Source organism: Larimichthys crocea, chromosome IX, assembly GCF_000972845.2.
Source record: "Larimichthys crocea isolate SSNF chromosome IX, L_crocea_2.0, whole genome shotgun sequence".
Lineage (NCBI taxonomy): Eukaryota > Metazoa > Chordata > Actinopteri > Sciaenidae > Larimichthys > Larimichthys crocea.
In genome coordinates this window covers 5963916-6108094 of record NC_040019.1, presented here as the reverse complement: position 1 = coordinate 6108094, position 144179 = coordinate 5963916, and the positions used below count along the sequence as shown (strand labels likewise).

At 40.7% G+C, this 144179-nt stretch overlaps 5 protein-coding genes across 15 annotated transcripts in view; 4 read left to right on the top strand and 1 right to left on the bottom strand.

Moving 5' to 3' along the window:
* sh2d3ca (SH2 domain containing 3Ca) overlaps nucleotides 1–46222 on the top strand; it is a 48634-nt gene extending 2412 nt beyond the window's left edge. The window contains exons 1-14 of one of the 8 annotated variants that reach the window (XM_027282194.1): nucleotides 165–235; nucleotides 2838–2877; nucleotides 34635–34763; nucleotides 36974–37123; nucleotides 37847–38124; nucleotides 38249–38326; nucleotides 39022–39149; nucleotides 39239–39608; nucleotides 41060–41189; nucleotides 41281–41396; nucleotides 41879–42050; nucleotides 42177–42288; nucleotides 42382–42588; nucleotides 43843–46222. In XM_027282194.1, coding sequence (XP_027137995.1) covers nucleotides 225–235; nucleotides 2838–2877; nucleotides 34635–34763; nucleotides 36974–37123; nucleotides 37847–38124; nucleotides 38249–38326; nucleotides 39022–39149; nucleotides 39239–39608; nucleotides 41060–41189; nucleotides 41281–41396; nucleotides 41879–42050; nucleotides 42177–42288; nucleotides 42382–42588; nucleotides 43843–44018 — 2097 coding nt within the window. In that variant the 5' untranslated portion in view covers nucleotides 165–224 and the 3' untranslated portion in view covers nucleotides 44019–46222. Of the gene's footprint in view, nucleotides 1–164; nucleotides 236–2837; nucleotides 2878–10389; nucleotides 11003–34628; nucleotides 34764–36973; nucleotides 37124–37215; nucleotides 37237–37315; nucleotides 37658–37846; nucleotides 38125–38248; nucleotides 38327–39021; nucleotides 39150–39238; nucleotides 39609–41059; nucleotides 41190–41280; nucleotides 41397–41878; nucleotides 42051–42176; nucleotides 42289–42381; nucleotides 42589–43842 lie in introns of those variants that run through there. The other 7 variants (XM_027282192.1, XM_027282193.1, XM_019272471.2 and 4 more) reach the window with 7 other exon arrangements.
* A 4930-nt stretch (nucleotides 46223–51152) lies between these two features.
* urm1 (ubiquitin related modifier 1) lies at nucleotides 51153–62047 on the top strand. 2 transcript variants are annotated; one of them, XM_010736861.3, is made up of 5 exons: nucleotides 51153–51222; nucleotides 53873–53943; nucleotides 58508–58589; nucleotides 60514–60562; nucleotides 61158–62047. In XM_010736861.3, exons 1-5 carry the CDS (start codon nucleotides 51188–51190, stop codon nucleotides 61224–61226), a joined length of 306 nt encoding a protein of 101 aa, XP_010735163.3. In that variant the 5' UTR covers nucleotides 51153–51187; the 3' UTR covers nucleotides 61227–62047. The 2 variants fall into 2 exon arrangements, with proteins under 2 accessions (XP_010735163.3, XP_027138060.1); XM_027282259.1 differs by having other exon boundaries at nucleotides 58499–58589.
* Nucleotides 62048–76678: 14631 nt separating this feature from the next.
* cercam (cerebral endothelial cell adhesion molecule) lies at nucleotides 76679–87074 on the top strand. Its single transcript, XM_010736870.3, has 12 exons — nucleotides 76679–77136; nucleotides 78332–78442; nucleotides 79030–79147; nucleotides 79337–79471; nucleotides 79644–79848; nucleotides 79942–80061; nucleotides 80159–80235; nucleotides 80707–80813; nucleotides 81349–81481; nucleotides 81851–81978; nucleotides 82339–82542; nucleotides 85224–87074. Exons 1-12 carry the CDS (start codon nucleotides 76934–76936, stop codon nucleotides 85456–85458), a joined length of 1776 nt encoding a protein of 591 aa, XP_010735172.1. The 5' UTR covers nucleotides 76679–76933; the 3' UTR covers nucleotides 85459–87074.
* A 3851-nt stretch (nucleotides 87075–90925) lies between these two features.
* On the top strand, nucleotides 90926–126313 carry sardh (sarcosine dehydrogenase). Of its 3 annotated transcripts, none has more exons than XM_027282204.1 (23): nucleotides 90926–91128; nucleotides 92708–92895; nucleotides 93514–93650; nucleotides 93824–93916; nucleotides 94091–94176; nucleotides 95260–95439; nucleotides 96308–96431; nucleotides 97186–97286; nucleotides 99632–99736; nucleotides 103664–103793; nucleotides 105044–105130; nucleotides 109969–110059; nucleotides 110235–110376; nucleotides 114577–114660; nucleotides 114938–115051; nucleotides 115448–115586; nucleotides 117573–117686; nucleotides 117998–118145; nucleotides 120622–120715; nucleotides 123118–123280; nucleotides 123598–123766; nucleotides 124717–124852; nucleotides 125915–126313. In XM_027282204.1, exons 2-23 carry the CDS (start codon nucleotides 92714–92716, stop codon nucleotides 126041–126043), a joined length of 2748 nt encoding a protein of 915 aa, XP_027138005.1. In that variant the 5' UTR covers nucleotides 90926–91128; nucleotides 92708–92713; the 3' UTR covers nucleotides 126044–126313. The 3 variants fall into 3 exon arrangements, with proteins under 3 accessions (XP_027138005.1, XP_027138003.1, XP_027138004.1); XM_027282202.1 differs by lacking the exon at nucleotides 90926–91128 and adding an exon at nucleotides 91142–91193; XM_027282203.1 differs by lacking the exons at nucleotides 90926–91128; nucleotides 94091–94176 and adding an exon at nucleotides 91142–91193 and having other exon boundaries at nucleotides 93824–94002.
* A 2452-nt stretch (nucleotides 126314–128765) lies between these two features.
* dbh (dopamine beta-hydroxylase (dopamine beta-monooxygenase)) lies at nucleotides 128766–140036 on the bottom strand. The gene is made up of 12 exons (XM_010737119.3): nucleotides 139544–140036; nucleotides 138008–138154; nucleotides 137143–137400; nucleotides 136549–136725; nucleotides 134991–135093; nucleotides 134188–134354; nucleotides 133935–134078; nucleotides 131953–131991; nucleotides 131468–131527; nucleotides 131122–131249; nucleotides 130593–130752; nucleotides 128766–129158 (listed from the first exon to the last, which is right to left on the bottom strand). The coding sequence occupies exons 1-12, from the start codon at nucleotides 139910–139912 to the stop codon at nucleotides 129045–129047; spliced, it is 1866 nt and encodes a 621-aa protein (XP_010735421.2). The 5' UTR covers nucleotides 139913–140036; the 3' UTR covers nucleotides 128766–129044.
* Nucleotides 140037–144179: the final 4143 nt, after the last annotated feature.

Below are 144179 nucleotides of genomic sequence, written 5' to 3'. Positions count from 1 at the left end.
TAATGTGAGTAGATTTTTGCTAATAAACCACAGTACAGATCTAATGTTTATATTCCAGCACGGATTTCAGTGAGAGTGGGTTTATTTATAGAGGTCCAGTAGCAGCTGTGCCTTGTGCGTAACGCCAGGGGGCGCAAATCTGTTTGAAATGCTCGTGGGAGTTGTTCACACTTCACAGTTTGTGTTTGTGCTGACTTTGCTGTGGACAGGACTTGTCTCGGGCGATGGGTGTAAGGTGAGATGACAACAGGATTCATTAGTTAACTTGTTAAAGGCAGCAGGTTGCATCGATTCCCTTTATTGATCAGAAGGAAACACTGTTTGCTGCTTTTTCTTATTTTGCGCATCGATTTGTTTGACGCACAGGTGAGCAACATAAGGTGAGGGCTTTCTGTGCGCGCGTTTCCTTAAATTATTATTATAAAGTCGGAACTTTATTGGAGAGTTTGAGGGGAAAGAAATGTAGTGTGAACGATGCCCCCCACCTCCTCCACCTCCTCCTCTGAGCCGAGCAGATTGCATTTTTCTCGCTGCTTTCCCATGACATGCCAAGGTCTCCCTGCCTCCAGTGTTCCTTGCATGACAGCAAGAGTGCGTGTATCGCGTTACAGTGGAATTTGCCCTGCGTGTGTATGTGCATGCGTGCGTGCAGGCGCGCGTGTGCGAGCGTGCAGCATCAGCCCCATTAGTTCAGCTCAGGGACCGTGGGAAATACAACTGTATGGTGTACTGCGAGTCCTGTATGGGCACATCAAAGAGCTCTCTCTGGTCAGCCTTAAATCACAGGTCCTTCCATCTCCCAGCCTGACTGTCCATTCCTCTCTACTAGACTCATTCTACCCAGTGCTGCTCTTCAACTCTTTGCTTCAACTTCTGGAAAACCAATTGTGGTTTCTTCCCAGGCTGTGTTGTTGGTGTCTTTGGTGGCCGGTAAGTTTTGGCTGTGAAATGAGATGATGTCATGGTGCCTCTGAGTGAGTCAGCTCAGCTGGGATGATTGTGGGTTTTGTTCTTCTTTTTCTCATTGTCCCTCATGGAGCCAAAGCACGTCAGCTCATTTGTTGGGCACTAATTTGAAAACATGTTAACACATGTTTAATTAGAGGTCAAACAATCAGTCAGCTAATGGACTCAGTGGAGTCGGTGGTTCAGTGGTTTCTGGCAAAAAAGGCAATCATATGGCTGGTTTCAGCATCTGAAGTATGAAGATTTGATGCTCTCATGTCATATATGACATTAAAGTGAATATTTGTTTGCTTATGGTCTTTTGTTTAGATAAAACAAAGTATTTTCAACTCATTACCTATTTGTTTTCTGAGAAACTAAAATGCAGATCACAAGTTTCTCTCAAAATGCTTCACAGTTTGTACAACATATGTCAAATTCTGTCCTTACATCTCTGAGTCCAATAAGGCAGAGTGAGAAAAAAAAAAAGGAATAAGCATGTCATTTAGGCGCAGACATGTATGTATGTATACATGTTCATCCTCTTCCAGGTTGGTGATATATGTTTTAGTTGCTGCTTGAACGGAGTAGACAGATGAGATGTAGCAGCAGTCACAGTAGAGTTGCAATAGACCAAGAGTTTCAATAGTAAATGAAGTCAAGTAGAATGTCAAGTTTGTACAGTATAATATTTAGGACATATTAAGCTCAAGAGTTTCTGGAATAAGTGTTTCATACAGCCACTGTGGTTTATTATGCGGTTTGTAGTCAGTTGCAACTTGTGCCTTGAGCCACTCGGCCTTTCTTGCCAAGTCTTATTTTGTGTTGGAAAGATTATTTGGCAATGAAATAAGGATCAACTTACTGCAGTAAACAAACAACTGCAAAGGGGTTTGCATGAGATTATGCAAAACGTTTGTTTACATCTGAAACGTATTAATATCAATTCAAATTTGACTTGACACTTGTTTTTTAAACCATTTAATTCAACATCAGAGCGTAAACACGAGGCATGTCAGCAAGAGCGTGATGAAATAGACTTCAGCATTACTGTGCTGCTTTGTGCCCTTCATATCTTAAACTGTATGTTTTCAAAGCCTCGTGTATGGCATGTTTTTATTCGCAGCTCAGTCACATTCTTTTCTGGATAAATACTGATGTTATCAGTGAAAATGATGGAGGCAAATATTTTACATCGTATAACCATTTCTCTTTTAAGCTCAGAGAACAGGAGCAACTTGGGAGGCGAATATAGAGCTCCTCTACTGTGGGACCTATTAACATTCCCAAGCCCATTGCCGTGATGGGACCCTTTGATCTGGCCTCTCTGTGGTCATGTGTAACAAGGCTTTGCTCTAGGCCCTATGAGACCCCTCATGCTATTGGGAGCAGCGTTGATTGATCTTAAAACTTGTCTGGGAGTGTAATTGCTCCTTTAGCTCCCGCTTGTTCCGTATCACAAAGCTGCACAGCAGTACAGCTCCCAAGACTGCTCCACAGCCGGGTTTTAGACACATGATCTGGATCCATCATGAGTGTAAAAAAAGTGTGAGTTATGGTACCCGGGAGATTTGAGAGGGCAGCTCCGCATGTTCGGCAACTGTGGATGCTCAGCGGGGTTTGTTAGCTGTCTGTTTTCCATGAAGGTTGACTGCAACAGCATTTTACTCGCTGGAGAGGCCGCCGGAGGGGTGAATCATGGGAATACGGGCGTGTTGCACCTGTTACAAGACCAGATCAAACACAAAAGAGAAAGTGCGTGTACATGTGTGGATACGCACAATTTCAACAGAGGTTTTACAGCCATTTCCTGTTATAACAGGAATGTTACGATCTAATATTTTCCCATCTTTCATCTCTTTTTTTTTCCCTTTTTTCTTCTGTTTCTACAGCCACATGGAGCCAGTAGTGAGCCAGGCGGAATATGTCCAGGTAAGTCTGCTCTGTCCAGGTGTGTGTGCCCTTGTCTTGTCATTTTCTGTCTGATGTCCTTGATTATGTGGCTCAATCCCACACCATTTGAATTAGATTTTTCAGTGTGAGCACTCCGATGTAATTTTGGCTGATTATTAGCCTCAAGTCTTCAACAGTTCTGCTCATTTCAGCAGCCTCACTCTGCATTTAGCTTAATTCAGTCTGCCATTTAGCTAATTGAATTTGGATTGAAGCGGTGCTAAAGTCAGCACTGTGCAGCGAGCAGACAGTCTGCCCTGCGGCCACTAGATGGGGCCGTACACTTGAGATGTGAGCGCTTGTGAAGCTGGTTCATGACCTTGGATATGAATGATAAGGGATTCAAACACACATCAATACAAATACTGGACTTTAAACACTGAGGGGCAGGAGTGGGAAAGAAGAGGAGAAGTGAGCGTAAAAAGGAAGGAAGTAAAAGAGATAGAGGCTGAAGTGAACTGCTGAGCTCGTGGGATTTGTTTTTTTTATTGATTTTACATTACAGGCGGGGTGGTAAGAGCATTCTCCTCTGACCCTGACCTGTATTCTTTTATGAAATAAATAAATCCATCTTCTTCTGACCACAACAAATTGACCGTAGTTAATCCCACAACACCGCACCTCGTTAGGCTTTTAATTACAGTAACAGATTTGATTTGTATTAAAAGTGGATCAATTTCTCATAATTGAGAATATGGGATCGTTGTACTGCTGGTGTAAACAAAACTTTCATATTATCAGAAAACATTTATAAATCCCACTGAGCTGTTAGTGTTAGTGCAGCCAAAGTAGTTAGCCACCCAGATCCTGACACGTCTATTTACTTACTAGATGAAAGCTGCTGTTTGACCCCAAAGGCTAATTTTCTCATTTTATAAAAGTTTTTATTGTAAAAATTTTTATTGTAAGTGATGTGGTATTTATTTCAGGCAAGCTGAACCACTTTCCACCATAAAAATCTGTGTGGAAACTCTGCTGTGCATTAAGGCCAATGTCAATCAATTTGGGAGTGATAAGTTCCAATCGAGCGCTGCAATTACTGTTCATGTAATTTAGCAGCGTGGTCACATAAAACAAGCCGTTTCTTATGTAATTATGGGCGGGACGGGGGGAGGGTGACTTGCACTATAGGAGGTGACGCTGACACCGAATGTCGCCTGACTTTTTTTTTTTAGTTCTGAGGCACAACAAGCCGATTACTCACATTTTAAAAAAAGAAGAGAAGGGCTCACTGTTTTCTGCTTTAAAGGATCATGTGTAGGGATTAGTCATCATCTTACATGATCGCAACCGCTTTGTCTCACCATCTCCTTTATAGTGTAAAGAAAAAACAAACGTTGGCTGCAAACCCGCAAAAAAATTGTATGGCTTAATCTAAAGCCAGTGTTTAGTTTGCCTGTGGAAACATGGAGGTTCAACGTGGTGGACTACATAGAAGAGAATCTGTGTCTGTAGATATAAAAGGCTCATTCTAAGGTAACAAATACTCAGTGATACACCACTGAAAACAGCGTTATGAATATTATACCCCTCTGACCCCCCTCTCATCAACTTTTTTCAAATCCTACATGTTTTGTCATCCAGATTTGTCTTTTTTCTTCCCCTCTCTCACTCTCGCATGCCACAACAGCCCCTCCCACCACCACCCACTCCCTGCTAAAGCTGCAAGCAAATCCCTCCATCTCCTTCCATTTCTCTGAAACATTTATGACAGCTGATGTTTAAATCAGGAGGTGGCCTCGGCGTTCCCTGTCATAATGGTAAAAAGACCAGGCCGGTGACTCTTTCCCAGTTTGTCACATGTACTTGTTTACCCACACACACATGCAAGCAGCGTCACACATGTACATAAAAATGAAAACTGGTGAGACAGACAGAAAGACAACAGAAATCTGATTATGCTCAAAGAAAATACGCGAATCGGTAAGAAAAGCCCTGAAGCATTCTGGGCAAGTTATTTATTTTTCAGGCTTTATCATAAAATATCCATCATCATTAATTTTTCATGTGGATGCATGGCTGGTCAAGCAGCATCTCCTTCTTTTGTTTTTAAGGCATTTATAGAAAAATGTAAAAAGCTGTTATATGTTTGGCAAAAAAAAAAAACACAGCTCTGACTGTCCTCTGTTATTAAGTAGCTCATCAAAATTGCTAAGCTTCAGTTCAAGTGTGTTTTGAAATAGTGTGTGTGTGTGTGTGTGTGTGTGTGTCAGGTATATGTGTATGACTACTTGCTATGTGATTGCGTGTGTTTGCTCTTGCCTGCAGCCCAGCGCTGCTTTGTCTCCTGTCCCATGTGGTGGTTTGGTGCTATTTTGATGGGAGGGGCAGGAGGGGGAGTTTGATATGAGCTTTATTAACATATGTCTGACACTGTATAGTGTGTGTGTGTGCGTGTGTGAAGGGGCTCAGCTGTGTATCTGTGCGTTACTGCATGTTTGAATATGCGAATGGTTTGAATTTCTAAAATCTGCATGTGTCTGTGTTGCCGCCTGATTAAATTAAGGCAGTGCCCTGTGGGGGTGTGGGTGCATGTGTGTGACTATTACAGTAGATTGAATTAATGTGGCGCCTCTGTAAATGAGAGGGGGTGTAAACTGTCAGCCCCTCTCTAACACACCCCTGCAAAGTCTATAGTTACCGTTCCTTCACCATGCCGACGGACTGACAAAGACCCAGAGCGCAGACGTACTGTTTACCGAAGGCCCATTTACATCTTGGATTATTGCATTAATCAGTTTATTTAGGACACCAACAATGGCCCAGATCTGCACTACATCTTTTTATAGCACGTTTGACTTATTTGACTCTAAAGATAAAATAACAGAAACACCCTAAAATGCAATGCAAACACCACAATGTTCAGTGTCATGCTTTTTTTTTTAACACACATACTTTGTCAGTGTTTGCAGCTGACGCACCAGCAGTCCAAGCTAATTATAACAGTGCTAGCAGGTAATGATTACCGTGTTTGCCGTCTTAGTTTAGCGTACTAATATTTCCTAATAAGCACGTCAACCTCATGACAGCCTTGAGAAAAAAATCAGGGGATCATAAAAAAAAGACGGTAGGATTCAGCCTCTGATCAGTGAAAGAATGTCTGCAACAAATTCAGTGTGAAAACTTTGATGTGGAAGAAAAGATTCAGCGGATCACCAACTTCTGTAGGATTTAATCCTCACTTAGTTATTCAGATATTTCAGTCTGAACCAAAGAAATGGACCAGCTGGCCGATATTGTCATCTCTGAAGTCATGCCACTAATACGGATAAAAATGCTGAATTAGCAAGCACACTTGCTACACACTAATTGGTTTTCAGCTTAAAATGACTCATTGTCTAACTGCCTTTTGTAATGATGTATGTGATGACAGTATAGCGATCACTCCAACTGCTAAAAGCACAAAACACTGAACAGATATCGGCATATGAATGCAGGATCTGCAGACAAAGAACCAAGACGCTGTTTTTCGTTTGTAGTCTGAATATTGACTAATCGTGTTTGAGTATGCTTTGGCTCCATGCAGTCGATATGGAGCGCAAAAGAGGCAGAATGCAATCTTAGAACCGACATTTTTGCTTTTTAATTACCTTTCATCTGTGCGATATGTGTTTCATTCTCATGCAACATGACATCAGTTGGACTGCAGAAGAAGTCTTGGCCCTGACTCAGTTTTCTGGTTTTCCATTGGCTACGCCAGAATCTCTTAAACATTGGTCGTTGACCCCAGAGGAACAGAAAGTTTTAAAAATAATAATACCACATGCAAACTAGAGGAAAATTGTAAAGATGAAAGATGACACTGAACCACACCTTATTGGATATTTGCTTCACAGGCGCGAGCTTCAGAAGCAACTACAGGCGTGTCACAGGGAGAAATAACAGGGCTATTATATTCCCAGGTGTTTCCGTTATTTTGTCCACCCCGATCAAGGTCAACATGCTCATGCCGCTAAGCAGTATGCATGTGGTAGAGAATAATGACTCAACGCTAAAGATGTGTCTAGTTGCTACAGCAACACGTTTGTGTAAGGTGAGGTTCGTTTTGTGATTGAAGCAGGACAGCTGATTTTTTTTAATTGCGCTATTTCACACTTAAATGAACGTTTCTCTACACGTCTGTGCGGACGCAGTCACGGCGTTTTCCAGCCAGGCCTTTTTCTCTCGCTGCATCATTATTATTGCAGGCTGATGTTTCAAACAGGCTTTGAAACACATATCTGGTGGTTCGATACGGATTAACCAGACGGTGAATGTGGTCCACCCTGTGAAGACATACTGATGGCAATCAGACACACACACACACACACACACACACACACACACACACACAGATCATTAGCTGAATCCTCCTAACCCCCCAACAGAGCCCGGCCTTTGTTTTAAAACACGCACGTGTGCACACATAGACACACATAAATGTGTGTGTTCATATAATCTTGATCTGCCCTCGGTGTGTCTCTCTTCATCTCTCACACACATGCGCGCACACACACATTTTACTCTCTTGCACTATCTCTGTGCGTCTGTCTCTCTCTCTCTCTCTCCGTCCGTCACACACTCCTTTCATTAGTGGGATGCTTGCAGGCACGTGCAGGGATTCTCCATTGTGCTCCCTATCGGCCTGCGGGATGGGGCTCACTAATTAATATTTAACTGAAGACCGCCTCCAAGCAAGGGGAGGAGATGTAGAGATAGAGGGGAAGGTGGAGGGATGGCCATGGAGGAGAAGGGAAGGACACGGGAGAAGATGGGGGGAGAGAAAGACTGGGAGGACGTTTTGGCTGGTGATGAGAGGTTGGGATAAGGGGGAGGAGGAGGGGGAGAGGGAGAGATGAGGGGAGGAGCACGGTGATAAGAAGGGTTGGAGAAAGGTTGGATTCGACAGAGCATGGGGAGAGAGATAGCAGAGGGATACGGGAATGCTGAGGATAGCTTGTAAGAGTAATAGAGAAAAAGAGAGATGTGAAGAAAAAGAGGAGCGAGTACCTGTACAGACACGACTCAGAGTAATGAAGTGATCAAGACTCACGAGAGTCTCTTTAGTCTTCCTAAAGGCACAAATATGCACAAAGTTCGAACCATTTGTCTTTCAATCTCTGTCTGTTCAGCCTTTTACTATCAGACGTCTAAAATAATGTGAAGTGTTGATGGTCCATGATATGTCTCACACTGTGTAAGACGATACATTTCCACGTGTATCTCCGTAATGAAATGTGTAACTAAGTTTTTAATACATTATATGTATTCGTTCTATATGTCTGTCCTAATGAACTACAGTATAAGCACATGAAGGTTTTGGCTGTTTGGTCGTTTTACCTCCTGTATCCTCAGGTAAATTACGTGGAATTCATGATATTTAGGTGTTTAGTTGTCAGCCCATTTTAAGACTTACTTCTTCTTAGCTGTTGGAGAGAAAGTATGTAAGAAGAGCAAGTTACTGATTCACCAGAATACCAAACCCTTGAGTGTTATATCACCGTGCACAGCACAATACATTTTCCTCTGTGTCAAGTATTTTCAGAGAACACAGTGTGACTCAGTTGGGGCGAATCTGTTTCTTTGCTTAAATGTCACAGCTCCCCGGAGCAGCCTTTTGATATGTTTGACTTAAGTTTGGCTTCAAAACAATGAGATGATAATGCTTCTCTTACACGTAGCGGGATTCTGTCACACGTGCAAATCAAAATACTTGTATAAAAAGGATTAGAAGCTGCATATGTTTAAAAAAAGTATCACTTTGATGACTGGCTTTTGGCTAATGCACAGTGCATACACTGTAACACAAGCTCTCAAGCTTTTTTAGCATGACCTGTCCGAGTGGGAATTGCAACCCCATAACGCTGCCAGATTTAATGCTAAGGTCATAGCGATCTATATTTTAAACTGCATCCATCATAGTGTCACATGTGTTTTCCCACAGCATGCATTGTGGGCGTGTGTGTGGCGCAGGAGACAGATGTAACATGCTGTATGTTGTGATTGTTTTGGCGTGGTATTACAGAAGGATTGAGGGAAGGAAAAGCACAGGGTCCCTCTTATGAGATTATTTCTGTCCCCACTGTGTAATCTGTCTAATCCAAGCGCTGGATGGTTTGAGATTACATTAAGAGTGGTTAATGAATCCATCCTGTGTCTTGTAGCTTCTTATCTATCAGCCTTTTCTCCCCGCCTGTGACCCACTCGCGTGCATTCAAGACGCAGATTAGCAAAGGCATCATCTGATGCTGTGGTACAGAGATGACCTCGGTGACAAACTAAGGAGAGGTGAGAGAAAGGAAGCGAGCATACAGCCTTTTTTTTTTTTTGTTGTGATCTGGTATGTTGCATCTTTCTCTCCCTCTCTGCTGCTATGTCTCTCTATTACGTTATGCCTCCCTGCAGTGGTGCAGACCAAACTAAATGCAGTGTCAGAATTTTGGATGCTGTCAAGGCTCTCGCAGTGTTGCTATGGTGAAGCGTCCTCAATGATGTCACTCACTCAGGCCTCTGGAGACAGAGCCCCACCCCTCCTGACATCTCCCTACCGGTATGTGTGCCTTTATGTATGTGTGTGTGTGTGTGTGTGCCTGTATGTGAAATGGGCCGGTGAAATTCATGCCGTGTTATCCTTGAAACACCTGCCTGTGTGTTTCAGCTTATAATGAGCTGTCTAGCTGCAGTCTGCGTGGCTTTTTTAGAGACACATCATTATATTGTGCTGCACACACACACACACACACACATACATACACACACTCTTTCTCTCTGTTTCTCACACACACACACACACACACACAGAAATATCAACATTATTTCACCACGGGAACTAAAAGCTCTATAGCTCCTGCTGTCTCTAGTAATATTTAGTGGTGTGTGTGTGTGTGTGGACTTGTAGGTTGAATAAAAGGTGGGAATCTGCATTGAAGTGTGTGTGTGTGTGTGTGTGTGTGTGTGTGTGTGTGTGTGGAGGAAGGGGGGTGGTGGTGGTGGTGGCACCCCTGTTGGGTTCCTTTTCATGGCAAAAGAAAGGTTAGATTCCTTTGGGAGGCTGCACTCACTCCTCCTCCTCCTTTCTCTCGCTTTCTACCCCGCATCTTCTTCATTCCATTATCTCATCTTTTAATCACTCTCTTTTCTCTCTCTCTCTCTCTCCTCCCATCATCTTTTCTCTTTACTTTCTCCATGTTTTACTCTCTCCGTTGCCCACCCCACCACCACCACCACCACCACCACCCCATGTCAGCATTGTCTCAGCACTTGAAGCGGGGGTCGTCGGGAGGGTTGGGGTGGGGTTCCTGCCTGCGATTCGACAGCACTTCTCTCTCTCTCTGTGCTTGTGCCTGCTAACATTCACTCCCCCCCCTACTCTTCTCTCTCTCTCTATCCCTGCCTCCCTCCATCCATCCATCCCTCCCACCCACCCGCCCTCTCTCTCTCCCTCTGGCCCGCCCTCCCCCCACCCACACTCCTTTCATCAGCAAGCAATGAGGTAATCCCTAGCAGCCGCGTGAAGTGCAGCAAGTGCAGCGAGAGAGAGGGAGAGAAGCAGAGAGAGAGAGAGAGCAGGAGCGACAAGAAGCCGGTGCAGGGCAGAAGCAGCGGAGATGTCAGGAGCTGTAATATCACTAGCTGTTATCAGTGGCAGCTGTTAACGGCTTGCTTGTAGTTAATAGCTGATGTGGTTACCAGCAGCTGTTTGCAAGCTGTAAGCTGTGGGGTTAGCTGTTTAGCTTGTAGCCAGGTTTTTGTGGTGGTGGTGGTGGTGGTGGCACTATGTTGAGGGGCTGTTAACCAGGCAGAGAGGCAGGCAGGCAGGCAGGCAGGCAGGCAGGCAGGCAGGCAGGGGTGGGACAGGCTTATTCCAGAGGTTGGAGGTTTTACATCGGACACCCTGGGTGTGGTAAAAGAAGAAGCAGAAGAGGACGGGAGACGGGGAAGAGAAGAAGAAGAGGGGGTGAGAGGTGAAGTAGAGGAAAAGGAGGAAGGAGCCAGGGGGGGGAAAGGTTTGAGGAAAGGTAGCAGAGGAAGGTGTGTGACCACCATGACGGAGAGGTGTAGTCTGTGGAGTGCCCTGTCGGCTGCAGCATGCTGCTTCTACCGGGGATCTTTCATGCAGGTGCAGGTGAGTGAGCATCTTTATGTGTGTGTGTGTGTGTGTGTGTGTGTGTGTGTGTGTGTTTCTGTTTGTTTTGATGCCAGAGCTTCCTGGTGTGTTTCCAAAATGTTAAACATCATTACCAAACACACATGTGTGTTCTGATTTCATACACCATCCAAGTTTCCTTGTTGCATTTGTCCATGCACGTGTGTGTTTGTGTGTGTTTGTGTGCTTGTGTGTGTATTGATGGGGAGGTGCGCTCACTGTTGGCTCCGTCTCCTGTCCCGTCAGCCGGTAATGTCAAGCCTGCTCGCTATATAGCAGCCAGACTGATGATATCATAGATGCTGTGCAGTACTTGGGTGTCAGATGGACTGTGTAAAATCACGGCGTGGAGACAGATAGAGGGAAATGGTGATGGAGTAAGAGAGGGTTTGGGGGGAAAAAGAGCAGAAGAGAAAGGGAGTATGAGTTTCTGATTTGTATATGAGAGGGAGAGAAAGTGTGTGTGTGTGTGTGTGGAGGGTACAGTATCAGCTTTACTTTGGTCTAATTCTGGCTTCATGCTTGACACCTAATATCTGACTTTATTCCTGGGACAAAATGACACCCACAGTATATTTAGTGTGTATATGCGGTATGTTTCTATGTCTGTTATGCTTGATGCTGAATGTTCTTTGACAAATAACATGACTTCTCAGGACGAGCAAAATCAAGTTTGTTTCAGGGGAATCACAAGACTTTTTGGGGGGATTTTTTTTTCTGGTCGAGTTTTTAAAGCTCAAAGGTTCTATGAAGTATTATCGTAAAAGAGATTCTACATAGCGGGAGTTGCAAAGATTTCACATGACAGGACTGATAAAAGAAGACAATACATAAGGAGAATTGGTTAATAGAGATAATGGGAAATAGCAGATTTTAAGGAACCAAAAGATGTTACTGCCCGGGGTTTTGCCTGGGCTTGATGATTCTGTACTGGACTGAAGTGGTTGTAGTCGAACATGTACAAGTTTCTCTTCTCTTCTCTTCTCTTCTCTTCTCTTCTCTTCTCTTCTCTTCTCTTCTCTTCTCTTCTCTTCTCTCCTCCTCTCTTCTCTTCTCTTCTCTTCTCTCCTCCTCTCTTCTCCTCCTCCCTGCCACGTTGTTTGCAGCTGGCTGTGTTGTTATAATTATGGATTTACTTTAAACGGCAAAGCCACGGAGTTGTGTTTGCACGTGCGGTTTAACTGTGTTCCAGAGCAGTAATCCTGATGTTCGGCGTTGGCGTGTCCCACCTCGTCCTCTTGGCAGGAGGACATTTCATCAGTGTAACAACTTGCTGAGACAGTTAGCGTCTTCACGCTGGATTACTTGGGTTGTTTTTCTTAAAAAAACAAATGTCTGTCCTAGAGAGAGAAAAAAGATTCTTGGCTCTCTTCTTTCAAGGATTTTGGAGGCATCTGCTTTTGTTTAGAGTGAAGTGTTTCAAAGCTCAGAGTAATGGAGTTATTTTAATTGAATCTGTCATGGGGTTCCTGTGTAGTGGTGGTTGTGGTAGGGGTATGTGTGTGTGAGCGGGGGGTAAATTAATTAGCAGTCGCAGAATGGTTAGAGTTAAGTGGGAGCATTTCTATTGTGAAATAATAATTACTTGATTCCCTGCAAGTTGGGGTTGTTTACAAACAGTGTGATTTCGTCTGTAGACTAATATTGATCCTCCAATCTATTCTAATTAAACGTAGCTTGTCAAGCACAATACTGTGTGTCACGTAACCCAATGTCTGCTACCCTGAGAAGTGATGCTTTAATCATTACTTGTGCGCTGCCTTCAGTGTCATGTTGATGCTTTTTTCTTTGCCTCCAAGTGAACAACCACTGGTTATAATATACACTCGCAGTGCTGTTCTCATAAAACCTGTAACTGGTGATTTAGTCTTTGTTTATCTGAATTACTTGCCGACTGGCTGGTGTGTGAAACTGTGAACACTCAGGGAAGCGGTGATCTTCTCTGATCAACAGAATCCCTCCACTTGGTGAAAATAAAAGCAACTAGTGTCATCCCATTTCAACTGTAATACATTTTTAGTTTGGATATAGTTTCTACTTACTATACTACATCCTCAGCACCAGTACCTGAGACGCCGTTTTATTTACCGCTCAGCATTAATCTGCAATTGTCAACTATCTCTGATAAGATAACATGATGAAAATGTATCGCCGCCACTTAATGATAAACTCAGAGGGCGACATCGGGCTGGTGTGTGACAATTTTCACTTTTTTCATTTAAACTGAAAGAGACATTGTGTTTGTTTGTTTTGTTTTTCAGGATGCTGTGAGAGTAATTACTCAGTGTATCTTTGCCGTCTGTACACCACTAATGACTGCAGATTGTCTACTTCATGCAGGTAGTTAGTGGTCAGTGAACGCAGCAGGAAAAACTGCCTCCACCACAGACGATTTTAACCATTCTATTTTTCGTTTTTTAAACGGATATCACTGCCGCGTTGATATTTTTTAACAGTTAGGTTCGCAGTAAAAACCTAATCATAGCCAAATTCTATCAAACAAATGATCTTTTTTAAATGAATTCACGAACGATTGTCGTTACACAAGTGACACGCAGAGATGATGTTGACATAGCGACAGTGATGTGTGACCTCAGCTCATCAGCCGTATCAGTGGAGAGAGATTACACTTGATCCCCTGGTCTAGACTGCAGTGTGTGTGAACTATGCGCACCGACACACACACACACACACACACACATGCACTAACACACATATATGCAGACATGCAGCTTAACTATTGTGTCTGCCTTACACCCAGTGCTTCCAACGCATCTCTGTAACTGTCCGCTGAACTCCTGTGGCCGTCAAAGCCCCCATGAGCCCCAAGAACAAATACACAGGACCCCTCCCCCACCGCCCCACTATGCTTAAATTGTTTTCAAAGTTAATCTTTTTTCTTCTGTGAGCTTCTTTCTCTCTCCTTCTCCCTCTGCCACTCCAACCCCGTAGCCTCATTCCCTGCTGACCTGACCAGCATGTGGCAGCCGTCATGCCAGCCAGCAGCCGGGGCCCCCTCTGTCCTTTAGCGTTCCTGCAACCCGACTGTATCTGGAACATTGCTGTCGACCTCTAACCTCACAACATGGCACCTCTTTGCCATCCGGTCCGATACACTGCAAAGCAAGTTTCTGCCTGGGCAAACAGATCCTCAACAATTCAGTACCTCCTGGTATTTTTGGAATCTTCAAGACTGGTTTGATTTGATCACATACTAATATCACATAATATGAGGCTATAATATGAGAATTCAGTAGAATAAAAGACCAATTCTTCTTGTTTTTCAAGGATTTACTGGAAAAAAAAAGTCATTTATCACCTTGAAACATTGTTTCCTGCTGCAGAGTAACATCCTGTTGACCTTTAGGTTTACTGTAAATGAAGGACAACAAAGCACAGAGCATCTTCTGGTTTTAGAACGTGAAGAGAAAAATGAGGAGCGAATGCAAATGAGCTGCTGCTCATGTCCATATGTTCAATCTATCAAAGTCTATTAAAGTACAGGCTGTTGGCGTCGAAGCAAACACAGCCAAAAATTAGATTTTTTCAAATTAGATTTTAACATATTGACAATAAACTAAAAAATAGTTTTAGTATAAAAGTATTGAGCCATAGTGATGAAGTATGATCATCATAGAACTACAGTTATTACATAGAGCAGAGAGGATTTGTTTCAAATAGATCCTACATATTAAACTGGCCAGCTTTATTGCATTGATGTCCCTCCTGTGCATCTTGTCTACGCGTTATCTCTATTCCCGAGAGCAGGTCACAGTTTAATAACAGAAATTGAACCAATACCGTCGGCGAAATGTCCCTTCCATAGTACCTCATCTATATTATATATCTATACACAGTTCACAGTCTGCACTGGGGTTGTTATTAGTTTTACGGTAATAAAAACTTGATACATCCTCGCTGCTCCAGGATTGTTGGATTTACTTTGAGTTATGTCGTGCTTTTTTTTTTTTTTTTACATGGAGCTTGATGGTTTTGGTCCAGTCATATCCCGGTCATATCCCCAGGATGGAGGGCAATAGTGGTTTTGTATTAGCTTTCTCCATCACCCCATTCTCTGTCTAGTCAGTGCTAAACTAGCTGTAGAAGATAATGGCCCTGCTAATGCCTTTATATGTCTATGTGTGTGTGTGTGTGTGTGTGTGTGTATATTTGTCTGTCCAAGCCAAAAAGGGAGCCCAAGCCAATTGGTATGTTTTAGCATTGAAATATTCACCATGTAATCCCCTCTTCTCCACTCCTCCTATCTCTCTCGCCCTCTCACCCTCCTCCCCAAAGCTTTTCACCATAAATCCCCTTTTGGCGTGCCTCCCTGTCACACCCTCAGGCTCATAGTGTGAAGGGCAGCTGTGCATGTGCATGCACGCGTGTGTGTGTGTATCTGTGTGTGTGTGTGTGGTTAAATTGCCTTGTTCCAGGGTCCATATCCTCATTAGAGCACTGTGATGTTTTTGGCAGTAATGAGGAAAAAGCCTGTGTGGAAAAAGCCTGTGTTTGTATGTGTCAGCTGTGGATGTGTGTGTTTTTCGTTTGTGTGTGAGTGTGTGTGTGTGTGTGTTGGTACAGAACATGCTGTGAATTAGTTCTTCATTCATGTTTTTAACTCTTCTTTGGACTGTAACGTCTGGATTATACCAAGCATCAAACCTTACATGTTAGTTTCTGGTTTATAGTGGACATGTTTGGGCATTTTATCAGAAGAGAAGGATTAGTTTAAACTGGTGTAACTGATCATCAATTCTTTAGATGAAGTACTCCGTGGTGCTGACACTTGCAACCTCTTTGCAGTGAGATTTAGGTAACACTTTAAGAAACACCTCATACCTAGATAACAAAGTCGTTTGTCATTGCCCACCCATTCGAGCATTTTCAGAACAATTCATAGCGTTTTCTAATCCGCCACCTCTGCTGTGAAGGTTTGGTTACTTACGTGGGAAAGATTGGGGTCATGGTTTTAAAGAAACCAACATTTCTGCTACTGTTTGTGGGAAAAATTCAGCTCCTTTTTAATGCCCCTAGACGTCCTCCTTAACAGCTTTTGCGGAACAGTAATAACTTCCCGATTCCTGCTATTCCTGACTTCGCTTCACTGTCATTATACAAACAATTTCAAGAGGTTGCTTGTCAAGAAAAAAACATAAACATATGTTCAGTTAAAGACATCAAATGCAACAAATCAACCATTTACAGTTAGATCTGAATCTCCTTTGAGGTCTTTCAAGTAAGTCACATAAGAAGGCAGTTCAGTTGGAGGAAGGAGCTAACTGTTTTGGCATTAACATATCAGCAGAGTAATAGTAAGTGTCTTTGTTATAATATCTGCTCAGTCCCCTTGAGTATGATTGGACCAGCTGATTGCCACACAGCTGTGAATGAGACAGTGACTGTGAGGCATGAATGAAACACCTGAACCTGTCTCATGTGTTTTTACTAAATGATTTCTAGTGTTGACAGTCTCCAGCAGAGACTTCCTCTGGGGCTGTGTTTTCTGCTGAGTATACCGTTTGTGTTGGAGGTTTGAGGCCAAGATTGCATCAAAGCCTAACCAGGTAACAAAAGCAGTACAATTGTAGATCTAACGTCTAACACCATTTTGATCATTTAACACCTACAGTAACCAACCACTACCTTCAGTGATTCCACCACTATCTTATTCTTCAGCAGTGCTTTGTCCTTGTTTTAATCTTCATCTCAGCCCAGAAGGTCAAAGAACACAATGAGAGTTAAGTGGTCCTTCAGCTTGCAGGTCCCTCCTCGGCAGCTTACTTTAAAAGATAGAAAAGGGTCTTTAATTCCCAAAGAGATCAAATATGTATTAACAAATGTTGGTTCATTGAGCTTCATGTTAAATAATGTTAACTCTTGCATGAGGTTAATTGTACACGTTCAAAGCACAGTTGCGAAATGAGGAAAGTTGTTATCGCAGGTGATGGGATTAACGTAACCGTTATAAATAAATGTGGCCGCGCTGTAGAAAAGTGTCTCCGGGCTTACCTGAACTCAAGTGTATAATGTGCTCACCGTTCAAACAAGTAAAAATGCAAAAAATAAAAATGGTCTCCTCTTATCATGACTTTTAGCTGCAGGCCAGGATCAGTGCAATGCTTCATGTAGTCATCAGCTGTCTCTCTTGTGATAAAGGAAAGCTTTTAAAATAGGATAACATAAGACATAGACCTGTATGCTCTCTTGAAGCGGAGGCTGGAGGAAGAGACGGATTATTGCAAAGAATATAAATAACCTGCCAGCGGGTTAAAGATGAAAATCCTCTTCAACTCTGTTATAATTATGGTCTTCTCTCTGAACATTTAAGGAGTAATTACTTTGGTGAATATTTACAGCATCTTTTTTTTACTGCTTTTGCCCACATAGAAACGCTTAAATGTTCTAGGATTATTATAAAATTTGGCAGATTTGTTGTGGATTATGTGAGCTGGGTGAAATGTGCCAACCATCGCCACAGAGGGATGCTAATGATAGAGAGTTGATTGTTCCTGACGTGAATGGAGGCGTGAATGCTGAAAAGCGCAGGCGATCCTTTTTTTTAAATGAAGAGAAATGATTTATAGATGATCACAAATTGCAAAAGAGCTCTTATGCTCTGTGAACACGAGGGTGTGATTTCACATTCAATGTAGCTTTATTGCCTCGCCTGTTAGCGCGGTTGTTTGTATCACATCCACTTCTCTCACCATTGATCAAAGTTAAGAACGACGTTCTCTCCTCTTTGTCTTTTCTTATCTCGCTTCCCCACTTACTGTTTTCTCTTACCGCTGCATTCCCTCAAAGATTCTAATGTTGACTTTTGAGATGAATGAAGTCAAGTGTCTGTTAGTTTTACAAGCAAACCTTCAGAACTGACACTGAGGGCTGAACAGTGTGTGTGTGTGTGTGAATCAAGTCCTCTAAAGTATCTCCGCTAGTCTCTCGCTAAAGAAATCGCACATGCCTGCAGATCCACACATACATACACACACACACCATGTTCACATATGCTGGGAATGACACAGCTGAGAGGGAGTGTGGCATAGTGAAGGGATTTTCGAGCAGGCGGTTGCCAATTGTTTGGGGCTACTCATCTTTGACCTCACCTGACCTCTGAGATCGTTGAGGATTTTTGGATCACAGGGGGGGCGGCTGCAGCTTTAAAGTCTCCCAAATGAAACAGATAGCCCGTTCCAGAGCAGGGAGGGAGGCCTTCTGGCGTGGAATGGATGATAATGGATGCAAACTGAAAGTACTGCACCATCTCAGATATTGAGATAGGTCTGCTGTTGGCGAGAGTGTTGGTGTAGTTAATGTTAGGTTGAATCATATTGTGATGAGATGATTTCTGAGCCCCCTTTTTGTTTTATTTATTTATGTGTGCAGGGTCTGTTTCGCTGCGGAAATTGTATTTTCTTTAGGTGTAAGGTTTTCTAGCTTTCCATGCCAGCGGTGCTCTCTGTTGTGATATCTAACAAATCCCACTGGGTAGAGAGTGTTTGAGTAACAGGAGGCCCTGGACCTCTGTGGAGTTTTTAATGCATCATTTTCCTTTAAGAAAAGACCCGCGGCTGTTAGAGCGTCTCTGGGTGATATGCAGAGAGCAGCTGAGACCGGTAATGAACACACATGCTGGCTCTCGCTTTCTCTCGCATACACACAGATATTTACTCATATGTGTACATGCACATACATGTGTGCACGCATGGGTCCGCATGTAATGTTTTTGTTTAGATCGTTGATTAATCTGACAATTTATTTCTTAAACTAATGAATTGTCAAGGCTTGTTTATCAGCTTAGATGATTTTCAAATTTTCTGTCCATTGAGTTGACTGATGGAGAAGATGGAGCGCAATCTTTCTGAAGGTACTGATAACATTTTTCGGTTGTTAATGAGGCAATGACACTCCACATTGCCTCATTAACAACTGAAAAGTGTGATCAGTAATGTGAACCAGATACAGATACTGATTAGAGATTAAACCGATTTAATTGACTGGAATTTTGATAGCTTTGTTGGATGTAATTCAATTCAAATTAGATTGCACTTGTGCTAATAAAGCAGAATCCATGCAGTGTGCACACTCGGATCGTGTGCTGGAACACGTAGAAGCACATAAACGCTGGGTTTAAGTAAAAGTGATTAGAGGGACGGGATGAGAAGACAGAGAGTCAATTGATCAGTAGATATCAGTTATGTTTCCGGTATATAGTCAGTATGCAATACAGTGTTCAGATATAAGGGAGTAATGGACAGCACACAGGCAAAGAACATCCTCCAGCAAGGCAATTATTTTCTGTATCAGGACATCTCCAGTTGCATAATGGTGGTTGGTGAAATGTGTTTCCGTGTGTGATATCTGGGTTTGTATCTTTCTGCAGTGTGCATGTTACGGCGCTTTTAAACGAGAGACTCAGAGCTGTTTTGCACCTCGTGTTCACACGTGAAGTCTTGGAAGAAATCCCAACAGCTCTGCAGGCAATTACAAACCTAGGAGTGACATCATACTCTTAAAAAAAAAAAAAAAATGGGCATTGAGGGTGAGGAGTGGGAGGTGTGGGTGGTGAAAGGGGGAGGGGAGTGTAAAACAACATGTAAGGAGGAAAGAGAGGAAGAGAAGACGGAGAGTGAAGGCGCAGCACTTTGTAACAGGCCATCACAGGCTAATTTCCCATGAGCATCTCTTAAAGGAACGTGTCTAGTGTCTCTCCTGGGAGTGTTTACGCTCACACCTTCGCACACACTCTCTCACACACTTCCAGACACCGAAAGAGAGTCTCTCTTTCTGTTGCCTGTTTTTTGTCTGTTACTTGAAAGCAGGTCCAAGGGCAATGCTGCGCTCGGAAGGTGCTCATGTGCACGCGTCAGTGAAAAGAGTATCTATCTGTGTGTGTGTGTGGGTGTGTGTGTGTGCGTGTGCATGTAGTGTATTACAAAGTCCCAGCTAGCAGTAAAAGCTCCATCTGTATCACCATGACAACAGCCCAGTAACAACAGGGAGACAACACCCATCTCAACCCTCCCAACCCCCATCAGCTGTGTGTGTGCACGCTTGATTACTTGCATATTTGATTGTGTGCATTTAAGAGAAATTCCAATATGTGTGTGTGTGTGAGACAGAGAGTACATCCATTAGGGAGCATCCTAGCAGGTATGTCTCTGAGTGATGGACATGGCCCTAATAGGTCTGCCCGTATGCCTCAGTGGGGGAGTGATTTTAAACACACACACACACACACACACACACGAATACACACACTCCATCGCTGCCTACGTATGAATGGAATTGATACCTCAGCAGCGCACTCCCACTGTCTGCCTCAGCCAGCCAATTGTTCAGCTCGCTGCTCAACCTCCAGGATGAGATGACATCATTGCTGGCCAATGGCATCACAGCTCTAGGGCGTGCTTGTTTTTGATGGTCTGCACGATCAGGAGTGATGAGGACGGCTGTGTGTGTGCGCGCGTAAGTGCGCTGGTAATGGGGAGATAAAACTGATTGATATGCATACATGGTGCACCTACGGGATCAAAGTCTTCCTCATTTCCATCTCATCATGTATGGTCACCACTCTCTTTTCCTACTTTCTCTCTCCCTTTTCTTTCTCACGTCTTTCTCGTGCTGTAACTTGTTGGCTCTGTCTCTTTGTTTACTTCTCACCTCATTCAGTTTTATCTTGTCAAATCATTGTCTCTTCATGTGATGTATTTGTGTGTCCTAGGCCAGTCAATAGGTCATTGTTTGTACTGTGACTAGGCAAAATTGTGTGTGTGTGTGTGTGTGAGTGTGTACTGACACAGCAGGGAGTAAGATGTCACCGTGACCAAGCTACAGATAAACTTGTTTATGATACACTTCCCTACTGTGACCTTCCATCTAAAATTAGTGTTTGCATCATTCATTTCCCAGTCGTAGCACTGTTTGGATCTCTCTTTCTGTTGTACTGTGTTATTGTTGCCATTCAGTCAAAACTTGTACTGAGATAAGACGGAATTTCTGTTAACCAAAAACACATTTGAAGTGGATGTAAAATTATCTCTTTCGTACAATTTATGGAAATTTATGCTTTTTCCATCCACTTCCAGTCTCTAGACAGATACAGGGATGCAGTATGTCACGTCCTTGTGCTCTAAGAAAGCAAGTAGTTTTCCCACCTACATGAAATACAAAGAATCCAGTTTTCAAGGCAGCACATCCCGATTATATCCCAGTTTGAGTTTTCAAGTTGGAGTTTAAGCCTAAACATGTGCAATTAAATTGAAGTTGCAAAATAAATAAATAATAAATGAAAAAACATCATTTTGTTTCTCTGAGGTTCTCTATGTTTGTGTTTATATTCCAGTTCTTGGCTGTGGTTCAGTCAGCAAAGCTGATTAATCCTCTGCTGTCAGTCATTGATTAATTAATTAGATGCTGTGTCACCATATGTGTCTGTATCCATGGTAACGAGGCTGCAGCTTAGGCCACAGCTTTTTTATTGAAGTTAAATAGAAATATCACTTAAAGTAGATTATGTGTAAGAAGTATGAAAGGAATGGATGTTAATGGAATGATAACAAACCACAATATGTACTGATATTTTGTTATTATAAAAACAATGACTCTCTGTTCTGTCCATCATGTGGCCAAATACAAAGTGAGGATATGTTACTATGTTTTCAAGAATGTTTAATCAACTGCAAATAGTTATGTTGTTACCTTAGAATGAACTTTTTATACGTACAGAGGCTGCAGGTTCTCCTCTACAGAGTCCAAGCTGAACCACAATGTGGACAAACCAAACGCTGGCTCTAGAGAGGGACTTTTTTTGTGTCCACCATTGCTTCTTCTTAATGCTAGAAAGGAGAGGATGAGGCTAGGTGCAACTACAACAATAGACAGACAGAGTGGTCCTTTTTTAAAATGTCAAGATACAGATTTCTATTTTTATTTTTAATCAGCTGAGGCCCTCTTCTCCACCCTTCACCAACCCCCACCCTCTCATCTGTCTCTCAGCTGCCTGTCCTTCCATGGCTGTTTCCTCCCTTTTTTGTCCCTTTCCTGTTTTGTTTTGTTTTTTTGCAACGAAGAAATGCATTGTGGGTTTGTGGTTTTGCCTTCACGTGTCACTGTCAAGATAGATGATACTAGTATGGCTGCTAATGGAGCCAGCTTGCACATACGGATATGGGTGCGTGTGCATCAGTGCATGCATTTGATTGTTTGCAATATGTGTTTAAATTCAGTCTGCACCTAGACATGTACGTGTGTGTGTGTGTGTGTGTGTGTTAGCACAGGAAGGTTAGTATTGATGAGTACTTAGACCTTCCATCCATCAGTGCGATGACCTTTTACCCCAAAAAGCCGGAAAATTAGCTATTACGTTCAGCCCAGAGGATGGAAGAGAGGATGACAGCGAGTGGCACAGCCCTTAGGGGGTAATTATGTGTCTGTGTGTGTGTGAGTGAGTGGTTGTGTTGTGACCAAGCTGGGCAGAGGTGTTTGTCATTGTGAGTGGACGCTGATTTTAACGTACCATAATTAACATATTCATCATGATGAGATCTGTTTTTAAAATAATCCTTTTTCCAGTTTGCTGACAGTCGTGATTCTCCCAACCCTCCAGCCCAACCAATCACAAGCTCTTCTCTGAGCTGCCAAAATGAAAGGTTAGACTTGTATTTCCAGCCGAGTGTATAAACTGCCCAGAGCATCTTTCAGCTGTCCCAGCTGGTCCTGGTTGTCATAGACACTAACAGCTCCTGTTTCAATTAAAGACAAAAAGAGGATGTTCTTTACTGTGACTGAAATAGTGCTCAGATCGGAGAAGACCAGTCGATTATCAGGCTTTAAGATGAAACAAAGGTGATTTTTTATATGTACCTGATCTTGCATAATAACAACAAATGATTAAATGATGAAATATTGAGATGGTGTCTTATGAATTGGCAAGAAACTAAGACAGTATGTACTGTCCTTCCTGCCAAAATATGCACAACTATATTTCCATTTGTTTAATCGCCTGAAAATAAACGTGAAATAAACTTTGAATAAACCTTTTAGACCTAATGATGCCACAAGTCCTCTTCCACGATGTCCGCTATGTTTCCACAGAACAGACACAAACACCGGCTCCACGCCGGTGTTTCAAAACCAACGCAGTTTCTCCTTAATGCTAGGAAGGAGAGGATGATGCGAGGGGGTTGCAATCAGCAGCTAAGCCACTAGATATCACAAAATCCTACACGCTGCTACTTTAAGTGGCTTTTTCACCTTCCCTTTGCCCATAATGCAATGCTTCTCTCTCTCTGTTTCACTGATGGAACAAGGTGATGCTTCTGCTGTTGTTCTACAACATACACACACACACACACACCCATGCTGACAGACCGGCTGAGTGGATCAGTAAGGGAAAGTGCGCAGAGAGGGGAATGATATGATGTGTGGTGGAGAGATGGCAGGTTAGAGCAGGGAGTGAGAGGTGGACTGGCAGGGGAGAGATGGAAAGAGCGACTGACACGATTGACTTAGAAGAGGAGGGATGAAGGAGAATTTTGAGTGACAGAATAAAGGAATGGAGGAGGACGAAAGAAAGAAAGGTAATGGAGTGAGTTGGCAGGATAATAAAGTACATATTAAGAGAGAGAGAGTAAGAGATGAGGCGGACACATCAGCCGTGATGCTGCTTAGAAAGGGGAGATGAGACGACTGACCTCCCTCCACTTATTATTCTCCATCTTTGCCAGCTCCAAACAGGTAAACAGGTACAGAATGAGGAGGTGTAGCAGAAAAACAAAAAAACGAAGACAAGCCCCAAAGGAAGATGAGAGGAAGTCTTGAAATAAAGAGCATGAAAAGATAAGAAGCGCAGAGAAAGTCTGAAGTGTTTGCATGTTAGGGGGAGACTAAAGCAGTGAAGCGAAGTGAAAGCCATACGATGAGTCAGACGCGTGTACATGTGAGCAGTCTATAAATTGCTCTGCAGTGAGGGAGAAGTGAAGTCTGAGAGACGCAGGAAAGCAGGTGGAACCAGCAATAGGTTAGGGTAAGATGATGGACAGGGTCGGTACTGCAGTGTCGGTCAGGGTCAGTAAACATATTGAAAGAGAACTTTTGAAACCGTTTCCATGTGATCTACATAGAAAGACGGTGTCAGGGATATACTCTATCATTGCTAAGTTGTGCACTATCATGCAAGATGCACACAGAGTGGATACTGCATTTTATTGGTAAGTCACATGGCGAGCAAACTGTCAGCTCTCTCCCACTGTTAGCAGTCTTTTCTTAATGTAACTACAGTGACAACCCCCCCCCTACCAGGTGCAGATGCAAAGACAAAAACACAGCGTGTGCTCAGCATTAGTTAATGTCTTCTGAGTACCCCATGCAAGTTTGCTCTTAGCGAGGGGAAGTGTGCGTGTCTCTACCAGTGTTTGAATTATCTTTTATGGTTCGGTTTTTGGTTGGTGTAGTTGTGTGGGCATTAAAAAATGTCCTGAAGAAAATATGCAAAGAAATTAAGAGATTTTCCGTACGGTACGATGTTGAGTGACCACTAGTATCTATGCAGAGCCATGTTTTAATAGGAGGTCCCTGTTTTGTTAGTTATCAGAGTATGGCTGCAATATAAGGCCCTGCAGATGATTCTTTGTATTCTACTGATGAGCAAGAAATTAATGCAGCAAAAAGGGCAAAGAAGAAGCCTGGATGGTTTGTTAACTATCAAGGCTTCAACACTTCAAACTCTATACTACGTGCATTAATGTTCATAATTGACAGTTTGAGCTTAAAGAGTGACTTTAAACATCTCCATTTGTTTTATAGTTGGTTGTGGTTAAGTGTGCTCTGTTGCACCTGTAACCACACCCAACAGTGATGTCACAGTGTACTGACACACCCTGGAGTACGCTTCTACATCACTGCAGCGAGAAGTGAGAAGTTAAGCCACTATTTACTCAGGTTGCATCTTTCTTCTACGAACAGTTTATCAAGACAGTGTGTTATTCTGTAAATTTATGCTTAAAATTCTTTATGTCAGACACTTACCTCACAGAGAGCACTCAGTACTCAGCACAACATAACAGGGATAGTGAATAAGCCACTAACAATTATGTCACAGATTACATCATAGATTGCACATTCATCAAAGTCAGACTATTGCGAAATTGCTTTATTCTTCATTGTGTACGTTCCTGTGATGAGTGATGCTGCGGTGAACAAAAGTGAGAGCTGGAAACATGACTGCTAAATGTTGTACTTGTCTCAAATCCCTTGTCTCAGCCATGTTGGCAGAAACCCAGGTCAACACACACTGTAATGTGTATAAATTTAAAGCATGAGTCATTGTGAGGAAAAAAAGCTAAAACAGACTGTGTGATGTGAGTGGCCCACTGAGGTATTTGTTTACTTTGGTGTGGCTCCATGACTTTGTTTTCAGCCATTGTTGTGGCTGTACTATCGGATTTTCATTTAATTTATTTCATTTAATGTGTATCCGATAGGGGTAGATACAGTATACTGTACATGGAGAATGGCATAACAATTATCTAATGGAATGTATCACAGCATGTATAGCTACTGCTAATTTACAATGCCCATCCATAGAAGGGCCTTTTATTTAAATTAATTTGGATTGAGCTCAGATTTCGGCAGAACATTCTTGGCAGTAGAGTTCATCTGAAGGGTTTAGTGGCATTTCGTCTTCATTCACTGTTTTTGTTGTCTTGCCTTCAAACGAAAGCTGAATTTATCTCATGGTCCTTCAGTCAGGGGTGAACTGTTCCGACAAACTGATAACCAAACCGATGAAAATAGCAAAGAACCATAGAAAAAGATCACACACACACTCACACATGCACTTATACATCATACACACAATGGGATACCATGATAACTGCTCCCAACCAGCCATGTTTTCCTCTTCAGTACACCCCACTGCACATGACAGAGCAAAGCACACATGGGGCACATTAACCTCTCTCTTTCACACACACACACACACACATACACACACATGCATTTTTTTTTTATTCCTCAGAGAAACACCAGCTGGGGTATGCAGACTATGGTGTTACCATGGCAACAGCATCCATAGGTGTGGCATTGCTGAGTTGACAGTATGAGAGGGTGGGGTGTGAATACATGGTGCTTGTGCGTGTGTGTCTTACTTTATGTGTGGCATCTTGTGTTTATTCTGGATTGTGATCTTGTTCTGTGAACATCTGTCCGTCCCTTCGTTACTGCGGCATGAGTCTTTCCATGTCAGAAAACAGACAGATAACAGACATCTGCAGTCAAGCACTCTATTCCCATACTTTGCTTGTGTCTCTCAGATATGTGTGAGATTTTTTATTTTTTTTAAAAGAGACACGGTTTGTTTTGTTTTTCAGTTTTCTAGGGTTTCCAAAAGCTGTTGGCACAGTTTTTGGATAGCCTGAAACACTTCTTTAAACGTGGCACTGTGGCACATCGTTGCTGCTCATTACCTGCCTGCATTTGTTTCCGGTGAAACTAAGTGATAAATGATAAAGTGATGCTTTTTTTGCTGAAAACAGATATGAATATGAAAAGTGGGCTTTTTAGGGATATGTAGTTTTCATAGGTTAGCGACAAAATACACCTGAAAATTTAACAAAAAATGAAACAAATATAAAAAACTTGTTGTCTTAGCCTTACTTGCTATTTCTCTAACAATAGTTTCACCTCAGTCGAGCAGAAACACTGCTGTCTTTAGGCTTTTGAATGAAATGATGGGTTTCTTACAGTCTCTTTTAAAGCCCCTGATAAGTGTGCATGACCAAATAAGTAATATTAAAGTAAAAACATCTCTAGGTACTATTTTTTTATGAACCAACAGCGATCAGTGGAATGCTGATTGATGCTCAGCAGTATGTGATATCACTTTTTTTTTTTTTGCAACTGAGCCTCAACCCACTTGAAACCAGAGAGAAGAGCACAGTCATGTGAAGTAATCAAACTTTGAAACAAACTCCATCAATTCCACCCAGAAGTTGCTTGAGAACTGATGTTTTCATGGTCAGCTCAGATAAGTCCTGACCCCTCAGTCTTTTGCACTCTCTCGTGGTTTTAGTCATCGGGTGAGTCACTGGCGTTGAATTTGCGTGTGTATCCAATAACAGCAATGCAGCAGTTTGTGGCTACGTGGCTGTGTGTCATTAGCGGACGTATTAATGTGATTTAAATTGAATTAGGTTCATGCAAGCTATCTAATTTCATCCAGAGAAACGGCTAATTGAATCTGTGTAATCTCTAATCAGTATCTGTACCGCGCTCTGGGTGACATCAACACTACAATCTGTTTCTTCAGTAACACATTAGTACTCTTACTGTTTCTACCTGTTTGTACATTTTTGTGTCTTTTGTGCGTTCCTGTGTAGTCTTTGTGCACATGCTATTTTTGTATTTTCTGTTTGTTGTGGGGGAAGATTGGGGGGTTTGTGTCTGTGCGAATGCTTTGGGGAAATTGATGTTTACTCCTCTCGCTCTTCTGAGTACGTGCATGTATGAGAATGGGAGTGAGAGAGACAGTGTGTAGCCTATAGGCCTGTTTAGCAGAGAAACCATGGGTCAGGAGGCGAGGGAGAGACGTGCAGTGAGGAGTCGTACTTAACAGTCAAACATCATTAAAATCTTCTCTGCTTCTGTGTGTGTGTGTGTGTGTGTGTGTGTGTGCATCAGCTTTTCACTATTTATATCTGTGTGCGTATGAGTTAGTGCTTATCCGTCTGTTCACGTTTGTGGGGATAAAAAGTTTTTGCGTTTCTTTGATGTCTAGGTTGCTTTCTTCTGTTTTCTCTCTCATCGCCGCCGTCGTCAGCGCTGTCATGTGCAAACCCTCCGTATAACAACATTTCTTTTTTTTTTTTAAAGACAGAGATAAATGAGCCAGAAAAGACACAATTCAATTCACAGAAGCGGCCGTATTGTGGATACGTTCGTAATAATAACGTCACAGTCTCTCACACATGCAAGTATAGGCGCATCCAGAGAGAGAATATTCTGCCCTTTAGGCAGCTTATTGTCAGCGTATATCTATTGGCACGGCGACATGCACGCTCACACACAGACACAGACACACGTGCACTCTCGTGTTTCACTCTCAGTAATGGTCTGTTCATCAAAGTGCTGATAGATGCTGCTCACCAGGTTGATTAGAAAGAGGAAGAGAGACATAGAGAGAGGAAATGCTGTAGTGGGTCTTTGAGCCAGAAACAAAAAGCACAAAAAGAAGTGATTCACAGAGGAAGAGACATTAAAATATGAATGGCAGAGTCAGGAAGGGACACAGAGAGAAAGATGAGTCTGCCCCGCAGAGACTTGCATTAATGTATTAAAGGAAAATGAGTTTTTTTTTTTTTACAACTTGTGTTTAATTTTCATAGTGCTTCATATCATTTAACTCAGCAACATTATTGATGACATAGCAGGAGGTCAGAGCAAACTGTGTTCAATAGATGAGGCACCAGAAATAGTCCGACTTGTTACACACGAGCAAGACAGTCCGACATTTACTTAAACTAGAGGTGGGAGCTTTAAAGGTTATTACCCAAGCAGGACTGCATTTTGGTTCAACCTCGTTTGACCTAATGTGCTGAGATGTACCAGAAGCTGTGGCTCACACAGTGCTACAGTACAAAGGATGATTCCAACAGACATTTTGGGTGCATCCACTTTTGTTTTTACTTTCACACAAGGGCAATATTTCCACTGGGGATGAAAGGGACACGACCCCACTCCAATCCACCCCCCTACACTTTTCAAAATCCTATTTACGCTCCTGCCACCATAATTCAGATTAGAGGAGAGAGGAGTTGATAAAAAAAAAAAAAAACGTTGATATGCTCATCAAGGTCACTTTCGATTGTCACAGCAATTAAGTTTTATGACCGGAAGAATGTAAAATCGAGGACGTTACTTTCCCCAGGGTAGCGTCTATCAGGCTACATACAGGCTACTGCCCTTTCCTCTGATTGGTAGAGGTTGTACCAGAGGAGGATTACAGGTACAAAATACCCCAAACTCCTCTGTGCAGTTTTCGATTTTTAATTGCATTATCTAAGAAGAAGAAATGCTATATTTGAACATCAGTTAATGAAATAATACAACAGTTATCTATCATAAGGTGCAGGGTCTCAAACGGGAAGAAACTGTGTTTATCTTTGACACTCTCTTCATGTCTATAGAGGCTCCCTGTCAGTAGACAGAACGGGGGTTGAGCGAATGGAAGACGTGGGAAAAGTGAGGAAGACGTGGCTGCTGGAGAAAACAAAACTGTACAGCAGAAGGAGAGTGTAGAAGCAAAGCAGAGCCACGCGGCGCACAGAGTGGCACTGTGCTTCTTGCAGTCTCTGTGGGAGTGTGGCTGTATGTCATATCCTGTCCACCAGCTGTCACTCAATCCAGGGGGTCTTTTCTCCAACACCATACTGACTGACAGCTCACACCAGTGCGCTATATACAGTATGTGTGTGTATTTCTGTAGAGGGTTATATATCGACATCCAGCTACCTTGAGGGGTAAATGCCCTGTGTGTGTATGTTTGTCAGAGACACTCACTCCTAACGACAGTAGAAGGTCACTGTTATCAGTCTCATATTCTCTTTCCGTCTCTTCGCCAGTTGTTACTCTCTGAAGAGCTGGTTTTCTGATACTGTCTGATCTTCAGACATCAGCACTGTTATTTTTATCTCTGTATTTTTTTTTATGCATGGTATATCCCAATTGTAACAAGTGATTGAGCATGAAACATAATGTAATCAATACTGCAAAACAGAGCTTTTTTAAAAAAAAATGTTTATCTCTGTGGTTGCACTGTTCTTTCATTCTCTTTTCTCCAAACTGTTTTGGGGCCAACCAGGTTTGAAAGACTCCTGGGTCTGATTTCTTGTCTATTCCCACATGTATAAATCAATTAAGGTTTCGTTTTATGTGAGTTCTTCTTGAATTTCTTTGGCCTGAGATCATGTGTAACAATGTGCCGTGTTCTGAATAAAGTCTGCTCCACAGACAAACAGCCGTAATCAATGAAATTACTGATGTTTTTCACCTTTATAAGAGCAGGATTGTTCAAGCAAGTGCAGGTGTTAGGTAACAACATTTAATAGATACCATGCGTGCCGTCTGATTACTCGGCTGCATCATTTTTTGGCTAAAACGCAAAGTGTTAAACTCACTATTGAGCTTCCTTTATTGCATTGTTGAGAAAGCTGTTTCATTAGCTGTGATTCAATGTCTTTCTAACCTTGCTAAGAAAACGTAAAGGGCGACTATAAAAAGTCTAATGTTACCAGCACTCCCTCTAATGCTCATATCATTTTACTTGTGTGTTAAGGACTGTTATACCCGTGTGAACCGGCATGAATATAACAGTGGAAATCAGGCTGGAGGGCACAGAGGGATTATAACGGTCTGGAGAGGGGTGATATTGGCCATGTACGTACACATAAACCCACATAATGTGTGTGTGTGCGTGTGTGTGTGTGTGTGTGTGTGTGTGTGTGTAATAGGAGATAGGAGGATACAAAAGTCTTTATGCTGTAATCCTGGTCTGTATCTTCCCAAAAGAGAGGCGACATTGAATTGAAGGGAGGGAGGAGAGAGGAGAAGAAAGAGAAAGAAGATCAAGGGATAGAAAGGTTCCTTCAAGACCTGAACCCCTGACCTTGATGTGTGTGTGTGTGTGTGTGCATACGTGTGTCCCCCTCGCCACCCCTCGCAAAGCCCAAACCCAGCCCCCATTTCCTCCCCCCCACTGCCGCCCACCACTTGGGGCGTTACCATGACAACGGGGTTAGAGGCTAGCCCATGAGCTGAAGGAGAAAAGAAGATGCATTCTGACATGAGTTTAGATCTAAGTGCTGCAGTCTGTCGAGAATGCATTCCTCTCTTTTGTCGCCATGTCTTTTTTTTTGGGGGGGGAGATGTGTTTTGCATCCGTGCTGGTAAATGCCAGAGACTTTATTTTCCTGCCTCCAGGTTTTTATATTTGTCAGCAATTAGCTCTTGGAGTTGTCTGTTTTTTTTTATTTTTTAGTTGCATCCCTTTTTAAATTGCTCAAGGTACTTGGCTTTGTGCTCCATGCGCAGGAATTAGCAAACAAACTAGTTCAACCACAAGCAACGACATGCTGACTGGTGCCAGAGTTAATGCTCTACCCCCGCTGCGTTGTGCATTGTAAATACCTGTGGCTCTATATTATTGACTTTGACATCAAACCTGCACCACTTCCACCTGCAGCGATGGAGGGGAAAGAGTTGAATTTTGCAGCAATTAAAATGTTCATTTATTTTAGGACTGCAAACCCTGCATGCTCGCACAGAAGTATGCAAACTGGCCGAAGTAATAAACACATACGAAGCACAGTAACACAAACACACACAACCTGCTAAAAAAAAAAGGGGGTGTTTGTCTTAATATATGTATAAATATGTGCATATATTTAGAATTTCTCCCCATTATCGTCCCTTTCATTTATTTTCCTTTTCGGTGGTCCATTTTTTTTCTCCTACTGATGTTGAGTGATAGCCGTGTCAGTTTTTACTTGGGGAGCGTGTGGTGATGTCATCAGACGAAACCATCTAATTGGCCCGCTGTTAGGAAAAGAGACTCGTGCATGTTGGTGTAAATGAGGTGATGGATCACACTGTGTTGTTATCTATAACTCATATTCACACATGCAAACACACCCCCTAACCCCTACAGTCTATTCCCTGACTCACCCCCATCCATTCAAGCTATGCAGCAACACCCACCGTTATAATGAATACATCCGAGCCTGTTTGGCTCTTAACATTACTCTTATATTTGGTAACCTGGTGTTACTTTTATCTCCAGCTCAGACCAAATATAGTGCCCCCACCACCATTAACAGTCCCACCCATGTAGAACACACACACATATGCGCACGCGCCTACATGGATGAATGCACATCCTGCACATGCACGCGCACACAAATCACTTTTCTTCTCTTCACCCCCCTGGGGAGGCAAAGTCCTGCATCAGCTGCTAAATTGCCTAAACTCTCTCATCTGCTAATGGGCTACCTGTCTCCCTGCGTGTCTGCCATTCTGTCCACATTAATGAGTTTCTGTCTGTCTGTCTGCCTCTGTGCCTTCCTGAATGTCTGATGCCTTGTCTTTATGTATGTTGGTTATGTATGCTGTCTCTGACTGTCTGCCGGCCTCTCGGTTCATAAGTTGGTCTCTGTGCTTTGTACGGCTGTTGTGTGGATGAATCCTCTCTCATGGTTGTATTCTTGATATACGTATCTTTCAAAAGGAAACATGATCACGTGCTGTTGCTACACAACATTTATAATTGTCTTCCAGTATTTTTATTACTACTTTTTTTAAGAGAGTGAGTTTGAGTGTCTCTGTAGTTGAGTTGAAGTCAAGAGGGGGAGACATTTCCCAGTGAAACAGGCCTGCAATATGTACAAATAGAGGAATTTCTCTGCAGTATTAACATGGCATGGATTTAGATTGATGGCGACAAGTGTGTGTTTGTGTGTTCAATGCAATCTTTCTACTTCCCTCATATGTTAGAATACAATAAAGACAATGTTTTCTTTGTCTTGGTCTGTCCTCAAATCATTTTTTCCACCGCTCCTTTTATTATCTGTCCATTTTTCCTCCCTCTTTCTATGTATCCAGTCTGATGTCAGCTTATTCCATGAACCGTATCATAAATAGAGCCCCGCTGACGTTTCAATTTGCCCCATAACCCTTCATATATTTACACACACACATATACACAAGAAGTTCATTGTTGAGCATCAGTTCAATGGCAGGCCTCTCCTGGGTTTCCACGGAGACAGGGAAAAGCAATAACTGCACACTTGACCCCTCTGCTCTTTTATTGGCCTCTTCTCCCCTTCACACACACACACACACACTAATACACACTCACACACCTCAAATCTAATCTGGGAGAGTGAGCCTCCATGGCGATATTCCTCCATCTTCCCCTGAGGATTGGAGAAGAGAGGCAGAGGAGAAGGGGAGAAGAGCCGGGAGAGGAGGAAGTTAATAATTTCATCTTGCATTGACCTGGAGATGATAAGATCGATTGTTTGGCTCTTGTAGCCTCCTCATATCACACACACACACACACACACACGCATGCAGGCAGAAACACACTCACACACACACACACACACACACGCATGCAGGCAGAAACACACTCTACACACAGATCATCGCGGTTTGTCATCCTCGCTCTTACATCCTCTCTCTCTCGCTGTCACACATGTTCGGCAAAAGTCGAACAACTTACTGAAACTTCATGATTGTGAGGGATGATGAGAGGAACTGTGGGCCAGAGGGAAAAGACTGAGAAAGCAGGAGACAGAGATCGGAGAAAGAGAGGGGCGGGAGAGATTGAAGGAAAATATTAGGAGGAACGACAGGCAAGCCTTAGCGACAAGGCTGTTTACTGTTTATTTTGGTCTCTGGTCTCATTTCTCTTCATATTGGCAGAGTGGAGATGGTTTCCTCTCGCTGTTTATCCCTGTGTGGATTTCTTCTGTTGTGTGGTTATCTGTGTACGAGTTTGTGTTTGTGTACAGTATGTCCTGTTTTGCCTCATCTAAGATCATCTATGTGAACTCAATCTTTCCACAATCATCGGCTGTTATGGCGTCTTCATGTCAAGGTCCCACTGTGGGATTTCCTGTTTTCTTTTCCACACCTACACAAATAGTTCCTTAGTGGATCAGACACTTGAGCTACCTTTAATGAGTCACGCTCGTTGCGTGGATAGATACAGAATACACATTCTTATTTACTGCGCATAGTTTGATTGTGGACTCAAACAAATCCATGTGTACATATCACCTACGAAGCTGATATCACACAGCTGAAGAGTGTAACCATGAAAACACTCCGAGGAATTCATTTTCATGTTTTATGACCCAGATTTGTGTGCCCTTCTTTGTACAAACAGAAATATGAAGCTTTGAAATCTAAAATACGATCTGTTTGTGTGTGTGTGAGTGTATATGTATCTGTGTGTGTGTGTGTGTGTGTGTGTGTGTGTGTGTGTGTGTTTGGCATCATTACAATCCATCCTGAGTGACCACACTCTAAAGCTAAAGCTAGGTCTCCACAGTGCATGAGAACAATAAGAGCTTACACATGATTTCTGCCTCTTAGTAATCAGGTCAGGGTCGATTGGATTGTTCCTTGTGTGTGTGTGTGTGTGTGTGTGTATGTGTGTGTGTGTGTGTGCATGCTTGTGTGAAGGCAGCCCACAGGGTTGCTTCCTGCAGGGTTGCCTTCTGTAACTCAGGTGTTTTTGTGCATGTCTGTGTGTATTTGTGTAAGCGATGCTCACATCGTATTACATTATTAGACCACTACATGATTTGTTTTTTTCATGCTCTAAACTGAAATATTTTTATCTTTTTGTATTGTGAATTCTAAATGATAGTAGTTATAAATATATTTATGTACTCTTGAAGGTGAGATCCTAATCTCTGTGGGATGCTCCTGAATAAATAAAAGTCATATATAGACCGCGTTTCCAATTTATGATCCACTTCCATGGGAATACACTGTAAGAGCTGTATGTGATGTCTTGTTTTCCTCTCATGTTTGTTCCATGCAGTTCTCCAAGGAGAAGTACCTGCTGGAGTCTCCTCCTGAGAAACTTCGCAAGGAGCTGGAGGAGGAGCTGAAACTGAGCGCTGCTGACATCAGGAGTCATGGCTGGTACCATGGACACATACCCAGAGAGGTAAACACACACTGTGAAGGACACTGTAGGATCTGTATGCATGCACAGTGGAGTACTGTACATCCAACTAGTCCTGAATGGATGTATGAGAACAGACTGGTGCACACATACTTTCCAAGGCAATAACACGCTGCCCGTACACACACATATTATGGTACACACAAACATTTTTCAAGCAAAAAACTCTGAAGATTTGCTGCTTTTCTTTAAATCAGATCATCTGAAAATGAATTTCCAAAACACAGTTTTCCAGTTGTGGGCTGTTGGTCAGATAAAGGAAGACATTTGAAGATTTTGCTATGAACCGATGGGAAACGTGGTAATTTGATCTCTATTTTCTGGCATTTTATAAACAAAACAATCAATCAATAATGATCAATTTGATTCTAAATGTATATTCTATAAAAAAGATGACTTTGACTTCAGAGATTTTGGCTTTGCAGCTGTAAAAATCTGTGTTCATGTCATTGCTTATTGTATATCTTTGGGGTTTTGGACAGAGCAAAGCAATTTGAAGACATTACTTTGGGTTCCGGCAGCTGTGACGGGCAACTTTCTCACTAGTTTCAGACATTTTTAAAGTTAAATAATTAATCACTTCATTCGTTATCGTTAGTTGCAGCATTGCAGCCCCAGTATAGCATAAATAAATTCTGAAAATGATGTATTGCTGCTGTGGTTTGCATTCCAGCCCCACGCATTTCATGACAGGTTTTTAAAAAGCCAGAATTAAATGAGATAAAAGCACAAACATAATAGTATTTCTGCGTGGGTTAATGCGGTTGTCAACCAATAGTATTAGTTGAGCGATTACTTGGCCAAAGTCTCTGGCTTTGAAAGCGCAGTTTAAATGCTTTACACACAGAATGACACTGATTACTGAATCCCATCATCTGTCACAGCTCAGTAGAAATTGCTTTAGCGTTCAAGAAGGAGGGGAAACTCTGCCAAACAGGCAGCTGCGCGTGTTGCTGATGTACACAATTGCGTTTCACAGCTGGTGACTAAGACACAGATACACAGAGACACACAACAACGCATCTGCACACACACGCACTCACACAGACGCACATTGCATGCACATGTGGAGGGTCTTCGTTCATAAACACATCCTCTGTCTCTTGATCGACCTCTGTTCTCTGTTTCACATGCATAAACACAGACACAGATTCAAATCAGCCATCTGTGAGTCTTTCCTCTTTTCATTTACATAAAATATTCATAGATTCATGGATTTGCCCCCGTTTAAACTTGGGGAAACCCTGAGCCCCCCTGGTAACCAAAACAATACTTAGTGGGTAGATTTCAGCAGGTACTGTACATTACCATCCTTATATCCTTCCTTCGTGCCTTCCTTTCTTTCTGCTTCTTCCTTACGTCAAACACCTAAGTTACAAAAGAAAACCAATGTGTCTTTCCTTTCCATTCATATTATTTTATATACAATCTGTTCAAAACTGTCAACATGAAACATGATATATTCTTAAATGTAGTAAAGGATCAGATAAAAGAAAAATAATAAAAACGCTTAAAAATTCTGAGAGGTAAGAGGATCTGTAGTGTTTGATCTGTGTGTATACTGCCTCCTGCTGGTCTGGAAGCATCACTTACCTTGTGCTGTGCTGCATTGCATATTCCCTGTGTTGAGGTGGATTTAAAGCATCGCATCTGCAGCCCTTTCTGAAGGTAGTTTTTAAAGTGGATGCAGCTCTGTTCCTCTTTTACGTCATGAGAACAAGCTTTTGAAACCAGAAACCAGAGATACATCTGCAGTGTTTGGTATCAGCAAGATGTACAGCCTGAAGCTGTTCCATTGACCATAGATGAGGCTTTTCCTGATTGCTTGTTTTGTCAAGAAATTCAAAATGACAAATTTTTTTTAATAATAGTGCTGAACTGAATAAAATATATACTCAGAAAGTCATTTGAGCCATCGATGCTGGCGTACATTTCATAAAACTGTGCATAGCAGAAACAGTTTGGCAGTGAGAGATCGTTGTGTTTGTTCAGAACTGTCCTAAGGCACTGTTATACATAAACATGATTCTCTAAATTCAATTATTCAACAGCGTCAAAAACAAAATATTCACATGCACACTGTAGCTCCCTGAGCTAAGTTGACCTCCAGCTCTTTGGGAATTGGAGCCCTTTGTCTCGTTTTATTAATTTAAAGCAATCTGCATCTTTCTTTCTTTTTTTTCTCTGTCTAGGTGTCAGAGACTCTGGTTGTACGTAATGGAGATTTCCTCGTGCGTGACTCTCTGACCAGTGTGGGTGACTACGTGCTGACCTGTCGATGGGATAATGAGGTGCTCCACTTCAAGATCAGCAAAGTCCTGGTCAAATCCAATGAGACCAAGGTATGTGTAAAGTCTGTGGGTGAGCAAACAGGTGTAACCAATAACATTAATGACGGTTCTGTTCCATTTTGGTTTCTCAGCCAGTGCTTCATTCAAGTGGAATCCAGCCGTTGGTAATGTTGTTAGTCACACCAGTATTTAACCTGTCAAAATGTTCACTGTGTGTAGGCTGTATTGAGTGCTGGCTACAGTCTTTTACCGGCCTTGCCCTCCTCTTCTCATCTCCCCTCAGATTGTGAATGGGATTCATTTTCAACATTGTTTACACCTGTGTTTGGCAACTCAAGATCCACCCTCACTTTAAAGAGGCCTATTTTTCTCTCGTCGCTAATGATGGAAATAGTTGCGTAGGCGGGCTAATGTGGTGCAGGTGTGCCCCCAGCTGTGTCTCTCTTGTCTCCCTGTCCGCCTCCAAACCTCACTTCCCACCCTGCTTGCTGATTTCTGTTTCATTTCATTATGCACAAAGCAGCTATTCGATAATTCTGCACTATGTAAACTAGTATTAAGACACCGCAGTAGAAATTATAGAGTGTAAGTGGAACAGCAGCATTTTGTATTTAGAACTATTACAAAACATGGAGGTTTCCCCAGAGTGATATTTGATATATTTCGGTGCAAGAGAGAACGCAGATGCAGAAGCTAAAATAATCCTGCAACTTCACTCCCTGCAAAAAAAAAAAAGACAACCCAAAGATGTTTTATTAAACTCTTCACCCTCAGGTGCAGTATATGTTGGAGTCTGACAGTTTCGACTCAGTCCAGGAGCTTGTGCGGTTCTACGTGGGCCAGCGCAAACCGGTCTCCCAATCCAGCGGTGTCCACATCTACTGTCCGGTCAGCAGGACTCTCCCTCTGCGCTACCTGGAGGCCACCTTCGCTCTGGCTAACAGCAAGCAAGGCTCCGCCTACTCGCCGTCCAGTCAGAGGGGAGCGTACATCAAGAGAAGGAGCGTCACCATGACTGATGGGCTGACGACTGAGAAGATGATACCTCACAGGTGAGCCAGGAGGAAGAGGAGTGGAGCGAGCCGCTGACAATAACACTAACAATTCTTTTTTTTTTGCAGTCTTCGTCATATCTGCCATTGTTTCATTCTTGCTTTATGTTACATACACGATCAGTGACTCAGACAGTTCCAGTCCAGTTAAGACGCCAGTGGCAACACCAGAACCAGAGCCGGAACCTGTGCCCAACTGCAGGTTGTGTGTGTGTATGTGTATGTGACACTAGTGTTGTGTTTGAGCACTAGATAAGTGCACTTCCTGCAGTTCCCTCACGTCACAAACACCAAGAGCACCTCCCCTAGTGATGAGCTACACTGGATCACACGTTTCAATAAGAACAAGGCTGTTCAAGCTGAAACTTGAATCTACAAAGGAGGAGCAGACAAATGTGTTGTGTACAGTGGAAATGAGTGTTAGCCTCATTGGGAGTATGGGCAGAGTTGAGCAAGCTTTTTAAAGCATGGGACAAAACCAATGGCAATCACACGCTGGGCTTTTTATTCACATCATTAATAGTGATAAACATTAGTCAAGTATTTCATTCATTTCTTCCTAGGATGCCACGTTGCACTACATCCTCTGCTTCTTCTTTGAAATCTAAAACTTTTTACTTTTTTTAAACTTTTTCATTTATAAATAACAGAATGTGTGTTTCATGTAGCAGAAGAATTTTCCTCAAGGTTGCACCGACCTAAATATTGTTCCCTTCTTCCCCTCACCTGCAAATAATCATCATTTACATCACTAATGACACCATTCATGTCCTCTGAAACTGATAAATGTGACGTGCTGAAGTGCACTGATTTGCGAGGTTCCCTTTGGTACCTTGACAGCTTTTAAATCCATACCCAAAGATTTTTTTTAACATCCTAAAAATGCTGTGTTTGCAGCCCGTCTACAATCCACCACCATAAAGACGCAATGCGGAACTGTGCGATGAGCATGGACCAGATTCAGGAGTATCGCTGCCCCTTGTCACCTGTCGGCGAAACTCCACTTTCTCCTGCATATAGTGCAAGTAAGTGCCAGAGACGGACATGAATAAAGAGTTCTCCCCCCTCACATTTACAAACACAGAGACTGTAAAATTCTTCTCTCTTTCTTCAGTCACCAGGCAGAGAGCCCACTCAGGCGGGCGAGTCCTGGCCGTCGTCCCACCCTCCCCTGCGATGCGTCGTTCCAGCGACCCTCAGCTCAGCCCCTCAGCCAGTAACAACCCTCCAGAGCATCCCGCGCATACCTCTCACTCGGCACACTCCTCACCCGCCCATCATCCCAACTACCAATCACATTCCTCAGAAACAGCAGGGAGCTACTGTGACCTCAGACCTTGCCCTGCCAGGCCCCCTAAACCCCCGGCGAAGAGCTACGTAGAACGATTGCGCGTGGAAGAAGGGAGGCAGGACGGAGCGAGGGAGGAAGGAGATGGGATATTCAGCGTCCAGGTGGAGACAACGTCCTCGTTCAGGCCATCCAGGTACAGGAAACATACAAACAAACACATTAATGAGTTAGTGAGTCCTACCATTGTTTACCTCTTTTTGAAAATGACTTCAGGTAATAGGAAAGAAATTCAGGGACTAATTAAATGTACACTACATGCATTGAGGACTAAAGGGGTGTTCAGACTGTCAACACATAGTTTGACTATTTTAAAACCATAATTTGTGGTGCAAAATAAAAGTAGTGCATGTTTCATTTAAGGAACTATTGTCGGGTTTATAGCAAGAAGAGGTGCAGAAATATGGCCAAGCATTTAGCCGTCCTGTCAGATTACATTATGGTTGAACTTTCAGCTGAGTCAGATCGTGGGCTCAGTAAAAACTGAAAAGACTGAATTGTTATCCAAGAAGACCGCTGCCTGAATGGAGCTAGAAAGAAAAGGTTTCACACAGTTAGAGCTCATCACTACAGCAAGATGAATATAAGGCAGGTATAATAAGGAATGGAAATATAGTCAGAAGCCAACTTGTGTGGCAAATGCATAAGTGGACTGTTGCTCAGCTTTTACTACACTAAAGCGTATTCTCTGAGGATGTACACTTGGTGTTTCCAGAGGTCAGTACACCTGCTGACACTTTGTCATAGAGGGCAAAAATATGGGAGTGAGGCACTGCAGCACAGCCATGATGAGCAGAGACTGGAAAATGGGCTTGAGTAAATAGCTGATAATCCTGTGGGAAATAGCCTGAGGGCAGACTTTGCGCTATGGTGAGAGACACAGCAGACACTGTATTTTACTGGGCTCACAGTACCATGGGAGGACATAGCAGATGAGGCTTGTAAAAGGAAAATGGTCAGGTACACTGAGTTGGCAGCAGCGATGGAGCGGGCAGAAGCTTTAGACATCTCAGCGTCCCTTGTAGAAATATGGGCACAGGGGGAATATTGTCAGCGTTAACAGTACAGTGAAGGTTGACAGTTAAGTATTTGCTCTGCTTTGCAGAAGTCCAGTTTGCTAATATATCCAGTGGTCTTAGGGTTAGATCTATGACAGGGCTGAAGGGCTACCATTTGTTACTGGTCTGTGATTTGTCATGTGCATTTGCTGGAAAAAACTTTCTGCTCAGTTCTTGTAGGTTAATATTAACATCTACATGGCTCCAGTGTCAGCAGATAACTAACAATAGCTTGCACAACAGAGATGTTACTGTGTATTTGTTTCATGTAATTTAAGAACAGCTTTGCCCCTGCCACCTGCACATTGAAATGTTTCCTTTAAAGAAGGCTGGAGAGGAAGAGGTTACATAGTTTGTCCACCATCAGCAGAGAGTTCTTTCAACAAAGAGTTGGCCCCTTGTCAAAAAGTGCATCTTCTTCCAACCAAATATTCTGTTGTGACTCATCTCTCCAGCCCTTCTGTCCTTGCTGTCTTTGCCAGTGCTCATGTCCTGTGTTTTCTAACACGGTGTAATCGCTCCTGAACAGGTACGAGTCTTGCCTTATGCCAGCTGAGAACAAGCCTCTGGAGATGTCGGTGTTGAAGAGAGTCAAAGAGCTGCTGGCCGAGGTGGATGCAAGGACCGCAGCTAAACACATCACCATGGTGGACTGCACGGTACGCACAAACACAAACACACACTCTAACAAATACCTGCACACACAGCACACATACATCTAATGCTTTTTTTAAAAAACTCTTTGGACAGGTGGCGAGAATATTAGGAGTAACCTCAGAGATGCAAAGAATGATGGGAGTGTCCTCAGGGTTGGAGTTACTGACACTACCACATGGACACCAGCTCAGACTTGACCTACTGGAGAGGTACACATTTTATATCCACTGTCTTTCTTTATACATCACTCACTAACTCTGACATCAGTTCAACTATAGATTAACTGTGCTCTTGTGTTCTTCTCTGACTTCTCTTCCATTTCCACTTCTGTTCTTATCATGTTCAAAATCACTCATCCTCTTTCTTCTCTTCTCTCTGTTCCACCTCTCCTTTCATTATACAATGTAATGAATATTTCTCAGTCGATGTAACGGCATGTTACTGAAAGAAAACGTTAAAAACTAAATCTGAGGCATCAAAGCTTTGCGGCTTCCTCTTTCTTAACTTTGCTGGAAATAATATATATCATATATGTGAAGGCTCCCTCAGATTACATCGCTCATAATCAATACAATCTGCCACAATGTGAATTTCAAAATAAGGCTTTAACTCAACTTCTGCTTCCCTATCAGCAGCAGTAATTAACTTTTATTGATACGTTTTGTTGAACAATACCTGCTTCTCTTCTCAGGTTCTACACCATGTCGATCATGATGGCAGTGGACCTGTTAGGCTGTACGGGAAGCACAGAGGAGAGGGCGGCCCTGCTCCACAAGACCATCCAATTAGCAGCAGAGTTGAAAAGCAACCTGGGCAACATGTTTGGCTTCGCTGCCGTGATGAGAGCTCTGGAGCTGCCACAGGTGAGACGGATACAGGTGGAAGTCACCATCAATTAGCAAAAACAACAAAAACTCTGAGCTTTTCTGAATGGTTTCAGGGGTCTTAAATGTTGTAAATAAAAATGTTGTATCACTCATTCATCACAGATTTCCCGCCTGGAGCAGACGTGGGTGACATTGCGGCAGAGACACACAGAGGGCGCTATTCTCTACGAGAAGAAGCTCAAACCTTTCATGAAGAATATGAACGATGGCAAAGGTGAGATCCTAATTTACATGGTTGGTATGTGTTTTAAACAAAAATGTGTATTTATTTACAGCTCTAAACTTTAAATCTCTCCTCTGCTTACAGAGTCGAGCGCCCTGTCCAACACCTCCCTCCCTCACATCATTCCCGTCCTGTCCTTACTGGAGCGGGGCATGGCTCTCGGGGAGGCACTGGAGCCCTGGGAGAGTGCAGAAGTGGGAGTAGACGTGGTCATGTACCATCTAGAGGCGGCTCGTACCATCGCACATCATGGCGGGATCTATAGAACAAACGCTGAGACCAAACTGCAGGGTAAGCATGACCTGTTACAGATCTGTGTTGTTTTAATGATGTTTCTATTTGTATGGAGAAACCATTTTCTGTCTCTTGGTCGGTCGGGCATTTGGTCAGTCCACCACTTTGGTGGTCAACGGGTCTTGGATGGATTGCCTTTTTGTACAGACATGTGAGCTCCCCAGAGGGTGAACCCTACTGTCTTAAGTGGTCCTCTGACTTTTCCTCTAGCACCACCAGCTGGTCAAAGTTTTCACTTATGCAGTGACATATCTCAACTTGGGTATACTAGATGGATTGGCAGAAAATGTTGAACAGACATTCATGGTTTCCAGATGATGAATCCTCTTTTGGTGTCTGGCTTTAGACTGAGATTTCTCAACAACTACTGGATGGATTCCTATGATGTTTGGTACAGACATTTCCGTCCCCCTTCCTGTGTTTACTGCTAATTAACAAATACACGGTTTCTCACCACCCTTCTACCTCGATACTGTTTATTTTAAGCTCATAAATACAACCAGCATTGTTTATTATTTTACCAATGCCGACCTTCAAAAATTATGAAAATAAGACATTTTCTCACCACAGCCTCTTATGTTCTTGTGGTACAGCTGGTATATCATCTTACATCTCATGCTGTTAATGTATAGCATCAAAATGATGTGTGTTCAAGACAAAGATTTCATATAATGATTGTGTGTGTGTGTGTGTTGGTGTGTGTGTGTGTGTGTGTGTGTGTGTGTGGTTGGGCCCACTATGTTAACTGTATTGGTCCCTAATACCTCCCCAATGGATCTCAGTTTGAGGCCATTACTGCTATATTGAACCGTGTGTCAATAGCTATCAGCTCACATCTCTGTTTTCTGTTATATCTCACCATCGATCAGCTTGACCCGTCTGCTCCTTTCATCAACAACGTTACAAGCTAAAGTCGAGATCCTCGCTTCATACGGTTGATGATATTGGGTCAGCTCAAGATGTTTATCTATAGGGTAGAGTTAGGGAGCCTGAATTATTCAATTACACACCAGGAAGGAATGTACTTCATGCACATCAAGGCACACAGGTTACATTCCCTGTATCCTTATTGCAGTGAGGAACAGAAGGATGATATTTAAGCACTATTTTAAATAGAACAGAGAGAAAAGATTTATCTTGTAACTTGTTTAAGATTTATATTTTTATTTCTTTATCCAATTATGGATTTGATTCACCTTTTTTTTTTATGTTATCTCCAAAGAGTCACCTCCTCTCTTCTCTCCTCTCCAGGACTCCAGGAGCGAGCAGAAATCCACGAGATCTTCCAGACAGAGTTTCAGATGCGTCTGCTGTGGGGCAGCCGCGGCTCTGAGGGCAGCCAATCTGAGCGCTACGAGAAGTTCGACAAGGTCCTCACCGCCCTGTCACACAAGCTAGAGCCTCCCGTGCGCCACAGCGAGCTATAGCACCCGCCCGCGACAACCAACATCACGCCAAAACACCTCCATCTGCACTCGCCACTCATCGTGGTATGGTGTTGTTTTGCATCGCAAAGGATGATGTGGAAGAGACCAGCGTTGAATCTCGGGAAAGGTTGAGACTAAATGAAGAGGCAGCTAACAGAGCATGTGCAGTGAGCAATAGGAATACAGAGAAGAGGGTTTCACTTAAAACATGTGTTGCACTCACTGTGGACTTCTCTTTCTGTTCCTCCCTGTGGACTTCCTCACTTATTGCTAAAATATTTAAATGGCATCAGAGAGGAGACAAGCTGAGTGGAAAAGAAGATAGGATAGATGGACGACCGGCTCCTCTGCTGGATACAAACAGTAACATGTGTACGGTGTGTCTCGAGGGCCACCAATCAGAGCTGCAGAGTTTGGCTTTGCTCCAATAAAACACAGACACTCTCTTGTTTCCAACAACTGCTGTCACACACTGTAGCAGAAATGATAATAATAACTTACATAGCTCATATATAGATGTTCTGTCTGTGAGAGTGAATGTGCGCGTGTCTGTATGTATGTATGTTTACATTCCTGCATTTTTGTACGTCATTAATATTTCATGTGTTTTTGTTTTTTTTGTCTTATTCATTTGTTATGATCAAAGGATATCTAAACATCATGGACATCACCAAACTCATGAGAATCTGTCAGTGTTCATTCTAAGGGAACCATGCTCATAAAACCTCATTAAATATGTATCAAGCAGTCCCATTGAATCCCATTAAAAATGTATCAGGCATGCATTAATAAATGTATCAGAAATGAAACATTTGCAGAAGTAATGCAGCAACTTCAATATGAGGGCTTTGCGAGTTTTGAAAAACAATAAGGGGACAAAGCGACCTCCCTCTGTTGCAGCTGGTCGACTACTTTTACTGCTTTGTGTCTCGTGCACAGAATTTCACTAAAAACAGCACCGAGGAAATAGAATATATACTCTTTAAATGTACTTAAAGCAATGTTTCACTTAGTGTAGAAACATTTCTGAACATGCTATGGTACGACTCTAACTTCAGTTTGTACATTTACAGAAATAATGGTTGATGCATGCAGCTGTAAATGTTATACCAAGTAAAATGTTGCTTTAAACTACTAATTTAAATGTGTATTTTAAATTATGTCAAACTGGAGAAATATACAGATGACACAGTGAAGAGCTTTCATGTCTGTGAGTAATCATGACAGAGGAATCTGTCATCTTTCATCAGGACATGCTGACCACAGAAGAATGTCTTTTGATTGTATGCTTTGAATTTGTGTTGCAGCAATAGAGCTAAAATGATCCTTTTTTTTTTTATTGCTGTGGGATTTCATTTTTTTTGCTTGACTGTTCAGTGTTAAATCATCGCTTTATTTACAGCATGTGAGCCTGAGAGGGCTGGAGCCAACTCTCAGAGCTATGCAATCATTTCAACAAAGTGCTGAGACCCCTGAAACCATTCAGAAAAGCTCACTTTTTTTGGTCCCTACACCACCTTCTTTTTACAATCTTCTTCCTAACTCTATTCACACTGATAATCTATATATGAATGAAAGTCATATCAGATATCAATCAAACTGAAATAATCCTGAAAGCATCCTATCAGAGAGTTGCATATCAGAAATCTTTAAACGGATGGTTGATTGCCCCAACTCTTTAGTCTTGAACCACATTTAGTGTCAGCTGTACAGATCAGTTCATGAGGTGAAGAGCCATGTGCCATTTCCCACTGTGCTCCAACAGGAGGCGATCTTTAGTCAGCAAAAAACCCTGGATCATTAATTGTAATATGACATAACAGGAAGACATACACACACACACAGGGGAAAAAAACACATTTATGGTGTGTATTTTGAGACCAATGTTTGCTGTCACTCCTATCAGATATCAAACCTACTGGTTTAGGTTTGATACCTGATGACACTGATGATGAAAAAGTGACGATGATGAATATGATGATGATGATGATGATGATGATGATGTAATATGTTTTTTATTTGTCCTTTGTTGAATGCTGTACAGGAATGCTTTGACAGTGTGTGGATTCTCCTGTTTTTTATAACAGGACTGTATGAGATGAACTTGAAAAGCAAAAAGACGACAAGTTTTAGGGCTGATCTCATGTTTTTTTACGTACTGTACATAGCAATTCACCTTTTTTCAAATAAAATGATTGCTCGTGTCAAAGAGTGTGATTTTTTTAATTTATATTTTTTCAGAAAAAACAAAGCATGTATGTACTTTTCTGGTATAGTAACACTTGTATCTTAATGTCTTTAAGGCAATCTCTTAAATGAATTTTAAAAATGTCTTTTCATTCTAAATTATTTTTATAGTCATCAAATCCCATGAAAAAGACCAAAGCCAACAAGTAAGCGTTTAGCCAAACTGATATATTTCATTCCTTTGTGACACAGACCAAAACTATTGAAAAACACATCGGTGAGCTGTGCTGTTGCCCTGGGCAACATGTTCCTTCATTACAATGAACATGGGCACTGTAGTTTATTGATTTAATCTCACACAGACTACATAAACATATTAATTTACATACGTTTATGGCTGAAGTTAGTCCCAGCAAATACACTATTAACTCTTTGAATGAATGAAGGTTAAACTATATATAAAGTCCGACCAGTGTTAGCTGGGATTGACTCCAGCCCTCTGCAACCCTGATAAGGATAAACAGTCATGGAAATCAAATGAATGAAAGGATAAACTAAATATCTAAATATGTGACCTGAGTGCCACAGACAGTCTGGGAAAGTTTGGAAGCATTGAGATTTGGGGATTTATGAGACTAAAATAATAATAAGAAAATATAGAATATTGCCTGATCCTTTAAGCTTAACAAATACACAAGGGACTTCTCTCCTTGCATTTCTCATTATAAAGGGAAAAGATGATGAATGATGAACATATTCAGCAACAACTACTTTAGAATTGTCAGCCATTTTCTTGCAATGCACATTTGTCGCCAACATGGGGCAGCATTTCACTGTCAAACCACAGCTGACCCTTCTTCTATACACAGTTCACAGTTATTCCTCATCCAGCAAACTGCAGTCATGAACATCCTGGTTCCTGGTCCAGTTTAGGTAGCTGGCATTGCAGTACTTCCTGAGTTTTAATGGTTTCTCACCAGGTAGACAAGAATGTTCGTGTTAGTTCACTAGTTTCTTGGATTGTGCACCCTCCTGGACACTTGAGCTCCTCTGTTTTGAGTTTTTAATGTTCATAAACATCAAAATCTGAAATGTATCATGGAAATTTACTGTATGAAGTGCACCGAGCATGCGTGTTCTGCAAGGCATCACACATTTTTTTGCAGACAGACCCATGGTGATGGCAGTGGGAGGGAAACAAAGACAGATGGACGGTGCGTGTGTGTGTATCCATGCATGTGTGTCCGCGTGTGTGCATGCATGTGTCTTTGTATCGACGTGTGCTTTTTTCAACATGTGTGTGTATGTGTCCCACAACACAGATGTTGCAGGAATACTGCTGTTGCTCTTGCTGCTTACCCCCTTCATGAAGGAGACAGTAGTGCGGCCTGGCAGCTGTTATACTGAGAGAAGACAGAGGAGGGGAGGTGTGAGTTTATTCCAGGTAGAAATCTTCCTGGGAAAAAGTAGAAGAACATTACAGCATTACATTTGTGACATTAAGAAAGTAATGATGCCGAAGAGAAAAGAACAAAACACAATAGAGTCAAACAGAATAGAAGAGAATAGGATGCCCCATAATCTGCTACAATAGAAAATTATCATTCGCTCTGCTCTTTGTCTCCCCTTTCCATACAGTTCCATAGGCGTAACATGTTATGGATGTAATCTCTAAGAGGATTCTCTCTGCTTGGTATCATGGTACATGTTAATTTCAGCTCTTTATGTTCCTTATTGAAACAGACCCAAGATCTCCCAGGCCTGCCAGCCAGCCAACCAGCCAGCCAACCGTCATCAATTCACCCCTAATCTCTCCCCCCAGTCCTTTTACAGCTAATCCATTGTGTTGGTCATTGTCATCTGATCATGTGTGACCCTGGCTGCTTTATAGCTGGTGCCTGGCAGCGTCGCGTTGACTTTTGACGTCCATCTACAGGCGGTGTGAGGCAGTGTTTAGGGTTATAATTTTGCCTGATTGTGAGATTTCTTCATTCCAAGAAATCTGAGGATGAGAAACCGAGGTGAGGATAGCTTATGTTTGGTGGTTTGGTAGGTTGGAACTATGGAGACAAAACATAGTGTTTGTCACCTCAGAGGTTGACACCACCTCACAGTCAATCACATTTTTTAGTGAGTCCAGTGTGGAGAAATTGTAATATGAATTTTGCAGAGAGGTGTACAGAGCAGAACACAGCATTAAGAACATCAGATTGAGAAAAGTTAACATTTCACATCATCTTCAACTGGATATACATGTATTTTAAAAAAAAGTTATTTGACTTCAAGTCAAATCTGAATTTCTCCACCTGTAAAACAAAATAATCTTAAATATAAGCATCGTAACTATTTGTGTGCACCTTACAAATACATGTAAAGGCTCATCTTTTGTTTGTTTATACAACAGACAGCGTGGCGTACCATCTTCAGTTTTATGTGAACTTCAAGGCAGCTTAGCAAATGTGACGTGACACCCAGTGATGGTATGATCATTCCTTGATAACTCGTGAACCTTACAGCCATAACAATCCCACCCACACGCCATCTTTTGCTTTCTGTTTACCTCCCTCTGAGCTCGCCCCATGACCGCATACTCCTAACCCCAAGCTCGGACGAGAAGACAACAACCACGAATGGTACGCATCATGTCTTCATTATCTTTCAAAACTTCCACCATCAGAGGACCCCCTCATTTTCCCGCCTGCCTCCTCATCCACGCCTCACTCTTCCCTCACCCCCCCCCCTCCGCCAGGCCCCTGGTCGATCTGTCTATCTGCCCCTGCACTGACTCCTCATTAACACATGAATGTGGACAGGGAAGGGCCTGCTAAGGCTTGGACGCCAACAGAAGGCAGCGGATTTGCAATTCAAACCTCTGACCGACCCTCTCCAAACCCCCCCCCTCGCATCCTCCCAGCCCTGTATACTGGGACTGGAACTGTCACCAGTATGATTGAGGATGTATATAAGGAGGGAGAGAGGGGATAGAGAGAGACAGATGTGCATTCACACACTCATGTCATGCCTCTGCACACTTTCATATCGACATACACGGCGCAAATACATGCAGGGCATGTGTGAGAGAGAGCGCTGTATATACTAATGACTTTCCAATATAATGATTTTCTAAAGTAAAGTTAAGTCCAAGGGAATACCAGTTCATAAACGGGTGCACCATAATAAGGCTTAGTACTTAAAGACCAAGAAAACTGAACACATTACACAGGTCTGTTCTCTGGCCTTCAATTTAAAGTACTGCTGCTTGTCTATAAATCTCTCAGTGGCTTAGGTCCATAATACACCTCTAACTATCTTTTGAGCCCTCTCTGCCTCTCAGGTCATCAGGTAAGGGACTGCTAACTGTTCCCACAGTGCCAACTTTAGTGATTGTGCACCACAGAACAAACTTCCAGAGGATATTAAATTTGGACCAAATGTGACTTTCTTTAAACTCAGGTTTTACTTTCTGCGCTGCCTTTGACTGAACCTTAAAAGCTCATCACGAACCACGTTGTTCTCACATCCTGTATGTTTTTAATGCATGTAAAACACTGTATAAAATATGCTATACAAATGCCTTGCTTTGCAATGAATGGGGACTCTGGAGTTAAGAGAAGCACTGAACTAAACGTTTGTAGCACAGAACGATGCCCAAAATGCTTACATGCTCAAGTTCAAGTGTAAAAACTGGATATAATTGCAAATAAAACTGTGCTCTTTAAGTAAGTTTGCTCAAAAGCATCTTACAACAAAATAAAAATGATTACATTGGAAAAGCACAGAGATAACAAAACATCATTTTAAAACACTCATTACACAATTATGGCTGTGCCCCAAATCACTCACCACCTTACAGGCAATACTATGTAGGGGACTATACAGTAAATAGCCAATAGATGTGGACTATATAATGTAGCAGTGCAAACAACTGCAAACAATCAACAATGAATTATTACACAAACCTTTGACAATGTGCTTTAGCAATACAGTGCTTGAATATAGTCAGCAAATTTTAATCTAAATACTAGAAGGGAGAACGAAAACAAAGCAAGAGGTTGACATTATCAATGAAAGAACAATGTCTTATTTAAACACATAAAATAAGCTTTGTGTTCATATTTACAAATATGTTTCACAGTGTGTTCAGTTAGACAATTATAGTTATATCTATTATATCTAGTAATGGAAGCCCGTCGTTAGACGTGGCTCCTCTTGTTTATTTTGTATTAAATGAAAAATAAGCAAAATAAATAAAGTAAAATCAAATAAAATAGTTACAACAGAGGGTGATATCATAATTGTTTCCTTTAGACAAACATCTCTCAGTAGATTTGAACTACTTACATAGACATACATGTCTTATTTGTTAGAAATTGAAGAGACTTCTTTTAGAATCGACTTAAATATGGGGCTAAATTGAAATGTTTAGCTTTGTCGATATGAAATGTCTCTAATAAAATAAAAAGTTTATGAAAGTTACATTAAAAGAAGTGATAATATTCCCCCCCTCAATAATAATCTCATGTTGTTTTACATAATAATACTAAGTATTTCCAAAAAATGTTGTACAACATGTGCAGACACAGCAGAGATGGACTTTCTTGTTTGTTTGTTTTGTTTTTTTAAAACTTTATTTAAACAAACAATATTACATGAACAATGACAAACTCAGACAAAAACATAATAATCATAATATTTTAGAGTAAAGTCACACTGTACCATACAAAAAAAATTATTGCTGTGGTGTATATCACACATCAAACATATAGCAGATATAAAGAGGAATGAGAGGAACATCAAATAAATAATGAATGAGTGAAATCATATAAACAAGTATTAAATACAAGGGTTTGATAAGTTCTTCTCTAAGTGTGTACACTTTATTTGCATGAAGATGGACTTTAAAAAGTTAAAAAAATAAAAGCATCATAATACGTCACTTCCGTCTCCTCCCCCCTCCACTACTTCCTGCATGTGCCGGCAGTATGGCAGCGCCCATAGCGGTCCATCTGGAGTTTGGGTAGGCGAGTTAAAAACATTTTTATCGCAGGTTTATTCTGCGTGTTTTCATGTTTTGTCAGCAGATATGTGGAGAGAAAATGTCGGAGCGCCTCTGTGTTGGTTTGTTTTTGTATCGCTGCGCTTCGTTTGTTTAAAATAAGAGTTGAAATCAGTGTGAAAGTGAGATGCCAGTTTGTTTATGAGGAGCCGTCATCCTGTGGTGACAGAGACTTAAACAACACGATCTGCACTGTGCAGCCTGTAAACATTTAAAGCTGTCACACTACCTGATGCACATGAGAGGTGCGTCTCTGTGCGCCTACCTGCACTGTAATAACCTGTCCTCCTGTTCCTCCTGTGCAGCCAAATGTGCAAAGTCTGTCTGCTGAAACATGCCAGGACTATGACTGAATGACTGAACATGATCAATGAACTGCATGCAAATAATAGACCTAGTTTTTAATGAATGAAATCTCAGAACAACAATAATAAGCAATAATAAGCAAGCAGTAATAGTATAGGTGTGATAAACACACACACACACACACACACACACACACACACACACAATATATATATATATATAAGGAATATATAATATAATAATAATAAGGAACTGATATGTTAGAATAGAAAAAATGTTCAATTTGTTTATTATATTTATTTATTATATATTTAAGTGATTTATTAACCAAACAAGAAGATTATGATCAATCAGATTAGTAGGTTTTCACATGCAAAGAATTTGTCTCTGTGCTATTGGTTCGTAACAGACATTAAATAAAAAAAATATGAAAGTATTAAAAAATATATAAGTCCAATGTGTTTTAAAATGAAAGTAGCTCTACGGTTTGTGTAGGAATGTACAAAGTATTCGCCATGTGGTGTGCAAAGGTTCACAGCGTGCAGAATATTTAAAATGTGCAGATATTTATTAGAAATAGTCCAAAAGATGTTCAATAAAGGGAGTGCATTGATGTAAGCAGACAGTCAGTCTGTTGCTGCATTGTGCTGAGGCTTTGCTGGCACAACAACAGACCCTCCCAGGACCCTGTGGAGAAAAAATATGAGAGGAAAAGAGGTCAGGAAGGTATTTATAGGAATGTTGGAAGCGGCACGGTTGAGTTGTGGTCCTGCTCCTGAAACTCTGCTAAAAAGCATCCAAACAAATGCAACTAGTCTCGGAATAAACTTTACAATAATAAATGCATGTTGTCTCGAGCTCTGTCACTCTTTTCCAGTTTTAAGACAAACTGTCCAAAAACTGTTTGCAAACTCAACACAGCTCACTATAATTACTGCATAAATTCTTTTGGACATTTGTGTTGGATCCAAAGGTGGGAAGTAACAAAGTACAAATACTTATGTGACTATGCTTAAGTCAATTAAGTCAATTCTTTTTTTCTATTATCTGTACTTTACTTGAGTATTTCTTTTCCTGACAACCTTTTACTCTCTAGATTGTTACACAAATATCTGAAGTTTCTACTCCATACATTTTCAAAACAGCCTTGTTACTTTAGTTTTAAATGTATTTAAGTGGAATTATAAATTATTTTGCATTGTGGCACGACTTCCCAGTATCAATATCGGTGCGTATCACATGACAGACGTAACGTGATGAAAGAGGCGCATAGAAACAGTGGACAGAAAAGTCCTTCAGGGAAACAGTACTTTTTGCATTTCAGAGCCTGTTTATTTTTACTGTAGCAAAGAAGTTCTATTTGTACACATGTATCTGTACTTTTGTTCAAGTAAACAATCTGTGTACTTTTGCGTCCTGTGGTTGGATCATAAACTGTAAAGTAACCAGACATGCACTCTCTTTATTAAAAATATTTTGCTTCTCAGACATTGATTGGGGTAAATTTACCTTCCCAGGTCTTTTCAAGAATCTTTCCAGTAAAAGCAAGAAGAAATCATAGACTGGAAAATCAATTGACAAATGAATGGATAAAATAAGGAATGTTTTTGGCTAATGCAGTAAATGAAATACTTGACAATATTAATTATTTAATCAGAGTGATTCATAAGTATAATATTGTCATAAAGCTGCTCAAGGACGTGCAACATTGTCTGCAATAACCAAACTAAGTGTAATAAATGACTTGACTTGGACTAAAAGATTTAAAACAGTTCTGCTGTTTGGTCATAATGTTTTGTCATCCACTGATTTCCAAAATATTTGCAGAGCAGCAGCTTGTTCACCTGTCAGCTGAAACATTCTCTCAGTGTGTCTTCATGATTTCTTTCAAGACCCCTAGTTTCCTCCCTGAGTCACACATAAAAACCCTTTTCTTCTCTTGTCCGGACAAACTGCCTCGGCCTCCGGGCGATGGAAACCAGCGGTAACATGGTTTAACGTATTTAATCGTGCAGGGCGTTTAGGCTGCTTAAGTGCATGTGTAGTTTAAATGTTACATGTAAAGATGCTTTTATCTTGATGAGGAATTGATGTTTCTACTTCCCACTTCCTTTTCTGTCTTTTTGCCCCTCGTGAGAATTTAACACCCCCGTATTAAACAGCAACAGTATTTCCATTTTTCAGCACTCACGTCTCAGCTCATGTTATGTTAACAGACCATTAGTTCTTTTTTTTATTGTTTTTATTTCAAATGCCAACAAAAACACACACTCTATTGATTTATCTGACTCTTTTCTGTGTCTAGTGGCGGAGCAGAGCTGCTTTTTAATGGCGTGAAGGAACATCATGTGACTCTTCCAGGCCAATCCGAACCTTGTGAGTATCACCTGTCTGTGCATTTCATAATTAGAGCCTCATTGTATAATAGTGATGTCTTGAGATCTATCACACATGTTTTGAGGCTAGTAATACACAAGTGGAAGATCTAACAACTAGAATGGTCAGCTGTATTATTAACCCTTCACCAGCATTTAAAACAACCATAAATAAGCCATACAGTAGAAGTAGCTTTTCCTTTGCACTTTGTTGCCATACAGCATTATTATTATTATCACCTTTTCTTTTCTCCTCTCCTACTTCCTCCTACCTTCCATCCTCATCTCTAACATCTGTGTAGCCTCTAAACGAATCACAAATCGATGTATGTGACTGGGTGTAGTAAAGGGGGTAAAAGTGAAGATAATGTTGTTTTTTTTTCTTTGGGTTGTAACAGTGCAGCGCAGAGGCAGAGTCTTATTACCTTTTTGTCTGAGGTCATTTCGGCTGACATGGTGGGCGTGTGCTCATTTCTCAATTCATAAAAACTTCCACTTCCACTACAGGATCCAAATTGATTAGCTTTTATTTTGCTGAGGGATTCAGGTTCCCTCCAATACGGGTCACTAACTCAGCATGAAGGAGTCAAGGGAAAACCTGCCCTGCTGCAGCCTGCTTTTACTCCACAAACCCACTGCAGCACCCATGGAGAGGAAAAGTGAAGGCTGTGAATGGCAGTTGCCTGGAAGCTGGAAATGTCGTGTGAATTTATATATATATTGTATTGTGTGTGTGTGTGTGTGTGTGTGTGTGTGTGTGTGTGTGTGTGGAGCGAGAACAAACGAAAGAAATATGTGTTTTTGGTATTTGACTAAACAAAGGCTGTTCATCCACGGCGCTGATGTTACCATGACAACAAAAAAACAAAAGTTGACCAGAACAGAGAATGTCAGCCACACATGACCTTGCTGCACCAGTCGACCTGTGTGTGTGTGTGTGTCTGTGAGTGTGTGTGCACAACACTAGAAAAGAGTTTTTTTTTTTTGCCATGCAGTTCACAAAGTTCAGGATTTTCACGTCACAGGTGCGCGGACATTTTGACATAACATTTCCTGGATGTATTTGCTCATTGTGTTCTTAAGTTCGCGTGTCTGGCAGGTCTGCTGATCCTGAAAATGTTGCTCCGAACTAATTTCACGATACGCGCCGGTGTGTGCGTGCGCGTTGTCATGAGTGTGTGTTGGTACAGAAGGGGTGCAGCGAAGGCAGATATAATTGGTTCTGAATCCTTCGTATTTCTCTTTGACCCCAGCCGGTGATTGATGACCCTCGACTGAAAGACCCCACCCCCATTCTCTCTCTCTTTCTCTCTATATCTCTCTCTCTATCTCTATCTATCTAACTCTCTCTCTCTCTCTCTCTCTCATGCACACACACAACAAAACCCCCGTGGTCTAAGGATCACACAGTTTTTGCCCCTCGCATCAGCAGAAAGATGGATAGCTCATCCCCCCCCTCACATGACCGTCATAATCGTACAAAGACAGAAAAGCAAAAGGAGAAGAAAGGCGGAGGGAAAAAACGCACGCACAAAAGAAAAGCAGGCACGTTTTTGAATCAGTGTCAAAATGGCGCCTTTTCCCTCCCCTCCCTCCGTGTCTCCTTTTCCACCCACGCAACGCAGCTATCCCAAGATGCTTTAGGAGCCTGTGACGCATTTTCCCTCTCTCTTGTCTGTTTGTTCCCTCATTTTATTTTTTTTCCTCTCTACCTGGACCTCGAGGCGCTCTCAAAAACCTTCACCTCTCTCCACGTCGTCGTTGTCCTCTCTCCTATCTCCTAATTATCTTTTACACTGTCTTCCGTCTTTTCATTTCTATACGTCTGTCTTTTTGGTTCAGACCGGATGATCCAAATCTGTGTAGCCTTTTTTTGATGACTGTTTCTGTTATAAAAATCTTAACCGATGAAACTTTGAATCGTTATTATTGACCTTTGTATTGAGCTAAGACAGCCTGTTTGTTTTCTGTGTGCAACTTTTAACATGTTTGAGTTTGTGTGTGTGTGTTTAGGGGGAGGGAAGTACCAAAAAAAAGAGGATGGCAAAAGGTGGAAAGAGATGAAGGAGAGAAAGAGGGGAGGAGGGCAGGTTTTTACGAGAGAATTAAAGAGAGCGTTGGAGTGTGTGTGAGACGCAGAGAGGGAGAGCAAATGGAAGAGTAAATGGGGGGCGAGAGGATGAAAGAGCGAATAAGGGGTAATGGTGGAGAAAAATTACCAATAGTCAAAGGCAGAGAGAGAGAGTGCAAAGAAAGGAGTCACCGCAAAGAAGGAGTTATGACTGCTGTAGTGATTAGTTCTGTTTTTAGCCCCGCAGAGGTGCAGGTCAATATTCACTGCCTAGTACTCTGTGTGTGTGTGTGTGTGTGTGTGTGTGTGTGTGTGTGTGTGTGTGTGTACAAGGGGAGGTATTTGTCTTTTTTTTTTTTCATACGGAGGCCTGCAACCGTAGAAAACCAGCACTATCATTATACTACTGAGCTGGCCGACAGCACTGCAATTGACTTGAACACCATTCACGCAGACTTGGGACTGCATGTGACACACACACACACACACACACACACCTTTATACATCACATATCATCCACACGTCTGTTGCCCTCATAGGCACAGTGTGACCGGGCAGGTGCCTCTTAGAAATTCATAAATCTTTTTATTGTCACCAGCTAAATGCCACAAGTAGACCTTCAACTATTTCTGCTAGAACTTTGTGGAATATGTTTTTATTTTCATTTTTATTTGATCTTGAATTTGTATTAACCAGGTATTTCCAATCAGCGTTGGCTGGTTAAGCGCTGTAATTTCCGTGATTTTATGGATGAATGAATTAAACCTTGAACTTCCCATAGAAAATTTTTAAAAAACAAACATTTATGTCAGGTGTGTGGAGCCAGTTTTCAAATTAAAAGCACACCAATCCCATTGTAACCCCTCTCTCTGTATAATTTCATCATCCAGGAACCCAGAAAAGCTGTTTTCGTGAATTTCTGACACAGAACTATCTCAGTAATTTTACATGTGCTCATTGTAAACACAGTGTAAGCCTGTATTCTACATCTAATGTCACAATACTTTTGAATATAAAAGCAAATCCACATTTCCATCTTTTCCTGGCATCTCTCTGAACGTTGGTATTTGCCCAGGTTTAATGTGATATTAGCTGAACCTGTGACTCCCTGTGCGGTTCGACAGCTACCTGCTACGGCTTCACCGCTCTCCTTACACCTGACTTGAGGATGACTCACTGTCGTGCCCTCGTATCTGCTCCATCTGCTGCTGCCCTCTTGTAATGTATTTGCTCGTTCTCTCTCTCTCTCTCTCTCTCTTCTGTTTATTTACTCTCTTCTTGTACATTTCTTGTTCTTTCGTTCCTGTGTAAACTAGTTAAGGAAGGCCGATACTGTTAATTCTTATGGCTTGTGTGTGTGTGTGTGTGTGTGTGTGTGTGTGTGTGTGTGTGTGTGTGTGTGTGTGTGTGTGTGTGTGTGTGTGATATGCTCTCATGTGTTATCACTGCTCCTGTACGTTAAGCAGACAGCTGTGATCATACACACATGTCACAGTCCAACACACAACCAGGAAAATGGTCATGAGAAAATATTAGATTTGTGTGTTTTCTTGCATTTGTCCATGTTATTCTGTTTTTTTTTTTAAACAAAACTTGCTAAGCACTAATCCTCAGATACTCAAAAGCTCTTAGACCACCTTGAATCTTAATGTTAACAACTGCCATATCTATAATATATTCATTATTAGTTGTTTAGTGGGGATTTATCCTAAAACCTCACATTGACGTCGCCTTTGTGGCTTTCTGTCAGCCGGTCTGAGTGAGGCTCAACCTATTGTTGAGACAAGGTCAATCTGATTGTTGGAGAGGTCAGACTCGTGGAAAATTCAAGCATCACTGATGTTCAAGCTCAGGCGCTTTAATGTTCGTCTCTAACAAAGAAAATTATTATTCTGAAATTGGATTTTCTGCTCATTTTAGCAGTCCGGCGTTGAACAGTTTCACTACAAGTGTGAGGCAGGAGAGGAATATAATATATATAATAATTGCGTTTCTATTTTTGAAGATGCTTTTGAAAAATGTCCGGCTTGATATTTTCATTTTTCTTCCTTCATTTTAATGTTTGAAAATGACACAGCAGGCTGTAGATGCTTTTTTTTTGTTGTTGTTTTCTAATCTGTTCAGTGGTGTCTAGATTTCTACACACAAATCATTTATTTTATTTCTTTCTAACCAATGTGAACAATGTCGCTCTTGGCCATTGACATCAGTCAACCCTCCCCCCATTTTCAAGTCTCCCCCTAACATACACATACACTCATAAATATACATGCACACAGACACACACACACACACATGCACAGCCTCGTCCCGCCTGGTGCTTCCGTCGCGTCACATCGACCAGGGGGCTGGAACCATGCACCTTGACCCTTAACCCCTGACCTGTGACCTCTGTTGTCTGCCTGTGTATGGGCTTTGTGTGTGTATGGGCTTTATATATATACATATATATATATAAATGTGTGTGTGTGTGTGTGTGTGCATGTTTTCCAGGGGACGTGAAGCAGCTGCTGGTCTGGATCCAACAGAACCTGCTGAAGGAACGGCCCGAGCTCTTTGTCCAGGGAGACTCTGTGTGAGTGTGTGTGCGTTTGCACTTGACACACACTTGATCTATGTACAACCAAACCACATTAAAGGGATATGTTACACACATCACACCCCCACTAACAGTCACAAATATGGCTGCAATATTTGGTCTTTATTTGAAGACAGTGTTGAATCTATTGAAAATTTAAAAATGAAACTCAGTCGAGGAGCTTTGTGAATCTTTTTTTTTTCTTGCAGGTTAAAACTGCTGAAATGCTGGAGAGGAGGGAAAAAAAAACAGTCTAGCCTTCAGGTTATGGGTTTCAGTAAGATGATTACCTGTGTGTGAGAGCTTGTGTGCACACACACACATGTGTATATGTGTGTGTGTGTATGTGTGGGTCCAGGGCTCACAACAGTCTTATAGGACTGGCTGACTTTTACAGCTGCCTTTGTGCAGGACTATTTATAGCTCCACCTAACCAATGAATGGAGAAAAAAAAGCCTGGCCTACCTATAAACCTTATAGATTAGATGTGTGTGTGTGTGTTATGTTGGCAGAACACACAGGTTTTAGGTGTTTTCTTCATTATCTTAAAAAGGAAAAAAAAAAAGATCTATAGGTGCTATGTGTGATTATTTTACAATCTTTACTCTTTTTTTTTTTATTCTTTTGTTCTTTCTCGTCGCAGCCCTGTTTTTTTTATCCCATCCTTTGCGTGTGTGCACATATATATGTTTATACTCACAGGTTCTTCTCACTTTGCCCTTTCTCATTGACGTCATAGAGCATCCACAAGGTGGTAGAGAGGTATGAACAGTATGAGAGGCATCAGTGTCTATTTCAGGCATTATCTCACCATCCACTTTAACTAAACTGTGGCGGCTCTGTGACTTCCAGGAGAAGAAAAAAAAAAAACCCACACACACACCACAACATGTGTTAAGAAGCCTGCGCCCATAGGTGCCTGTTGTTACCCTCCCCCATTATCCCCATTATCCTCTTTTGAAGGGTGGTGATTCTTTTTAGGCTTTATCTCTATGTTATTTTTGGGCCTCCATTAATTCCTGGTGACAGTTTGTTTCCCCCCTACAATCTCCATACTCTTTTACCTCAGCTGCTTATGTCTCTTTTCTAAAAACAAAAAAAAACCATCATCATTACTTTCATTATTAGACAGAAAACTGTTTGGAAATGAGCTGTAACACATGAGCTTCATGCATATTTGCAGGTAGAGCACAACATTAGCAGCAATGAGAATTGTACATTACATAACTAACAAACACATGCAGACACTTCTATTGATAGATTTATTTTCATACATTCATCATTGTTTGTTTTCTTACATAATACTGTTAGTGTGCTAATTCTATACTGTGAAGTGTTGGAAAATGAAAACACCAGACTTCAATTACTGTTTTCTCTGGGCTACATTTAGCTATAAATTGTAACAATAATAATAATAATATTAATTATTATCATTGTTAAATAAAAAAAATCACTGCAAGGATTTTATTTAAAAAACTTGGTTAGGTGTATTCATCAATTCTCTGTGTCTTTTAAATAAGCATACTCCATTACGCTGATTATAAATGTTAGAACACACACAGTGTGTCCCAGTCCACCACCCCAAAAAGTTAAAGACTAAACTGTAATTCAAGATAATTGCGAATTAAATTTGTAATTACATATATTTACATTTTTAAACATGGTTCACTTGGACAGGTTTACATTCAGAGAAGAAAGCAATACTTGTCTATTTCTGTTTTGACAAACATCATTAAATCTTGGAAGGTTTGTGTCTTGATTTTTATTTCTTGATTTTTACCCGTGTTTTTTTTCCCGTGCGTCCGTGGAGGCTTTCTTGCTCTACCTGTTTGTATCATTTACACGCATGTGTACGTTTTGTTTGCGTCTGCGTTACCTCTGGGGAAATGCGTCCCACTCAAAACGCTGTGTTTTCCCACAGGAGACCTGGGATTCTGGTGCTTATCAACGATGCAGACTGGGAGCTAATGGTGAGCACTGGGAGCCATGTTCACTGTCAGAAGGTGTAGCGTATGTGTGTGTGTGTGTGTGTGTGTGTCCAGCATGTTAAATGTGCATTATTATTTTCATCTTAAGCTGTTTTTACCTATATTCTTTGTTTTATAAAGCTTTATACAGCTTTATGTCCTCATGCAGGACAGGATATCACTGTAACTGTATAAAAACATTTATATAATGCTATATAAACACATGCTTGTGTTGACATTTATATCAGGAAGGTGAAGTCTGTGAGTGTGAAGGTTAGCCTATATATGTTCTCTCCGATTGTTCATTTTTTTCTAAGTCAGTTAATGTTTCATATCATGCAAAAGCAGCTGCGAGACAAGCTTGTCCTTGGGGTCTCATATCTGAACACATATTTACATGCACACACCGTCTGAACGCTTCAATTTGAAGCCATTGATTCAATTACAGGACGCAACACAGGATGTAAATGAAATGAAAAGTTTGTCATTGATCACCGGACCCCAATGGCAACGCAGGAGAAATAGACATATTTGTGTTAGTAAAGGCGGATATTTCTGTTTGAATATTGAATTTTTCTGTGTGTTTTCTAAACCTCAGGGGGAGCTGGACTATCAGCTACAAGACCAAGACAACGTTGTGTTCATTTCGACTCTTCATGGAGGATAGAAAATGAATCGAGGAATACAAACATATCCTTGACATCTCTGTAACAGCCCTTTTCTTCACATCCTCTGCACTCTAAACCCCCCCCCCTCTCCTCTACATCTCAACAACACATCACCCCATTGGACGCCGCTGATGTGTCCCCCCTGCGCCGTGACATCTGAGGTGATTGATGTCGGTCTGCAGGAATGAGTGGAAATTCAGTGATGGTTCCCAAGAAAAGAATGTGGAAACTGTGAGACAGGAATTCTGTGGACGTTGGGCGTAAATACCAACATATTTGTTTAGGTTTTTTTTTTTTAAAGGTCACTCATACGAAAGCTCTGGTGGTCAACTCACAGGTGCGAGTGTAAATAATCTGCAGTTGGTGTGTAAACCGTCATCCTCCTCTAACCTCTCCGTGAGTGTGAAAGACAAAATGACCTGGTCTTGGGGTCCACGATGACCTTCAGTTCACAAGAATATAAAAGAAAAGATAACTTTACTTTAAGCCCTCATTAGCATTCATAAACTCTATGGCAACATTTAATGAATTGTCTTCACACACTGTTATGTAATTGTAAGCAGACATAAGGACATTGTAAGTCTTTATTCATATATTTGTCCCAAATTATAACTTACATATTTTATATGACAACAGCTGTGTTCCACTAATGTCATTCATAATTTCTTTATATGCCATGATAAATAAAACAGCCTTTGGAATATGCACACTGGATGGATTGTGCATATTCCAATGTGTGTAAACACATCTATTGAATGTATAAGTCTTTAGAAATGCTAATTATGGGGTTAGAATAAAGTTATTGTTTTTTTGTTTTTTTTTGGTGATTCTTGTGCTTGATTTTTTTTTTTCTGAAAATATCTTTTATTCTTAGAAATGCTTCTGATAGTTTTCCTCAATATCTTTTATTCTTAGAAATGCTTCTGATAGTTTTCCTCAAAAAAATAAAAAACAAACGTTTTTTTTAAAATAAAAAATGGCCATAATTCTGTCTGTAATTACACTTTTAAAAATCTAAATAATATTTATATAATTATATATTTTTAAGAGATATTTTCTCGATTTAAGTCGTGAATGAACGAATTAAATACATATTAAATTAGAAATATTTCTTTTATTAACTCCTATACACTCTTGCCTTTAATTCACGAAATATAATAAATCATTTTGTATTAAATTTTACTGTTAACTGTCGCCTATGTTAGTATTTTTGTTTTCCAGTGTAAAGATGGTTCTTTTATTAATCCCAAATCCGCATTGTGCGTGTCTGCACTTTCCAATCTGACCATAAAGTCCAGTTTGAGCTGCAAAACCAAACCAGTGTGCGCCGCACACAGAGGCCCTGTAGCCAAACGCTTTTCTCAATTAGGATTTTTACATCACGTGTCGATAATTCCTGGTGATAGTTTATATCTGATCGATTTAAGCAGAGCTCTGTGATCACACTGCAGTTTTAGGCTGATTAGACGAGATTTTACCGTCCTATATATGGCCCCCACTCAGCTGGAATATTCATAAGAGGGGGGTGGAGGGCGTGTGTGTGTGTATGTGTGTGTGTATGTGTGGGTGGGTGGGGTGTGAACTACAGGACCACTGCGGGAGGTCGAGGTCTTGCCTCCGGGCTGCCCTCCCCTGAGCGCCCGGGGCGACCTAAAACCTTTTCTCGGTTGTGGAGTCCGATTTGCAACGGGAAACCGAACGATAATGGCCGGTAGAAAGGAAATGCTAATGAGGCTGCGAGGGGGTGAGAGAGAGGAGAGAATGTAGCTGTGTGTGTGTGTGTGTGTGTGTGTGTGTCAACTGTGTCAGCTAGTGCAGGCCTGGGACACTGAGTGTGTTAGTGAGAGACTTTTATAGAGTGAGGAGACGATCCAAAGCATTTTTATGCATGTGTTACAGACTTTATGCCTCTAACATTAAAAAAGAAAATGTTTTCTCTGATTATGTGGGCCAAATATTAAGATCATTAAAGTGTGTAATCATTTTAGATTTCATCTGTTAGTATGAAGACGTGCGTAAAAATTAGGTTTGTACCCTGACTCCATCAGTCCTGCACACTGACTGACTGACTGACAGCTGCGACAGGAGAGATGCTGCTGGTGGTGAGAGGGTCGACCTGGCCATCACCATCACCATCACCATCTCCATCACATCCCAACCATGCTTTATAAAGACCCTGAGCAGTCCTAGGTTACAACTATGGTTGCCTGTGCTCTCCAGTGTGTGGCTGCACAGCCATAAAGCAAACACTAGCCAATAAAAATAAACTACTAGAGTATGATTTTACATAATGGCATTGATTTTTTTTTCCTTTCTATCTATCAGGCTCTGGATGATTCTTTTGCAAAAATGTTTTTTTCTAACTCCCATCCCTGCATTAAAGATATTCCGCCCAAATATTTCGATAAAAAATATATAAATAAAACCTTCTTTCACATGAGTGACACCTGCCTGCTTTGTTTTTATGCTAAGAAGCAACTGTTGCCAGATTATTCCCCCCTCCATCGTGTTTTCATATTGCACCCATAGGCTCCATAGCTCCCCGCAGTGACTCCACTGACTCTGCATGGTTAGCTGCATGTGAACAAAACACTGTAGTTAGAAATGCACAAACTCATAAAAAAAATAAGCTCACACCCTCTGCACGTCCAAATAACTAACTCATAATTAGAGGTATTTTTTAGCATCTATCACCACAGTCAAACCCCACTCTGCTCTGTGTCAACACAACAACCTGCTGGTTATTAATAAATAAATAAAAAAGAAGAAGCTCTACGAGGGAAGCAGATTGTATTCATGCAGTTTGTTTAAAAAGAAGAAAAAAAAAACACGTGCACAAGCAATGCATTTGTGCACGAGAGGCTTCGAGATATTAGAATATTTAATGTGTCGTTTTAAAGGCTAACAGCAATGTTCTGTGGGATACATGAAATAGAAACAGTAGCAGAATCCATTTCACACAGAAGCATTTGTGCAAACAGGAGGAGGCACTGATCCCCTGGAATTAAGAAAGGTTAGCCTTTAATGTTCAACAACACACACGTTGGCTGTACACACACACACACACACACACACACACTTGTGTGTGTTGAATTGGTTTAAATGGTGAGTCTAAACTGAGGACATAAAATCAGGATATTTAAAAATAAGAAAATATCTTTTAGAGTCCATATATTTTTACAATATTTAAATCATCCCTGTTTTTTCTAGATTAATATTAGTGTAAATGTTAAATAATTCATTGTTTTAAAAAATAATATTATTCTGAGCTATTTTTTAAGAAGTAAATTAATTCATTTAAAAAGCAAAAAAACAAAACAAAAACGAACAAAGTAAAAAAAGATAAAAACATGTAATGGGCCAAAAAGTGTCCCACGTGATTTATCAGTGACGCTGTTTGGCTCCAGAGATTTGGCAGCTTCAGTCTCCAGGCCTCTTCTGTCCTCACTGTTTTCTGCTTTCACACCTTGACATTTAATACTCTGTCTCTGATTTTGCCCTAAATGCGTTTTTAAAAAAAAGGTGTTTGAAGTCATTTATCTGTGGCTTTAAGTGTCGTCCTGTGGAATGCACTTTATTCTGTCCCTCAATAAGCTCTAAATAAGCTCCTAATATACTAATACATTATTAAGAATTATTTAAGGGACTGTTTTTACAGCCAGATCCAGCTTTAAACGAAAGTTTGTGTTTTAGATTCACTCAGTCTGCCGCATTCATTTGTATTTATTCTCGTCCTTCATGGCTCCATGTGTCTGTTTTCTCTCTTTAGCTTTGCTCGCCTCATCCACCAAAACGCGCATCCTGTGCTGCATGCAGGCCTCACTGTGAGCACTCAACTTACTGCTTTTCTACTATTTGCCAAACACAGTCGATACATCAATGCTTCCAGTCGATATTTGCCATTTAAAACAAACAGTCTTGATTAGATCTTCGACAAAGTGTAAATACCAATCGGGCCAACCATAACGACCCCCCGAAAAACACATTACATGAGGCAGAATAAGATTTCCTCCACTTTATTGGCCCTTTCAAATCCACCTCGTCCTTTTTTTCCTCCCCCTCTCCATAACATGCAAAATGTGGCTTGTATCTTACCTGAAATGAGAGAGTTACAAAACAAAAACGAGACTACAGGCCTTTTCTATAGGCTTCTTTGTAGGCTTTTTTTTTTGGAGGCCTACATTCTTGGTGTGGCGTTTGGCCAAAGACAGCAGTGATGAATGTGAGTCTGCAGCAACAGATGTCCATACACAATTCTTGGGGTTGCATTTGAGTTTACTCAAGAATTGCGTTTGGACAATCAGTCGCTAAAGACTCTGTGTATCCTCTGCCAAGAAGAAATGAAGCATTTGGTTATTTTTAAGTCATAAGTGTGCACAGGGGGGTACACACACACACACACGGGGGGGCCCAATGGCTGCACCTGCTATACGGCTGCCTAAATGCCCTTTGACAGCATGAGCTGCGTCTGACACTGAAAACTGTTTCCTTTCGCTTTTCTTTTCTTTTTTTTTATCCCCACACAGTTGCAGTACTGTGCATTATTTCTGACATTCTCACTGCTCAGCATTGCCTCAGATTCGCCTTTTCCCTCGAAGAAAAAAAAATCAGCTTTCTCACTGAGGAACTTGCTGCAGAAAACTACATATTTGCAATGAAAAAACATGCAGATAATAGCCCTGATATTAATAATAAGAAGAATAACTTTCCTCTAAACTAGCACATGCCAAAATGCTTGAGCACACTCCCTTGTTTAATGTCAGGCTCTCAGAGATCCATCCTTTTCTTTTTTTTTGCATTTCTTTCATGCATTTCTTTTCCTGCAAGCTACAATCACTTTCTCAGTTTGAAAGCATCCTATCTTCTACTTCCTCTGACAGATACCGTCATCTCTCCGTGCCTTTACACTGGTTGCTAGTTGTAAAGTTAAGTCTGTCCAGATCTCTGGGCCCCCCCTTAAGATGGCTGAATGGCCGTTGCATCTTTAAATAAAAATGTCATCTCCTTTTTTTTTGGTTCACCAGAGAATCTTAGTTTCAAAGTGTCTCAGGAAAAAAAAGAAGAGGAGTGGAAAAGACAGAAATCGAAACAGCTTGACTGGACTTTCTTTCTTTCTTTCTTTCTTTCTTTCTTTCTTTTTTTTTTTTTTTTTTTAAAGAGTCCGAGGTGAGAGCGTCAGGAAAACGTTTCGCCATTTCTGCACCTGTGTACTGTCATCGATTTAAGGAAAGACTATTCAGTTCTGGTGCCTCAGGATGCACAATGGCTTTCCACGGAGGTTAAATCTAAAAAAAAATAAAAAAAATAAAAAAAATCCTCCTATTTGAAGAAAGGCACTTGAAGCGTTTCTTTCCTTTGGTGTTTTATAGCTGGTGATGAAACCGATTTTTTAATTATATATATATATTTTAAAAAAAGGAAACCCCTTAGTTCCCGTTGGTGCGTCCTTGGTTCAGTTCCCACGACGTGCGTTCTCCCGGATCTCTCTGCTCCGTCCAAATGCCCCCCAGCGAGCAGCGTTGGATGGTGACAAAAAAAAAAAAAAAAGAAGAAGAAGAGAGAGGCTGAGGATCAGGACTGAAGCGGGGCTTCGTGCACTCCGGACAGACGCTCCTTTTCCTCCCATCCTCCCTTTACGGGTCTCTCGGACTGACTGACTGACTGACTGGATGGATGTCTCTCTGCCCTCCTGGCTTTTTCTTCACGCTGCTCCAACAATAAACGCTGTGGCCGCGACGCAAGGCGGAGAGAGGAGTGGAGAAGGTCCTCGCTTGGTACTGAATTTGAATAACACCACGGGGTGATAAATGTCCATTGTACTGCTTAAGTAATGAATCTCCGCTGTCCTCTGTGTCACACACACACACGCACGCACATACATACACACACACACGCACACGCACACACACACATACACACACACAAGCCAGCAGCTGCGATGAGGGACCAGCAGCCCCTCTTAAAGACACAACAGCCCTATTTTCTACCCAAAAAGAGATTACAATCCCGACACTGTTTACTCTCTGACCGCACTGCATGACGTTTAGTGTTTGTCTTGTGCCCCCTCTCTCTTCTTGTGTGAGCAAACTAGTGCAACGCCGTAACAAGGCACTTGGACATAAAGCGGTGCCTTCAGCGCCATGTGCAGCCATTCTGCTGCAGGAAAGAGAAGAGGAGAAAAAAAAAAGGGCAGCCTACTGTAGGCCTGTGTGGCAAGTGTTGTCCGGAGTGACAGAAAATGAGTGGATTATATGATGCTCATGTGACAGACGATTGATGGGGCGACAGAGGCCGCGTTGTCTTTATTTATGTGGCACATTTCATCATGAAAACACATTAGAAGATGCAATAAAACATCAGAAAATAGTGCAAAAGTGAAGTGATCATCATAAACTCCTTGTGCTTGTGCTGCTTTTATTTATTTTAAAACATCAGGGTGAAATCTTTCAGCTCTGAAGCGCAGCTATCACGAACACTGTGACCAATGAGATCAGTTTAAGCATTTTTACAAGCGTTAAAACAAAATAACCTAATTAAAGAGTTTTTTTTTTTTTTTGCTCTTTGTATGACATTTCAGGAGGCACCATGAAAATATCCTGACCTGGAGAGTTGGCACGCTTTTGTGTTCATGCGTAAATCTGTTTGGTGTAAATGGCACCAATGTGTGAGTTTAAATTTAACAGCTAGAGAGAGAGAGAGAGAGAGAGAGAGAGAGAATGAGAGAGTGTGTGTGTGTGTGTGTGTGTGTGTGTGTGTGTGTGTCTCTCTCTTAGGAAACTGGAATCTGAATCAAGCCCATCCTCATGTCTTGCATATCAGCACTTTTGAATGCTGCGTTTGCGCTGCAGCTTTTTGATGCTTACAAACGCCACCTCCTCTCTCTCTCTCTCTCTCTCTCTCTCTCTCTCTCTCTCTCTAATAAATCATCCTGTCTGATCCCGCCCCGGGCGCAGGGGGTCCTCCTCTTTAAAGCTCAATCCGTTTTTTCCCTTTTCATCCTCCTGAAGAAGCCGAGTTAACCTCTGCTGATCCACAGGGCCAGAGCCCCTCTCAGCTCCAGCCCGCCTCTCATTCATTCAACCAGTCACTCATTCATTGCTCTTTTTTTTTTTGAGTGGTGAAAAGCAAACCCCTCCATCTCCACTCCTCTCTCTCCCTCTCTCTCCCTCACTCCCTCACTCTCTCTCTGCCTTTTCATGCCCTGACTCTTCTAAGAGGCGGGAAACCCAGTGAGAAGTCAAGAGGGTCCACTTTCACTCTCACCTTGTGTCGCCCATGTGTGGCAAAAAGTGACAGCTCAGTTGATGCACATGATATGTGGGATCAACTTTTTTTTTTTGTGGATAAGAAACATCTTTAAATGTGTAAATTAGTTTTATTTTGTAGTTCTTTCTCTTAACTTGTGTGTATTTTACTCCTGAATGTGGAAGTTGTCCAACTTTGCAGTTTAAAAAACTCCAATCGAAATTATTATTAACAGCTAAATAGTAACAATTTTTTTGAAACTCTATCAACTACATTCAGCTGTCGAATTAAGGCCTTTTAGCTCTGCAGCTTTCATGTTGGCTGTTAGTCTTGGTGGTGTATAGTACCGCGTGTGTGTGTGTACACACAGAAACAGTAGGGGACCGCTGCACTCTACGCAGGGGCCACTGTGCTTCCCTCCATTCACAAATCAATGTTTAACCCGCTGGCTAAAAGGCCTGGCAGGGGAGAGGGAGGCCCAGTCGGCGGGGTGGGCTATGAAACCATCCCGTTGAGAGATGGAGAGGAGAGAGAGGACAAAGGGAACAGGGGAATCCTTAAAATAAACCTCCTCTGGTGAAGGCATCTCCTCCCTGCTGCTAGGGCACGGCTATAGAGGACGGAGAGCAGAGCAGAGAGGTTAGAAAGAGAGAGAGAGAGGGAGAGAGAGAGATAGAGGGAGTGCTGTGGCAGAGAATGTCATTGAAATTTATAGTGGGAAGCATGTTTAGGTAAGACAGGACATAGAGTCAAATGGACAAAGAGGTAAATCTGGGAGGAGAGTTTCTGAGCAGGGCTCAGTGGACAAACACAAGTCTTCCATCAATACCTGCTGGAGCACTATACTGTGAGGGCAGTACCATCCAGCAACCATGATGAAAGTGGGGATAAAAGTGCAGCTTGTAATATTTAGTAGAGAAAATGTGAGATAGGCAAGAAATATTGAGCATTAAAGGAGACAGACAGCAAATGCAGGAAGCCAATTACAGAGAAGCATAGAAGTCTTAAGGCCATGACACACAAGAGAGTCAGTCTTAGGTTTCATTATGAATTCATTCTGTATCCCACTGTCTTGCATTCGCGTGCCTTTTGCACATTCATTCACTGCCTGCACGAACCAAGTAATAATATATAATAATCTCATATCAGCAGTTGTTTTAGTATCCATTGTAACGGAGAGAAGATTGCTCGCGGTGTTGTTGGGGGTCAAGAATTTGACCCTGTGAACAAATGAAAGCACACCGCAAACATCAAAAACATTTCTTGGTGTGAGGAAAGTTGACTCATCAGAGAAAAGCAGTGTACTTTGTGACACTGATGAAGAGGCTGAACTGTAAAAATAGATCTTGGAGAATCACCAAGCAGCATAATGGCCTTAGATTAAAAGATTAAAAAGAAAATTCTCATATAAATGCACAACTGAGTGTGTCCTGCTACTCTCTACTCAGACCAATACACACTCCTGCTTCTCCTCTGGCCACCACCACAGCCACAGCCACACAAACACACACACACACACACACACACACACACACACACACACACACACACACACACACACACACACACACACACACTCCTTCCCCCCAAGCATGCCGCTGCCTAAACATCCCCCAGAATTCTTTGACAGTGGCTGCGCTGTTGCTTGGCAACGAGGCGACGGACAGCGTCATCCAGGGAGTAACAGAGAAGATGAGAAGCAGAGAAGTCTACACTAATCTCACCATTACTTTGTAGAGATCACGGGGAGGGGAGGGGGGGGGGGGGCTCAAGGGTGTTCACAAATATCCCGTAATTTGCTACTGTGTGTCAGTGTTTGCGAGATTTAAGGACACAAAAGTAAACCCACCTTTGAGTGGATGCGCGTAGTTTGACATTTCTGTGAGTTTTCTAAAAGTTAAAAAGCTTCAAGTGCTAAATCACGCCCTCTGCAACTGAGATCTCTAAACTGACTCTAAACTGTAGCAACATAAAGGCAGACGATAAGTTAAAGAGCACATCCAAACATGTCATTATCTGGAGACTTTATTCAGTTCAAAACCTCTACTTTACTTTACACCAATCTGTAAGGCATTCATCATCTACCTTGAAATCAATTCACTGGGCAGGTATTTTATTTGACAGCATTCAAATTGAATCAAAATTTTTTAAATGTTTTGTTGATGATCTGTTTCATATTCATGAGAGCAGGATAATGCAATCATACCTGTACCACTGACCTCATAATCTCATTATTTCAGGCTTTGCAGGAGTATTCGGTCTGAGCATCCAGCTTCTTTGTGCTGACTAAGTGGTGTTGTGTAAAGACTGGACTTGACGTGCACAGGTCATTTTTACTGAAGCAATTCTGTTTAAGTGCTTGAGTCAAACAGCAGTATTGGCCACCTGGGGAAAAAAAACACCCAGCCCACTGGCCTGGCAGTCAATTTATCTATACTGCTACCGGCTCCTCAGCATCTCCTCTTCATGGTGACCAGAAACATGACGTCTGTGAGGTCCAGTATTTGTGATTTCGACATTTGATTTCACACAAACACACTGCACTGATGTGGCGCTTCCTTAAATGTGAATGAAACAGCTTTAAACATGAGCTGTAACAAAAAATTCTGGCAAAAAATGGGTTTCGTGTGTGTAACGAACTCACATAATTTAAATAGATATATAGATATAATATATATATAATCATCCTTCATCAACTTTTTGCATAGTAGCGTTTCAGGAGATATTCTTCATTAGCACATCAGCTAAAAAAAAACAAACAGATTTGATGTGAAATTTTCCATTCATAAAGAGTTACATAAACTGAAAGTCGCTGAATGTTCTGAACCAACATTTACGATAAAACAAACAGAACTGGAGTGTAGTGCTAAAGAGATTATCTGTTTAATGGATTGATAGAAAAATAATTGATGATGATGCTTGTCCAGATGATGATGCTTGTCCAGCTTCTTTATTTAGTCTTAGTTATTAAATAAGACAAAACAGATGAGACTTTAAAGCAATCAGTTAAAACAGTTTCCAAGAATTTGGGGCAGTCAAGTCAGGGAACACTGTCAAGCAACACTGATATCTAAGGTGGTTGCTCCCCAACAAGGGCTTTATAGATAAACACATACCACTTCTTATTAGGCCTCTGCCAGAAAAGACTAACCCAGTAATAAATCTGAGGGTTGAACAGTACACCACACATCACTGTAATACAAAACTGATGGGAAAAGTGCCTGAACAATTCTACTAATCATAGGGAAGCTAGTCCCATTACTGTAAAATAATTTTTGACATAGTTTGCTCACAAGATTGTCTAGATTTATATTTAAATGCACATTTCTTATCAGCCAGATATCAGGATATTTATATGAAATAACTACTTCAGTGTTAGATCCATTTGCAGTGTGCAGATATGTGCATTCTATTATAATCAATATTTCTGGCTCTAGTAAACAGCATGAATTTTGTTTTATATTCATAAATACCAGTTTAAGATGAATAAGAGCATTAAAGGAAAGTTCCAGGTTCTCAGTGGCTAGTTGTATAGAATCAGCAGCACAATACACATCAGTGTCATCAGCATAAAGATGGACTTGACAGCTCAATGAGAAGACAAAGACATTAAATACTGAAGTGGACAGGTCCCAGAATTGAACCTTGTGGAACACCTTTTGTCATGAGCAGCAATTCAGACTAGGCACTCCCCAACTTCACCCAGCCAATCACAAGTCTTTCTTTTTATTCAAACGTATACTGTACAACCTTTGTAAGAGCAGAGAATGATCAACCATATCAAATGTTTTTGAAAGATCTATAAAAATAGATCTAAAGCTGATATTATATTATTTGTAATTGGTGTAATAACTAGAAATAGTGCTGCAATTTGCTCTAAATCCAAATTTGTGCATATAACAGAGAACTGTCTTCAGTTGGTAATTTACTAAAGATAATTGCAAATGGAATACCACTAGGTTTTGGTTAAATCAAGTACTGTATTCAAAAAAGTCACAATTTATATCATCAACTGTTGCATTCCTATTAGAGTCACTATAGATTTCCACACTCTGTGCAAAGAAAACAATCAGCGATCAAATATGAGTTCAGATAAAACACATTGTGAAAACATTACACTCCTGAGGTACATAGGATGACATGGGAGGAGACGAGCAGACAGAGTGAAGCTGCTGTAGCTGCTGAGTAAGAGGGTATGTGCCATGGCTCAGACCCTGAGTGACAGGTATTGACCCGCCCAGCCAAAAGACGTCTCTGTGGGAACGCTATTGATTATTGCCACAGCAATAAAGGTCCCGGAAGCTTGTGAGAATGTCACGACTCTCTGCTGCCTACCAGCCTAGGTCCCAACACACAAACACAAAGACAGAAACACTTTCATTATGACACATCTTAACCTGCAGCCAGGGATTCTCTCACGCTAACTAAAGCATCCTGACTGGCCGAAGAAAAGGAGAAAGAGAGATGATCATGCACATGCATGAGTAGCTCCAAAAAACTTATCCTCAGTGGTATGCAGATATGCAGTGGTATGGTTTATTTAGCTTGAAGTTTGAGGTATTTGTCATCTAGATTTCTACTGCCACTGGAAGTAAATTGAATTTTATTTGTGGTGCTCCCAACACTGAAAAATTACAGTTCTCCAATCTGTCTGTGCTCACTGTCCAGACTACTCATCTAAGTGCAGGACAGTTTCTGAAAAGACATGTCGCTGTTGAATCATCCGAATGTAATTTTTTAAGTATTAAGAACCACAAACGAAATTCCATTTACCATCAATGTATTGGGAAGCCGAAATCTCAAATAAAATAAAATCTATCTACATGACTTTATACCATTAGAGATAAGTGAGAAAATATATATTTTCTTTTGGATTCTGGGTGAACCCGTTAAAAGACGTTAATTGAGTCAAACAAAGCCACACCATAAGTATACAAGCCCCAATAACTGCTGTTGATCTACTTTTTCTTTTTTTCAGGCTCTTTCCTGCAATCTGGTCAAAACAATGAAGATTTTCTTTTTGTCTTTCTTTCTCTCTCTCTCTTTCCTTCACACACCCCCACACACAAACGCCATCTCCACCCTTGACCTCGCTGTGAAAAGTTAGCGCACCCGAGGTTGAACTCTCCCAGATCTGCCTCAGCCACAAACGCTGGGAAAGTGCCCCCTGATATACGTATATGTGTGCATGTGAGTGTGTGTTTGTGTGTGTGAGCGTGGCAACACTTGGGGGTGTCATGAATAGGAGAGATCTGACCCTCAACCCTCTGACCTGTCCACACAAACGGCCCCTTTAACCCAGCTCCACTATTGTTATCCATGACTGCCTTCGTTTATTCACAGAGCCCACCAAAAGAGTCTAAATTCATTATATACCACTTTGCTTATTATTTTCAACCCACGTTTATGCCTCTACGCCTCTCCTCATTTCTTCTTTCTAGCATCCTTATTCTCTTTCTCCAGCTCCTCCCATCACTCGTCTTTTTGCTTTTTTCACAGCCTCTGTCTGTCGACCTTAACTTCTGATTTTGAATCTTGAGTTCTGAGCAGATTGAGCATTAGCACTATCATTATAACATCCTTAAATTCACTATGGGTCTAGTCTTACTCAATTATTTGACCTAAAAATGCATAGTGAAAATTGGTCAATGCCTTGTCTTAATACCACCACACATTTTTGGGAATGTTCATTGTTTAGCATTTTCCATGTATTTCTATTTTTTTCTAAGCTGCTTAAATATTTAGGTTTTATACATTCTTCTTGTGTGCATGTGCATACGTTTGTACAGTATGAGCGTAGACTGCTGGACATGTTTGAACATGACAGAATTGACACCATATGTTAACACACAATTGGACTTTTATTTAAACAGAAAATGTCCCATTAAGATTAACAAACTAAGAACAAGCACATTTAGATAGATACAAAACAAATCAGACATTACAATGTATAACATCCCAGAAAATAAAAATGTAGCGCGAGCCATGCATCCAACAATATCAGTTTAAGCATTAACACCCCACTGATTCTGTCTCCAGGCCTTTAAAAATGGATTTAAAAACATTCAAAGAAATCAGATTTACAACTTTTACAGTTTTAGAACTTTCTGTAATATGTTCCTCTCTGAAAGTCAAACAACGTTTTCCAAATCTCTGTACGAACATTTGGTACAGACAACATATAAAAGTCCCTTGATCACAACTAATACTGCTATTATACTTCTGAGAAGTCGAAGTACAAAGATAGAATGGCATGAGTTGCCTTGTATATGAAAGTACACCAGCTTGTGCCCTGAGGGCTACACAAAACCACCCTACCTATTGGCGGATGTTGCATTTTAGAAAATTATTTTTGCCAATATTCCCTACAAACTAAGAAGATGATAAAACATTTCTGGATATAACCATTGCTGTTTGTGATATTTCTTTATTTCTTTTTAAAACAACCTTCAAAGGAGTTTCTCAAACTGGGTCCCAGGGGACCTCCAGGGGTCATTGGAGATTCAAGGTGGTCTCCTGCAGCAAAACCTGCACTGAACACTTGTGCTGAGGAAAACAACAGGAAGTGGGTACTGGAGATTCATACCAGTTATGACTTCAAGCCACCAGTAGCTTTTTATTTAAGTGAGTAAAGCTCACTATTAAATCTCTACACTCACTTCCCATCCATTTCTGGTTGCTATATGTCTTTGTGACTGTTGGCCTTGTTCCATCAGTAAGTGACCCAACACACATTTAATCCTCCATCCTCATCTCTTCACAGCTTTGAAACTCATCCCACTCCTAAACTCTAACCCTAGTTCACCTGTCTGCTCCCATGTCCTCCACTCAGGTGTAGGTTGTCTGATGCCCACATACTAGCACCCAATGCATTAAAGATGAGCCTTTTACACTGAGAAACTAATCTCTGTTTTCTTACTCCACAATGGACTCTGTGAGAGCACCAAATCCTACAGCTTCTCTTCTTAGCTGACTACCCGAGGCTACACGGCTGTAAAATAAATAAATAAATAAATAAAGCCAAATGGAAAATGACAAATCACAAATTGTATTTAAAAATTTAAAAAGTCCTCTTGGCTAAATACCAGAAACTTTCCAATATTGTTGTTAAGACCTGCCATGACCCCCAGAATTCCAGTGAATATTAGATTGAACATCAGTCTCATTGATCACTGTTTCGCTGATCAAGCCTCCGGTGTTTCCTGCGTTAAACTCGTTACTTAACCCCTTTTATGTGAGACCGAAGCGATGAAGCCCAACTAATACTGTGGCGTTGCATTCCACCAGACATGTTTCAAACAGGCAACCCTCCTTAACAAAGACAGGTTTAGATCCCATTACCTTCCATAATTTCAGATCCTAATCAAATCCAATTGTCTTTTATATCTGAAGTACTGATACCAGTAACAATTATTCTAACTTGACATAAATTTCAAGGAGGCAATCAATGAGCTCTTCCTAGCAACAGATACAAAAAACAAACCTATGTGTTGTTTCTTCGAGACTCAGTCTTTTCACGCAGCAAGTCATAAACAGAAAATGTGATAAAGCAAGTGATTGAAGAAATCCATAAATATTTGAACTTTAATGAAAATAGCAGTACCACAATGTGAAAAAAATACAATTGCAGGCAGACAGAAAGGGACCTTTATTCCTTAATGGTTATGTTTGGAGTCATGGAGACATATGTATAAGTAAAAAGTACAACATATCCCTTTTAAATGAACAGGAGAAGAAGTTTGAAGTAACTTGACAATACTCTCTTCAAGTACAAGAGAGATCAAGGGCTCAGACAGACACAGCTTGAGTAATGGGCATTCTCTTGGATCAAAACCTCCCTCTGCTGGAGGAGGTTTGAAACTGCTGTCAAACCAGAGAGACTTACATGTATTGATGTCATGTTCATATTTTAACATGTTATACAACACCAAAGCGCTATGCTTCTATTTCGTAACATGAATCTGAACAGGAATGTAAACACCGATGCGTCGACTTACAAATTACGCACAAAAATAAAGAGCTACATGAAAAGGTGAATTATCACTTGGAAATGTAAATGTACGTCTTTGTATATGATTTAACCTGTAAGTACTAATCACAAACAGACATTTAGAGGTGTTTTTTTTTTTCTGACTGGATGTTAAACGCTTAAACATAGCTTCCCCACTATGTCACCACTGTCTCCAGAGTTTTACGCACAAGTCCAAATCACGCCTTCATATGTGGAGAACGTTGTCAGACGTCTTGTGCCACGGGCCTAAAAAGCGGAAGCTTCTCTCGTGACTGGATTTGGATTTGTTCATGGAAGAAACGAGCCAGCTTGTACGATAAGTAGGGAGGAAGAAGAAGAAGAAGGGGGAGTTAAAAAATTTGGGAAAGCCCTTTTTTTCCCCTTGTACTGCTGACGCGTCCAAGCGGCTACGTGCTGTGCGGGAGAACCGTGGCTTCTTCTGCTTCCACCATGTTACTTCACTTTTTACTTTTAGGGGCTTTTGTTTTTCAGGCTGAGTGTTATTTTTCGGAGGAAAAGTACCCAGAGGAGTCGAAAATGCAGCCTCCTACGGTGGTTATCGCTATCATAGCCAGGAACACTGCTCATTCCTTGCCGTACTACCTCGGAGCTCTGGAGAGACTCAACTATCCCAAAGATCGCATCTCTGTGTGGTGGGTTTTCCTGCATGCACTGGCGGCCTGTTTGTTAAGAGCTCTGCTCCTTTTTTTTTTTTTTTTTATCCGACTATTGCAGCCGTTCAAAAGGTCAATGGCATTTAAATTAGTTTGTGAAAGCAGCAGCGTCCTGCCCCCTCCCCTGTTCCCCCCTGTGCCTTTCACAGCACAAGCTGCCTTTCACTCCGCCACATCCATTTCCTACTGTGGATTGCATGACATTTTATCTTCAGCAGAGTTTCTTCTAACCGAAACACCTTCTCAGCAATGATTTTGATATAAAAAATGACTAACATCAATGATTAAAACCCACATAATGAACTGTCATCCAACGCTTTAACACTATGTGCCTCTGATCTCACTCAAGATCTGCTCTGCTTGAAAAATAAGTCTGATTAGATGAAACTTGATCTAAGAAGGATGAGGGATTTTTTTTGCAGCACAAAATAAAGCTGTGATGATTATCATTGAGCTAGTGTGTTTTATTTTGTAGAGGCTGTGTTCACAGTAAGTGTATGTCAGATTTTTTTTTATCACAATATCATGATAAAGTGCTAAAAATGCACAGAGAAATTGTTAAGGGATGAAATAACTAGATGAGGATCTAGAAAGCAAATCCAAACGCTTCATTTCATTTATTCAAAATCATATAAATATCCAATATTGCTATAGAGAGGTTTTGTTAATATATACATATTTTGCCCCCAAATGGCCAATGACACTCAGTGATGTTACAGAGAGAATTAACACTGTATAAATGATCTTTAAGACAAGACAAATTTATATTAATTCAGAGTGTATATGTATCCCCTTTTCGCCTAGTAAAAATGAGCTTGAGTTGATATTCCAGCTCTGATACATTTAAATAAAAGCCATACTTTTGAACATTACGCACAGTTACAAATAGGTGTTATGATAGAACCATCCTAATTGAAAAAACACTCCACTCAGTTTAGCGATGCTCTTCAAAGTGGTCATGATTTTTTTAAAGGAACGCTCAGAAAATTAGGGAACATAAATCTGGAGCATATTTCATATGCAATAACATCATAAAAATGCTACTCAGTCACAAAGATGAGACTAGTAATTATTTGTATGTCATTTTCCCTCCATTAAACCGACGTTTCGAAATCTATCAGTATCTTCACTCAGGTCATTTGTTTTTACAATCTGCTTTCTCTCTGCTCCTCAGGGCGGCCACGGATCACAACTCAGACAACACCACAGCCATACTGAAAGAGTGGCTGACTGTCATGCAGAAATTTTACCATTACGTCGAGTGGAGACCGATGGACAAGCCCACGTGAGTCCGAATAGATTTGATTGACCTGGTCTTATGAAGGATACTTTAATAGACGTATTAATACGACAGAGAAAAAAAAAGGAGTGAGCACCCTTTTTCCTTTAATTTCATCAGGATCACAATCAATCTCGCTCGTGCTGTCCCTTGTGAAAGTTTATTAACACGCTTTAATAGGCTGTAGTTCACATATTAGTCATGGTGCAGCCACTGTGTTGCCTACAGATAACATTCATTTTCACTTTGCATAATAAGGAATGATGCAGCACGCCTCTGCTTGTCCATACGTGTGGACATCTGTCTGAGCTGAAGAGGCCATTAGTGAAAATTGTTTGTGTGTGTCAATTATACAGTCTGGCTGAACCCTGCTAATCTGCTTACAGTCTCTAAACTTTCTAAGCTGTCAGCTGTCAGCTGTATTTTAAGCTGTTTATAGGCATATGTAGTGCCAACTATGTAGAGAATCAACCAACCGAATAAATTTATCCCCCGCCCGATTTTTCTTCTTTCTTTGAGAGTTGATAAGAAAAGTATAGTTGAATCAGTACAACAATGTATTGTAACGTCTCCGTTGTTTCTCTCTGTCTTAGGTCCTATGCAGGAGAGTTGGGTCCAAAGCACTGGCCCAACAGTAGATACGAGTACGTGATGAAGCTGAAGCAGGCAGCCCTCAACTTTGCCAGGAAACGCTGGGCCGATTACATCCTGGTACATGATTAAAGAATATTCCCATGACAGCAGTGCGAGATTCATATCGGGTCCAATTCTCTTGATTTGTTCCCTCTTCGCTGCTGTTGTAATAAAAGGTTTGGCGTTAATTGTTTCAGAGGCATGACGCCCACAGTCACTCCCATGTTTTTCTCTCTTTCCTTTGTCTCCTCTGTGTCTCTGTTTCAGTATGCTGACACAGACAATATCCTCACCAACCCAGACACCCTCAATCTAATGATAGCAGAGAACAAGTCCGTCATCGCTCCCATGTTAGATTCCCAGGGAGCGTACTCCAACTACTGGTGTGGTATCACTCCACAGGTGAGTGTGAAAAACTTTGTTAAGGAGTAGCCTCTTTATGTCAAGATTATGTATTACTTTCACAAACATCTACCTGTAAACATTTGTTTTAAAATAAATGTAATCTCCGAGTTGTATAAATCTGGCTCCTGGTGGCAGAAAAGTGACGTGTGCATCCTAATCTCTCTCTCAGGGATATTATCGTCGAACAGCAGAGTATTTCCCCACCCGTCACAGACACAGAACGGGCTGCTTCCCCGTGCCCATGGTCCACTCCACCATGCTGCTGGATTTACGGAAGGAAGGCATGAAGAAACTGGCCTTCTACCCTCCTCACGAGGATTACTCGTGGCCCTACGACGACATCATCGTGTTCGCTTTCTCCTGCCGGGCTGCAGGTTTGTTATCGCTTGCTTTTGGTTATGTTTTTAGATAGATAGAGAAGTCTCATTTATGTATTTACTGATTGATTCATCGTTGATGCTCCTCAGAGGTGCAGAGTTACCTGTGTAACAAGCAGCGCTACGGCTACCTGAACATCCCAGCCAAACCTCACCACACCTTGGAAGACGATCGCCTCAACTTTGTCCATGTCCAACTTGAGTCCATGAGTGAGAACAGACACACTGACTATTACATAACGACAACAGCATTTATCATGTTGTGTTGATCCAGCCTTCTGACTTGTGTTCTCTTTTTGTCAAACAGTTGACGGTCCTCCAATGCACCCTTCACGCTACGTCCATATGTTCCCCAAACAGAGAGACCTCATGGGCTTTGATGAGGTAAGAGACACACCCCATTGGTGATTGGTGAGATGTAGCTCTCTCTTTAGCTACAGTCAGTTCTGTTATATTAATATGCTGTATACCAACATGTCTGTGAATAAAACATCATACCCAATCATCTCAAAAAGAGTTAAACTGTCTTTTGTTACACGTTTTCCATGTTTCTTGAATGGTATTAATCATAATCTTGGTGTTATGTCTGTTTATAATTTTGCCTGTCTTGACATCTGCTTTCCATTTCATGTTTAAACTCACACAAAGGGCTGTGAAATAATGAAAGCAGGAAGGGAATCAACTTTTAAGGCTGTTATCATCATTCGGACTGAATTACTGCAGAAAAGTGTTTTCTGAAGGAATGAAGTCTAAGAGAGCACAGTATATCGACTCGTTAACAGAAGATATACATACATACATATACATTTCGCCTATGACATGCGGTTTAATAACCATTTCTCCTCCTCTGCTCAGATATACCTGATTAATCTGCGGCGGCGTTCTGACCGTAGAGACCGGATGTTGTTCTCTCTGAATGAGCTGGAGATTGACGTCAAGGTGGTGGATGCCGTGGATGGAAAGTAAGTACGCTCTTAGGGAATGACTCAACATAGTGAGAGAATCCAACTGGCTGAGATGGAAAGTGTGTTTTGAGTGTTTCTATGAGGAAAGAGAAAAACTCAACGCATGGTGTCCTCCTGAATCTGAGGTTACATTACATTACATTACATTACATTACATTGCATTTAGCAGACGCTTTTATCCAAAGCGACTTACAATTTATTTGTTCCTCAACTTTTTTGTTCTTCCTTCATCTTGCCTCTTTCTCTCCTCCCTTCTCTGCTCTAACCATTTGTTCATTCAGCTCAGAGTTCATGTACAATCACGTTTTGAGACGTTTCTGACTGAAATAATCTCTTTTTAGAGTGCCGTATATATATTGTGCATGTGCACAACCAGAGAGTGGTTGAGTTACTGTAGTTATTCATCGGTGTTGTATATGACAGAGCATGTTTCTTTCTTTTGTAATCTGAGAGACATCTGTGTGACGTCAACACTTAAAACTGTTGTCTGTATAAATATGGAAATATATGACGTGTGTGTGTGTGTATGCAGTGCATTGAACAGCAGTGACATTAAGATCCTGGGAGTCGACCTCCTGCCAGGCTACTATGACCCGTTCTCTGGACGAACCCTGACCAAAGGAGAAGTGGGCTGTTTCCTCAGCCACTTCTTCATCTGGAAGGAGGTGAGAAGACACACACACACACACACACACACACACACACACACATATTTATGTATATAATATTTATTTAATCCTTACAAAAAATGACTATTTATTCAGCACAGCTAACAGACATTGACAGAGAATCAAATACAAAACTAACCAAATCCTTTTTAAAATGTTTGATTGTTTGATAGGTTAGAGGTCTAGTACTAATTTCACTTTTTCAGACTGAAATTCAGAGCACCAGTGTCCCATGTTTTTCTCATCAGTCACTTTAGTTTCTAATAACAAATTCTTGAAAGTTTTTTTTCTCTGTATGTAGTAACCACCTCTTTTCCCATCTCCCATTCTCTCAACCAAATGTTTTTCTCTCTCTCTTTTCCCCAGATGGTGGACATGCAGATGGATAAAGCACTGGTCTTTGAGGACGACGTTCGTTTCCAGGCCAACTTCAAACGACGAGTCCTCAGACTGATGGAGGAAGTGGAGCAGGTGGAGCTGGACTGGGACATCATGTAAGATGGACACGTTTTTTATTCATGTGGTTGTTGTTTTAAGGGTTAGGGGTAAGGCAGAGATTGGTTAAGTCAGTGTAAGTCAGTATATAGTATGTTGTGTTATGTGTGTTGGGGTCAGAAGGAAAAATCCACATCCAGGAATGAACAAATGTTTTTAATTGAAATCATACTGTTACTGATTAAAGAAAACTAAAGATAGACAATGACAGCATTTTGAAAGTATTCAGCAGCAGGAGGATGGGAAGTGTACAAGCTTCATTCTTTGTGGACTGTGGTTGCCATCTGAAGATTTTAAGGCACACATGCAGAACAAATGGTGCAAAAAAAATATATTAATGTGGTTTCATGTTTCTAAAGATACCTCGGCAGGAAGAAGGTGAATCCTGGAAAGGAGGAACCTGTGGAGAACGTCCGCAACTTGGTGACGGCCGACTACTCGTATTGGACTCTGTCCTACGCCATCTCCCTGCAGGGAGCCCAAAAACTGCTCAACGCCGAGCCGCTTTCCAAGATGTTGCCTGTCGATGAATTTCTTCCCATCATGTATGACAAACATCCAAAGTATGTATGGCCACGCTGAATCCACTTACTAACGCATGCACATCTCATACTTACCTACTTCATACAAGTTGTATAGTTGTTTCTTATCAATCATTATACAACAGTTAGTTTCAACCGAGTTATTTGATTGGACAAGAGGCATTGCATGAATGCTAATATAGCGGACATGTATCACCCCACTTAACAGGTGTTCTAATAACAATAATTTTGTGGTCGCCATCTATCTTAGATGGTATCACAAACTTGTGTGTGTTCCTTTTAAAAATACACTACTACAACTAGTTACTGCAGACTAGCATTAGACACCGAATACAAACAGCTGATCACTTATCAATACACAAGCAATAACTGACAGTAGTCAACCTCAGGCAACTTGATCATACTTTAGCAATTACATAGTGTTTCTGTAGGGGTGACAAAACATAAAATATATACATATTAGCAGTTTGAATTCAACTAAACAACCTGCACTGTCTAGCGAAAGCATTACAGTAAGAAATATGACATATTAACTATTTCTTAATTGTCCGTGAAAGCATAACTTTAAAACACAAGATAAAGGACATTATATGTTGACTGTCTTCTTGTCAATTTGGCATCAATATAATCCAGGAAGATAAACTGTATTTCTGTACAAAGTGGATTTTGTCGCCTAACAACTCAAGAACTTGCTACGAACCTCCTTTGGTTAGCTTCACTATTTTAGTAATAAGTGCTGCTTGGTTGATCAATACTACTTGGTTTCCTGCATCCTGTTTGGTGCTGAAGAGAGCGCACTTACCTTGTCATTTATATTAATTTTATCTGCATGTCCACCAAAGTGACTGTCAATTGGAAGAATGCAGATAGATACATACAGAATCCAGCCTCGTGCCTACAAGTGAATCACAGCCCTGCTAATATTCAGCACAGCTGCACTCCCTCTCATGTGCGATTGCCTTATTTTCACATTCTGTGACTTTGCCATGCAAAAAACTCTGTCAACACTCACAACCTCCCTCTGCTGCCAAGCCTATAAAGCTAAAGCTGATCTCATAATTGCTCAAAACATTCTTCCCTAAAGTTGCCCAGACATGTATAGACACTATACATATAGATATATAGCCCAGTCTTTTTGTGGCATTTGCACATTAAAGACTTATAGTGAAGTCTGTGGATTACTTTTATGGTTTCCTTTTTTTAAAAAAAGGTCAATTTAGGCCATAATCTCTATTTTTGTCAGTTTTTTATATGTAGTGCTTCTCAGGTTGGATTGTAACACCACATTTTTTTTCAAAGTCGGTCTGTAATCTTTTCTGAACATTCATTCTTTTTTATGATGTGCAGGTTTATGGCAGCATCTTTTTCTTCTTTTTTTTTTAGGTGCATTGTGGTTGCCAGATAGACTTTAAGCCAGAGAGGATTCAGATGTGTGTTTGCGGCAGACTATTGCAGAATTTTTGTCACATTAAAATGTCTTTTATGTCATGCTATTGCTATGTCTTGAGGGATGGGAATGTTGGCCAGTCTGACAGTCAGTCCACCAATTTGATCCAGACTGAAATATTTCAGCAACTACTGCATGGATTGCCATAAAATTTTGTATGAACAGTCAGTGCCTGGTGACCACCTAATCTTTCCTCTAGTGCTACCACAAAGTTCACATTTCTTTTTCTTCTTCTTTTTTTATTTTATTTTTTTTGGCAAAATCTCTTTGCCAACTGTTGGATCAATTACCATAAACTTTGGTACTGACATTCATGTTGCCCTCGGGATGAATTTTAACAACTTGGTGAACATTCAGCGATGATCAATTTAAATGTATCCAATACTTTCCATCATCCCATTTTATATTTGCAAAACTAATGTCATTCCCACACGCTGTGCAAACATTAGCTGGTTAGAATTGTTGTTGCTGCTAATACAGTATGACTGTATACTTGTTTATTTTCTTTTATTCACGTTGGCTTCACGTGTGGTCCCACCAGCCCTAAAATGCTCTTTCATCTCTTCCCACACTAATTCCTCCTTTATCCCATAAAGATGGTACTTATGTCATTTGTGGATGTTAGTTGCTGTTTTGGTGGTGGACATTGTGATATACAGTACAGTCATTTTTTAAATACAAATTACCTCACTAATATCCTTCTCCTTAGCCCTGACCAGATATATTTTCTCATCATCCCACTGTTGTGGTCTAGCAGAGTAACTGAGGCACATATAAGGGGCCGACTGTAAGAGATGAAATGCACCTTGGGCTGAAGGGTCTGCAAACCAGAAGGCTTGGCAGTGTCTGTGTGCTCCATCATGTGTGGAAAACTGGCTCCTAGCCAACCCACTTTCTCTGTTCTCGCTCTCTCTTTCTCTCTTACCTCTGTGATTCTAATTTGATATGCTTGACTAGTCCGCAAAGAATGCCCAACGACCGCACACCACACATTGGTCCTGCTGTTGCCCTTCATGCTAAGAGTAACTGAACTGTGTTTGAAAATCAACCTCTGTCTTCGTCCTTTGTCAAATCAGTGTAGGCCGAATAAATCACAAAATATTTCATACTAAATTGTATGAAAGATTGCACTAATATTTCATCTGTAATGCATTTTTTCAGACGGTGAGGTTATATTTTTTTATGTTAAAAAATGTATTTAAGTCTTAAATTAATCAATTCAAATCTATAATGTTTATCTCTGCTCTCTCTGCAGTGAGGACTACAAGTCCCATTTCCCCAACAGGAACTTACAAGCCTTCAGTACACACCCCCTTCTGGTTCAACCATGTCACTACGCCGGTGATCCCCAGTGGGTGAGCGACACAGAGACGTCCACTCTGTGGGACGACGACTCTGTACGCACCGATTGGAGAGGTTCCCACAAGACCCTGAAGGGGGCTGCGCCGTCACCCGACATGCTGTCAGCTGCTTACAGGGATGAACTTTAGTGGGGACGTAGCCGTGGTGAACCTGCGGGTCAAAAGGCCACGAGGTCAGAGAGACAGATGCTGAGAAGGAAAGTGTTCTCAGACTTTATTTCAGTCCGCTGTGTCACACCACTGACATGCTCAGTGTCATTTAAACTGGACTTTTTTAGAGCATGTTAGTAAGTGCATGGCACAAGATGATTAAGGGACAGTGTTAATTGAGGCAGTTTGTAAAGATATGTAAAACAAGAGATGTTTTAATACTTGTACAGATGCACAAAAGACAATCCTTAAAAGAAAATACTAAGTTTTTCTTTTTTACTTTATTCAGACTTTTTTTCTGATTATGAAAGTTTATACAGTTTTTTTATGGCTGATGTTAAAATCATTTGTGTTTGAATGTGTGTTTGTGATGATTTCCATTGCTATGATGCTAATTATATGGCTTTTAAAAGGAAACCGGCGAGGCGGCTTTACAAGGACTTTTATTTTTTATAAGGACTGACTGAGGCTCCAGTAGCTGCACTGTTCACAACTCCTGGCAAGTCTGGACAACTGCTTTCATTTCTTTTCTTTTTTTCTCTGTTGGTATATCTGTTCATTTCTCAGTTGGTACTTTTAAGAGATACAGTTGTATTTAACAGAAAGCTAGACTGACCCTAATTCATATTTCCCTTGACTTTAAAGCTGATGTACCTCATGGTTTCTAAGGACAGTATAAGACTGTTTCAACGGTACCAGATTGTATTCAGGAAGTATTTTGTTAGCACATTGAATGCTTGAATAAATTAAGTTTCTTTAAAATGTTTTTTTTTTAATAATATGAAATAACATTTCTTATTAGACTGCTTTCTATTCTATGGCTGTGTTTTAATGTTTCTACATTTAGCCAGATTTTGAGTTTCAAGGTCAGATTTTGTCTAATATTCCACTGTGTAATGTTTCCACTGTGGCCTTCTTAATGTTATGTTTTTGGAAGTATCTTTTAAATGACATAATCCTTCATTCTTTAGATCTTCAGTATCTTAAACATTAACATGATCAAAACTTTAAAAGATGTTTCATGCCTTTTCCATGACGTTAATATTTGAATTGACAGTACATACACTTTTACTCTGACATGGTAGTGGACACATTTTCTCTTACTATATCACATGTGGTGACACTTTGTTTTTTTAAAATAAGCAAGTCATTTTGGTAGTGTTCAAACAGCTGTATAAAATCACTGCAGCATGTTGAGATGTGAACTCCATTTGTACATCTAAGAGTGTGACTACGATCCACCTGACATCAAGCGTATGTTCACTTTTTGCAGACTACTTCCCTGTGCTACATCTTGTGATAAAAAATGTAATAATGTTTTGACACTTTGCACAAGGTTGCAATGCAAGTAACTGATGATGATCAGATGATTTAAATGACAGTCATCAAGTTACACAAAACCTATATTGCATTAAGTCTGTTTTCATAAGCATTTATGAGGGTCTGAGTTCATGTATTCATTTTCTATCTGTTTTGAGTTTTTCTTTTCCTTTATATGTCTTAATTTATTTGTCATGTCTTTTTTTTAATGCGGTTGATGCACAACATGATGTAAAACAAGCAATCAAAATGCAATGGGGTTTCTGCCAAACGCCTGTGTGTGTTTTTGAGTAATTTGTATGCTTCAAAACCGGATGTTAGGACAACTGTATAGCAAACTTTTCAAATGTTAATAAAAAAAGTTAATGAATGTGGTTAAACTTTCTATGGACAGAAGAGTATTAACTATTTACTATTAAGATGTTGTACTTGTAATTAACCCACCATGTTGTAACTGTAATTCACCACAAGAGGGGGCTTGGATTCAACTCTTTGGTAACACAGTTATACATTTCCACATTTGTGACTAGAACTTGTTCTGCCTGTAAACTTTGTTGACTCTAAAAATGTACCCAAATGGAAACAAAACAACGTATTCAAACCCTGGAAGGGTAGAACCGTAACCATTAACATTGAGGGCACATCGATGAGCCACATGGTTGCACTGGGTGACAAGTTCCTTTTATTTTTATTCAGTTCCACATACACCATCTCACTGCCCCAAACAAGTTGCTGAAAATAATCCCCAACAAATGCATTTCCGTCTGTTGGCATAACATTTGATAAAAATGTTTTACAGTTGCCAGCTGTTTTAGATTTAGATTTTCCTTAACATATCACTGCCAATTCTAATTCTGGCCCATAGTAAATTAATTAAAAAATGAAGTATTTATGATGATTAATAATTTAAAAATTAATCAGTAGTAACCAATGAGCTTGGTGTGAGTTCCACAGACAGGATGGGGAAATAAGACATTGGTGAGAGATGATAAGACTTTGTTAGTTTTGGTCTTTTTATAAGATTTGTCAACATTAAAATATATATATATTAAAATAAAATCAGTCTTAGCCTTTAGTTCTTTGTTTCAGTATTATATTTTTATAAATGTCTCATATTATTCAATTCACAAGTAGTTCCCCTCTCTGAGGAGGAGGTGAAGGCCAAAATTAAAGCTGTATACCACTTTACCACTAAGGGTCAGTAACTCTTCTTGTTACTAATCGGTCACTCCCCTGACGGTGTACAAACCTGGCTCATATATTGACTTATTATGATTAGAGATACAGACACAAAAGCTGCTTGTTAGACATTATCAAGAAGTCTCTGATAACAGAGAAGAAGTTCAGCTTGCTGCATGTGTTGTAGTTTTTCAAAGTAGGAGATGTTATATCATGGAAATATGAGTAAAAATAATGAGCCCACATTTGTTGTTTGGCAAAATGATGACAATAACAATCTGTATAATCCTTATCTTACTACACACGTAACATTGTCAATATCTCAGTCGAATTGACAGAGATATTGACAATTTTCAAAATAGTTTTAGATATTGTAAAAACGCAGGCGTCTAAATACTGAATCCATTCAAAAGCAAATCCATTAGTGGCATGCTCTAAATGTTATTGCTATATATTGTACAATAACTATTAACTGTTAACTCTGCTCAGTAAAAAAAAAAAAAGATTTTTCAGGCATAAAATTACCTGTATTTTCCACATATACTTCTGCATTTCTTTCTGCATTAAACAAAGTGCACCAGAGACTTCTTCCAGCTGAGCCGCTAACTTAGTCCTCTGCTGACTTGAATGAGGATCAAATGATTTAATTGTGCAGCTCTTCTAGATTTCCAAATGTTATTTGAACCAAAATAGGTCAAATTCTGAGATTGAGATGAGTCATGATGCTCAGAAACATGTAGCCGCTGTATCTATTTCACAGTGTAAGCTTATAGAAAAAAAAGTCTTCCGGGGTCAGTGTGCATTACATTAAAACACAATTGCTTAATGAACTATTTCCCAGCAACATTTGTCATTTTCTTTTTCATATTTCATCAGTCTGCAAGGCTAGCTTGACTGAAAACGGTTTGATAAACGCCATTTCAGTTATTATATTCAGTTTCAGTTCAGCTTATTATTTGTCACATATAATCATCATAGTGGAATGTAGTATTTTACTGGCTAGCTCATGTTAGTCATCCATATACTCACTATATTATATATATTATTGTACTTGTTGTTGTTGTCATCTTGAGTAATGTTATCTTCACTTCACCTATCTCTCCTCTGCTGCTAAGCCACACCCTCAGTTGAGAGAGGAGGAGAGAAGAGCAGGGTGGAGAGATCCTGGAGGTGCCGGATCATACCAGTCCACTTTGACTCCTGCCTGCTGCATGTCACAGCTGTGTGCACATGCAGTGATCTATCAGGTTTACATGACCTTATTTCCTTGTGAAACACCGCAACCTATGTGCATGTACTGTTTACACTACCATAACACACACGCTTGCATATGTATATGCATATAAAGGTGTGTGTGTGCATGCACAAACAGAAGTTGTTATTCAACCAAAGGAAATCAGTTTGAAGAAGACAACAAAGTTCAAAGGTGGGTGTGTAGACCGTTTTCTCAGTTTCAGACATACACCAGAACACACACACACACACACATGCCATTCATAAGATAAGACGACAGGAGGGAACCTAAACTCAGCGCCTTATTGGTCGCTGGCTTGGAGGTGGGGATTCATGAGATCATATTGGCAGGCAGAGACGCTGCATAAGGCTAAGGTTTCATAATGCTGAGTTACTTGGGGAGTTGTGTTTGGGGGTTTTAAAATGTCTTCTCTCCTCACCCTGCACACTGTGTACCCACAGAGACACATACAAACTCTTCATACATGATGTCCCATCGAGGACACATTGAGCTGATGTTTTACTTCTGCTTGGTTTGGTCTCTGGACCTTGAGGAGTTTCAACAACAGCTGCTGCCTTGACATCCCCCAACACACAGACACGGACACAAACATCACACACACACTTCATATATCTAAATAGAAAAAAAGAGTTTACATTCTCATCTTGTGTCGTGTTCACCTCTGATCTTTGTAACCCCTGAAAGGAGCATTCTGCTGCATTTTTAAACTCCATAGGTCATGTATATTTGACCTTTTTGCTGGTTCCCTATAAATGCATGCAGTGTTATTGACATTTAAATGTATTTTCCCATCATTGGACCATTTGTTCCTATTCATTTCTGTACAGTTTGATTAGTTGTCTGGTTGCACATTAGACATTTTGACTTGCTAAAGTCCTGGTAGAGCTCTGAGGTCTAAAGATCAACTTTTGCTGGAAGTGCCCAGGTCAAAATACAAACACTGGGGTGACAGAGCCTTTTCCGTTGCCGCCACCAGGCTCTGGAATAAGCTCCCCATCGAGATGGGTCTTGTTTCTGACCCGGGCCTTTTTAAATCCAGGCTAAAAACCCCACTTATTTAGGATGGCTTTTAATACCCAGTAGTATGATGACACTTTTATCTTATCTTATTATGTTGTTTTTTATTATTGTTCTTTTTATTTATTATCTGCTGTAAAGCACTTTGGTACACCGAAAGGACTGTTGTAAAGGGCTGTATAAATAAAGTACATTTACATTTACATTTAAAAAAACAAAAGTACACACACTTTTGTGGGGCTGCATTATCTCAGAACACTTTCCATATAGAGCGTACTTTTTTATAATAATATTTACAGGGATCCAACAATTCCCACCATGAACAAGCACTTTTCAATGTCCTATTGTTAATTTGTCATAAGATAATGCTAATCGGGGGACCATGGCATTGACAGTTTTGCAAATAACAATAAGGACAGCTCAGTTCAGTTAACAGTGGCATGCAGAATAGCAGGTTTCCTCATTATCATGAGCTGCCTGTTGTGACATGTCAAAATGTTAAAGTAGTCCAGCGGCTGAAAAGAGCTTGATCTGTGCTGTTTCTGCCTGACGTGTTATTAATTTGCATTGTCCTTATTTGACTCTGTGTTGGCACTAACACTGAGTGTACAGTATGCTGGAGAAACGGGCGGGGGAGGGTAAGGGAGGGATCAAGACAGGAACTACAACTGCGGGCAGTCACACTCTGCATCACACGTTACTTTACAGTCACTGGACTGCAGCTCCCGAGCTTCACTCCGGCTGTCTCTCTCTGTGCTTTGACTATTCGGCCATTTTTTTGTCACTCCTGTTCTGCAAACTTATTTTTCTTCATATATTTATATATATTTTTTTTGCATCGAGTCTATTTCCGGACAGTGTAAAAACGGAAACCGAGTGTAAGTGCTTGTATGGAAAGCAGAGTGTGTCATGCATGTGTTGCCGTGTGTGCTTCAACTTGCAGGTTTGATCACGTTGATTTGCATTCAGCGCCCTGTTAGAGAGAAATCACAAGTCGACTTAATGCCACGTTTACTGTCTGCAGCTGCTTTTTTTAATGTTATTTTGGGACGTGGCATGATGTGTAGTGGCTGCAGACTGTGCAGTGTTATGCACGCTGATGTGTGTGTACGTGTGTGTGTGTGTGTGTGTGTGTGTGTGTGTGTGTGTTATTGTTTGTTTTGTAGTAAAAAAAAAAAAAGTTTAAAGTGCACAATCCCCGATCACAGCAATGAATGAATGAACACTTGATGTGCAGATGGATAAAGTCCGCAGTTTTTCAGCTGATCATGCAAGTGTCACCCTGAGCCGGTTTCTAAGTAAGTGCAGACAGGTTTGAACCAGAGCTCATGCCCAGATTACTACTAGCACTGATGTCAGCCAATAATTTTCAATGGTCCACGTGATGAAGATTTGTAATGGAGGCAGGATATTTTACAGTTTACAGCTTGAACTTTATTGCCCAGTGTTAATATTTCTAATTAATTAATTAGTATTGAATGAAAAAACAAGTAATTAAATGCAGTCATACTAGAAAAAGCAGTATTTGTTAGTATTAGTCTTAGTATTTGACAAACTGGGAATGACCATCTTTTCCCAGTATCTAAATGACCACATGCTTTTTCTGTTCTGTAAAGAGAAGAACAAGTTTTCATATCACACAGCATCTACACTGATACCAATATACCTTTTGATTGGTCGATTAAAATCGCCTGAATGATATATCGCTCTAATTTGTACATCTAATTAGTGTCAGCCTGTCTGCTGTGCTGTATTTTGTTACAGGTCACACACCAGCTATACTGGAACTGATGATGGTCTATGTTCACAGGAACAGACCCTCTGCTAAGATCAGCCATGTGTCTGAGAAAGGCATTAAACCCAGCAGTTTTTGTTTTTTTTTAACCTCAAGAAACAATACTGTCATTCATTGACCGTGTAAAAGTTGCAGCTTAATCTTTTTCTTTTGTTTGTTTTATAATGCGACTTTGTGGACCTTGACCTCGATGGAGGAATTTTATTTCTACCTTGATTGTTTCCCTTTTTTGTAAGTCGCTTTGGATAAAAGCTTCAGCTAAAATGACTAAATGTAAATGTTTCTAATTTTGGTTGTAGAAAATCTAGGACACTAATCAAAGCAGGTGTTTTCTGGCTGGAACTGGAGTCATGCTGGAGCTAACATTATCTCCAGCCACCTGTTTTACCTGACTTTTCACAGATGCACAATTGCTCAGACAAAACTCAGCACAAACTTTGCGTTTAACCGTTGAGCACTAACGCCTTGCAGTCTGTGTGGAGTTTACATTGTTTCCTTAAGTGTGTGAATGGTGTCAGCCTTGTGATGAACTGGTAACCTGTCCACGGTGAACCCCATCCCTCAGCTTCTCTGACTCTGAGACCTTTGATAATCTGAACAATACAATCCACAAATGTTTCTGCTGCATCAGTCTGACCCTTTGTCCTCCTGTCTGTCCACAGGGGGCCATGGCCTTCCTTGGGAGTGCAGTTCAGCGGATGGTGTCGGCAGTGCGGATTCCTCTCTCTCCCTTGTGCCGGACAACCGCTCGGTCCTACAGCTCCGAGCACACCAAAGAAAAAAGCGTTCCCTATGAAAAGACGCTCAAACAGGATGGATCGGTCTCTGGACCCACTAAACCTTTACCTAGGTTAGTTAGTAGTTAGTAATTATGGTGGTGGTGTGAAAGTGAAAAGTTGACCTCTGTTAGTTTTTGCAATTTAAGACCAGCCCTTTTTTTGAATTCTTACATCATGATGAGATGATTTAGGATGTTAAATATACAAATAGTGAGGTAGGTTTAGGGTTTCTGCAGTGGAGCAATACATTGTGATGAACAGATTGTACAGTAGATGCTCTGTGGATCACTCAGGTCTAAGAAAGGCCTGAGATATCTCGACTGGTCATCAACTCAGTAATAATAAATGTAAATATTTTTGTTTAATGTTTTATTGTCCTATTGAGAATTTGAAGAGAAGATCAATAAACCTCAGTTTCGTATATCTCAGGGAACTGCTAGTTTGACTTTGTGTGGATTAAATACATGAGATACTTGTTAATTTGTGAACTTTATAGGTGCAGTTTACAGTTTAAGCTAAGCACTTGGCTGCGGTCTACTTCTTTTATATTTAGCAGACAGATATGAGAGAGGTATCAACCTTATCATCAAATTCTCAGCAGGAAAAGTAAATAAACATATTCCTGATAAGTCCTCTCACTTTGAAAGTCATGTTCTCAGCTCACTGTAGTAATCTACCACCTGCCTCAGGTCAGCGGATGTTGTGGTGATCGGAGGAGGCAGTCTGGGCTGTCAGACCATCTACCACTTGGCTAAAATGGGGATTACCAACGCAGTTCTTCTGGAGAGAGACAGACTGACAGCTGGCACCACTTGGCACACTGCAGGTAACAACAGTAATAATATGGACATGTGTGAGGAGTCTGCATGTACCTTACTCCTGCTCTTTCCTTATGTACCTACAGTATCTTCTTTCTAACATGTCTTGTTAAGGTATCTGTAGATAAAGTGCTCCCACTTGAATTGGGGTGTGTTTACACACTGCATGTCTGTTTACTAGGCCTGCTGTGGCAGCTCCGTCCAAGTGATGTTGAGGTAGAGCTCTTGGCCCACACCAGGAACGTGATCAGCAAAGACCTAGAAGAGGAGACGGGTCTCCACACGGGATGGATCCAAAATGGAGGACTCTTCATTGCCTCCAACAAGCAGAGACTAGACGAGTACAAGCGCCTCATGTCGGTAAGAATGATAGAGACTAGACGAGTACAAGCGCCTCATGTCGGTAAGAATGATTGATTTTTTTTTTTTTTTTGGGAAGAGGAGACGGGTCTCCACACGGGATGGATCCAAAATGGAGGACTCTTCATTGCCTCCAACAAGCAGAGACTAGACGAGTACAAGCGCCTCATGTCGGTAAGAATGATTGATTGTTTTTTTTTTTGGGCCTTTGTAAAGAAAATGTTGTTGCATTACTAGATAAAAGAATTAAAGGCTTATTATGGGACGCCATATTTGTCTACTGCTGGGCTAGTTATAACTGATGTGCTTCGTAGGAGTATGAAGTATGAAACTGGTACTTTTCACAGTTTTCTGGGTTTTTCATTTGACATCTGAACAAGCTGTGTCAAACTGTGGGAACAAGTTTTGCACAAAATTGATGGAACTGATACATTTTGCTGTTCGGTGCAGAGGAAGATGTTGAGCTGGCTACGTAAAGGCAGATTTTATAGGTTTAACCTGCTACATTATGTACTATGTACTATGTGCAGTTAAGGATCTGTCAGTGAGTAATGGCTCATAAATAATTATATTATCAATGAAACCCAGTGACCCCTATTGTGACAGTTACATTGATCAATACCTGGTAGAAACATAATGTGTGCATACACCACAGACTCCTCCTGTAGAGTAATTCTTTGAAGTGGCAATCTCAAACACTTACATTTAAAAGAATTGTCTATTAAGTCACTACCCATTGAAAATTAGGATAACGGTGATTGTACCCATGGCTCACAGATGAAAGTACTGCAATATTTATATTTTTTACAGCAGTATGAACTTGTCTGTGACAAGATTTCATTGTCTTCACTCAAGTACAAAGTGAAATTTTGAAAAAGACTCTGGGAATTTTTAGTATGGGTTGTTAATACGGTGAAACAGATTTTAAACTCCTGAGACTGTTGATGTTTAGGGTGTTGTTTGCTCAACACGATGGTGGCACCTGACCTGAGAAAAGCCTTTGTTTGCTTCGATTATTTGTGTTGGTTGTTCAAAGTTCACTTGAAACTTCACCTAACCAATACACGGTGTGAAACTGAACCAGCCCCTGTGCGTCCTCCACTGTGCGTCCTCCATCAGTTGTGTTTGCTTAAAGGCTCTGACTGTGATGCACATGCAGGAAGTGTTGTGCAATAATTTCTGATTTGATGCAGAATAAAGGTGATGAATGAAAACGACCATGATCAATGAAAACATGCCATCTTCTCTTATTTCTAGCTGGGTAAAGTTTATGGCATCGAGTCCTATGTCTTGTCACCTGCGGAGACCAAGGACCTGTATCCTCTGATGAATGTTGATGATCTGTATGGAACACTTTATGTACCAAAAGATGGCACCATGGACCCAGCAGGAACCTGCACCACTCTGACTAGAGCTGCCTCCGCCAGGGGAGCCACGGTGAGCTGGCCTGCCGAGTGCTGGCTTTGTATTCATCGATATATATCATACATTACAGTAGATGTACATACTTAAAAACTACAACACGGAAATTAGAAACATAAAATCAGTTCAGTTTAGCACACTTTGCCCAATCACTTAGCCCTCATTGTTAATTGTTCAGACCTTTGAACACGGCATATAGCTTTAAAAGGAATGATAATTATATGACAGAGGACTGTAATGTGTAAAAATAGCACCCTATCTGAACAAGAGAAACCAGTATAGATAGCCACATGATAACCGGTTGTACATCTAAACATTAACTGCCGTCAGTGATTAAATGTAACACACAACACCTAATACTTAATATAATATAATATATAGTCTAAGCTAAGATCTCTCAGAGCTTTCAGATCTTTCTAAGCTCTAAGATCTGCATATTTATTATGGTCAGGGCTTTTATTGTGAATTTTGAAACAAAAGTATAAACAGCCAGGAAAAAAATGTAGATTTGACATATACAAATTTGAAAGCAAGCCTTTTTTTTGTAATAAAATCCTAACTTTGAGCTTTAATCTGACTTTTCAGCATCATAAAGGTGGCTACTTTTTGGGTAGATCACTATGGTAACTGAGATTGCACAGCTGCTGGACAGCTCAGGCTATCAGATCCAAAAATACACTCCTAAAAATAAGAAAACAGTGAGTGACAATTCATAGATTGCCTTAGCCTAATAATGCTGAAGTAATTTGAAACTATGTGACCGTCATGAGAGAGACAGGATGTGTTGTACTATTTGTTTGGCTTCATGTACTTGTGGGATTGACTAAAGTCACTGTTGAGCCTGTTTCATGTGAGTAACTCCGCACTGTCCTCCTTAAATCAGGTGATCGAGAACTGTCCTGTGACTGGTATCCAAGTGCGGACAGATGACTTAGGTGTGAAGAAGGTGAAGGCAGTGGAGACCCCTCATGGGACCATTGAGACGCCTTGTGTGGTGAACTGTGCAGGTGAGATTCAGCTAACAGGTCACCTCAAAGCCACAGTTTAAAAGCATTTTGTTTTTATTTGACGGGTAAAAGAAACGTTGTGCTGTGCACATTTTGTGACATGGTGTGAAGCATTCACTGTATTCAGCTATAAGGTACTGGGGGGACGTCCCTGCTGATGCATATATGTCATGGGGAATGCTCAGTGAAAGCAGGTTTGAATTCAGAAACATGACTCAGAGGCCCAAGGGGGTTAAAGTCAATGTTCACATTTGCTTGTAGTGAGGAACAAGTCAAAACCAGACAGAAAAGAACAGGCAAACTTATCCAGAAGGTGTTAGACTGGGGAACAGAAGTCCAATACACAGACAGTGCTAGGCAGGGAGTAAAACAAAGTTGGAACACTAAAGCTCAGAACAAATGTGGGCAGGAATACACTCATAAAAAAAGGATCAACACAACACTTTTGTTTTTGCTCCCATTCTTCTTCTACACTCTTCTTCTATACCCACAAGTTTTTAAGTTTTATTTATAAAGTTTATTTTCTTTTTGCCAAGATTATCCATCCACCTCACATGTGGCATATCAAGATGCAGCAGCATTAATATTGCCACTCTAAAATGTGCAGCTTTATCACATTTAGCAGATGACACCGTGTCACAAAGTAAGATTGCATAGAGGTTTGATGCTACAATTTTACAGGTTTTTGGTTTTTTTTGTTGCACAAATTGTGTTTATTCAGAATATTCTGACATGTTTGTATATGTACCTGCAGGTGTGTGGGCCTCCAAGCTGGGGGAAATGGCCGGCGTCAAGGTGCCTCTTATCGCGATGCATCATGCCTATGTCGTGACAGAGAGAATTGAAGGCATACAGGTAGGAAATCCATCTGTCGTATCTGAACAGCTTGACTGTGGTTCAGGATGCATTATACTAAAAATAAATGGGGTGGTCGGTAGCGTAGTGGCCCTTCACTGCGTGTCATTCCCCTGCTTCCTGTCTCTCTTCAATTATCCTATCCATTAAAAAAGCCTCCAAAAATATACTTTAAATAAATAGTATACAGTGGCACGCCGTTGGCAAGCCCTGATATTGTTCTGGCAAATGGCAGGTACAATTTTAATGTTTGATTTGATTTGATTTAGAGCAGGAGTCGGGAACCTATGGCTCGCGAGCCAGATGTGGCTCTTTTGATGACTGCATCTGGCTTGCAGACAGGAGTGAAAGTAAGCCGGTACGGTCCGGTACTGCGTACCACTAAAACATCCCTCATTCAGAACCAGTCCTGGACGCACTCTGGGTCAGAAAATAGATCTGCTTATTATACTACTTGCTTAAAAATGCATGCATTTATTTGTATTCAGTGTTAGAAAAATATTATATGGCTCTCACGGAAATACATTTTAAAATATGTGGCTTTCATGGCTCTCTCAGCCAAAAAGGTTCCCGACCCCTGATTTAGAGCAAAGATGATGGAAAAGGCTACTGATTATAATAGTGCTGTTTCTGTTATTTCTTTGTTTTAAAGTGTGTGAATGGGCACACAGTATATATTTTGCATTAAAGACCTGCATCTAATGTAACTTCTTTAAAATAATTTTACACAAAGTCCAACAACTATTTAAGCCACTTGCGTTTGTGTTTGCATTATGCATGACTTGTTATGCACTAATCAACCACTCTCATAGAAAGTACTACTGTATTTTCATTCCCCATGGAGACAAATTCCTTCATCTGTCTGTACTAGGTGTGTATGACCAACAGGGGGCACTGTGACACTATAGATTTCCACCACCAGACCTTTTTTTTGTGTTGGAATGAGATGTGTGTCTGTTTGTCAAAGAGAGAAGCGGAGTTGTGTTTGTATCCTTTAATACTCACAATGTGCGTATTTAGGGGCATATTTAGGGGATGCCTGATATAACACATGTCTGTCATGGCTCGTGTATGTGACCCACTGTGCCTCTGTGATTGTGGATTTTGTGTGTGTGTATTAGATTTAGTTAGTGTACACATGCAGAACTGCTCTCATCCTCTTTAGTCCGGCCTGTCAGAGCTTCCTCTTGTTATGTAGTTTAAGAGCAGCTTAACCGGCATTACTGCTACATCATGTTCACAGACATCAGCCCACACACAAAATGACACACTCGCACTCTCGGATGCCATCAGGAAATCTGTTCCCACCAGGGTGTGCAACTTGTCAGGTCAAATATCTCATGCAGACCACATGTCTGTGTGTGAATAGATGTGTTTTTGTCCCTCGGAGGCTGTGTTGGGTTTAAATTTTAAAAAAGCACCAAGCTCACTGAGAGTAACTGCTATATATTTTTTATCTGTGTGAGAACAGAGTGTATTGAAGTCCAGTGTTTAGTATTGATCACATGTTGTACGTACTGTACTCAGCACAGGAGTATGAGATAGAGAGAGAGAAAGAGCAGTTTGGCTTTTATGATATGTAGTGTGCCGTTTTCCAAATGTCAGCTTGTTCACTGGTATTTTAGTTTTGTACCCAGAGAGCCAGTTGACTTTAGAATGAGAAGCGCTCGTGACAGGCTGAATGCAAATGACACAACATACTATTAACTATTACACTTCTACAAGAATGTTTACTGTGGGGGATGAATGCTTCTCTCTGCTGTGTTTTGAAAGAAGATTTCATGGTATTTCGGTAGCTGCCATACCACACATTAAAGAGACGCTATGGTTTGTTAAATTATACAATGGTATGTGCCACTGGTGCTGTAAAGAATTTCATGTATTATGTCCTGTATGTTATCTTGTTGTCTACACACTGTACATAAAAAAGAACACTGAGTACCATGTGGCAAAGGGGACATTTGTTTTTAATACGAAGTAATCCGCCTTTTGTTACAGCAAATTTCCCCCATCTCAGTAATGGTTTTAATTTTGGGTTCCTTGCGATAAGAAAAGTTATGCTGAAATTATTATTCATTTTGTTGATTGACCCAAAATCAGTCATGAATTATGCCAGCTTTTTATGAATGAATATTTTAGGGGCGGTCGGTAGCGTAGTGGGTTAAGCGGCCGCCCCGTGTGTGGAGGCTATAGTCCTCGCCACCAGTTAAGATTGTAGTAACTTTTATGTTGTGCATTTGCTTTTATGTTATTGCATTTGAAAGATAAACAGTTGATTTGTAAATGTAAAAACAAACAAGTCATCCATCATTTTGTAACTAAAGCACAATATGTCTTTTTTTCAGAACATGCCAAATGTCAGGGACCATGATGCATCAGTATATCTGCGCCTCCAAGGTGACGCCCTGTCTGTAGGCGGTTATGAACAGAACCCCATCTTCTGGGATGAGGTAAGCCTAAATATCGTCTGAATCATTAACCTTCGGACAGTCCGTGTGCCTGAATGAGACAAATGACGCACTGTCTGTCCTGTTTGACATAAAATCTAATACTTGATTTAAGAAGGTGAATAAAGTTAAATCCTGTTTACATACTTATTTTTCTCTCCATCAGTTTGACCTTAACTCTTATTTAGTCTGCTTTTTTCTTTTTCAGTCTTCATTACTTGCTGCTGTATTAACTTGGAGGTCAAACCATATAAACTGTGTGTGGGTGTGTTCACTAAACACAGTGGTGGAAAGAAGGAAAAGATAGGAAAAAATATCATAATATAGAATTACTCTATGACAAGTAGGGTTGACAGCCATCACATATAAAATGGGATCGTCCCATACTGAAAAATCCTCATTGAATCAAAATGGGACGCGATTTGTCCCATATTTTATATTTTTGTGCACACACTACTCTAATGCATACACTGCTTGTTCGTATTTGGAACGACATGGGTTTCTACTAGACGTGGAAGAGAGTGACAGGCAAGGTGTCTGTCACTCAATGTCATTGTTGCTCTGGTTACGGAGACTCAGACATACATTTGTTTTTATTTTTCAAATGTCGACCAATGCCTCCAGCTCAAATCGGCCTGTTGTCCAAATACAAAACTGAATGACAGATGGATCAGTCCTGTCAGAGGGTACGTCACCCATGGACTGAAGCAACATTCAGAATACACATTTTGCACATGTCTATGCTATGATGTTTTAATCCTTAGTATAATTCATGGGACTTTGAAAGTGATGCATAAAAAGAACAAGCTGGTGCATAAAAATTCATCACACTGCAGGAAATTAAGTGTCTGACACTCAAAATCTTGATTTATGTTGCTTATGTTCTTATTTTTTTCACATTGAAGGTGACAACCTTAAATACAAGTAAGAAAAATCAGCAAAATGTTGCATTAAATAAGAAGTTTGACATGATGAAATATGCTTTTTTTCCATGTCTGTAGCCAGGAGGCAGCCTAGCCTAAAGACTGGAAAAAGGGGGAAATAGCTAATTTAGAAATACACTAAGACATACAGTCTCTGTGCTAAGCTGTTAATTCTAGCTGCATATTTATAGTACAAACATGAGAGTGGTATCCATCCTCTTATATAACTCTTGGCAAGAAAGGGAATGCACGCATTTCCTCAAATGTTGAACAAGTTCTGCCAGACTCAGGATGTGTTATATTAGCTTAGCATGGAGACTGGAGGCAGGTGAAACAGCTTGCCTGGCTGGTTAAAAATATGCCTGCCATATGGTCTGAAGCCGACTTATTTGCAAAATGTGTCTCATTTGTTCAACTTGTACATTAAGAGAAATGGGAAAAATGACAACTTGTGTGGTAGCAAGGAAGCACATTTCCCAAAATGTCAAAGTTTTCTTCAAGTATCAGAATAAAAAGTGGAAACAAGTACAAGGTTTGCAAGTCACGTCTACTTGTAGCTGATGGTGCACTGAGGGGAGGTTCATATACAGACTAGAAAACACAAAATAAACTCAATATTAGTGTTTAACACATTAATTACAAGGCAGATTGAATTCTGTGTTTTTAGTAGGCACTGTAGGGCTTGGTAACCGATTCAGAATTTTTTCATTTGTCACTGAATTGTGTCCGCTTGCATCAAACTAGTATTTATTAGAAATAAAAACTGAACTCAAATACTGAGAAGTCTTCCAAGGACAAGATTAAGTACTGGTGCATTTGAAAAGGTTGTTTTTATAGAAATTCACTTTTCTGAGTACGTAATACACAACACAAAAAAAAAGTATTGTGTTGTCATTTATGGTGAAACTCAAGTGTCTTATTTCCTGCACAGTAGATATTTTATTTCTAATGGGCTCATTGAATCATAATGCATGCTGCAGAGGCGATAAAACCATGGATTTTAATGACGCCAGAGCTTTTCTAGCACTACCCACAAAACCTTATATGTTTAGTGCCACAACTGGTGAAATTGCTTTTATTGGAACAATAAAACCAAAACATTTTAGTAAAAGACTGAAATAACAAAAGGCTGTGAAGACAAATTATTCAAACAACTCTCTGGCAACTATAAAAGGTGCCAGTAAATATACAGGCAGTCAGCAGCACAGAGTCTTCAAAGGGCGGATGACTTTAGAGATTGATCTTTGTAAAAGCCCTCAAATCGACAGGTGGTCTTGGTCTTAATGGATGTGTACTTTCTCTCAAAGAAAGGTGTTTAGAGCAGTTTGTTAACGGGTTTGGTGATATGTTGCTGCTTAAAGATACATTAAAGTGTTAAAACTTGTAGAAATAAACCAAAGAAAATGTTTTAGTCTTTAATAAAGGTTATTATGCCCCAACTTGTACATGTTAAGTCTCATTTTTATGAATGGAATTAGACCGGGTTTTTGCAGGACACTGATGATGTCTTCTTGCGTCAGACTGACTTCATGACTTTCTGTCTCTCTGTCTGGCTTCCTGTCGCTCTACAGACTCCTTAGTAGGTTTAACATTTTAGAGGATTTCTTTTGTGCAGAAGCAGCTTCTTTTGTTCTCGTTCTGCAGCCGAGCATTGCTTTGATGTCTTGAGGCGGACGGAGATACAGAAAGGAGAATTAGCAGAGAGAATAGAGGATGCCTACTGAGTGGAGATGAGCAGGATCGATGGCTTGGGAGGGATTGAGAGAAGTGTGGTGTCTAGGACAAAGAACGTTGTTCCTCAGATACTCCAGCTGAGTGTCGGTCCTTGGTAATAATGCAGAAACCCTTTGTTCACATGAGAGCAGCTACTGTCAGCTTGCACATCCCTGTAACATTCAAGTCTTAATCTAAACTGAAAGTATCACCACTAATGCTAATTGTAAAGCCATAGGAACTCCTTTATCCCTTAGTACTTCTGTCTGCAGACTTCCTTTAGCAAATCACTTATGTTTAATACTTTTGATGGTTAGTTGACGTTAGCCAGCATGATTTGTCTGCAGTGACTCAGAAAAAGAGCCGTCCTCTAAAAATAAGACGTGGACTGCTTTTCTGGGAAGTTGGAATTGCATTTCAGGATGAAGAAGAGTCAAGTTCAAGAGGACGGATAACAACATCGGTGCCAGGATATAGGGAGAAATACCCAACTGATAAAAATCGCTGCACAGAGCACACGCTTGTGTGCTGGACTTTTCAATCTGAACACCCTGAGTCAGTCGGATTAGTGTTGGAAGGGAGAATTTTAAGGCGAGGCGGTCTGCTCTTCTTGGCATGAGTTGTAGGAGCTAAAGGCTTCATTTTGGCCCGATTGACAAGGAGGGAGTTACAGAAGTCCAGATGGGAGCAAATTAAAGCTTGGACAGGGAACAGAGAGGGAAGGGTCTGATTTGACAGATGTTGATTCCCTGGTGAGAGAGAGTCGATTCAACAGATGCTACAGGACTGTGTTGTGTCTGCTGTGTGTCCTCTCACATTTGGCAGTCTCTACAGTCACACGATGCGACTTTGAATTTGCATGTCCTTGTCAAGGCTGATGAGGAATAGATTGATGAGCCTGCAGAGAATAACTCAACTCAAAAATTGAATTATTGGACTTACGTTTATCAGGTGTCTGGAAACGAATGAATTATAATGTTGCACTTGAAAGTGTAAATAAGCTATAAACTGTTTTCTAACAGGTTTAAAAGGAAATCCTGGAATGTATTTGTGTTTGGAATAAAGAAAACCTGGAAATATGAGAAAAAAACAATACAAAACGTTCTACACAAGCTTATTTTGGGCAACTCTGGTGCACTAATTTGCAATTTCTCTTCATCTTTTCTCAATAAAAGATGTGCCCAAGTAAGAATCCCTGAAGATCAATGTGTTCTTGAATCATGTACTCAAAACTTTTTTTAATATCAGCATTACAGGAAAGTCATGCACATTTGTGTTTGTTTTATTCCCCCAGGTGTCTGATAAGTTTGCCTTCAGCCTGTTTGACCTGGACTGGGATGTATTCATGCAACATATTGAGGGTGCAGTAAACAGAGTTCCTGGTCTGGAGCAGACTGGCATCAAGTCCACTGTCTGTGGACCAGGTACACAAACACACACCCACCTACCCACACGCACACAAAATACTAGCTCCACAGAAACAGCATTTATTTTTGCGAGCCCTTCTTTCGAATGTCTGATAACATTATGCGTTATAGAGGGAACAAGCAACTTTCATGACACTTCTTAAATTGGACACGATCTATTTTAAAAGTGAAATCTATCCGTCTGTGAAATGTCTTATGCACTGCTCCCATACTGCATTCACTCATGAATATCTAAACCAGCAGGCTGTGCGTAGTGTTTGTAGAGGAAATGGTTTGATTAGCTCAAGCCTGACTTCCTGTCCGGGGCAATATCACATTGGCAAAGTGGTTGAGTGAACTGTTGAAAAAGTTACAGTATCGAATTGGATTTTTCATCATCATAGTGTGATGCTGCTGTTTGCCAAGTCCAAATGAATTTATCAAGCGAAGTGAAACAAATGACATTTACACAAACGCGCACACACACACATATATACGGACGAACGATCAGAGGAAGACAAGAAAATGAGAGAAACTGAGAAGGAGAAGCTAAAAAAAAAAAACATCAAAGCATAAGCAGATAAAAGTAGAAATGGAGAAATGAATGGAGACATGAAGAGAGAGAGACTGATAACAGCACAAGTGAGACATGAAATGTATATAATGACAGAGACGAACAAAATCTAAAGAATGAAAAACAAACTATGATGGGGAGAAAATATGAAGATCAGAAAGACGGAGCTCAGAGAAATGAAGGCGATAAAAATGAGGGTTTTATCAGAATCCAGCTGTTGTTGTTGTTGCAGAGCATCTCCTTGCCCTCGACTCTTGCTTCAAGGCCAGCTTTTGTTTCATTTCAAGTGTTGTGTTCCCATCACGATGAGTGCCTTTCACAGTGAGCCCTGAGTGTTATGAGTTCCATGCGTACTTATGTCTTCGAGAGGATAGAAAATGTATAACAGAAATGTGTTTTGGTAATGCCTGTATGCAAAGGGTTGGTTTAGGATTAAGGCCTGAATCACAATGAAGTAGGTGAGATAAAGTTAAAGGTTAAACATGTTTTCATTTGCACTCAAAGTGAAGAGTGGAGTTGAGGCATAAATAAGATCCATTTGAATACTCCCTGAACGATCACAAAACTGTTATATCGTAGTAAAATGTCATAAATGTAACTGGAAAAGTATTATTAGGGGAAATATATCAGCTCCCTGTTATGTTTCTGTGTCTTACATTTGGTTCCACTTGTTTCCCTCGCTGTCCGTTTGCAGAATCATTCACAGCAGACCATAAGCCGCTGATGGGAGAAGCCCCAGAGGTCAGAGGTTTCTTCTTGGGCTGTGGCTTCAACAGTGCTGGTAAGTAAAAGATTTAAATAATCGAAAGAAAACAAGGGGAGAAAAATGAGGAATGCAACAAGGATGTCTAAGTGGAAAGACCTCTCCAATCAGATGTCAACATCATAAACTACCTAAAACAGATGATACGTATCACTCGCACTTGTGCACTTTCAAATACTTTATGGTGTAGAGCTTTCCCTTGAGGGAACCATTAAATGATAGAGCAAGAAAGGTCAAAGGAATCTTCAACGAATGCATATAGCTTCAATAAACAGAAAGAAAGCAAGCGGAGAAATGTCCAAAGAGTGTTTTTCCAAGACTTTGACCCAGCCATCACCGATCTGTGTGGACACTCAAGGCACAAATGAATAATGGAGTGATTTTTATTTCAAGTCCATGGAGATCAGGTGCACACACACACACACACACACACACTCCTACACATACAAACAACAACCCAAGTCGCTCCATTACTTACTTACTTACTCCATTAGCTTACCTCTGACATTAGACGGGGAGGAATGTGAGTATCTCAGCAATCTGAAAACCACAGAGAGAGGGGGACGTAAAGGGTAAAGTAATTGCCATCAGCGTTGACGGACAGTTGAGAGCTTTTGTTCTGCGTAAGAGCAAAAGACTACTCTTAAGTTGTTACGACGAGCTTGGGAGCTGCAGAGATGTAAAGCTCGAATAAGTTAAGAACACTCACACAACGCATTTTTGTTCTGTGGTTGGATGTTGGCTTCGTCGCAAATTGCAGAGAGGTCATGCACTCTTATTACCCAGTCACAAGACAGCATCGGTCTGATTGTACGTCAGTTTGTGTCTCCTGTCTCCTGTTCTCGAGGTATTGATTATATCGCTTCATACCTCATTTATTAGACTGATCACTGATCTAATTTCTTAAGCAGAAAATCCAAATATACTCAGTATCAAATCATGAAAGTTTGCTGACATTCGCTGTTATATATCATTGTAAATTAATATCCTAATATACAAGCAAAATCATCACCTTGGGCTTTTGGAAATAATGATGGGAATTTTTCACAGTTTTCATTCAGACTAGCGGGTTGTGCCCATGTTGTGTTTTTTTTTTCCTGAGCACCAGCATATTTTTTCAGTTGTTCCCAATGAGTGTAGAGCGCATGTGGCAGCATGCAGCCGCCTGAATGAAAAGTGCTGCACGAAGCATCTTTTTTTTTTTTCAGAGCCTTGCAACTTTTTTTTTTTTTTTGCTCTGAACACTTCTAGTTGAAAAATCTTTTAACTTTTCAGAAAGGAGCCGTTGCCACGTCCCTTTCAGGCAACCACTGGAGTGGGACTCGTCACCCTGCTAACCAAGAAAATGGAGTAAAGGCTTGTTCTGGCCATGTAGCTTTATGTAAAGTCAGACTGAAACAGAATCATTAAACAGAGACACAACATTTTAAAAGGAGTAGATTGGGCACTGAATGTCGCACCTTGTATGTAGTAAGCTTGTTTTTAGCTGTGTTGTCAACTCTGTTAATATAGCTGTTTTTTAAACCGTACAAGCACTCCTCAGCACATAGCCAGCACTTTACCGGCAGAAAAAAGCACTATATGGACACAGACACTTCGTCCTCTAGTCTGAGCGTCATGCTGAGACCAAGCTTAATGAAATGAGCTCAGTGTCACACATATAACACATCTGGAAACTGTGATTTGATAATTAGGGATTTTCCGCCGGGCCATGCACAGCGAGGATGGTCCAGATACCTTCCACTAACCTGACACACACGCACATACACTCTTGAACTCAGCATGCACACACAAACAAAACACCCTGGCTTGTATCAAAGCAGGAGCTTGGTAATGACCACTTTCCCCCCCATGTCATTTGTTTTCCCTCTCTAAGTCACTCTTCGTCCCTCTGGCAAAGAAAAAAGTCGTGTGTCCTTTTCACTCCATCACACAAAAACACACACACACACACACACACGTGAACTCACACAGCTTTTTTGGCTCAGGGCAGAGCGAGATAAGATGGGTATTTCAGACACCACAGAGTCAAAGTCGACAGATTCGCATTAAGAAATCTGAGTGATTGTGACCTTTTTAAGCCCCCAGTTGTTTTTGTTTTAGTGGCTGGAGTTCATCTTCGTTTCCAAGCAATCAGAAACTCTGCTTACTCTTACTTAGTTGTATTTGTTGCCTAGCAACCGTAACCTTTTTTATTCTTTCTTATTCCAGTGTCAAAGCCATCATGCTGAACTCTAAACTTTGAGTGCATTTATTTATTGTGATTATGGTTATTGCTTTTAAATGCTGCACTTCTTACTCAGCTGCATCACCATCTTAATAATGAGCACCTTCCCAGGTATTATGGATAGCCGAGGCACTGAAAATTGCCTGTGTGTTGAGCAGTACACAATGAGTGCTGAGAAAACCACTTGCATCAGTTGCATACAGTTTTTTGATAGGATGCTCTATCCCATCAAAAAAAAAAACATTGACTCAAATAGCAACCAGACTCAGACCTTACAGCTGAGCTTCGGTGGAGGATAGAGAGATAAATGGAAGCACTGATATTGATGGAGGCCCTCATTAGTTAACTAATAGTTTGACGTTTTGGTGAATACAATTATTTTTTTTTTCATCTGTGATAGTGAACAGGATCGATAAAATAAATAATATATGTTCTGTCCATGAATGAATGGATTGGTCTGACATGTGAGTCGCTTTTTGCGAGTTAGATGAGGTCAGCAGCACTCACTCATGTCTGTATGTTAAATTAAAGCTATACCTAGCACTAGGTTAGACTGGAAACAGGGAACAAGGGAGACTTTGTTACTCGTGGACTGAGAGGGGCTGTCTGTTTCTTCTTGCTTCCAGTCTTTATGCCAAGTTAAGTCAAGCTAACTAACTTTTGTCTGTAGCTTCATATTATCAGACATGGGTGGTATTGATTTTTTCATCTAACGCTCAGCTAGAAAGAAAATAAGCATATTTCACAAATGACCTTTTTTATGGCCTTATTTACATGATGAGCATTGTTTGTTTAACCTCTACAGTGCATGAGGTGAAATGTCAAATTGTGGTCTTATTGGTGGATTGGTAACATTTTGGTACACAGACCAAAACCTGCATTCACTGATAATATCTGGCAACTTGCAGCTTGCAGTGTGGCACAAAAGCATTAGACAGACAGATAAATTCTAAGTCATATTTCTGGATGTTGATAGCTAAAGTTTGTGATATTTCAATAGAACTGGGCCAGCTGTTTCCCCGTGCCATCAAATTTAGATGTGTAAATTACTTTTCCCCTCTGAATCAAGATGCTTACTTTGCTATTAATGTAGAGAAGGATAAAGTATTTTTTAACTGCTAGCTGCATCACTATACATGTCAGAAGAGAAGGAAAGAGCAAATATCTTAAAAGAATCTGAGAGCAATGCAGAGGAGAGGAAAGAAAGTGGTAGTTATTGTCACAGAAAGGAAAAAATGTAAACAAACATAATGGAATGAGATACAGATAGTGGGGAAGGAATGGGGAAGTACAAAGGCTGCGAGGAGGTGATGATAAGATGAGTGAAAACACAAGCATGAAGGTTCACACTCAGATACTCGCTCACACATCAGCGCGATTATCTGGGTGACATCTATCAGTGCCACCTCGACTTGCTAGTTGTCTCCACATTGTCTTGGAAGAACTCCATCATCCCCTCCTCCTCCCTGTACTACTACTACTACTCTAACCTTAAGTCTCTACACCTGCTTCAATCCATCCATCCATCCATCTATCTATCCCATTCAAACGTCCGCCCAAGCTTGGCCTGGAGTGACCGCGCCCGCGGATGAGTGAAGGGATGAGAGATGGAGGGGAGAGGGGATGCTGTGAGGGATGGAGATGGAGGGATGATGCAAGGACACACTGCTCGTGCTCCCGCATAGTGATGTTGTGCTCACAGCATGCAAGAGTGTGTGTATATGTACACACACACAACACACACACGCACAATGTATGCAAATTAGCAGCAACACAACACAAGAAGGGGGGTTGCCAAAAGAGAGCAGCTCATTAACCGAACAGTTTTGGGACAAGATGGATAAAATATTGAATTGCCAGTGTTTTTTGGTGGAGTTGAAATGAATAGAACGCTGCAGCAGACATCGGGTTCAGCTTATGAGGTCAGATTGCTCAGGGGCTGCTGTGAGCAAGGGTCAAATGATGGAACAAAGGTCAAAACAATCCTCTGTAGGTCATATGACATATAAAGGCTGAAGCAGAGGACAAAACTGTGCCTCTCTTTTTTTTTCCCCAAATTAATGAGACATACTCACAAGTCCTCCAGACAGGCTATTAGTGAGAGAAGAGGGACAAGATGTCCTTTTTTTGTCCAGATTTTTTACTCTTAATTCCCAACTGGCTCTTGTTCAACTGTGTGGTTGAAAACTGTGGTTTTACTGCGACTCTCTGTAATTTCAGTTATTTCTTTGATTTAATCACTCATTTATAAAATGTCAGAAAAGTGAAACATGCCCATCACAATGTTCAAGGTGGTATCTTTGTTTTGTTTGATCCTCAATCCAAAAGAACTTTAGCCTCTGGGAGTTTGTGATGGACATTTTTCTTTTTTGTATGACAGTTCAGTGCCTAAACAAATAATCAAAGACAGACTGAGAAAAATAGCTGTAGCCTGAAAAGAAAGATATTCAATTTAAAATGGCATGTAAAGATAGATCTGAAGCAGATCCTCACTTTCAAGAAGAATATATAGAACAAAATTAAGTAAATTCAGCAGAAATAAGTCACTTCAGCAGTAGATTCTGTTGTTTTATGTGATTCTGTTCATGCACAAACAGTTTCTGTCTCTTCTTATGTGTGTTTTTGTCAGGTATGATGCTTGGCGGTGGTTGTGGTAGAGAGCTGGCCCATTGGATCATACACGGCCGCCCTGAAAAGGATATGTACGGTTACGATATCAGGTACGTCAATGCACAATAACTGACTTTACAAAGCAGAACATGGTTTGAGCTTCTGATTGGCGGTTTATTGACGGGCAGTAGGAAGCAGGATAACGAAGTTTTAATGAAGTCTCAATGATCGGTGACTTTTAACGAGTGTTAATCTTTCTGGATCCCTCTCTCCCTCCTGTCTCAGACGTTTCCATAACTCGCTGACAGACAACCAACGCTGGATCAGAGAGAGGAGCCACGAGTCGTACGCTAAAAACTACTCTGTGGTGTTCCCCTTTGACGAGCCGCTGGCCAGCCGAAACATGAGGAAGGACCCTTTCCATCAGGTTAGATGAGCAGGTTTTATCTCCAGTGCAGACGACTGAACAGAGTCTTTCTTCAGGAGTTCAAGGAAACAACTTGAAAAGATCCAGTGTGTAAGATTTAGTATTTATTAGCAGGAATGGAATACAATATTCATTAGTATGTTTTCATTAGCGTATATTCAAGAATCATTGTGTTTTTGTTGTCGAGTATTCAGTTGGTTGCAACTTTAATGTGCATCTTTGCATTATTCAGACTCCTTTCAGCTGTGATGTCTCATTTAAGTTCAGAGGCCAAAGGTTTAATGAGCAAAGCACTGCCTCTGTACATGTAATGATTACTTTATAAATGATAGAAAACAGAATAAAACAAGACTAAAGACGAAGTTTTCATATTTCAGCGAAATATTGTCAGACTCTTAGACAACCATCTCTCAACATCTGTTTTTCCTAGATCTGATAAACATTAAGTATAACCTTGTTTGTTTGTTTTTCAAGCACTGTCGGGTAGGAAAGCAGCAGTTTTATTTTGGGTGAGCAGTGTTGTGTATCTCTAAAGATTTAGACAGACTTTCTGGAGCCACATCGAGAGACTGAGGGTTCCTAGGACAGACGGAACCAGTCATGGGATCATCTCTTACTGCCATTATCTGAACAGTCATCTCTGATGCTGTCGTATATTCTTAGAGGTTCCACGATTCACTCCTTCTCTCATTTTACCTTTTCAGATTTATGTCCTTCAGCCATTCATTCCTCTACTATTTTCACTTTTATCCATAAATCTACCCATGGCCTTCACCCGTCTGTCTTTGATGTCACATTTTTTGTCTTTTTTGACATCCCTCCCCAACACAGTTTCCTCCTCTCTTCATTCTAATGTCAGTTTCTCTCCTGCGGTCTTTGTTCTTGTCTTGTTAAAATCTTTTTTTTTTGTGTGTGTGAGAGAAAAAGCACTGCTGCTGTTTCATTCCCTCTATTAACCTCTGTCACCTCAGCATCTGATTGGATAATTGAGACCGCAGTGTGTCAATAGAGCAAATCAACAGACAATGCTGCTGAAACACCAGGCTGAATAGAGTGCACTTCAGTTGCTGATGATAAAAATCTGACTTCAGTCTGTCATTGAATGTTTTGCTTGTCTGATGTACTGCAAAGATCTCATTCATCAAACTCTGACCCCATCTCTTTTAGTATGTTTATTTCTCTGTCACCCCTGTCTGGCTGCCCCTCTCTCTTTCTTCTCCTTCTCCATATTTGCAGACAAATCCAGGCTCAGCAGACAGAAGTTATCAGTGTAGCTTATCCACAGCAGCTATATTTATTAATATGATCTGTGCCAACATGACTACCAATGATACACTTAGCTTCAGTCTCGGATGTCTTTCAGCTTTTTCTCCTTAGCCCGACACAAACTCTTAATGGGCCTTGCCTCTATATTTTGTGCATTAATGATCCACTTAGCCTTGCTTTCCTGTTCCAGGCTCCATTTACCTTTTTAAATGTTGCAGTTTCTTTCCCCACTCACGCATACAGGCATTCTTTCAGAACAGCTTACTGTCACACAAAATTGCATTAGCGATGTTGTCAATGTATTTTGTAGATCATGTCTGCTGCTGTCTGTAGAGCTGGTTTTATTTAGCTTCCCTCCCTGGCACCTTTCCTGCATAATTAACTAGATTATTTTAAGGCTTTTGTACAGAATGAAATGTGCTTGAAGGACATTTTGTAATGCAAGCTATGTATTTTTACTTTTTTTAATACTTAAAGTGACTTTACATCATTTACATTTTCTCTCCAATTTCTCTCAATTTTTTTTTCTTCCAGTTTCCCTCCTCATTTCCTGTTAGTGTTTTTTCTTTCTGAGTAATGCACATGGTTCAACGGAAAAACTTATTTAACTCAAGTTATTTAGTGAACTATGATGTGATGAGGTGATGAAATTCTTTCATGCTTGTTTTTCAAAAGGCCAGAAAATTAGTGTCAAAATCATTTTAACAGTTCTGCTCTTTTTTTTCTTTTTTTTTTAATCCAGCAAAAACCAGCAGCATTACTTGTAGCATTATGCAGATACCACCGTCAAGCTTAATTTATTTCTCCTGAGAGCTCCACCTGTATTAAGAGCATCACACCACTGACTTATAATGCATGTCAAAACAACCCCATCTTTTTTTTGCTTAAGACCGCACACCCTGCGGCACATGTGCCACTGTCTGCATAGAAGCAGGTTCATGTTTGTCCCTCAGATCAGCACACTCAGGTGCTGTTTGATGCCTGTGTGAGCTGCAGGTAGCAACTGATACACTTAAAATGACGCAACAGGATGTGCCATGGCCAGATTTTGCTCCTCACAAATATTTTACCTGTAATTTGGGACTTTGGCGTTAAATATTCAATAGCATTGACGTTATAGAAAGCTCGTCATATAAGAATATAAGCTGATTTTCACTAGATAAAGTCAGAATGTGATGTTATTTTCAGGCAGCTGTGGCAGATCTAATCATCTATATAATAATGCCATGTTGTACAATACTACAAGACTAAATTCCTTACCATCACAGCTTTTTTTCAGCCGGGACAAAATACCTTAAATTTGCATGATGACATGGTCATGTTCAGTATAATTATGACACCGGATTTTATTCTAGCATTCAAAAGACACAAATAGCTGCTCTCAGGTAGACAGACTTGTAGCTCAAAGGAGAGCACAGTCCGTGTGAGATTGGGTTGGTCCAACCCTCGGCTGCAAGCGCATTAGACCCTTGCTAATCACTCGTCGAGGTCTATCACCTAGCAACTGGCCTTCCTACTGTTGGAGAGCCTCAGATAAATGTAGGGGTGGCAGAGAGAAGGAAAAAAAACACTGAAAAAGTCTAATTATTATTTTTTTTAAATGAGCTTCTATTCATGATACTGGCTCTTGCTCCTCATCACGACTGCATGTATTATGTTTAAGAGGCACTTAAGGAGTCTGATCAGCTAAGAAAGCTATCCCTGTGCAAATAATGAGAATGTCTACTTTTAGGACGCAATGCGAGATTATTTCAGAGCACAAACAGGCCATCCATGACACTGCTGCTCACACGTTTTCTCCACCCCGGTAGCACGGATGGTAAATATAGCTTGGTGTGGGAAGTTTTGGCAAGAGACAGCTAGCTGCCTGCTAGGAGGAGAGCATAGCAGAACATACCTACCAACTGTGGGCGACTGTCAGTTTTAACAAGGAGGATGGTGAGCGCTAAGAAAAATCTTATTTCAACTCTGGTCAAGAAATCAAGAATTAATAAGTGGACTATATTTGCAACAATTTGTGCTAAAAGAGTTTTTTTTTTTACCATCACTTCTCGTCAGTTCCTTCCATGTTAGATTAATTTTGTTATAAATATATAATGTTTACCGGGTAAACTTGCAAGTAAGTTTCCTATATCAACTTTGTAATGTGTTTTTGTTGTTGTAGTTTGTTTTGCTGCCCCCAAGTGGCCAACAAATCTATTGGTGCTGCTAAAGCAACATTGCATAGAATTTTTTATTTTTTATTTAGTCCCCCCCAATATTGGGGTGCAATACCACTGTCATAAATATGGACAGTTGTACACGTGTATTTGTTAATAAACTATAAAGTTGACAACTTTTGCTAACAGCCCGACATCAGTCAAGTGCAACAACTCAAGACATAGCAGCGAGCTAATATTACTTACTAGCCCAGCTTGGCATCTGTCTTTCAGACTAAAGGCAAGCCCCAGATTTACTCTTGTTCAACAGCTTCTTGCTTTATTGCTTTCTGTCTAGAGCCCGGTTTCATTGTCCACTTGCCAGCGCCGCTCCCCATCAGCATTCTCCCACGCCCCAGGCTGAAAACCTCTTCTTTCTGGTGGTCCAAAACACCTGTGGTCCAAACATTAACACACCCCTGGATGTTCTGAGCTCACAGTCCAGGCAGCCCGGCTACCAAACTGAGCTAACGGCAGCTATAGTTTGCAGCAGTTCACGACTAAATTGAGTTAAATACTCAAAAACAGCAGCTTGTGAAAAGTGAAGTAGCTGAATATGAGAATACATTTTGTGAATATGTGCTTTTAACTAAATATCCCAAACATCCTGATTTCTTAACTCTACCATACTGTATGTTTTGATACAATAAAGTAAGCACTGAATAGTAAACCCTCCCTCAGCTTCTTGTTCTCCCTGTACTGATTTTATCTGTTTGTGTTTGATTGTTTGCCTCAGGTGCTGACGGAGCAGGGCTGTGTGTTCCAAGAGAGACATGGCTGGGAAAGACCTGGCTGGTTCAACAAAGAAGCTCCCGCTCCTGTGAGACACCCATATATACTGTACACAAACACGTGCATGCCAATGATTTATTTACATCCACATATTGACCAAAGGCACTTGGAAATACATAAACAATTAAGATGCTTTTTTTTTTTTTACACAAGGCTTGTTGGATAGAGACTGTTGGAACAGATTGACTGCCAATATTGGATGACATCAACACAGTGTCTAGTCCAATGCTTTGTCCTTCTCTGTACTTGGAAATGGTAATGATTAATTAGACTCTAATTATTTCTTTGTCTTTATTATTGTAAAGGTTAAAGACTATGATTACTATGGGGCTTATGACATTAAGAGGAACGAGAACTACAAATACAACGAATTGCTCGGCAAAGAGTACACCTTCGACTTCCCTCCACATCATGACGTGGTAAGATACCAAGCGTACAATTGTGTGTGTTATTCAATAGAACAGTGTTTCATGCAAAATCATTATTTTATTGAGTATGAACAGTCTCTGAAGGCTCCCGTGTGGAAAGGGAACTCGTTTCCTGATGGGAAATAAGAATTACGGACGACACAACATCACAACAGTGATGACAGCACAGCCAGTGAGTCAGGTTTACGGTGAATAAAGTGCATATCAAACTAACTCAGAGGCTCAGAGGACAATAACACAAGGGGAGAATCATCAGCCTTGACGTCAAAACCTTCTCTGTATGCATGTTTTCCTCCAAAAGAGGAAGACATTTTTGTTTAATGTCAGTGTCTGTATTAATTGGATGTGTTTGTTTTCTTTTTCTTTTCTTTTTTAATAAAAATGCAGATTAAGAGCGAGTGCCTCTCATGCAGACACGGTGTGGCTGTGTTTGACATGTCCTACTTTGGAAAGTTCTTTCTCACTGGACCAGATGCCAAGAAGGCGGCTGATTGGCTGTTCACTGCTGATGTTAACAAGAAGCCAGGTCAGTCTGCTACAGCAAGAACACACACACACACACACACACACACACACAAATGCACAGACAGATGGGAGACAAGATTGACAGATGAAGAGGGCAAATAGAGAGACTAAACAAGGTGCCAACACTTGAGCAAAACCGTCTACTTTTCGACAAACTCTCAAAATATCACCAAGAGTAAATGCCAGTACGTAGTCTCAGAGGCTTTATTGAAAGTGATGACGAGGGAGCCTGCAGTGCCAGATTTCTCTGTAACTTACCCGCAAACCGACAGCTACGCCTGCTTGCTGCAGTAATAGGTGTGTACAGATATGAAAATGGACAAAGCTCCAATATTCTTTTCTCCACTTTCCTCACATTATTTCTTCAACCACTTTCAATTTCCCCTGCCGCGAACACGATAAAACGCCTTCGTGTTGACAGCAATATCTTTTCAGAGTCTGAGATCTGTCATCCGACCTTTTTAGGTCTGTGTGGGAACTGGAAATGTGGGAGTTTTTTGGCGACTCCCAGTGGTACCACCCCACAGATCCGACCCCATGGAAACTAAATAAATTGGCTAAAAGCAACACGTAATCTGCACTAATATTTGAACTAATAAAAACTTAATAACTGTCAGAATGATTTGATAAGTTTACACATGATGGTTAGAGTCATGTCGGGGAGTCATGGGGAGAACTTCGGCCTCCTACAAGCAAATCCCACGGGAAGGATAAGAGGGATATATCTAAAAATGCTAAGTGACATCATAATCATCTAATCACATTTATATGTTTGAGCATATAAACTGAAGCAAAATAAAAATAATGAAAACATTTACATGTATAATTCAAATGTTCAATAGGTCACAAACGATCCTATAGAATCGTCAAACACTGATTGAATTAATAGGGTGGATGCCATAGATTAACAGTAGGGAGCATCATTGAAAAGCTATACAGTACTGTATATAACGTGTCAAATATTTGTAACTATCAAAAACAGTTGTGGAATATCACAAATAATCTTTACATACAAGTTGTTTTTCACAGGCGGTGGGGTGTTAAAGCCTGACACTGCTGCGTCGGTGTTGCTCGATCTTTTGTCGTCTGTGTTCTGTTCGACAGATAAAAATTCAGTGCAATACTAAATTTCTGGAATAACCTCTACCTCCACTTTATTATCCTCCATTCATTATGACGATCAGATCTAACCCCACCTACGAAGGTAATTTCTCAAACAAAACTTTGCATCATCCAAACTTGCATTTTCAGCTTCCATCACTCGTAGTTTCTCCAAATATACAGCAGTTACAGTAGTCACACTTAACTCTTGATGTTTAATGTCTCAGCGGGCTGGCTTATGCCTCGCCAACACATTCACACCTCCTTTTCTTTAATAGCAGTGACAGAATGACGCTGTAACATCATTCATCCAAGTGAGACTGTCACATATTAGCACTGCCGCCCTCAGCTCCTTTGGCCAATGGATGTCGGAAATGTTATTTTGTCTCTTGTGATTAGATACAGACTTCATTCATTAGGAAATCATTTTGATGGCGTTCTCATCATGAATAGCTTTAAGTGATGTTCTCAGCTATCAGCTTCAATGGGGTTCATATTTCAGCTGTTTCCTTGGTAACACTCTTACAAAAAGACAAGGAGCACATGTCGCCCTCTCCCTGACGCAGAGAATGATAATGAGTTCCCCCTTTAAAAACAATAACATTATGAAAAAAAGTTCAAGTACACTCCAGTTTATTAAGAGTTCATTCTTATCCACACACAGGGGGTCGGGGAAGCACACACACAGCCATACAAAAGCTTACTAACTGGATCACTCACACAAAAAATCAGATACAAACAGAGGACTGACCTCAGATTCGGGTTCATTTTTTATTCTGAGATTTCCGTCGGCTCTGTTCCAAGAGACTGCACACTTTAAATTGGCCTACAAAGCCAGCCACAAGAATTAATTGTTAATGTGCGTGTTTGTGTGTGTGTATTTCAGGCTCCACTGTGTATACCTGCATGCTGAATAAGAGAGGAGGGGCGGAGGCTGACCTGACGGTGAGCAGACTGGAGACTGGTGCTGCCAACCTGCCCCTGGCACCGGAATCCAATGGTGAGAAGCAGAGAGAGTGTGTGTTTTAAATGTATCACTCTCTGTGTTATTCTTCTGTCTCCTAGTTTAAACTAGTTTATCTGTTATTCCATTTGTTTGAAATCCTACTATTCATTTCTATGTATGTCCTTGTCCGGCAAAGCGGGGAAACACTGGAAATTATGTGATTAACCTGCTAAATAAACTGAAATTGAAAAGTTTGGTATCAAAATTCAGACGCTGTGTTGCTCTTCTTGACAGTTGTATTTGTCTGATGTTCCAGCTGTCACCGTCTCTGACGTATTTCTTTCATCTCTCATCCTTTGCTCCAGGTGATGCATACTACCTGGCCATTGGAGGCGGTGTAGCCGAACACAACTGGAACCATATTAGAACAGTTCTTCAGGACCAAGGCTTCCGCTGCCAGCTGACCGACCACTCCGAGGACATGGGAATGATCAGCATCCAGGGACCCAAGAGGTGGGGAGATTTAAAAAAAAGGGAGGAAGGGAGTGTGGGGGGTGGCGGCAGCATTGTCATGATTTATATATCCAGGTGGAAAAAAAAGAACAAAAGGAGTGAGTGAGGGCAAAGAGTGGTGGAGAGGAGTGAAAAAAAAGAAGGTAACTGATTGGTCTAAAGACGGGTTATGATTCACATCCTGGACACAAGAGGTGGGGAAAAGAGGAGCTGTTGGATCGATAAGAGGGGAACAGGTTAAGAGCCTATTCTCAAGACTTGGCCATGGGTGTAAGAAGTGAGCGAGTGCAGGGACAGAGGTGGATTGAAAACAGGGGACAGAAGCAGAAGCAAGGGTAATTCTGCAGTTTAATGTCGCCATTGGCTGTTTCATGATGCTATAAAGTAAATTCAAATCTATTTTTCACTGGCGTGAACGATAATGATGAAGATTACTCAGAGCTTTTGCGCGCTGTCTTACAAACAGTTTACACTTTGGGTGAGAGGCCCTTGGATTTAAAAGCCTGAGTCATGGAAGGACTTGTCTTTTTAAAAACATATGATGCCTAATGGAGGCAGGAGCAAATGGATTCAAGCTTGTACGGACCCGAATGCATCATGATTCCAAATTAACCTGTAGCCTACAGCTATATGACCTGAACTGAAAGGATGAGAAATGGTGCACGATACAGGTGTAAATTGTACTGCGCAGTCGGACATGGGATGTAGTCCAAGCGTGTCACTTTCTTCTCGCTTCCCACAGCGTTCCTTTTGTTCTTCACTCAAAGAGCAAGCCGGGCCACCTTTACCTCTTTCCCTATCTCACTCTCTGAACTCTCCATCTATCTTTTCTTCCCCTCTCACCTCCTCTCCTCCCCACCTCACCGCCCTCTGTCTTTGTTCTTCCTTCTCACCAGCAGCTGGGTTAGGCCACTCTGTGTGGGCTGTGTCGATTTCTTCTCCTTGAGGCTTTTCTCATCTTCTGTTCTCCAAAGTTTCTTTTTTTCTCTCCGTGTCTCTGTTCGATCTTATCCAACTCTTTCTCACACTCTCTCCTCTTTTTTGTTTCTTTTTTATTCTCAGTGTCTTTTATTGCTTACGTCAAAGCAGAAATCAGTGCGTCACTCGCAGCAGTAGCCTACTATACTGTGTATCATTATAGATAGATAGACACACACACACCTACACACACTTACACACACACAATAGGATGTTGATTATGGAGCTCATTGAATTTTCTTGAGCATCCAAAGAGCACTGAGCTTCTGAGTGTCTGTGGGTGTGTACCTGTGTGTGCGTGCGTGTGTGTCGATTATATAAACAAGATTGACATATGTGTTGCACAGCACTATAACGATTTACAGCTCCTTCTCATTGTTTTTCCACATATGAGGAATTGCAGAAAATCAACACTCCAATGTTAAGCTTTTGTTTTCCTACGAGGCAAATTGATCTTGTTAAAAACTCGAGGAGTGAGAAAATTAGGAACGTTTATGGAAATGTGTGCGTCTCCATTTTCTCTCCCAGAGATGTCTCATTCCAATTCTCCGGAGAGGGGGGGGAGTATGTAAACTTGCAGTTTTTCTCTCGCACAGCTTGGCAGCATGCTCCAAAGGGTGAAACTGGTGCTGGTGTCGTTTGCTTTGTAATTATGAACCTTATTTATAATGTATGAAATTATGTGATATCCTGTACGAGAGCTCTGTGTGACTGTGTGTGTGTGTTTGTGTGTGCATGCATCCTCTAATCCACAGCTGAGAGCCACAGTTAAGTGGCAAGTCAGAGAAACAAATTGATGGTTGCAAGACTCCCTCACCACACACAAACAGAGCCATTCACTGATTATATATAGCTAATTGGCCTTGCTTTTTGGGCTCTTGAGTTCAGTGAACAAAGCGTGAAAAGCTGAAAAGAGGTCAGGCATCACAGAGGGAGCAAGCCTGAAGGAAATATCAGCCTGTGCATCATGCTCGCACATACATGCACGCCTCTATACACAAGAAACGCTGTATTCACATGTGACCATACACCTATTTCTGCATCCAACTGTGACCACATTGAATGCTTTTTAGAAGAAAAAAAAAAGGACGCCCACACGCAAACGTAACCTGAACCTTTCCCCGAATATATTCAGCATTGGCTTCCTGCCACACTGTTTCAAAAATATCCTCCAGAAAAGGCCTCTGTCTGCCCACTCACAAACAAGTAGCTAAACTTAGTCAAACTTTTTTTTTTTTATTGACTCATCTTTATGTAATATTGATTTTAGCATGTGTGTTTGTGGGAGAAGGAGAGATGGTTCCATTTTCACAGCAGATGCTATAGTTTTGTAGTAAGGCCATCTTGAAAATATTTCAATATGACAATCTGAGTTAAAAAAAGGCATACAGATTAAGTATCTCTCATCACACTAGTTGCACAGGCACAAATGCAAATTATATATTGACCGACTGCCTCTATTCATGGTGGTTTTCTTTTATGTTCTCTTTATGTGCAGTCGAGAGGTGCTTCAGGAGGTGCTGGACACAGACCTGAGCAACGAAGCTTTCCCCTTCTCCACCCACAAAGTAGTCAACGCAGCAGGGCATCAGGTGAAAACACACACACACACACACACTGTGCCTCAGCTCATTTCTACAGTAATTGGATGTGGTACATTTGTCAGCTTCAAAATAACCCTGTCAGTGCTGGTTAAATAAAAAAAAAATGCAGTTAATTAAAAAAAATGTATGCAAATCTCACGCCGTTGAGTGAAACCGGTTTCTTATTTTAAAGCTTCAGTCAACACAGACTGTGTGTGTGTGTGTGTGTGTGTGTTTGTGGGACAGATGGAATGTCTCAAGGTGTCCTTTTGACTTATTTAGATATCAAGTCTGTCCACATGTTTTGTTTCTCTACCTTCTTTTTTGCCTTCCATATCTTCCTACTTCTTCCCCTGAGATCTGACAACTCAAAGTTTATAGCTTTGCCGTTTACAAGCACTGAAGGAAATCTCATATTTCTACTGAGCTGTATTTTGTCATTCAGTTTTCTCACAATAATGCCGTGAGGTAACGTAGCCTCAGCCTCTCAGGTTGACCTCTACACCCGTTCCTGGCCTCGGATCAAAGAGAGCATGTTGCACCGGCACATGCAGCGACACATATGTCCACGCACGGACACACACGGACACACTTCCTCTGTTTCAGTTACTCTTGCATGAATTATGCAACGCTCCGGTGATTGCAGTCAGCGTCTTCTCACAGCTCTGCAGTGGTGTTTGCGTGTATGTGTGGGTGTGTGTGCGCGGGTTGCTCGTGCTGTGTTCCAGCTGGTTGCTGGCCTTGTCTGGGTGACATTTTAATGGCTGCACTGCTGCGAGAACAGAGCTCTCTCTCTCTGCCCTTTGCTCCCCTCATAGCTCATTAGACTCTCTCCATCCCTCTCTCTCTCTTCTTCCTAACCCTCCCATTCGAAGCGGGTGTGCTGGCGTGCATGTCAGGTCATACGAATTCATGTTTATATGCATTTCTCTACTTCCCTGTGTTTGATGTGTGAGTGACGGTGCGTATGAAGCATGTTTGTGTGTTTTTGAGTTTGTCGCCTGTGTATCTGGTGGCATGTGTGTTGTGCATAAGCACAAGCCTACATGTACTGTCCTCCCCAGAGTTTCATGGTGTACATATGGGGCCCAGGGTGATCCCTGGCTGGCCAGATGGCCTGGCTGTCACAGCACCCACTGGGGAAACTGTTGGAGAGTTTTCTCTCCTCATTTTTCACTCCTGTCCATATTTTCTCACTCGCTTACTGTCCTTTTCTCTTTAGCTTTCTGTCCTCTTTCACATATACATGTATATATTTTTTATGCATATCATTCTTTCTAGCATTTGTCAACCTGGGTGTTATTCTTATTGTGTTTCTATCTATTATGCCTAAAAAAAAAAAGAAAAAAAAAAGGTTTTGATCTTTCCAATTAATTAATTTCCACATTCATGACAGCTGTGCCTGGGTGGATTTTATATTTAAATCACCCATTAAATTTATATTAAGTCTAAAACTTATGCATAATCAAGAGCGTGGCCACTTTGATTGACAGGTGGGTGCCGTCGCAGGTGGTTTGTTTGAGCACCTCTGCTTCGTTCATCTCACTTCAGCTCCACCCGCGCTCCGTATTTTCTCCACTTCTCGTCTGCCGTATTAACGTGCACACGCTGGCTTCTTTACATTAGAGTAAGACTGTAGCATGCCGTTGATTTAACCTAGAGATGTAGGACAAAACACAGGAAGGTAGTTTGTGTCTACAAGTTTCTGAAGTGCAAAAACAAAATGACAAGATACACACTGCGTTTTTTATGGGTTACCACAAGATAAACAGATTCTAGCTGCGTGTAATAGTTCTACATCTGCTGAGCATTTCACTCCAGCAGCTGAAGCCAGGGGACTACTTTCTGTGTTTAGTTGCAGTTGGGTTTTTGAGATGATATCTGTTAAATTAGTTTTTTCTTTGTGGGGGAAACTGTGGGAGGCTCACACTTTGTTGCTCCATTTTGTGTGTTACGTTTTCATGACCAGTGTTCATAGTGGATGCGTTTACAAGAATAATACCCAGGTTGATAAATACTTTTTCTCTTCCACTTTACCACCTTTAGTGCCTAAATTTTCCTGTCTGTCATTATCTACATTTCACCTCTGTCCGCTACTCAGGCCCCCATCTCTGCACTGTTTCTCTTTTCTGTTTTCTCTCACCTCACTTCCTCCTTAATCTCCTTCCCGTCATTCCCACCTCTTAACCTCCAGAGGTGTTTCTTTTTAAATATCTTTCAGGACCACGTCCATTTCTAAAGGGAGATTACAGCTTCTGTTTCCCTTTTTGTGCACCTTTATCTTATCCTCGCATCTATTCCTTTCTAATTCCTTTCTGCTGTTTTCTGTGTGCATAGACATGGCATCTTGATCCTCTACATTCCCCTCTTCATCTTTCTAAGCCGCCCTCTCTAACCCCTCTCATGTCTAGGTGCGAGCTATGCGTCTGTCATTTGTCGGGGAGCTTGGCTGGGAGCTGCACATCCCCAAAGATGCTTGCCTGCCAGTCTACCATGCTGTCATGGCTGCTGGTGCAAAGCACGGCATCATCAACTCCGGCTACAGGGCCATCGACTCTCTCAGCATAGAGAAAGGTAACTTTATATAAGAGGTCATGAATAATTAATCCAAATATACAAATCCAGGTGGAGATTTTAGGGGAATCTAGCCTCAAAATAAAACAAATGATTAATGCTGTGGGTTTGTTTATATCGTATTTCTTTCCATTTTAATACAAAAACATTGATCAGTGCAGCTTTAACTTTGTTTTGAGCTGTAACTTTATAAAGAATACTGTACCAAAAACCTTGAATTACCTGGTGATCAAAGAAAACAGTTCTTTTTGTTCACGTCTCCACCTTTCTTTTGGGGCTTCTAATGTTTTAGCTGTTTCTCCGTCTGGCTCTATCAGGGTACAGACATTGGCACGCTGACCTCCGTCCAGATGACACACCCTTGGAGGCGGGGCTAGCCTTCACCTGCAAACTGAAAAGTTCAATCCCGTTCCAGGGACGTGATAGGCTGGAGAAACAGAAGGAGGAGGGGCTGAGAAGGCGCATCGTCTGCTTTACCATTGATGAGTGAGTAAAAGAAGCCTAAGATTATATGGTAGACAGAAAGAGATGAATGAAATGGACAAATTGTCGTTGTAGGAAATTTTAGAGGACACAAAATGAAGTTTACTGTGTGAAGTCATTTCAGTTTCTTTCACAAATATATCCCTCAGCCATAACCTACTCTTATTCAGAGAACAGAAACTATTTTATGAATGCATTCACCAGATGTGCTGTGTGAGTCATTCTGATTGTATGGTTTAGATTCCCGAGCCTCAGATATATTGTGTTGCAGGATAAAGAAGCAGTTGAATTAATGTTATTCATTTTTTTGCCTGTTAAGATTTTTCTTTATTGACATTCTGCATATTAGTTTTAATCAAATAAATTAGTTAGAATCTAAATTAAGTCAAATGTTTTCAGTGTTTTTATATTATCAGTTAAAATATATATATAAAAAAAGATATAATTACACTAACTCTTGGTTTGGTGTTTGGTTTATTATTAATGTTGAATCTTCAGCTGGAAGAGTTAAATCCTCAAATGAGATGAGGAAATTCTACGAACCTTGCATGTATCAAACCAATTAGTTACACTCAGAAATGCACTGTGATCAAACTAAACTGTTTGTGATAGGAAGCACACAACAACTGGAATGCAATGAAAACATTATTCATCAAAGCTGGCACATTGTGTTTGGGCCTGATAGCTGTGATAAGCTTGAATGTGTGTAGTTGTGCATGTGCTTGCATATATTAGTGAATCTTGTGTGTGCAGGTCTGCTGTGTTAGAGTGTAAGTCTAATGAGTTTTACGGTCAGCGGATTTCTGAACATGTTACTGTGCACATGAACATTAATTAAATCTGCTCAGGGATCAAGACCAAGTAAATAAGTTTGTTTTTTTGTGAAGGAAACAAGGTGTGTACAGTGATTGTTTGAATCTAATTAAACACTCCCTTTTTTCTCTCCCTACCAGGAAAGTACCAATGTTTGGTCTGGAGGCCATTTTCCGTAACGGCGTTCCTATTGGTCACCTGCGGCGTTCCGACTATGGCTTCTTTATCGACAAAACTATCGGTTATGGATATATCCGCAACCCTGATGGAGGAGTGGTAAAGATTTTGCAACACACTTCACTCACATACACAAACACAACTTTAGGACCAAAAAATAGACAAGGACGACTGTTGTGTGATTTGTGTTTTTGCATACAAGAATGAGAGCTGAGCTCTTTTTTTTTTTTTTTTTTTTTTTTTTTTTTGATAATAATAACACACACACAGAATAACAGATGGAACATCAAATGTGAGGAACATGAGAGTCACAAAAAGTTATTGGTTGAAAGTGGTGTGCTCAAAGGCAAAGATGATTTTTTTTTTAGACTCACAACCCCGCTGTGATTTGTCAGCGATTGTTGCAGCTTGCTGCAGATTTGCTTTTAAAAAAAAATGAGGGACTCAAGTGGTCGAGCATGCACTCAGGTACGAAAGGCGGCAACTCGGATTCGACACTGGCCTGTAGTTCTTTGCTCCCTGTGGTTTTCTCTCTCTTCCCCTTGGTGTTCAGCTGTTGCTGTCAATGGCGTTCTCTGATCATTGCATCGCTTGAAGACAACGCCATCAGTTTTGTTCCTGGTGTACCGTTACCGCGATGTCATTTGGCTGTAGACCTTTCATGCTGTAGTAAGGGAATAAATGAAACTGTTAGTTGGATAGAGCCTCTTGACCACAATACTGTTCCCTCTAAAGGCATGGAAGTAGTGAAGTGGTGATGAGAGCGAGCTCTGAGTGTGAATGACAGAGTGACAGATCAGTGGGAAAGCTGCAGGGAGGGAAGAAGGAGTCTGTCAGAGAATATTTGCTCTCTTATGAGGGAGCTGACATTGACTTATGAGTGGATGAATTGCCTTCAGTGTTTTATAACTCCCGCGCCGTTCTCTCCTGTTAGGTATGAACACAGTGAAATCAATCGTTCTGGAGTGCTGTACCAGTTGGGAACACTCTTTTTACAAAGTGTGGATTAATTGGTCATCTCATATTCACTCTGTTTTAATCTCAATCATCTTCTCATGCCCAAAATTTTAAATTCCCTCTCCTCTATCCATCATTTGCTCATTTCTCTCTGTCATTTCCCTAATTTCATTTTCCCCATTCTCTCTTCCTGTCTTTTATCAGGTGAGTGCGGATTTCATAAAGAGTGGCGAGTTTACCCTGGAGAGAATGGGAGTGATGTACAAGGCCAAGGCCCACCTCAAATCTCCATTTGACCCTGAGAATAAACGCGTCAAGGGCATCTATGCTTGAGGAGGACCACACATGTAAAAACACTCGGAGAATGAGGCTCAGAGAGGTGCAACTGTTTTTTTGTTTTTGTTTGTTTTTTACATGAAGCTGTTTTAGTCCAAACCAATCTGTGAAATATTAGGAATCTCAAAATTATATTAAAATTATATCTGTGATTTGATGGAGAATGGATGGGGATGTGATGGAACTCATTTTTAATGTGGCCTTTTATAGATGGTCTAAAATCTGTATCAAGATATGAAAGAGGTGGCGATTAAAATCTGAAATGAGTGTTTTGTTGTTCAGCTCCACGTTTTTCTAACTCACTCACTCTGGGTTTGGGAATAGCAATATTCTCTTGTGAAAGCTATCATGTGAGTAGTATTACTATGAAGACAAAGTGAATCTTATTATCCAGTAATGAAAGATTTTTTACCAGTCCCACTTGAGGGAAAGGGAAGAAGATGCATTTGTGATCCAGATATCGCTGAATAAGCCTGCACCTTTCCTGGACACCTTTCCTCAAGGACTCAAATAACAGCACACGATCGATTTTTAGCCAGTTTTAGAAACTAAACTAAACGTTTGTTCACATGAGACAATCAATAGTCAACTCAAGCTAATTCAGAATGGGGCCTTAATCTGCATGTATGAATTAACACCAACAGTCTTAACACTAGATACCTCAGCACGTCTTAATCTATATGAAGCACTAGCAGCTTGTGTCGTAGTGAACCCGAGTACAATAGTATAGGTGTGATGATGATGTTTTATGTGAAGAGAAGAATACAGCTGTTGTCTTTGAAACCAAAGTAATGGGAATAGGACTTAAAATGTGTGTGTGTGCATGTGTTTTTACTTAAAGTAAATACTATAAATTCTCAATTAGTGTCAGGGCCAGAGACCTTTTATTAGAGAAAGTATTAAAAATATTAATTCTAATGTTGTCCTTACAGTGCACAATATTAAATTATATTAAAACAATGTAATATGTCATTTCTAATTTATCCTATGAGACCACAGAGTCCCGTATTAGGGAATAAAAGTATTGTCAAACTATACACTAGCCCTTCAGGCAGTTTGAGTCAAATTAAAGTGACTGATGTTTTACTTGCTTTACTTGGTCTCTTAGAGTGAGATGGAAAGGTAGAAGGAAAACAAAAAAAATGCCCTGAGGCACTTTCTACCAGTCGGGGACAAAACACTGCTGAAGAAAAATGAAAGAAAAAGACAGGAGTTATCAGAAAGCAGCTGTTACAGATACAACCCCCCCCCTAGTTTTCTGATCCGTCCTCCTGCTGCTGTGCTTCGCGGTGATAAACTTCTGTCGTCGCCGTTTGCAAACTCAATTCTTTTAGTTCAGTTTCTTAACGGATGCATTGTGATTTAATATCTACCAATACAAGCATTCTTAGGAGTTCTGTCTTGTTTTGTCTTGTCGAATCAAACTCAACATTGATCTGATTTACCGGAAAGCTCTCCCAAGCAGTTAGAGGAGAGATAACTACTGCTCTCTTCTTTTTCTACAGTAGTTTTACCGAGAAGCATCAGTGGGAGGCGTTGAAAAATGCTTTGGCTTCATTAATTAATACTTGCAATTAAGATGTGAACTCATACAATGGAGTATGGCAGGTCTGTATTATGGGACTGTTGTCGTAGGTGTCTGGTTCTTTGGGTCTGGTCTTAATTATACATTTACACATTTAGAATTCATGGTGCTTCTACATAAATACACTGTGTGTGTGTATAAGCATAATAACTGCTAATAAGTTTGCTTTCTGGTTTCTTTGTGAATAGTTCACAAAGAAAATCAAAACTGTGACTTTTAACGGCACAAAGAGAAACCACTAAGTTCTAAACTACCTTCATAACCTGATTCATGTCTTTAATGCAGGTATGTTCAGTGATCAAAGATGTTAATGTGTTAACATATGTTATATGTTAATTTTTTCATTCATTCATTTTTTTTTGTGCTAATGTGAGCGTATGCAAGTTAACTGCAAAATGTAGTTCCATCCATAGTTCGTTTTTGTTTTTGACACTTAACCTAGAATTTGAATATTAATTCTATTTTCCGTCTGTGTGTTTACATCCAATTACACAGACACAGTTCAGGCGAAACAATAACCAAAGCTCATCTCACACACATAAGCTGTGTGAACAGCAGCCAATGAAGTGTGCAAACGCAGATGAGGGGAATTTGTATGTATAACTACTACTTGCTTCTCAGATGTGTGTGTCGGTGCACGTTCAGCACAAAATGTTTACTAATGTGGAATGATTCACTGACTCTGCGCAGGAGGCCATTAATCATTGAAATGGTTGGTCTCAGTAGAGGCTTTGGTTAAAAACAAGATTTATATGGGAAATGTGAAACAGATTGATAAAATACTATCACTCCTCTACCACAATATGTCCAGAGGTTTTTTTTTTCTAATTAATTTTGTAGACGTCCGTAGTGTAATATGAAATGGTCTTGATGGTAAAAAGCAGATGAAGTTGATTCTTAAATGCAAAATAATAAATTTTTTTTGAATATGGTTCTTTAAATTGTTGTTCTGCTTGTTATTATCTTTTTTTTTTTTTCTTTTTGACCAGTTCGAAGATCATAAATGAGCAGGGAAGGATATGTATCAATTATTCTGTCCAAAGCAATTTGTGTTTTCAATAAATTCCTTTTTAACATTTTTGTGACATTTAGGATTTATTGCACACGAAAAAAAAATCCAAGGACACAGCGGGACGTGTCTCACAAAACATTTTTGCATTTTTTAATTTTTCATTTTTGACTGTGATTACTGCTCAAGTCATTTATTATAGAACTGTTTATGACATAATGGTTCATGTCTTAATAATACTTAAAATAGAACAAAATAAATAGCCATAAAATCATATTCCTCAAACACATCTATCTATCACACAAACACAGCTCAGATACTGCAGTAGCAGGAACTTTCTTTTTAACTTTCCCCATGTCAGGTGTCCCCTCCCTGGGCTTGAAGTGAGCCAATGTCGCTCTGGCTCAGTTTGGGGGTGTAGCAGGTTGGCTGGTGGGAAGTACTCCTCCCTCACAGGGGTAGCGAGGTTTTTCAAGGATGGAGGTAACCACAGGTACAGGCTGTTTGTCCCACTCTCCCTGGAGAAACAGAAATATGATACCGGTGATGGTTTGTTTGGCAAAAAAACAGGAAGTGGCCTTGATATTTAGACAGCAGGTTTTATTAGGTAACTGCACGGTTGTCACTGTACGATGCATCAACCATGGCGCGTCTTCAAAAAATACACTCCGTCGCACTTTTTTTTGTGGTCTTGAGTATATCTTAGTGGGACAGCTTTGAGGCCATTTTCTTCCCCCTTTCACAAGGTACAGCTCCTAAACGTTACAGGAGCAGTGTTTTTGTGCATTAATATCAGTGTAATTCATTTTTTTGCCAGCAGATCTGTCATTTTTTGTCTGCTTGTGCTTGTGCTGACCATCTCCTCATTCACTGAAATAGGTCCTCAAAACAGTGGGTGTCTAGACACTGTCAAGTGATGGTAGAGAGGGTAAAAATGTTGAATCCAGTGTACTTGTGTCGGCCTACAGCTAAGTTTAAATGTCAGCAATAAGCAAGTATTTTATTGCATATTATTTTAATGCGTATGGACTTATGTAGCTCACCCTATGTTTGCCTGCGCAGCTGGTAGGATGCAGTTCGGTAGTTGGGTAAGGTTTGAAAAGGTAAAATGGAAGTGAACTATCTACAGAAAGAGACTATGAGGTGGTGGATTATAATAGTGGAGCTGTTATCATTGTTGAACTTCTCAATCTTTTTGCCCCTTCACCATTTTTGTATAATAAAGCTCCACTTTTTTTTTTTTTTTTTTTTGCAACGGCTCCTGCCTACAGCTGGTGCTTTCCTCATTATTCCTTGTAAAGTTTTTGTAGTGCCAAACAACATCTGCTGCCCTTTATATGGAGTATCGACACTACAAAGACTAACACTGTGAGAGGCTGACTGCTGAATTACTTGGAGATTATTTCACGCTTGATGGCTTCACCCAAAAATATCTTGAAAGTCGTTGTAGCCATAGTTTTTTTTTAGCTGCCTTCCAGCGGTGGCACCATTAATGGAATGCATGCCAGCTTATGAACAAGAGCACCCGTTGTGGTTAATGAAATGAATGGAAATGAATATTTTCCATGCGCTTCATACAGTATGCTTGCTTTCCTGAATCTCATCCTGATGTTTTAATCTGCGTGCTGTTTCCACACAGAGATCAGCTTTACTCAAACATGTGAATCTCTTTATGTAGGTGTGTTTGTCCTGGTTTGCACTTGCACCCCTAATGTTGCTCGTCAAGGAGAAAGATTTTGGTTCTGACTTGATCAAGGCCTCCACGCTGTTTTGAACTATAATTGATTTATTTCGCTCTGATCCAAACATCTGGTGTGTGTGTTTCTATGTTTGTATTACAAGTTAATAAGCTGTCCATTCAGCTGGTCTGACTATGCTGTCCAACTGATGTCTGCCTCTGAACTGGTTTAATTGGTGGCTTGGCAGTCGATTGTGTGTGAGTAGGGACTTACGGGAAAGAGCCGTGCACTTGACTGGTTGCAGTGCATGGACATGGGGGCTGTATTATAAAGGGAGTCCAGCACTTCTCCGGTGAATGCGTCCCACTGTAGTTGAGAATACTGCTCCGTCACATTAACCTCACCACACGCACACTGGTCATTTCCATGGAATCTGAAGGGAGGAGAGAGAGAGAGAGAGAGAGGTTGAAGGAAAGTCGATAAAAGAGGGAGGCAGGGTGAGATTGAGCAAGGAGGAAGAGATTTAAATTTTTAAAAAAGCAGCTTGGTTCAAATTGGCATTAGGAGAACGCAGTTTCACTTTAAAGGACAAAGCATCTGGTTTTCGAGATTAAAAGAAAGTAATCACTCCTGGTTCCTGGGAGCGAGGGAGGGGGAAGGGATGAAAGCTGAAACCAAAAATTGCTTAGTCACACGGGAGATGGAAGTCGAGATGCAAAATAAAAAAGATGAAAATGAAGGACAAGGGGAACAAGCAAGTGATTTTCGGGGAGGGAGCGAGCGTGGCTTGTGCGTGTGCTACCTGTTAATGAAGTTAAAGTATTTCTGCAGGTATCCTGGGTCAACATGGGTCTTGCAGAGCTCCAGTCTAGTTCGAGGATAGTAGTGAATGTAGTTGACACACATTTCCTCCATGATGCCAAAACCTCCCTGAGGAGACAAAGAGTTTTGGACGGAGGTGGGAAGGAAGGCGTAGATGAATAGTACAAAGGGCAGACGTAGGTATTAGGAGGAGGGGGGAGATGCTAGGAGTATTAAGATGAATTTAAAGGAATTCAGAGGAAGATTTGAGAAGGGAATACTCTCAGCTCTGCTGTTGTTGACAGTGCTCAAGGCGAATTTTAGTATATTGACGGTGTTCTGCTTACCACTGTAGGCTTGCTCCTGTCTTCTGTGTTATAAGTACACTTTGTTATGAGGACATCGCCCTGCGGTATCAAGCACAAACGCAGCAGTTCACCATACTGTACTTCAAGTTTAAGAAAACAGCACTGGACATAATTCAAGGTTACTGACAGAAAATTAGTTATTCAAGAGAGCCAGCTGAACAGAATTCTGCTTTGAGCTCAGCTGCTGCCGTCTCCTGAGAACGTCCTATCACAGCACAGATTTTACAGCTTGTCCCTATTTACACTCTATTTAAGCACCTTATACAGCAGCGAGGTATTTTAATTCAATGCTTTAAATGCAGAGGGGAGGGGGGGGGGGTATACATCTGGGGCACTACCATTCAGAAGTCGTTGGCTGACCTTGCAGAATAGTAAAATCTCCATTCTTGCTGAATGAGAACTCTGCACAAAAGTGAACCGGAGCACAATTCAAATGCAGGCGTATTGATCGGTTTTATACTTACGGGTAACACGTTCACCATTTTCAGTAGAACTCTGATTGTCTATAAGCAAGAGAAGAAATGCAGCACATTAGACATTCATATATTTTTTTTAGATTCCTGTGTTCTTCCATCTGTATATTTGGACATGAAAACACACAAGCTGCCAATACGGCTGTTATCAGTGATATGACTGGAATGCTGGTTTCTGCATTTCCAAAACGCAGACAATGATCTTGGTGGATTGAACAGAACAGTGCTTTTTCAAAGCTCAAAACAGAACTCATTGTTGTCACTGGATGTGTTTCTTCCAATGCATTTCCCTCTCTAGCATCTTAATTTTGGGCCTAATTAGACACTTTGTGTACAGTAGGTTTACTTCAAATGCAGCAAGATAAAACACCGGTTGCTTTTGATTCTTCCTTCCTCCGAGACATTTTTCGTGCTTACCGGCTGTGTGTGTATGTGTGAAAAGGTCCGTTAGCTTTGCCGAGAATGCTTTGATAAACCCTTTGTGTGGCTAATGAGGCTGCAGGGTTTGAAACAACGCCGCCACACAGGTACCCTCTGATTAGTTTGACAACAGCAGCTGGAGATTTTATCAGGCCGTCTAGCAGATGTCCTCTGCTCTGTGTGTGTGTGTGTGTGTGTGTGTGTCTGTCTGTGTGCGTGTACCTGCCCGAGGATATTGTGCATATAAAAAAAGACAACACAACATATGTCGCCTGCTGTCTCCTAATAGCGTTAATGTTGTTGTGGGTCAGTTTTGATGTTGACTTGATGGTCAGTGATGGTCAGGCCTAACTGCTTGTCATAAAAGGGTTATGACTTTCTGTAGAATATTACTGACAAATGAGCAAATTACACAAGAGGTCAGATAAAAGCTCAGGTAATTAGTGACTGATTAGCCATGTAAGTGTTTCGTCAAAAATGAGTACTATTATCAACCCTTAAAAGGGTCATATGCGATTGTTAAGGTGATTTATATTTTCACAAAAGCATGAATTGATGCAAAGCCAGAGTTGCTCAGTCCTCTGTGCCATAAAAACTATTAAAAACACATAAATGAGACACTCACTGGAACATGTGTTCCTTCATTACAGTTAACATGTCCATCATTTTGAGATACTTACACCATGTGTATTAATCCACTGCTTAAAATAATCCCCATCAAATGCACTATTTACTCCTGTTTGAGTATTGTTTGCTAAAAAATCTTGTGCCCCGCTGTTTTAGGGAATTACCTTTTTCTAAAGAATATATTTATATATTTGTAAATTGATTTTAAAGATTTATATCCTTAGTATCAACCAACAGGCATAGAGCTGAGAGAAATATAAAAAATACGGTTTTAATATTTTGGCTTTTTGCAAGTTTGGCCTGCAGCTTCTGCATCTAGGAGTAAGTGCAAAGGAATTTTTTAATGTTGAAATTTTGAGATTTCACTCAATACAGATTGAGGTGTACAATCACCTCAATCTTTGTGTTTTTGTTACCTCAGAATGAAACCTTTATATCTACAGAGAGAGCGGGTCCTCTTCCATTGAGTCCACCACGATTTAGTGCTATTCAGCTGTTTACAATCTGCAGCCTCACCAACGGATGCCTCTAAATCCTACACACTTGACCTTTAATAATAAGTAATTGGCCAAACTGCACAATGCCACTTCCTTTGCCCAATTCTTTAAATATCACATGGTCATTATGTTCTTCTTGAACTCCTCATCTCTAACGAGTACTCAATGGACCATCATGCTTGTATGTTTAGATTGTTATTAAGCCTATATACATGGGTCGACCACTAAAAATCAAAGACTAAGCCGACAGTTGAATCAGCTGGCCTCAGACTTCATTTCTCAGTTCTTTGTTCAGGATGATCTTCGTCCCAGAAGCATACAGCTCAGTGTGAACTGAAGTAAAACTCACTTTTCACTCAAGATACAATGCACAAAGGTGGATCTCTGCACACAGTTCCTCTGGGTAAAATAAGATTTACTGTTGCTCACCTGGTAGTGTGTACTGAAGTGCTGGTCCTCTTGTACCACCTCCAGCTCTTTGCCTCCCCTCACCAAAACTGTCCTCACCCCACGCCCTGCCAGGTGGGTGTGCAGCTGGGATGCAAATATATAGATTCCTCCTGGAGGCAAAGCCTATACACACAAATGGGGGATGCGGAGATTTTTAAGGTCAAGGTCCAATAAAGATTTTTGTGCTTTAGGGACCAAAACTTCATACAAACCATATTTTTTGTATACATACAGTCTGAGTACACTTGGATGTGCAATATCCACTGAGGTAGAAGGTGTGTTGTTTTGGTGGGATAGCCATCACAGGAGTATAAACAAGGCCCAGCTCCATGATCCCTGCATCATACCGCCTCAGACTAGGGGTAAAATGCAGCCGTATCCCTGATGAGTCATGGCGGTCTGCATGGGGAATATATACAAGAAGTTTACTCTTAGATCATATGAAAATATCCAAAATTATTTTGCAGTAAACCAAGCTATGAAATATAGATTAGTGACAGGTCAATTTACTGCATGTGATCTTCTATAGAGTAAATTTAAGATTTGAGAGCTGAAGTATAATCAGCATGGAATGTGTGCTCTGCATGTGGTCGTACATTTTGTTCTGTTCGGGTAATATTTCTGAGATTCACATGAAGGAGGTTCCCTTGTGGCCTGGGGGTTTGATTTGCAACATCTCACATTCAGTTCCAGCTAGAGACCATCTCTCTCTTCCCTTATTTCCTATTATTTCTCTACGGGCAGTCCTCTGAAGGCATAAAATGCACCATACATACAAACAAATCGAATCATGATCGCTGAGCACACCAGTGTTACTATTTTCGAGATTCGTGTCCAGGATTTTAACTTGATGTTCTATCTCTGTTGGAAGGACGGAAGAGATAAGACGATGCACACATATAACAGAAGACAACAACAAAAACAATGTGGGAGAACAATTCTGCCGCCTGTGTATGTGTGTGTAAGAGAAAAAAAGATGCGTGACAGTACATGCTCGGGTTCAAGTGTGTCTGTTAACATGTGTACTGTATGTACCAGATATAAGGAGAGGGTTGTGGTAATGGACCTCTAGACGAAGAAACCTTGAAGAACCGGGTCCACCAATAGGCAGCCCTGCATCGGGAGGATAATAAAAAGCCTGCAAGCAAATACACACACACAAACATTTTAAAATGAGTTTGATACAGAAAACTGAGTAGGTTTAAATCATTTCAAAGTATAATTTTGGGGATCTATTAACTGGATCGAAATGTTTATTGATTATTTTTACAGTGAGAAAGGTTGTATTCTTTCTTTTTCTTCCTCTTTCATTCCTTGGATTCTGAAATATTCTGCTTATTGTAGTAAAAATTAATTCTTACTACTAGTCACTGCTGGCCCCATGGGTGTCAGAACCTGCATGCTATTATCAGGAAATCTTGATTCATCATCAGTGTCTTCATTTCACAGGGAGATCGACCGTAAGCCGCCGTTGCTGATACATACATTTTGTAATGGAAGAAAGAATTGTTTAATTTGATCACGTCATAACAGTATAATCCTGAGAGACTTACTTTCTCCCCTACATTCCTCTTTCAAACTTCCCCCATTCTCTTTTTCCCTTGTTTTGTATGTTTTTCTTTTTTCTTTTTTTTTTTTTGCAAGGCCACGTTTCTCTTCTGATGCAATGCCGGGGAGAATGAAACAACACTATTAAGAGGTGATGAAAGAGGCCTGAATATTTCCCACCTAATCTTGTCTTCTGAGCTCACAAGAGGCATCCTGCTTGTTTTTGTTTGGCTTGCAGATAATCCAGTAAGAGAGGGGCCAGGCTGGCTGTGATACAGTGGGGAGCATACCAGAGAAATATGGTGGCAGGCTCGTCGTTCCCTGTCCTCTTTGCTTTATGTGACAAGCAGGCTGCTTGCTTGGTCAGGCGGCTGGTTGGTAGCCATAGTACATAAGTGGGGTGATATAATACCTGATAGATGACTGACTGACTGACAAGCTGGTGAGTTTCTTCTTCACTCAAAAACCTTTTAGCTGGCTGACTAGTTGCCTAGCTGACTGTCAGGAACGTAGCCAGAACTCAATGAGTCAGTTGAATAAAATTATCAGCCATGAGGAAACCTATGGATGCGCCTCTTCCCGGTGTGCATAACTATGTGCTTTTCAGTCGTGTTTGTGTTGAGCAAGTTTGTGAATATTTGCATGTACTCCCATATCTGTATATGAGTGTACTTCCCACATGCAGACTGTCTCTGAGCTCTTAATAGACCTGTGCTGCATGTGGGATCATCTTTACAAGGTTTTCTGCTTGGATATTACTTGCGTAGGAGTTTTTGTTTATCTCCCATAATAGGTACACGGACTGGACTAAAATCGAGCTCTGTTCCAACTCTTTTTTTTCAATTAGACACCAGTTATGTGTCTGAAAAACTCGTCATTTTATAGGTTTATTTGGCTTTATCTGATGGTGTTGGTCACTCAGTTTGAGTCCATCTTTGAAGGGGCAGTTTTTGGGTTTATTTTGAATCATTAAAGTTGTATCCAGTTTAGGATAGAACTGAATGAAAGTAACAGGATGTGCATGAGTGTCTCTTCCCCATCATACCTCAGCACCCATAGCCCATGCGGCTAGAACATGGCGGCAGAAGTTAAGCTTGCTCGGCTTCATCTTGTCATCACATGAGCCGCTGTATTCCGGCACATCACGCACATCCGGAGAACACTCAAACACTTCGATGTGATGCACGATGGCCTCGTTACCTGGAGTTATCACTGACTCATACTGACAAACAGAGAGAGAGAGAGGTGGAAAAAGAAGCATGAAAAAGAGGAAGATTCAAATTCTTAATTATTTATATGCAACTATACTGTGCAATAACTTCCATATATTATTCTACTGTACTATTTTTTTCTGGATCTATTCACATTTCATCACATTGTGTACACCAGACCTATTTGTGAGGGGACAAAAATAAGGATGTGAGGTGATGTGTTTGTTGATGTGTGTATGTTGATATATTTTCTTAGATTTATGGTTCTTCTTTCTAACCACGACAATGCAGGTCTTGTTTTGTTAGGCCCAGCTGGTAAACAAGGAGCAATAATAGCTGCCTGTGCACGATCTCCATCTGAAACACCCACTGCACCGTGTGTAAATAAACTCAATGTTAAGTGTTTCCATTTTTAGAGGCATTTATACCATAACAATGTGGCTCTTGGGCATGTTTTCAGGCAGCTTCTGTATGAAGCACCAGTAGGTGGTCTCTTGATTTGGTATGATGACATTAGGCGCCAAGACTTCCAGTTTCTGCACATCTGGAGGCAGTGTAGGTGAGGGCGTGTCAGGGCGCAGTAACAACACTCTCTGTAGTCCAGTGTGGATCTGGGACAGGTTCAGCTGCTCCAACGAGGCAAGTGGTTGATCTAAGAATCCATAGATGATGTGCACAGTTCCCTCCTGACCAATCAGAAAAGAAAGCATGCTTGATGGTCACAACAGCAGGGATGAGTATTTCAAATAAAGAGTCTCTTATGATTATTTGGCTGAAATGCCTGCTAAAGCAAACACAGAGAGCGTTTCATTATGTTGTCATAGTGATGAGTGATCAGTTTTGAGTCTGCAACTTTAGAGGTCTGATGTGGTACCATGGAAACCATAATCATTATAATGAATGCCTCAGTGGATGTTCATCCCAACTATCTGAGTATTTCATTTCCATACCTGAAACCATGAATTCTCCACGATCATCAGCCTCATTGCTTTTATATATATAAACTCTATGTACACCTCCCACACACACACACACACACACACATACAGGGAAATACACTGTATGGTTCTTTAGGATGCACAAATGCATGTTCACACCATCTTTCCCGCCTTCGTCTCATGTTCTCTACTTCTGCTCGCCACCTGTTAACTGTCAGGTGTTTTGGCTTGAGGCCATAGGTTGCATATAAAGCAACATGTGTGCTTACCCTTTACTGTACATGTACCCGGTATTAATGAAGGGTTAACAGGATTTAAAGGATTTGTTTTTTAGCCACACGCCCACTTAACACACCTCTATAAGGTAGTCTCTGGGATCACAGGTACTAAATGACCTTTTGAAGAGCAGGTAGCAACTGTTGGGTGCCTGTTTAGTTTCGATCAACTCATAGTCTTGTTGGCTGTCCAATGAGACGTGGCCCTTGCTGTCACTCCACGCATCCTGAAAGAGAAAACACACACATAATGCGTTCAGAATGATTCATGACTGCATTCATAAACACACATAAGTTATTATTGTATGTAAAAAAAAAAAGTTTATTCGTCACATATAGACATGATTTCAAGGTTAGAGATTAGATTATGGGTGACCTTTTTTTAATTGTTTTTTTGAGTAACAGCTCATTTCCAGATGGTATGCATTGTAAAAATTAAAGTAAAAAAATAATGTTCTCATTTTTTAATTTTTAAAGCAAACCTCAACCTATTTAGTGGATTGTTTTCACGATACAATTAACAGAAAGAAATCAGTGAAACTGTTTGTGTGGTTCGTGTTGTGAAACCTTCCCAACCCGGTGTACAAGACTCCACTTCTCTGCCAGGAGGCTCTGCAACAGCTCAGTTTATCCGCTTCTGTTATGTTTCTCACATTCATATCTGTCCAGAATAGCACCTAAGATCTCTCCTTTTATTTCTGCCTCCCTCTCTGTCCCTCTTATATAACTGTTCCACACAAAATTGCAATGATTTTGAAAATACATACAGGATATATCATTTTTTTTTCTACAGTATGTGTTTTGTGTGTTAGATGTGTACAGAATACACAAGCTATGACCTCTGCAGATGTAGGTTCGAGAGGGCTTCAGTTCAGGAATCACTAATGGACTCTCTCATGTCAAGTTGCGTGTCATATCAGGTCCCAACGTATGTCATTGATTTACCAACCAACAAACCATAATTTTTCCCAGGACGAATCTGAATTGAGACCGGATCACATTTAACTGCAATCAGTATTCACCCTGCTTACTGTTTCTCATTAATATTTCCACTTAAACCCTATTGGCAATATACAAATATAACAGGAATATAATTTTTATAGGAAGATATTTGTTATTTTCAGAAACATCAGGAAATCAGGAAAACATTTTGGTTGAATTTATGGAAAAATATTGTATGTGGTGAAATGAAAATGAGGCATTTTACACATCTTAATCAGCACAGGATTCAATTTTCATATGCTAATCCGCTAATGATTCCCTCATGAATTTAAGCTATTAGTGCAGTTTGAGTGATTTCCAATTAGCAGGGACTGATAACATCCTTTGTGACTATGTGATCAAGAAGCAAGCCGTCCGGCAGCTCCTTTCGCATGAACACCAATCTCACGCCCCGGGGACCACAGACAGATGAGTAAGAAAATCTCCACTTCTTAGGGACTATCATGTAATACCTGTGCAGTAATGAATCTGACAAGTGAACATGAAAATTGAAAGTTTGAGATTGAGGGTGAAAAAGAGAGGATTGAGAAAATGATTTTACACCTTTACGTTTCTTTCTTCTCAAAACCTTATGCAAAGATTATGCAAATGACACACATTTTAGGGCTGCTTACCCCAAAGTAGCTTTTAGTTCCTGAGTCCCACAGCACAACCAAATCGGCATTGGTCAGCTCCCCGCGGTCAGACATCCCTAGGATCACGCCGTGTTTGAGATTTGCGATCCTCAGCTCCATGTAAATCTTCTGGTCAGCATAGCTGATGTTCCAGGCCAGCTGGAGCTCCCCGCGTGGGTCAAGGGGCACGCGGAAGGGCATTGGGAGAGGTGGAAGTGAGCTGGAGGGGTTCGATTTAAGGCTGGACACTTCGACAGCACTGGAGGGCACCTGATATGAAGCCACCAAGATGACCATTACGGCAGCAAGGGCAGTGAAGTACATGATGGTGACGTCCTGAAGGCGAAGGTTTTTATTGAAGATCCTCATAGCTCCAGCGATAGATCTCAAGTCAGTTTTTTTGTTTGTCTTCCTCAGTGTCGTCAGCCAGAGTTGATTTGGAGTTCAGCCCAGAAAGTTGTGAGGCAAGTTTGTTCTCCAGCACTACTGTAACAATGCTGAGGCTCTGTAAGAGCTTGTAACTCTCCAAACTGTTTTTCTTTTGCCTTGTCAGCTCTGTTCTTCTGTCTGGCCACAGTGGACTCAGTATCTCCCTCTCAGTGATCAGGTGAGGTTGTTTAGTCTTTTCTTCCCATGTTTTCTATTCTCTCAGGCCCTCATTTTCTCGAAAAAGTTTCACCATCTGTGGGGTATCACTAACTTTCCAGTCTTTAGGTTTCTCTGTTTCCAAGCCCTTTTGGGTATTGCCTCTTTCTTCTGAGTAACTGCTCTGTCTCTGTCTGTCTCATTCCTTTCCCTGGTTTTTAAGAGACTCCTCCCTTGTGAGTTGTCTGTGTTTATCCAGCCTAATGGTATTACATTTGTTGAGGAAAATTGGATTGTATCCTTTAAGCCCTGGGGTCAACCATGATTCTGCACATCTGCCAGGCCCTAATTGATCCAAATTCAACCATGGACATTATCAATGACAATCGTCTTAGACTAACTAAACTTTATTGCTCGCTCCATCTCTGTCTTTTTTTATTTTTGCTTTGGTTCAATACATTATATTGAACAAAAACTATTCCATACCCTTTACCTTTCACCTGGCTTGTTGAGTCAAAGTGGATTCAGGGCGAAACAAGCACTTGTGGAGGCGTAAATAAGACAATAATGCATTAGGCCCTTTCCTTAAGCCACGGCCTAAGGCTGCAGAAGACCTAATCAAAGTGTCAATTATTGGTTTCAAAAGCAAGAAGGACACATTCAGGTTTGGTTAAAAGGTTAGTATAGCCCCCGTAGAAAACTGTGTGATGTGTCCATTTGTCTGTATTTGGTATAAAACAGGTGAGTTACAGTGGACAAATGGATTTTAATGGATTTAAAGAGAAGTGAATAATTGCTATTCGACCTGTCCCTACCTTCTACACACATTTCAGCATCAATAGAGTATAAAATGATTACAAACAAGGAGTATGACATTACACAAAACTGGGAATTACAGCAACAACAAAAGAAGCACCCAGCCTAGAAAAGAACTGTAGAAAGTAAATTAAGTAAAATAAGTATATATACACATATGAAAACATTTAAAAAGTGCTGAGGAAATGAAAACAGATTTTAAGAGTTTATATGATTAAATTTTATGTATAGAACCACCACTACTTGGGGGCATTAACATTTTTTGCCCACATATAATATTGATACTAGTGACATAATTCTCCATGCCCAGGGAATGATAGATTGTGTATACTGCAGCACTTCTCCAATGACACAGAGTCCTTTGCATAAAGCAGACAAACAAAAATATTGGAAATAAAAGCATGAAACATAATAAGTCAGGGGTGGCCAACAATGTGCTATGAAGGTCCAACACCCTGCAGGTTTTTAATCTGCCTTTTTCAAAGAAGATGAGAAGAAGAAAAAAGCACCGGTGTAAAAATGTATGAATGTCAGCTGAATTTCATTTAGCTGCTTCAGTTTCAGGGTCTTGGTATTGAGCTATATGAGCTCACTTTCACGCTGTAATGACTTACTGGCACACTTGAATAGAACAGAGCCACCATTAATGTTCATAGTTTATAGTCAGCTTTTTCTACTAGTCAAAACACCTAGAAAAGTCTGTCCCAAGTGATTTTAGTGATATGTTCTTGTTCTTTAAATAAGCACTAGTCTTTTGTCGGAGTGAACTGCAGTGTGTTGGCCCATCATGGTACAGAAGAACCTCTAACAGTAAGTACTAAAACCTCAGACATTAACATGTACATTCATAAGTGAGAGCCATGGTTTGCACACAGGTTGATACAGAATCATTCTGGCAGGTGTTTAGTGTTTAATCACTGTGACATCTAGTTTATCACATCTCTACTTTTATGTCCTCTTCTATAGGGATGTTTCAAGCTCATTATCAAATGTGTTGTAGGGTGAATGTGTGTGTGTGTGTGTTGGATTCAATTTTGTACATGACGTCAAACCACTGAATCCCTCTATCTGAAAGAGGCTCTCGAATGGATGGATGGATGGCTGGATCTGAGCAGAAAACAGAGAGAGCAGATGAGAAAGACACAGACTGGGATCGTGTTTGGTTAATGTAATAAACACTGTTGGTCCCTGAGGCACAAACAGAGACGTGTGTGCCCCTCTAATGTCTCTTGCCTTCACATGAAGCTCAATAATCTTTTTTTTCCTCCGTGCGCCTTTTTAGTTTCTTTTCATCTTTTTGCACCATCATACGTCTGCCTCTTTAATAGTCTGTCTCTGCTCTGTCACACTTCTCTCTATTAGTCCTGATCACCCTCTCCCACTCTCTTCCTGCCTTCTCATTTTTCTTACATGCACACTTATCTTTCGGCTGCCACTACTGATGTGTCAGCAAACATAACTGAGACAAGATGCTGTAAAGTCGGCTGTGATCCGCGGGGAACGACAGAGAAAAAGGGGGGATGGTTGGGAGAGAACGCTGGTCCTTTGTGTAATCGTGTCTGTGTGTGTTTATGCAAAAGGCCTGCGGGTCTATCTGACATTATCCTGCCTTGAACAATCCAGATATTGCCCCCAAAAACCTTCCCATCATGCTTTGCTTTCAGTTTGGGAGAAGCTCATGCATAGACACACAGAAGCAGACGCAACAAAATAATCTATGTAACAAATAATTCATATGTTATGAATATGGTTTTATGTTTTTGAGCTGAGGGTTACTGTTTTCTGTTATGCTATGTTTTTTTTGTAGTATTTAGGGTCTGTTTCATTATAATATATGTATAATATAAAGCAATACTGTCCTACAACGTGTTCAACATTGTGTTAATTGAGCTCTCTGGTGCTCTCGTATTAACTTAAAGAACTAGAATGATCATGTTTGCTAAATGCATTATATTGTTCTATTATTTGAACATGTGGGACAAAATAAGATTAACCTCTCAATATAATATAGAGAGGGCTGATTCAACAACTTTCTGATAAAGTCTCAAACAAGCTTCACAAAAGGATTACATGTTGGGAGGCTTAAAGGTTAAACTTTCCTGTTTAACCCCAACTGAGCTGTTTTTCTGAGCTCATTAAAATTACATTTTTAGAGATATGTGCTTCTCACAGGGAGGTACAAACATATGAGGATCTTATAGATATTTTATACATTGATGATGATAAAATCAGGAATGGACCTAGGATTTTCAGTGCCTTAAAACACACCAAACAAAAATCAGGCAGGAACATATCTAGGAAGCTAAGGCACGTAACGCATAGACGATCTGGCAGCAAACTCGTAGGACCGGTATATGAATTTATGTACATATACACTGTGAGTAACGGGGTAAATAACAAAGAGGTGAGTGATGAAGGTGAGCAGGTGAGATCAATCAAGACTGGCTGGAGGGAGTGACTGGGTCTGAAATGACAATAGAATTATATCATTAACTAATTACAAGCATGAATGAATGAATGATTGAAAGAAGACATGTTGAACTGTAATTTACCATGAAGCTTGTGTGTGATGTTGCTCTGTTGTCCCATTAACGTAAGTGTTTGTGTGTGCAGTTAAAGATCTTACAGACTAGTCTGTTGCAGCGTCTCTGGTGCAGGTGCACGGCCGTAGTTTTAAGGTAGATGAATATGCATTGAAGTGGATTTTGAGGATGAATTCACCTGATCTATGACATTTACATCTTTTAAATTCAGCTAATATGGTACTCTAAAGCTAATTTGCAGGACAGCTTAAATTAAAGAATAAAAGCTCCTCCCAGCCACACTGACACTCCTCACCGTGCATGTATATGAACAGAGAAAAAAGAAAGCGAGGGATGTATAAAAGTAGGATTGACCTCAACCTGCCCAATCCAACCATCTCATTCTCTCCCAATATAAATATTTCAACACAGCACACTCTCAAAGTGCACTAATCTCCACTTCTGTGAGTTTGAATAATGAATGCAATAAAAACTCACACCGCTACTCTTAACATTGCCTCAAACTGCCCCTTGTCTGATCTGAACAGGAGAGACGAGCCGTTGTAGGGGTGGATTGGATCATTAGAGGAGACGATGAGTGAAGAGTTTAAAATAGAAAAGAGAGAGAGAGGGAGAGAAAGGAAAAATAAAATGGTGAACCTGTTCAGATTCAAAAGCTGACATCGGGGGAATGCTGTCACACAAAGAGAGGC

Excerpts from the sequence above, each read along its gene's own strand:
- urm1 (XM_027282259.1), top strand. The coding sequence starts at position 51,188 with ATGGCAGCGCCCATAGCGGTCCATCTGGAGTTTGG. Across the intron at positions 51,223-53,872 it reads GCGGTCCATCTGGAGTTTGG|TGGCGGAGCAGAGCTGCTTT; the intron begins GTAGGCGAGTTA and ends TTCTGTGTCTAG. Across the intron at positions 58,590-60,513 it reads TTTGTCCAGGGAGACTCTGT|GAGACCTGGGATTCTGGTGC; the intron begins GTGAGTGTGTGT and ends GTTTTCCCACAG.
- cercam (XM_010736870.3), top strand. The coding sequence starts at position 76,934 with ATGTTACTTCACTTTTTACTTTTAGGGGCTTTTGTTTTTCAGGCTGAG. Across the intron at positions 78,443-79,029 it reads AGACCGATGGACAAGCCCAC|GTCCTATGCAGGAGAGTTGG; the intron begins GTGAGTCCGAAT and ends TCTCTGTCTTAG. Across the intron at positions 81,979-82,338 it reads GAGCTGGACTGGGACATCAT|ATACCTCGGCAGGAAGAAGG; the intron begins GTAAGATGGACA and ends ATGTTTCTAAAG.
- sardh (XM_027282202.1), top strand. The coding sequence starts at position 91,164 with ATGTGTTGCCGTGTGTGCTTCAACTTGCAG. Across the intron at positions 94,177-95,259 it reads AGTACAAGCGCCTCATGTCG|CTGGGTAAAGTTTATGGCAT; the intron begins GTAAGAATGATT and ends TCTTATTTCTAG. Across the intron at positions 105,131-109,968 it reads CTGTGGCTTCAACAGTGCTG|GTATGATGCTTGGCGGTGGT; the intron begins GTAAGTAAAAGA and ends TGTTTTTGTCAG.
- dbh (XM_010737119.3), bottom strand. The coding sequence starts at position 139,912 with ATGAGGATCTTCAATAAAAACCTTCGCCTTCAGGACGTCACCATCATG. Across the intron at positions 135,094-136,548 it reads CATGGGCTATGGGTGCTGAG|GCTTTTTATTATCCTCCCGA; the intron begins GTATGATGGGGA and ends ATTTGCTTGCAG. Across the intron at positions 131,992-133,934 it reads ACTTCAGTACACACTACCAG|ACAATCAGAGTTCTACTGAA; the intron begins GTGAGCAACAGT and ends TCTTGCTTATAG.